This window comes from Sipha flava, unplaced genomic scaffold (genome assembly GCF_003268045.1).
Source record: "Sipha flava isolate LNK unplaced genomic scaffold, YSA_version1 237_pilon_pilon, whole genome shotgun sequence".
NCBI lineage: Eukaryota > Metazoa > Arthropoda > Insecta > Hemiptera > Aphididae > Sipha > Sipha flava.
This window is the reverse complement of record NW_020272879.1, coordinates 1075770-1208837: the sequence shown is the minus strand read 5'-3', so window position 1 is coordinate 1208837 and position 133068 is coordinate 1075770. Positions and strand designations below refer to the sequence as shown.

The 133068-nt window shown below is 30.6% G+C and overlaps 2 protein-coding genes across 2 annotated transcripts; both read left to right on the top strand.

The window, feature by feature from the left end:
• The first annotated feature begins 5302 nt into the window (after positions 1 to 5302).
• Positions 5303 to 6819, top strand: LOC112683884 (general transcription factor II-I repeat domain-containing protein 2-like). The gene is made up of 4 exons (XM_025555071.1): positions 5303 to 5399; positions 5520 to 5794; positions 5923 to 6208; positions 6683 to 6819. Exons 1-4 carry the CDS (start codon positions 5303 to 5305, stop codon positions 6817 to 6819), a joined length of 795 nt encoding a protein of 264 aa, XP_025410856.1.
• Positions 6820 to 29839: 23020 nt separating this feature from the next.
• Positions 29840 to 101198, top strand: LOC112683883 (CUGBP Elav-like family member 2). The gene is made up of 3 exons (XM_025555070.1): positions 29840 to 29863; positions 46953 to 47332; positions 100973 to 101198. Exons 2-3 carry the CDS (start codon positions 47163 to 47165, stop codon positions 101196 to 101198), a joined length of 396 nt encoding a protein of 131 aa, XP_025410855.1. The 5' UTR covers positions 29840 to 29863; positions 46953 to 47162.
• The last annotated feature ends 31870 nt before the right edge of the window (positions 101199 to 133068 follow it).

Genomic DNA, 133068 nt, shown 5'->3' with positions numbered 1-133068 from the left:
ACTTTAAAACTGTGATATAATATTTTGTTTTTTATTGAGTAGTTATAATCTAAATAATGATATTATTTTAAATTATTTCATTTTATGTATAAAAGGTTTTTTTTTTAATATAAACAATGTCAGTAATAAATAATTTTGATAAGACTAAATTATGAAAATTTTATAAAAAAAATTATTTATGATGGTTTTCGAAACTGTAATGTTTTTATAATTGTTAGTTGTTCATATAGTTTAAATGTAAGTTATTTTAAATTATAACAAATGTGTTAGCTTATGAAGTTATACGGCTAATTATTAAGATTAAAAGCTAATAAACCTTTCACTGACTAAAAGCTATCAAGACACTGTAACCGTCGAGTTCTTTAATGAAAAAATGTTAATCCATTTATTACAAATTTCCATTCCATCTAAAATCTTTGAACAATTATTATGCACATTTATCATTTAATCAATTATTTTTTTTTAAAACAAAACAATGTTCATGAAATGTAATTTAACGCTATAGAGATACGGCACATACATGTTTATCACAAAGTACCTATAATATTTATATATATATATATAAATTAATTAGATTTTTATTAATTTTATTCAGGTTCGATATAATTTTACATTTTTTCAAGTGTAAATATACATTATGATTATAGAAGCGTTGTATAAGTATACTAACTTAATGTTATATGTTAATAGATCCTATTGAATAAATTTGTTATTATGTCACGATATTTTGGGAATTTTTCCAATACATTAAAATCAAATGTATTGTTAATTTGAATAAAAATTATCTATTACTTTTCAACAAATTAATCAATAAAATAATCAATGAATACGAACTATGCTCATATATTTGTATACACATAATAAAAATACTAGTACGTCTGGTTAAAATTTGGTTTCGTATTCATCGTAAATGTTTTTTAATTTTAAAATTAAAACCATTGTAACATGTCCGTTGAAAGTGTTTCAATATTTTTTTTGTTGATTTATGACTTGTCACTTGTGTTATATTTTTGTAACTAAGAGTCTATCTAATTGTATCACGTTTAAACCGTAAATTATAACGTTGAGAACTTAACCGTTTTATTTGCCTGAAAAACATAATACTAAAGGTGGTTCGTCATGCGCGCACACAAGACGTAGAGTATTGGGATAAACAGAACTCGGTTAAAACGTTATTGTTACGCGTACTAGTTTTACATCAAAAGGTATTTTTATTTTATTTGTTTTTACGATCTTAATTGTTGAAAAAATAATAGAAACCCTTTCGTTAAACCATGTTACGGAACATTCAGTACACGTACATGATTTAAAAGGTCCTTCTCAGGACCAATAAGTAACACAAACCAGTAACGACCAATCAGAGGCCGTCATTAAATAAACACGGAAAAATAACTTAAACAAAAACCAAAACAACGAGGGTGGCATCAATGGATAGGGGAAGAAAATACCTATCCGAAGATATTACCAAATTCACCGAGAAAATAAAACACTGTCACCAACAGAAGACGGAAGATATGGGAGTCTGTAAGAGAGGAAAGAAGGAAAAGAAGGACAAAGTCGAGAAGTGACAAAATCGAGGGTAGAATCATCGGATAGGAGATGAAAATACCTATTTATAGACATCACCCACGACGTAATCAGAACAAGGGAAGAGAAGTTATCAATAGAAACTTAACGCAACCAGACACAGGTTAAAACTAGAATACACGAAAAGTTTATTAGTTGGTACGGCAGTGTGGTTATATACCGGCATTCCGATACCTATTAAGAAACAACTTCTTCCATTTCTATATCTATTCTCAACACCTCAATTACATTCTACGACAAGACTGAATTGAATATTGAAAAGGAAGAACACCAAAAATGACTTACCACCGCGACGATCTTAGAACCATTCAAAAGGACCAATCAAGAGACCGGAATCAAAATTGCAGCCTAGCATCGACGAGCTCTACCGTTATGAAATCAAACTATAGCCGTGACGGACAATCGTGTCAATCGACCACACTCGCCGATTCCATGTCAATTGCTGAGACCAGGCATGGACTGCCGTTGCGAATGTTCGTGTATATGAATTGCATATACGGTATCCTACGTAGCGCCGTGTCCTGGATTGACACCGTTCAGGATTAGTCGGTTACTAAATCTTAATATTTAGCGAACGTCCTCGACGGGTAATCAAGGCCTGCGTATCCACGGATACGTACGTAGCCTTTCGGTGCGGCGGCGAACCAAATTCACGACCGACGAGACCAGATTCCGGAGGATTGTTTTTCCGAGCAAACAGACAAGCAGGAAGCCCAGCCATCGAAGACCGTATGATGTACGAATAATTGCAATCCGGGAACTTCGCCTACCAGCCAAGAAACCTCCGCAGTCAGACCACTATTCGGTCCACAATCCGCCGTATCTAAAATAGCACTTTTCAGCTCTGACAAATCACAAGGCACTTAATTGAGTTGTCCTTCCCGGATTTGATTCACCACCGGAGTACCGCTTAATCAAGCTTGGACCGGTGACGGTTAATTCCTATCCACACATTACTTATATGAACGTATATCTATGATAATCCCATAATGTAACGTTAGGGTCCGACCAACTACCCAAGCACCACCTACTACTCCGACTCACTTTTACAAGTCTGATCGGAGCAAGCCGACGCTTTACTCGTCTTTTCATATTATAAGTGTATACATATATATCTAAGTTTTATATCAAAATATAAGAACGTGAATTCCTAAAAATCCGAGCGTTTTAATTATTTTACGATTCGGAACGTCAACCCTGACACTCCGTATCAACCTAAACCATAATAATAATGACAATGACAAACTCCGGTAATGAGCGACATATTTTGTCCCTTGTTTCAAACTGCCAACGCTTTTCTACCTGATAAACAAACACAATATCTGTATCAATGAGTTAATGGGAACATGGACCATTCCGGTTTACCTTGTACATATCCATGTCTTTTGTGAGAGTAGGGCAATGTATTTCTCTTACCCCTTTCAAACCGCACTCTGCTGCGCATATTGTGTTATTAATTATTTTATTCAGAAAATCAAAAGGGTTTACGCGTTGATATTACTATTATTGTTGTTTTTTTTATATTTTTTTTTATAACAACACTGTACTGACTATATTATTATTTAATCGTGTTCTGGCCCCCGCTAAAACCCAATGGCAGTCGTTACAAAAAGTTGCATCTATAACCAGAAAATATATAATACGTACGGTATCACAACATTACGTCGGCACACAGTGGGCCGAATAATACATACACACTAAACCGTATGAATTACAGCTTATCAAAAGATAAACAATAATTATAAGTATACTAAAAATTTTTAAAGGCACAAATTGAAAATACGTATACAATTTAAAGCAGTTATAAATGTATTAATAATAATGAAACATAATTTTATTGGTATCCTATGTGATTTAGGGTACAATTATTAATGTAAATATTAGATTGAATTAGAATATTAGAAATATTATATTGTTATGTTAGCCTACTGGTTGTTGTATCCCACGTACTGTAGGTCTATTGATTGTCGGCTCATCGACCCTTTCCCAGTACATACATATATCTCTACAAGTATTGAAGAACAACGACAGCGTTCATTATACTTAATTCAGCAAACAGCACTTACAAAAATTAAGAGCCATCGGCCGTTTGCTGATCACGTTCTGCAGAGTGGTAATACTTAAAATATTGCGATTGGTATTATACCTATACAACATCGCGTTGTAGAGCACACCCTCACAGTCTATTATTACACTTAATCGATATAATTTTAATATTAAAACTTATTTTCAGTTAATGTTTTTTTTAAATGTATTTTCATATCACACTTTGTTATGTGCACACCGTACAAAATATATAATAGTTATTAAGACGACGGAGAGAAATTAAAATTAAAATTTACTAGAAAATTATATATTTCCACGATAAAACATAGTTATAAACCTGTCCTGTACGGCAATAATATACGCCAATTGTATTTTAGTACACCACAGAGTCACGTTTTTAGAAAATCTTTTACAAAATATTATAATAGTTTTTACACTAGTGGTCGGTAACCTTTTCAGTGGAAAAAGACACAAAACCATGATATCCAAAAAGCCTCATTTGTTTTTGTTTTGTTGTTGTTTTTACAAGAGAAAATATCTTGATGTTGAGACGTATTTTGTTTGACTTGGTAAGTTAAAATATACATATCATCTCATGTTTTCAGACGTGAATCATTAATTCGAATAATAGTAACTTTATTAGTACAAATTTAGTAACTAATTTATCGAACGTTCTTTTTTATTTTTGCTTGAAATAAATTAATATTTTTCATAATGTAACATGGTTAAACCCGCTGCAGGTTGTACGATCAGCATGTAATACATCCAGTGTGTACATCGCAGTTGCGTCTCGTATTTCCTGTATTGAATTACTTAATTACGAATCCATTAAATGTACTTTACCCCCACTATTTTTCAAATTTCTTTTAAAACAAACTCGTATAAATTCTAATTTTTATCATACAAATTCCATAGCAAATATTAATGCAAATATTTTGAGCAAAAAAATTATAAATATTATAATTTATTTTCGAAATTATGTTGCTAAAACTAATGTAATATAACTGACTAAAACATGAATCACAGATAATTGACGATCTACACTAGGCATGTCAAACACGCAACCCGTGACTTATTTTTTTGTGGCCCTCGGCTAGTAATATTAATGGAAAAAATAAAAAATTTAAAATATTAATCTTGTGTTTCAACTTACTTAGATTCTTTGAGAATGGTATATATTTTGGTATACATTATTACGTTTTATCTTCTGATAAAACGTTAATCTAATCGAATAATTAGTGTAATTGATGGTTTCATATGTACAAATATGTAATAAATATATATAGATTATAGAATATAGATTAATAATTTATATCGTCGGTACGCAACACGCGTGTTTTTGGAAACTAATCGTTCGACAACTAGCGTGTATTCGAGTTTAAATTTTGTAGTGTATATTTTACAACAAATTTAAATTTTAAAAATGTCTGTATCAAAACCAAGTAGTAGTAATAAACGTAAAATTACCGATGAACATCGTTGGGAATTACAATATTTTTGCAGTGAAATCAATAATAAAATTATTTGCTTAAGTGTTATTAGTGTTCTAAAGTTGTACAATATTAAGCAATATTACGAACAACATAAGTCAAAATACGATCACTATGAAGGGTTATTAAGACAAGAAAAACTGAAAGAACTTTAATCAGGATAAAAACACCAACAATTAATGTTCACTGAAATACCACAAGAAAATGAAGCTACAGTAAAGGTTAGTTATGTGTTGTCAGAGTTAATTGCCAAACATTCGAAACCATTCACCGAAGGTGATTTTATAAAAACATGTTTGATTAAAATGGCTGAAATCATTTGTCCCGGAAATCTAAAAGCATTTCCAAACATTTCATTAACACGAAATACGGTTGCTGAATAAATAACTGAATTAGCATACAGTTTGAGTGATCAGATAAAAATCAAAATATCTAGTTTCGAGTATTTTTCAATCGCATGTGATGAAAAGGTACCGATAACAGCTCAGTTAGCTATGTTCTTTTGTGCTTCCCTTATGGAAATAAATTTTTTTGAAGAGTTATTTGTTTCTGTTCATGAACTCTTAAAAAAATATGAATTACCTCTGGTAAAGTTATCGTCTGTGACTACAGATGGAGCTCCTTCTATGATGGGAAAAAATAAAGGTTTCATTGAAAGGTTACGAAAAAAAGTGAATGAAAATTTTGAAGATACATTTCATAGGACATATTGTATTATACATCAAGGGGTGTTATGCACAAAAGTTATTAATATGGCACATGAAATGAAACCTCTAAAACAAATGGTTAATTTTATAAGATTATTTCTCGTGATTTAAACCAAAGACAATTTTCAAGTTTTTTAAACGATTTAGAAAGCGAGTATTCAGGTTTACCGTACTTAACAGAAGTGCGATGGTTATCACGCTCCACCATATTAGAACGATTCTGGAAGATAAAAGATGCAATACAAATATTTTTAGTGTCTAAAGAACAAGACGTTAGCACTTTGTCGGATCCAATGCACTTATCAAATTTAAATTTAAAACTACAAGGGAAAGATCAAATTATAAGAGCTATTAACGACCATATTAATGCTTTCAAATGTAAATTAGATTTATGGAAAATACAATTACAGAATGAAAATTTAACGCATTTCCCAACATGCATGACGTGTAAAACAAGTTATAATTAACCAATTTTCTACAAAATATACTCAAGACAAATTATATGATTGAAGACTGAATTCGAAAATAGATTTGAAAATTTCAAATATTTATAAAACGATTTTGAATTGTTCACGTTTCCTTTTTCAATAGAAATAGTAAAAATTGCAGCACATATACAAATGGATCATATCGAGATTCAAAATGATTCAAATTCAAAACGTACATTCAATGAGGTTGGTTTAATGAATTTTTACACCTTTTGGCCAGTAAGATATGTAGAAAATCGTAGATTTGCGTGTAAAATTAAGTCTATGTTTAGTAGTACTTATCTATGTGAGTAACAATTCTCATTGATGAATAGCAATAAATCATCCATAAGATCCAGATTAACTAACATACATCTAAATTCAGTTTTAAAAGTGGCTTCATTCAATAATATTTCTCCCAAAATTGAGAAGTTGGTGAAGGAAAAGAGATACCAAACATCGCCCAAAAGAATTATTAATATGTTTCACATGCCTGATCTACACGCTCCAAAAGCTGGATAAATTAGATATGAACAAGTCACTAGAAATAGAGTTTGTAGACTAGGGCTATTGGAATGGTATGGGAGACGCGTAAAGGCCTAATTTAAACGGCTCAGGTTGTTCCTAACAGAGTTCTTCAAGTGCTTACGGAAATAGAGAAGATAATGGTAATTCACATAATTCTGACGACGGAGTAGTTTGAAGTTTTGGAATTTCTTCTGATAACGGAAAAGCTGGTGGTACTTCAGGTGCGTGTGGCGATGGAGGAGTTAATAGAGTTTCTTCTGTTGATTGCGATAATACAGGCTCCAGTCGGGTAGAATTTGTTGCAATTTGAGGATCTTGAGTCACTGGTAATGCTGGTTCCGATGGAGTACTCGTTTGTTCAGAGATTGTTGTGGCTGAACAATTAATTTTCATATCTGTACGCTTTGGTATTTTCCTAATTTCACTACCAGGTTTTCTCAGCTGCTTATACATGTCTTTTAATAAATCATCATTTATTACATATTGTTGATATTGTTTCGTTTGAGGTAATTTTGCTATTGGTGGAGGTGGTGGGGGAGGTGTAAGTGGAGGTGGTGACGGAGGTGTAAATGGAGGTGGAGGCGGAGGCCCTGGAGTGATTGATGGTGATCTCGAATGAGATGCAGTTTCTTGTGCTCGTGGTGAAAAAGATGCTGGTTGAACTTTTGTATCGTAAACAATGTTTGACGTTTGTTGATCATTTCCTCTTCTCAAACACGCAGTTGACATCATTACCATGTTCTGCATGGACTGTTCCGATCGATGTATCATTTCTTCTGCGAATTATTTATAATAATTAAAGTAGAAATGCAATTCAAGGTTATTTATAATATAACCGATTTAATATATATATATATATATCGGTTCTAACTTTCAATCATGCAGAGTCGCATTTTCAGTTTATCATATTTTCGATTGTAATGATCAGTTCTCTCGTTCTTTAAATCTCTACGTTCTAGACGTACTATGAACAATATAATATGTGTTAAGTAATTATTATTGTCTTAGATATAGAAAATAAATTAAACGTTACTTTCTGAATTTTGTAAAATCCTTTTTATGTCATTGATATTTTTCTTCATATAATTTTTCTTGTTTTTAATATTAGTCTTGGTATTGTTTTTTTTTCGCCTTATTTGATCCATTACCTAGATTCGGGTGTATTTTGTTTTTATACTTCAAATTTAATAGAGAAAAAAAAAATGTATATAATTCGATGAAAATACATTTGCGCTGAACCATAGCTATTTTCGTCTTCAAGCTGTTGATCTCTGCTGCAGCCATTAATGATAAACTACTGTTTGCTTTGACTAACGCATTTTTTTCAACTAATAATTCGTCCACCGTTTTCTGTAGCTTCTCGATCTTATCATTCAAGTCTACAATAGCTAAACCGTATAAGTTTGTATTATATTTTATTTTAATTGAGTAAACAATATGACTATGGTGAATTTAATTACAATTAACTTTGTCTGTCGAATTTTTAACACTCAATTGCATACAAGTTTTTAATTGTTCCTCAAATCTGTTGTAGTCGCTTTTATAATTGTTCATGGATTGCAATAGAAAACCTGTATAATATGTGCCAGGAAAATATTATAAGTTTTTATTTTATCAACATTTTAATTTAATAATAAAACCGTACTGCTAATTTCTGACAACTTTTGTTCCATAATACAATTTTTTTCCTGTATACGATCCAATTCATTGACCAAGTACATTTTGCTATCGTCCTCAGGTTCGACAACTATAAACATAGATAAGAATATAGTATTCCTCGTTGTTCTTTGTACGTATATTTTTCTTTTATATAATTACATTGTACACCGGATCTCGTGATTTTCATAACTTTTTCCTTTAAACTTTTCAACTCTTTCACTACCTGGTTATAATTGGCATCTTTGTTTGTTATTTCCACCGAGTAAAAATCTGCATATTTGTATGGAAATTATCGCAAACATTTTGTTCATTAATTTAATATAGTTATATAATTATTATCTTCTTTACCATGAATGGCTTGTATTTTTTTGTTCGAATAAGCACTGTCCTTCTTTCATTAACGCTAATTCTTTCGCCATATGAATATTAGCCTTATAAAGCTTGGTCACAACTAACCACCGTCGTTAAATTGTTATTAAAACATAAAAAATAACCAAAATTGAAAGTTTAACTGTTAAAGTTTTATCGTATTCTACCTATGATGGTGTTATCCAAAGCCATGTGGTGCGCATCTAGTTCGGCCTTCGTTCCGGTATCGCCAATAATGTTTGTTTCTTCTCCTACATTAGATTTTAAATGGACGGAAAACAATATTAACCGTTGGTTTCATGCGATTATTATATCTCATATTTTCGTTGTTATAATAGTTCAGGGTAAAGTCGAATACGTAATAGAAACCGTCAAAATAACTAGTTCGTGTTACGTAAAACGTATATCATATATTACCGGCAGTGTCCAGATCGCCATCACCGCAGCTGTTCTTCCTGGGAGTATGTTTTTTTTGACACTTCTCCCGTCGTTGCGGCCAAATCATTTTCACCGTCGATCTTTATAGATACATTCAAAATATACTCTGGTTATAAATCATTCAAAAAATCTAAGAACGTTTTGTTTCATTATGATTGTTCTGACCTTGAATTCTTCGTCGGGTGTTTGGTTTTTTCTTCGGTTTTATTTTACCGTAAATCCATCGAGGCAGTTTCAAAAAAGATTTCTTCAAACTGGACCTACGATGGTTGACGGTCTTGTTATCTGGACAAGAAATCTCCGAACTGTAAAACTCTTCTAGCTGACTTTTCATTTTCACAACACTTGATATTGCTTTTCGTGCGATTAGATAAATACTCGTTGTATATTAAACTGATATAATTACAGCGGAGTAAGAGTCGAATCACATGAAATACAAAAAGAAACTTAAAAGTTACTATTAAATACTATAAGACAATATTATATAGCAAGTCGAGGTCAGATATCTCTTAACGTGCCAATATTAGTGAATAAATATATTCGTTCGTTAAGATTGTTGATGAAAACACAATTTGTTGATTTTGTTTCCACGATACCGACTAATTGAATAATTATTCGTACCAGATGATTGAATTTTACATTTTTTTTTTAATTCAAACCAGCCAATAAATATAATTATTTGTTAAACTTGAAACAACTGAACAATTTTTTAGTTGATTAAATTCATGCTACCTAACGGATTTAATCATTTATCAAAACTGAGGATGATAATGGTGTGCATTATAAATTATTCACGTACAGCCGTACAGTAAATATTACATAGAGTAGTTTTATTATTTGTCAAGAATATTTATCCATAATGATATTAATAATAATATTTTCAAACTCGCAGATGGACCGCCTCAATCATATTTTATTAAATTAGAAAATCACAAACAAAACTATACTGAACGTGAATACTTTTATGAATAATATTTCTTATCATTATGAACATGGAAGATATTTCAATTAGTGTATTTTCTTTGGATACCCTGTAAATATTACAGTCTTCGTTAAAAAACATAAAATACATGTAACTACATAATCTGTAAATGTTTGTAACCACTCGGCGTCTATAAAAACATAATAATATGGAAAAAATACGTTTTGGTTCCAGGAAATTATAATCGTTATGCTTGCGGGTAAATCACGACTGCCACATTAATTTTACATACATATAGCTTATTTATAAAATTGTACACTTTAACATAATAATACCATAATCTTTCATATAAATAAATATTTTAAATATTACGTACGTATTTTATTGCACACATTCCATATTGTAGCCACGGCAGAGCAATAGTGTAATTAGTATTACATTTGTATGTGCGGACGTACAACCGAATGTCGATGGCTATGTTCAAAGGGGAAGAACACGATTTGAGGTTCAGATAATAATGAGTTTATCGGATAGCAATGGTCGAAATACGTCGATGAACACTAACCATAAGCACACAAACGTTAGGAAGACGAAATCGACTGGTGCAGCTAAATTTGGTTGATACGTGTAAATTATAGTAGTCGCCTATCGAACGTCGATATTGTTGCAGTTAAAACACGTTTAGAATTTTTTAAATCTTTAGACGGGATAGGATGAATGTCCGCAAGAACGGACCGTACTGCGATCGGAACATATTATACCGGTGATCGTACACGGGAAATAACGGAAAAGCGAACATTCCGACCGTTTCGTATCAGACATTACATTATTGACACGTAGGTATCTCGCGAAAACTGTACAGTAGTCGCGTGGGTCACCGGTGACGTGGTGAATAATAATCGACGAACACTGTACCGCAGCGACGACCATTTCTCCGTACCTGTACGCGACATTTCGGAAACAATCGTATTGCCACTGATGAATAATAGTAACGTCGAACCGTATTATGATCGATAACGTTTCATTACACAAAAGAGTTTTAAAACTAATGTTGTTATTGTTATTATTATGACAATTATTATTATTATTATTATTCTACTATAATAATAATCATAATAATAGTTATAGTTATTAAAGTTATTATTATTATTATTATTAAAATTGTTATTTGTCAACACTTAAAAACACACTGCGTTTGTCAAGCCATGCGAAATGCGCACATGCATACACAAATACATACAAACACAGGCTATTGAGTTTCTCGATACAAGTGGGTAGGGGATGTAACAGAGACTAACAATTTACAGGGAAGAGGTTTAATTTTAACGGGCGTTTTTTATCGCTTCTAGAACCCTTCTTTATAATAATATGTAATACAATTACGTGATTTTCTGATGCTATGAATTGGCATGAAAAACAGTAATTATTTTTTTAAATCTTTATTTGTTCTGTAGCAATCTCAATAGTAGTTATTCGACGGATGATTAATATTTAGTTTTTTTTTTAAAAATAATTGTTATATAGTCAGCTTTCATCATTTTTTCGAAAAAAAAAAAAAATTAAATTTCAGAAAAACTTTAGGCAAGAATATTCGTTTAAAATTGGTATCACATCCAACAACTAACCTAAAATCTACCGAATAAGCCACAAAATTAACATAGTGCCATAGTAAGAGAGTAATATACATTAAAAATATTTATATACCTTAATGTTCGAATAAATATTATACATAGGGATTGAATGTCAAAAAATGTATGTAAAAAATAAAATTTGATACTCCGTTCTATTTTTAACAATATCTACCTAAAAAATTATTACAAATATCGTTTTCATAATTATCGTTCATATAAATACAATTATAAGTAGTTAAAAAACTAATAAAACAAATTGTTTTAGCATATTAGTGTTGTCATCTATTTATATGATTATTATATTCAATACGTTTTCAATATTTTGATTACTAATTAAAAAAAATAATCATAGTTAATAAATACTTAATAAACCATTTACACTAGATTGTCAGTGTTAGTTACGTATTATTTCTTGTTTACTTGATCAAGTATACCTATAGCTTTTGAAACATTGAACTTGTAGCTTACCTAAAAATATGGTGTGTTGTGAATCAGCTGAATTAAAATTCTGTGAGGTCTTACCAGATAAATATAAATATTAATTAAAGCTTATTTATTAGTTTTACAATGATGTGTGATTTTTTTTTAAATTTCTTTTTGCGTTTGGGTAGATGTATCGATCAGAAAAACTCATAAAAACCATGAGAGGTATTTGATAGGAATTATTGTTTAGTTGTTATCTAAAAAACACTTAAATCGCAGAATATATACTGCATGTTAATGTATTTTTTTGTTCAAAATAATTTTTTTTAATAAATTTATAACAAGATTTAATCCGGCGTTCTTAATGAAACACCCTATATTTTTCTCCAAGAAGTCAAGAACATAATTTTGGATTGTTAAAAGGTCTTGAAAATTTAATTAAGAAATATCTCATACATATTTATTACTGATTGATGAAAAAAATTGAACTCAATTTAAAAATAATTTACAGGTGCTTGTGTATTAAATTTTGACAAAATTATAAAAATTACAAAATCACTACATTATTGTAGTTAAAACTCATTAAAGCTTCAAATTTAATTTAATTTAATTTACTTATAGTTTAAAAATTTAATATCAGATTTTTTTTTGCTGGCAAAAATTTACTATAAAGTCACCAAAAAGTTTTATAAGCTTTGCAAAATGAAACCTTGACAAAATCCGATATTTCGACGAATTTCCATTAAACAATATTAGTTATTTAGTTGTTATATTATAAATATTAATCCTAGTGACTTGAAGCGTTTACTTAGTACTTAAATAAGCATTTTAAAGAAATTTCATAGTTCTAAAAAATTTAAATTAATATATGAATAAACAAATATATTATAAGTATAAATAAGTAAATGCTTAGCCTAGAATATTATTATATTCGTAAAGTTTAAAAATCCATTATCAGGTTTGCACTAAGGTAATAAAATCGTGAATAATATGAAAAAATAGAGGGAGGAATAGATCGAGAAAAATTGGTCGATTTTATTTAGAGCTAATTTATTTTAATAGGAGATATCATCTAAAATGAATTTATATATGATGTTAATTTTAAAATCGGTTCATATGTTTAAAATATTCTTAAAAAATTTTTTTTTTTATCATTGTGCACGTTTAATTCTTTTAAAACTGAATTCATGTAAATATTATTTTGGGTGTTTAATATTTCTAAGTTTGTATTGATATAAAAACGTATATTATGGTATTTTTTATAAAACATGTTTTATTATATCCTTATATGCTGAAGATTCCATCGCAGGTACAAGTCGAGTCATCACTAATACCGATGATGTGCAAATACGACTGAAATGTGCTCCGTATCATGTTAGGAACTTCACGGGTGAACGCGTTAGCATCCTTTACTCCACAAGAGATCAAAACGACGTCTGCGAAGACTTAATTGAAGAACAAATTCGCTAACCCAGACCTCCTGCGAATTTTAATGTCTTGCGGTTCTGCTTTGCTCACGATTAGTTGCTCACCCGTTATTGGCATACTCGAGAACAGTGACAACTAGAGGTAGAAGAGCGCTATGAAGGTCATCAAACAGGAGTAACCACTACAAAGAGATCATGATGGGCACCTGTTGGCATCCTTTCGATTCCACTTTTTTATTTATAAATGTTCTCCGCCCTAAGCGAAGACGTATGTATGTCGAGCAATGTAAAAAGAAGAACAGTATGCCGAGATACTACGCCGTTACTCTGTAGCTCTACTAGTACCATATATGGATGGTGACTACCGTGCATAGTTGATGGCCCTTAAAATGTATGAGAACACAATAACCAAGAACCTGGATCACGATAATGTGACAGTAGCGAGATTTTCTTAAATAACATACGGAAAGCGCTGGATATGGAAGGGAATAGGAAAACAACGTTTGAAGTAGTACATCTGTATAATGAGTCCATGTGAAAATCGCGAAAATAAAATAGCAAAAGTAAAAATCACTAAATGTTTTAACAGCGAAAATATTAAAAACGAAAAAAAAGAAATTATTTTCGTTAGTGGATATACCTTTATAATATAATAATACTAAATCAGCGGTTCCCAATCTTTTTAATAGTGTGGACCACCAATTTCGTAGAAAATCTTTGAGACCCACCAATAGTTATATATGTATAATGTGCACATATGTCAGTTATTACAATTTATTTATTAAAAAATAATTGTTTATCAAAAAAAAAAAACCTCATTGAACCAGATTATTCAAGAGTTAAACAATTTAATGTAATTTTAGATTGTCCTTCACGAGAAAATCAATATCTGGATTAAAAATGAAAAGTTTTAGCTTTAAATCACTCAAAATCCAATTTATTCCTACATTTTTTTTAAAAAAAAATTAAAGTAGAAAAAGCTCCTTTACACAGACACACAGGTTGTCGAAATACAGTCCATCAAGTTTCTAAGTAAAATTTTAGAAATTTCTGGAAAGTCTTGTAGAATATTTAACTAGAATGGTATTAATGGTGTAGTTTTAAAAAACGATTTTAGAGTCTAATCACATGAAAATTCAATCAACGAATCTTCTTTATCTGCTGATATTTAATATTTTAAAAATATATGTAAGTAAAGTTAATATAATACGGTTCACGGCCCAGTACCACCTTTTCGCGGCCCATGGGTTGAGAACCGCTATACTAGATAATCAATTATGCAATGTTGTACTATTGCGTCTCTATTGAGGTTTCCTCAGCTACTTATACATGTCTTTTAATAAATTATCATTTATTGCATATATCTAAAATCGTTTCACTTAAAGTCCTGATGGTGGAGGTGGTGATTTATAAACTAACGGAGTCGATGAAGTGATTGATAGTGATCTCGAATGAGATACAATTTATTGTGCCGGAGAAGAAAATTATGCTGATTGAACTCTTGTTTCAAAAACAACGTTAGATATTTGTTGATTATTTCTTCCTCTCAAATAAACAGTTGGCATAATTACTTTATCCTGCATGGACTGTTTCGATTGGTGTTTCATTTTTTTTGTGAAATCAGTTAAAGTAAAAATGTAATACGAAACAACATATAATTTTTTTAGTCATTTAACTCAAATCAGCTGAAATAATTTAAGGAATAGTTAATCAATTTAATTATCTATTTTATTTGAACATGCTAATCAATTTAATAATTTATCAAAACCTTGGATGATGACCGACTGTATTGTAACTATTTATATGCAATGTGTACCATAAACAGCGGTTATATATTACAAATTATTTTTAATTCAAATCTATGATTACAGTAATAGTAATAATAATAATAATAATAATAATAATAATAATAATATCTTCAAACTCGTTGATTATGCGATGTTAAATGAACTCTTGCAGTGAAACAAATCAAAAAATACAGTTATATAATATGACTATATTATGGCTAAATAAAATTTAATTTTCGACAGATAAAAGTATTTTCTAGACAGCGTTTTTTTTTCGTTAACAGACATTTCTGGTGATCGTTTATTGTTTATCGAATATTATTTAAAACATTATTATTTTGTGAGCCATATTTCCAATTTCAATGTGATTGCAATATTTTATATTGCTTGAATAGTACATGTAATTTATTTTTGTGTTTCTATTAAAGTATTATGTACGAATACTTTTAGTTATTGAAAGATGTCAAGATAATATCTCGAAATTTGTACAATATATACATGAATGCAAACGTTTGGCTTATAATTATTATTTTGGAACACCATTTTGTCTTTTGATCAAGAGGAAATTAATTATTTGTTTCTTTTCTGCATTTACAGTCATCACGGATTATTATTTTTATCAATGCAATTCATTTGTTTTTGTTTGATACATTCCCTAGGGCTTGAAATGAAACACGAACTCTGTATTTCTGTTATAATTTAAAAGACCATTTAGTTTGCTTGTTAAAACGATGTCTACAATGCAGTCTCACACGATGATGATAGCGCACAATTCATACTGGAGAACGATATCCAAATGCTGTTTATTTTAAATAAGATATCACTTAATTTCAATTAAATTTGTTTACTTACTTAAAAACCACAAATATATTTATATATACATATATACATATGCATGTTATTTAGAATATATTTTTGTTTGCGTATATAACGATAAGACCGTTTACATATTTATTCGTTAGTTTTTATTTTGTACCAATAACTACAACAACAAAAAACCTTATAATTTATTATGAATCTATAAGTACCTATTTACGAAAATCAAGATTAATACGAGTAAATCCAGTAAACATTATTATTAAATTGTATTATTAATTCAGTGTTTTTTATAAGCATTTTTTATAATTCAAAGATAAATTAATGTTAAATATATAATTTAGATTTAAATGCGTTGATATTTTGATACATAATATATATTTATATATTATTAGACACAAACCGATGAAACTTTCAAAATTAGTATTGGAAGATTTGTAGAAATAATTTTAGCAGAGTTTCATATTTAATTGGATACCGAGCAATTCTCTACGGTAGGATTAAAAAAAAAAATCTATGTTCGTTGCGCTATTGAACCACGAAAATATTATTACACTCGTAGCTCGTAGCATAATTATACTCGGCCGTTTCCCCTAAAACAGACGGTGCAGTGAACAAACGAAAAAAACATTATATCATATTACACCCACTACATTGATTTTAATACGATATATATATAAATGGTACACATGGTACACTTCAACTATATTGTGTACGTTTACTATGGCAAAACTGTGTATTGTCTGGATCGTTGTATCATTACTACGTATACAGTTGTTATCGGTTCACCGAGGGATCATATGAGATTTAAATGTCCGTTGGAACGTATTCCGGTTACAATTGGCCGTCGTTATTCGGATACGCACTTTTGATAACTATACTGTTTGTATTTTAGTGTTAGGAAACAGTTGACGTACATTTATTGTAACATCACATCGTAAGTTTTTGTAAAGAATAAATGTTTATTATTTATCATTCAGAGTGTATTCCGTGAAAATCGAGTCATTCTGTGTTTGCAAATAAGAGACTAGCGTTTGTCGCAACTAGGTTTAAGAAATTAAAGGGTTGCAGCCACACACATATTGACGTATAATTGTTAGTGAAATTTTATCCCCCTACAATCCTCATAACACACTCTAGGGGTAAGTTAATTAGGAATCATGGACTTAATTTGAGTAAAAATAATGAGGAGGTTAAAATATAAGTCGATTCCTATAGTCACGCTAATGCAGTCTACGTGCATGTTTCTAGAAAAGTAAAGTTGAGAAATCTATGGTTCGTTTTCGTAATACGGCAAACGTGATCTAATTTCATATTATATACGGTATACACACACAATCCTTACCTAAGATATTAACCCAATGTCATTAACGTTTACTTCATCCTGGATGTAAATTAATCTTGTGGTATTAAACGCTTTCGTCGAGCTATCGTAATGCGGAAATGTGCCAACAATTCACGGAGTAATCTTACGTATAATGTTAAGTATTATTATATTAAAGTGTAAACATAATCATATCTACCGAAATTATTATTTATTATTCGTTGTACTAACTATTATTATTTTGTAGTAAATATACCAATAAGTAAAACTTGAACTGAACAAAGTGTTAAAGGTTATAATAAATAATTATAAATAATTATTCGTGTTTAATTTATGTATAATGCATTTTTTTTTTTTTTTTATTATACTTTATACTAATCCAAAGAAACAATTGTTTTAGACGTCGACGTACTAATTAAAATATCGCGTGCACTAGAAATTACTAAAAGGTACGCAATACGTTCTTAATAATAATTCGATTAAACTACATTTTTTCTATTCAAAATAATTGAAAATTATTCAATTATGTGTTTACACGCCATTTGTTTTCGTAGTTTATTCAATAGTATTCAATAATACTATTGAAAAAACTACAATCGTGCACGGTTATTAACGTAATTTTTAATTCAGCGTTTTGTAATGAAATTATGTTCTCTCGTAATTTCAATATAATATATGTGTGACATATTTCTCACTTGTAATGTTTAGTTTGGTTATAATATACTTCGAAACATTCCGAGTTCTTAATTTAGCTTTTAACGTCCAATGTATATTTGTATACATGTATCTACAAGTCTCATTCTATTTTTCCTTACATAATGACTGTCGTGGTACAGATGATTCATCTATTGCTCTTGTATTTATATAACTTAGCGTAAAAAAAAACCATAACCAACTTTATAATGAATTGGTTTACGTGCTTATACGTTTTTCTATTAAGTAATTGTAATTCAATGTGATCTATATGTATATGAATACACGGGTCGAACGTGACTGGAAACTATGTTGCAAAAGACATGCAAATCTGACGATTATAAAGTTACAGGTAAAAAAGATATTATTATAAAAATGTTTTCGTATATTGCAGCAATTCCCAACAATTTTATAGATACTACGTAGCATTTATTATTATGAAAATGAAAATAAAATACAAATGAAATATATTTATATATATTATCTAATATTTGTATACATACACGTTAAATAAAATATGTGCAGTTAATTTTTTTATTATTATTTATTATAATGATTAATAATAATCATAAATAATTTAATGAGATGGTTGATAGTACATTGAATGAATGAGGACGTTTATATCAAATAAATCAAATAATATTGAATGTTTATAATGATAATACAATAATTGTATTATTTTTTTTATATAATATAAATTATTAATATTATAATAAAAAATTTCAAAGCGTAACATCGAAAAACTTTCCGCATACCACCGTTTGATAACTAAGGGTTCATTATTTTTCATACGTATTATTGCTTACCACTGCAATATACTCGTGTAACGAATAAAAATGCCTGCTTAAAAAAAAAAAAAACTAAACAAAATAAATTTATTATGAGATAAATCACAAAAATTGTGATAAACTATCTTAATCAATAGCGGATTTATTATTATAAATATATAAAGAAATGTGTTCACATACGATTGAATAAAGACCGCTTTTTGAATTATAAATTGTTCTAGATATTATAATGTTTATCATCGTATGTGTTAATAAAAGTGTACTTTTCGATAAGTCGAAAAACCATAAAAAATAATGTTACCAAACGTCATAGGGCAAATTAATAGACCAACTAAAGCCCAAATAATAGGGGTGCTGAAATTACGTAGCTCACACTATCCCTCACACACAAATCCCAAGTACCATATCTCAATTTAATCATTAAATGTACCATAACAACATACCTACACTAATATTTTAATTTATAAATATTAACAAGCATAAATTGTACAATACCTACCTATTTATTTCATTATATTATTTTATTTAGGTCATACAGTACTAAGAAATACTAAAATATTAAGAACTAAGTACTAAGAAATATTAAAAAAATATTATACAATATACAACATATAATATTCACACTAGTATTATCTTGCGATGATTATTAGAATATTTTTCAAGTATTTCTGACGATATAATTAACTAATAGTCATGAACAATTCATATTTCTGATAAAAGCATCAAATAAAAATAATTTCATAAAATAAGAAAAACATAAATAACACCTCCAAACACCTCCCTAGTTGCGCCTATGCCAAACGTATACTTAAATAAACATCACTACTAGTGATACGTAGTGAATTATTTTCACACGTTACCTGAAGTGTATTATATTAATTTGACTCCCTTTTGGCGCACATTCTTGGCATACGTTTTATTCGAATAATAATTTCATTGCTTTTTAAATACCTCATTTACACTAGGATGAGGTTACAAAGATGTAAAAACGATGTCTAAAATGTATATGTCTAAGATGCTTCACATCGCGTACAATATATGCAAGTATATATAAAAAAAAGAGACAGCTATTAGTGATGGCATTATGGTGAGATAACTTCCATGACCAATGAATTATGAGAACGACCATTATGGCAGAATGGTGTCTCTTATTCTATTACAAGTGAGTTTTTGACGAAGTTCGAAGGCCTGTCGACAGTCATACACGCTCTTTTAAGACTACTTAAAAGTTACGTCTACGGCGGGTTTTTAAGAATAATATGAACGCACTAAAATTGTACGCTCATTCCTCATTTCGATCACAATCGAAAATACACTTTTGGGCGATAAAATAAAAAATAATTTATTATTAAACAACAAAATATGGCGTCCGATTTTGCGATATTGTGATTGTTGACCTTAACGGTTTATGAACAAATGTAGATATCTCGGCGGAAAAAAGTTATTCGATTACATGATTAAAATAATAATTAGAGCTCGACAAGACGAGTAAATTATATTAAATGGAGAATATCTTACTATGTAGGTTCGTACTATTGAACTTTAAGCTTATTATTTAGTATTATGAATTAATTATGTTTCCTACATTTCCATTTATTAGTTTCAATGTTTTTTCAACATTTTATATCATGATAATATTCCGCGAATGTAAATTTAAAAACGAATCGAAATTTTTATTTAGGTTTTCACAAAATAATTTTCATTACTAAATACATAAAGTATACTAAATTGTGTTTTAATATTAAAAATAAAGAATATTCAGTGTCCATTATTTTGTTTATTTGCTTATATAATATTTTCCTGGTTTAAAGTTATAAAAATTACGAATATAGTATTTGAGTAATAAAAAGATAAATAATAATTGATGAGCACTAAATATTTATCGTTGATAATATTATAAATATAAATGTATAACTTATTCATAAATATAATATTATTATAACGACTTACGAGTATAACGATAACCTGAGTAAAAGGTTTGAAAACCATAAATTACCTAAAACATGTTTAATTATGTTGGTTTTTAGGTTAAAAATTTTCACGTAGGTATAAAGTTGCATGTAATATCGTGAATCAACAATAATCATTGATTAATATATAATAATATAATATTTGTTATTATTTTTACATAGTTAACAGTGTTCTATAATACTATAATATCTCTTTATATTTTGTGTAAAAATCATACATTGCTCAAGTATCAAAATAATACGTTTGAAATAATTAGTAGTAAGTACCTGAACTAATAACTTTAGAATTATATCGATTTTAATTTGGTCAACTAACAATATTGTGACCGTAGCCTCTTGAATGGAAAAAGTAAACATTAAAGGTATCCAATACATTGTTTTTGACACAATAATTTGAAATATATACTTGACAGATATAATTATTATGTTTATGAACAAAAAATTGTATGGAATTTTAGCGTTTTCACTAAAGTTATAAATAAGATAATTTAAAACGAGGCTCAAAGATTCTAATTATAGATCTTTATTTGGCAAATGTTTCTATACCCTTATAGAGAGAGTTAAACTTCACCGTTATGTGGCCTTTTTAAATGCTCATTCATATAAAACTTGATAATAATCGAGGTTTATATTTATTAAATACTATAGTATTATGTATAATACTACATATATATATATATATATATATGTATATACGTATACGCATAACACTTATGCACGTCAAAAATAAATTTAAAAGAAAATATATCTTCAATGTCGATGGTGATGAGTATTTTATTTAACTTTTAGTTCTTCATTGGTCATCTTTATTATATTATCAGTTATTTTATATGCCTAGTACTTGCGATAGTTCTAATAAAACAAAACAAATAAAATGTTTAAATTTTACTCTTCGTGTTTTTTTTTTTTTTTTTATTTATCGATACAGTGAAAACTACCTAAAACGGAATTGCACGGGACCAACAAATAATTCCGCTTTAAGCAGTTTTCCGCTTTATTTAATAAAACGGAAAATTTCCGGATTATTCAATTATCCTTTTATACTCATATCGATCAGTAGATATTTTTCATAGACACTTATAATTTAGCATTTTAATATTTAATACGATTAATGGAAAATAAAATTACAAGTGTACGTACGACTGTTGGTGTATAACTATTTCACAGTTACAAAGAAGAAATTTCGTATCGTTTATGCGATAATATGCATTGCATGCACATATATTTTTTTTTTTTTTTTTAATAGAACCATTATTACATAAATATAAGAATTAGATAATAAACTTTTAGATTATCTACCTTCTAAAAGCAATGCTTGTGTTGAAAGTAGAGAGCGACAAATTACTTACAGATAGTAATTAATATTAATATTTAAAATAATTTGTTTTTGCAGCTCTTAAAATTGTTGTGAATTTATTTTTGTAGTTTTTATAATAAGAAGCAAGCTTTATATTATTTGGATGTTTACTAACTTTTAGAGATAGTTCCTGTTTGCGACGTACAGAACACAATAAACCTGCTGTCATCCACTCTTTTAGTCGTTTATTTTTTGAATTTATTTTTTTAACAGTAGTAGATAGTTCTAAATAATGTATTACTGTCTTTAGGAAAATATTTACACATTCATTTACGTCATTACAATTAAATAATTCGATCCATTTTTCATTATTAAAGAATTAATTTAGTTTTTTATAATCTATCATTTTGAAACTATTTTTAGTACCTGTTTCTTTGTTTTCATTTTCAATAGACAAAATTGTGGAAAAGTGATCTGTGATGTTAGTTTGTAATACTCCTGCCTCAATATTACACTCATTAACATTTTTAATAAAAATGTGATCCAAAAAAGATGCTCTCATACCTATTGGCATTCTTGTAAACACATTAATGAAAGATTTAAAACCATTTTCCGATAAAGTATCTAAATATTCGTTATCAACACTCTCATTACCTATGATGTTTAAGTTTATAACTCCGATAAATATTATTTTACCACTAAAATTTCTAAGAACGGTAAATATACTATTTAACATAGTCAAAAATTCGTTTCTATCGCGTGAAGGTGACTTATAAATACACAGAATACATAACGATAAATAATTAATTTTCATAAAAATTTTAAAATATTAGCATTAACATATTCATATTCAAAAAAAGATCTATACATAGTTTATCTTTTACATATATCATAACTCCATAATTTTGATTTCTCTTTATTTTTGAAAAATATAGATGATAACCTGGTATTGAGAAATTACAATAATTAACATCATGCCATGTTTCTGTTAAAACAATTATGTCTAAAATTCTATTATTGACATCATTTTGCAAATATAACAATAGTTCATCAAAATGATTTCTTATACTTCTAATATTACAATGGAATATATTAAAAAACTTTCTATTAAGTATTTTGTATTTATTCATTAATTCTGGTATGGACAAAAAATAATTAGTTTTATAATCTAAAAAACGATGTAATATGTTATTATTAATCATAGTGTTTGAAAATGTCTTATTTAGAGAAATACGGAAAAATAAATTGAATTAAAATTATTAATGTTTAATATAAAAATTATCTAATTTTTAATAAGTCTGCCTCTTCATTTATAATAAAACCTTTAGTGTTTTCATTTTTTTGAATAAAAATTTTACAATCATTAAACCATACATATTTGACATCTTTTTCTTTAGCAAAACTCCTAGCTTTGTAGAATAATTAACTATTATATTTAGTGAGATAATTGTTTATAAAAATACCTGTATTTCCCCAACTTTCATTTATATTATTTAACTAGATTTTTTTCTTTTTCGACAGATCCATTAAGTCTTTTTTCTGATCAGTGGACATTAACTCGGCTACAATCTTCATTGGTTTATCGAGTATTCTTAAACGGATACGATAAGCCTTAACAACAGAATCTTGTTTTCCTAATTTGGACACAATGTCTTCGACTATTTTTACGCAGTTTTCATTCTTGTTATCTGGTACTCCTAATATTTCTATATGATTTTCGATTTGTTTTTGTTCAAATAAGTTAACACGTAATGATAAAATGTTAACGTCCGATTTTAACTTTTGATTAATTTATTATCTTTTTATTTTCTTCCTTTAATTCTTTAATGGTATTTAATACTTCTTGTAATTGCTTACCGAAGTCATCGAATTTGTTACTCATAAATTGTACCGATGTGGCTAGATTTGCGAGCGTATCATTTGATCCTACGAATTTTTTTGTTCAGCTTCCGGTTTTGTAGTACCGCTGCCAGAGGTTTTACATTTTGAACATGCAAAATTTTTCTTGTTGACAGCTGATAGTTTTCTAAAATATTCTTCTCTAACACCAGCGCATGTAAAATGTAAGAATTCTTTGCACACCACACATTTTAAATCATCACCACTATTAATTTCGTCAATACAAACTGAGCACGACATATCAAGTTTAGGCAAAGTAATTTAATTATGATATATATTATTATACTATTGTATTGAAAAAAAAGATTTAGAATTTCGAACAGCAATATAACAAAAGCGATAAGATAAGAGAGCAAAACACGACCTGTAATGCTGGACTCTTGATTGTCACTGATTGTGATTGTCATTGTACGAATATGTATAATAAAATTTTATCTTTTTTATCTATCACTATTTAACGATGTACATACAAGGATGTGCATATCTATATTTTATACATTATTTTTGGTTTATAGTACACACGCGCGTGTCATTTTTCCGGTTTATGCAAGGTTTTTACTTGCATAGGACTTACAAAATCGTTCCGTTTCCGTGTTAAGAGGGTTCCGTTTTATTGAGGTTCAGCGTCTATATAAAACTATAGGAACGTGCCGGGACCATAGAAAAATTCCGTATTGGATAATTTTCCGTTTCTTTCAGGGTCCGCTTTAGACATTTTCACTGTATTGTTTTATTTTTTTACTATTTTTCGTCATGTCATTTGTCATATCTAATAAACGAGACAAAATAATATTAACGATAGAAGGTTATGATATTTTTAATATTTCAATGATAATAAAAATTACAAATGTAAACATAGCTGTTATAGGTGCTTATAATTTTAAATTATTCAACTCATTAAAATTATTAGTAAATAATATTTTACTCTGGTTAATGATGGTCCAACGTTATTTTGTATGATTTTCCAAAAAAAAAATCTTTTTCTTACAAAACACAGATCACAAAACCGACTTTACCAATTTTCCGAAATGTCAATATTTTCGGGACGATTTCAGTAACAGTCCATTTACTAAGTGTTGAATAAAAATTCATTAAAATTACGTTTTTATTATTTTTGTTATTTCATACTCTTCAATTATCTACTTTTACTGTACAAATTATATTTACGTGTACTTAATCAAATACCGTAAATTCAATATAAATTTTCTATATAATATTGATTATATATCAGAAATTATATACAGCTATATATATTTATACCTACATTTTAGATGAAAATAAAAAATAAATAAAATAAAAAAAAATAAAATAAAAAATAAATAAAAATAAAACAACACAACGAAACAATTTTAATCTTCTGAATTTTCTGAATTACATATAATACATTTTAATTTCATCCATATAATTACGGCGCCATTGAACATATTAATGGTTGGCGTATTTTCGGGATGATAATAGTTCTTCGGCTTTTTGATAATTAGGGACTATAGGGTTGTATGGTGACAAGTAACTTTTGGATAAGCGCCCTGTTATTAGTGTTGAAAATAATGTACGATAGGGCTATGTGTTAACCATGTGGATAAAAATACACCTTTATTCATCGTTGGAAATGTTGTTATTTACATACTGGGCAAATTTCAAACTTCGAGTGTCGATACACAGCAGTAGTTAATGTATTAGCTTTACAATAGTTAAATTTTTTGCCACATGTTTTTTTTTTCTATAAAAGTATCAAAATGTTTACGGAGAGATTTTTAGAAAATTCGAGTGACTCAAATCAAAATCTATAAAATAAACAATGTTTGTTTTCGGACAGGAAACTTTAAAACTAGGTTATTCGCATATTAATCCATGATATTTTTTTTTTATTCTTAGGGCCGCTATTAAAATCGACTTCTCACCATAGCAGTATATATTAATAGATACATTTAGCTAGTGGATTGTTATTTTTTATTTTGCAACGTTAAGCTAAAACTGGCTGTTAAATTCAGACATTTCCGATCGGTTGCTTTTGTCGCACGCTAAATCGTTAGCGACGAGTAGCCATCGAGTCTACATAGCTGGACCAATTAAATCGACCAATTAGATTATGAGTCAATCCATGGTGTGAATATTTTAACTACTAAACGTTTATCACGTTTCAACGGCCACATATAGCACAAGATAGTACATTCTACAGCCATGAATATCAGCTGACCGGTTATGAGCCAATGACAATCGCCTACGTTCCGAATTATTTGATGGATGGTTAAACATTAACATTGTAACAATGGTTTCTTTCAAATCTAACCTCATAGGTCGTCACTGTTTGCTTCATTATATACGCTAGCTTAACAATCATGTATACAAATGCGTTTAACGGGGCATTGTTATAATGGTTTCGAGTCTGGCTTAAAAATCGCTAAATTGTATTAATTATTATAACCCTTTGAATTTTTTTTTCTTTATTTTTTTTTCACTTTTCTTGAGCTGATTATATATCAATATATGAATAAAACCTTTTTATCGCATTCAAATAATATTGTACAACTAAGAAATTTCTTTGAAAAAAAAATTACCGAGAACATTACTGGAACATTACATTATTGTTTATTTTTATTTTCATTATATACTAGCGTGATATTTCAGATACTTGTGGTAGGCATATTATTATTGTGTTCTAAGATATGTACAAAATATTGTTGTTCTTTAGATATATCTTATATTTATATCCAGTGTGCAGTGGTCGTGGCGCGAGCTAAGTGGGAAGAAATGGCAATGGTATCCAGCGACAGGGTTATGGTGCGAACCAAGTATAAAAATAAAAAAGTATTATTTCGAAACAGTATAGTTTTCTATCGTATAAATTGTATGCATTTCTTCATTTTAGAACGAACACTGTTATTGTATACGTTATAGTGTTGTTCATGTCAAAATATAATATATTTTCTTATATAATATATAATGTATACATGGTTTCGACTATATATTTAATAAATAGACTCTTTCTGCTTTCGTGGCAGAAAAAACAGATAGAATCCTGTTTGTGATCGACGAGGAAATAATGATTTGATTGGTAAATTTATAACTTATAACTTTAAGACAATTACTATTAGATACTTATATCGGAGAAGTGTTGCCGTGTACAATACGTTATATATTACAATAGGCTATATACGTATAAATACATACATTATTACATTAATAACGCACATTTATTACATCATTAACATTTATACTGCAAGTTTACGTATTTTTATTTTTATACAAATACAGTAATGCACTACGGTTATTATATAATGATATCTCAACAAAAATACTATTTGCTCCGTCAGCTACTCGTGTTAAAATGTGCAAAGTATTATAAAAGTAAACGAAATGTTTTGTTGCAGTATAAAGTTGCGCAATGTCAATTATGGTCCAAAGAAAAGTTTTTGATTTACTCGGCGTTATACTAATATTGAGTAAAATTGAAATAATTTGGGTGGTTTGACATTTACTTCATAAACCCTAAGCGCATATAATGTAAGTTATAACAAAAGGATAAGCAATCTTTATCCTTAGTATTATAATATAAAAGTCATGTTAATTTAATTTACTAGAAATAGTTTACCCAGTGGTCGAAGTGGAGAAAAGAAAAAATGCCACCCCTCCACTGAGTATAACACTTCATCGAGTAAATCAGAAAAATTACTGAGCACCATAATCACCAGCATCATCATCTCGTATTAATTTTTATATAACCCACACCTATGGACAAGAGTGTTATTTTTGAGATATAATTATTCGTTTACCCGTTCGCAATGTACTCGATTACCGTTGGTTACTCTGCCGTTAAATTTTCTTCAGGATGTCAGTTTTATTCCATCTTCATCGCGGAAAATAGAGCGTTATCATTTGAAAATCCTCCGCTTCGCTTCGATTTCCTGCTGACCATTCCGTAGACGTCGTTCCACAGCGATATCGCTGCGGTGTTCTTCTGTTCTCACCACACTATATTATTAATGTAAACATTACACAGTATGTGCTGTACAACCGTATGTATAAGTAATAATGTTAGTAATGATGATAATAACAATAATAATAGCTGTCCTTTTTCAATTATCAATCTAATTATCATATGCAACAATTTCCATAATCTTCTGTTATTGTCCCTTCATCTTCTTTGTATGAATTGCATTTTTAGTCTTCTTGAATTTGGTTTCAAATTATTTTTCAACTATCCATTACTTCCAAAATTAGCCTTTGCAATTCTCCGTATCTGAGAATGTGATCAATTCACTCGTTTCTCCATTTTCTTTGCATTATTCCATGGTGATCTTCTCTACAAGACCTTTTTTAATAAATATTTTTTCGTCCGTTATCTTACCATTCCAACTTCTCTTTTTCATCTTTATGTGGCACCACATTTCGAATGCTTCTATTTCTTTCTGTTCTTATTTTCAAACAAACCATAATTCACAAACGTATAGTACTATACTCCAGATGTATGTTTTCAGTAACTTTTTCTTATATTAAGATTAGTATTTTTCGTGGTAAAAAGATTTGTATTTTATGTTAAATATCACTTTAACCTATACATTGACGTATTCATTTCACTGCATTATTTACGCATCTTTAACTTAACCCTTGTGTTTATGTTATTTTCCCGAACACAGTGTGTAGGATTTTCGTCTTACGCAACATTTTCGGACAAGTGATTTTTTTTTTCTTTTTTTTTTAATCGAAATGCACGTATAGCACGGTTATTCGTTTACGATGCACGCGGCCGTTGCCGATTTCTGTACCGTCAGATTTCCTCCGAGGTGCACATTTCGTTCCTACCGTCTCACGGAAAACAGTGGGTGACCGTCCAGAAACCCTTTCGCTTTTCGCTTCGATTTCCCGCTGACGGAAAATGCGGAATCGCGGCGGCGTTGCCTTGTCCTATGTCTGCGCTGCGTTGTACGTCGTAATATCGTTATCATTGTGTACAGTACGCGTTATGCACCACCCACCACTGCAGCCGCACGTGCGCGCCCTAACAAATAGCAACGACGATGACGATAATAATAGTAATAGTAACAGTAATAGTAGTAAGTGATGATGATGATAATAATATGTACCGAATTGTTATTGTTATTGTATATCATCGTGTTATTATCTGTTCGACCCGGAGGCGGTGGCGGTCGGTTCGGCGACCTAAAAAAAAATAAACATAAACGGGGAACAGACGAAAAAATGAAAAAAAAAAACCGCCAAGTCGGCTGATAACGCGGCGGCGGCTACCGCGGCGAAGCGGCACGAGTGCGGCCGAAAGCGCCGCGAGGGTAGCGGCGCGTCTACAAGTCGTCGGTTACGGTGTGCTCGTGGGGGGCCGGGCCAGTCGAACGCCGGGTCGCGCCGATAGTTTGCCATCGCGTTTTCGTCGCCCACGCTTTTCCGCCGCATACGCATAACACTGTTATAATATCGTTCGAAATCAATTTGTCGCCCGTGCCGTGTGTGCGTGTCGCGCCCGAAAAGAGATCAAATCAGTTTATTTAATTTTTTTATCGTTTTCATTTTTTATTTATTTATTTATTTTATTTTTTTTTATATATAATCGCGGGATACACGTTATGAAAAAAAAAATGAGTTAGAATAATTTTTTTTTTTGATTTTTTCTTTTTATGTTTTCTTATTATTATTTTATAAAGTCTTAGTGTTCTCATATTGCGTAACCCTTGTACATTTTAATTTCTCTTCTTAAATCGGTTTAATCTTAATTTATTATTGTTATTATTATTTTTACTTGTGGTGTCTGTGCCTGTCCGTCCTTCCGTCACTGTTTTTTTTTATTTTTAATTTTACTGTCATCTATTGTGTCGCTGACGAGTTGGGATTTTTATTTTATCCATTGGTTTGTGCATCATATACATTTACTATTTACGTACATTAATAGATTATGGTATCATTGTCCTGTGAACTACGGGGCGCGTGATCCTTCCGAAGAAATTATTAAACTCGAAAACAACATGTTGCGAAGTAATTGCAACTAAACTACGGTCTGTTAACTTGAACGGTCTTTCAAATACAAACTTACATAATATATTTACATTTTTTGTTACATGTTTGTTTAACGCAAATATTCGGTACACGCGCCTCGAAGATCACTCTGTAGATTATAATAATAACGCCTTTCGCGATTTAGCAGCGTGCGTTGTTCCTCATGGAAACAAAATATATTATGTATTTAATATTCATGAAAAACGACGGAAAATAATATGACGTAAAAAAAAAACTATCCTTATAGTCTTGTAATGCAGTACACTTATAAGTTATATAACATTACAAGTGCGATTTCGCAAGATTCTCAAGTGGAAAATTAAAACAATTTTACTATCTGACGGTGTTCGAGTATATTATTTTTTAGTAATGTAATCCCATGAGGTACATCGAACATTTGTATATTTCTTTACCTATTCTGAACTTTTTTTACCCCCTCCCTCTTTTAGTTTATCTTAGTGTTAACCTAAGAAAAGCATATACCGAAGATAACAAGGTCGAGAGTTCATGCTATAATGTTCTTTAAATGTAAAAAAAAAAGTAAATTATGGGGTTAGCAGTAGTAATAGTAAACATAACGAAGGGTGAAAGAGGTCAAAGGTAAGGGGAAATATGTAAGCTTTACATTTTAAGGATTTCTACGTGCCCAAATCAAAATTTTACCAATTGTTTTATGCATTCAATTTTGCGTTTTCTCAGTCATCAATTTTTAATTAAAATTACATTGAAAAACTGAATAAAAAAAACCGTCCATTGTCATGGTGTTTGAACTTATTGGGATTATTATTTAACTATTGGGAAGAATAAATAACCATTTAAATTAATAAAAACACCGTCGCCGTCACTGGTTTCATCTTCATTTAGTATTCATCACTCGTACAGCCCTCTCCAAGAAGCATTGCGTTTACCCGTCCCTTATTTTGGAATACTGATTAATTTTGCTTCAACAGTAAAAAATAAATGAAAAAAGAAAAAAGAAAATGAAAAAAAAAAATTCCATTTTTGTTTTCTATTACATAGTATTCTTTCTCTGGATAATTTTTATGTCGATTTTGTTGTGCCAGCAAAACCCTACAAATCCCTAATGTGCCTCCGTCATTGTCGTCGTATGGTTTCTGTAACACTTGTTGAGGCTTCCACCACTGTTTGTCTCACAAGTGAATTTAATATTTGCCAAAAACAATTGGATTGCTATTTGCTCTAATAATCTTCTCTTTTTTTTTTATTATTATTGATAATGTCGAAAAAGAAATGATTGGCTCTTCTAATGAACCGTATGTATGCCCTTACAAGCTTTGTTTTTTTTTTACAAATTTTGCATTAGGTATGTTCTTCTTAAAAATACCAGTATAATTAACTTAAATAAACTTAATTAGTTAATACTTTTCATATAAATATTTAGGTACTTAGTCTACTAAAAATAATTTTTACATTATTATATTTATCTTACAGTCGAAGATGGCCATATTAAATATTTTATTCTTCTTCTTTAAATAATTCATTATTCAACTTTTTTTTTAAATATTAGCTTCATAATTATATTTGTATCCATAATAAAATGAAAAAAACCTATTTAGAATTATAAAATGTAGCTTACAATTCTTTTTCCGATATTCTTGTGTACAATCCTGATACAAGAATAATTTTGTATCACATAATATTTATGTTACATTTTTATATATTTACAGAACATTAATCATTAATATTGTCTACTCATATGCTTTTGTTAAGTTTGTATATAATATTTAATTTTATTCATATTTTTCAAGTAGGTTTTCAACTACTCTTAAGATAATTGTTCCGTAGATAAATTGCAAACTTAAATATTGTACTTCTCAGCTGTTTACCTATACTTAAAATTAAATTAATTTTGTTAAATTATTATTAATATAATTTAATATAATATAATATTTCATTAACTTTTTTTTTTAATTCATTAGAAATATACCCTTGTATTGGAATTATATAAGATAAATAAGATTTTAGTATAAAACAAGTCAATATTACGACTAAATAATATTATTTCTTCTTCTTCCTCAGCTTATCGGCTGTATATAATAATATAATTAATAATAAGTAATAATTTAGTTTAAAATGTATGACTGATGTATCGTTTTTCACAAGCCTTTATTTATGTAGTCTCCCAAAAATAATAATTACGTAATATTGCTGTTCTGGTATAGAAATAATTCGATTTATCAAATGTGGGCGTTTATTTTTGATAAAATGAATCCGATACGTGATTATATTGAATAGTCGTAAAAATGTATATGAAAAAATTACTTTAAATCAACATTCTTTCATATTTTTAATTATTTTTTTTTTAAATATTTTTGATAAAATAATAAATTTTAAAACTATACTTTGGTACATATATTCACCGTATTTGGTTATAATGTTTCTTACATTAAACAACAGGTGTATTCTATTCTGGAGTTCGTATCCTTATGAAAAATTATTGAATTAATAAAATGTATTAATTTTTGAGATCGTGTTCGTAATTTGAACCGTTATATTTACACCATGCACACGCACACAGACACTTATTTTTATATATTTTATACTAATTCAGGGGTTATACACAATCGATGATCATTGTCTTTGTAAGTAACAAAAGGCCGTATATGTTATATTAAGTATTATACGAGGTATTATATGTTTCCATAGGATGTGTTTTTTTTCTCACTCGTGTTCTAACAATTTTTTTCCTTGCTTTGCCTCTCATTTTGTTTGCTCAGTACTAATACCTCGGTTCAACCAGAAGGCACACCCAAGATAAAAAGAACTAAGTCAAATAAACCGTCAAAACGCTGACAATATTACAATCCCATATAACGACGACACTCGAACGTCATAAGTACAATAGTAAAGCATATAAGATTAATATAATACGAGAATGTTATGCCACGTTTTAGACACGACAATATCTTTTTCGATTTACGTCGGTTACGAATGTTATGAATTTTTTGTACAAAAAAATATTATATATTTTATATGTGAGCGTATTATTATTATTATTATTATTATTTTCTTTTTTTCGGAAAAATCTCGTTGTTATTTTTACTATTATTTGAAATGCTTACCTAAAAAATAAAAACTGTATAGTATGTATGAATGTAAATAGAGATGTTAATATATATGTATATATATATATAAATATATTTTCTTTATCATTCGAAAATTGTAATTTACGTGCTCATTTCTTAACCTTATATTCAGTTGTTATTTTTTAGAACCGTAAAACGTTTAAAGTTTACGCAAGCAAAAAATAATAGTAGCAATAAAGCAATTTTGGTAGAGGATAAAAACGGCCGTTCATTTTATTACTGTTTTGAAAGCTATATCGTAAATAATATGTACACGTATACATACATTACTTTATACAAAATATAAATACGCACACTTGTAACGATATATTCGGAATGGATAAAAATATAATTCATTAGTATTGAAATCGTATGTATATCACTTGATTATTCTATATAATACAGGATGAGATTTTCGTTTTACGAACAACTAACAACGACGTAACATTGCCGTTAAATAACCAACTCAGTGATAACAATTATATATTAAACAGCCAAACTCTGGTGTTGTTTTGCTGAAGCTAATTTTTTTATATATATTTATAAGAGTCATGTTTATTTTTAATTGATCAAAATGAAAACTTTTTTCCGTCCCGAAGCTCTAAATCCTGGTGCGGTATGCATACGCACAAAAACGAAACCCGAAAAGTTAGTAGGTACCTATACAAAACGCTGCATATGAACTTCTACGTCGCGAGGGGGGTGTCACAGGCCTATATTATTTTTACGATAACGGGGTTTGGGGGTGACCAGGGGAAATGAGTAAGTTCGACGACCCGACTTTTATACGGAAATTTACTCATCGACGTGTCTGTATTCGTTTTTGTCGAAGAAGTGGGTTGTACCTACAACGCGCGAGTGTTTGCTCATCATCAATCATTAGTGCAGATAACTGGGCGGGGTGCGCATGCCATCGTCGTTGTCCTCGTCAAATTACATTGACTTCTAATCCCTCTTTACGATACCACATATATATACGGTATAGTAAATGTATATAAGTATATACTATCACCCCTATCAGTTGCGCTGCCGGTATATGTACTATACACACATTTTCTGTACGTCTATAATCTTCCAAGCACTTTCATTTGGCACGTCAATCATACACCGCGTGAAACAAAAGTTTTCCGAACAAAGTTAACTCTCCTCGAACCCCACGACGCATCCCTTCTCCGCTGCAACTTAGATAAAATGCTGTGTGTATAATGTACGTATTCAATTTCGATTTTTCGAGTATTACCGACTACGCGTGCGTGCGCGATAAGCTGATTTTGACGTAAAATACGTACGCACGCGCGCGCCCACCACAGGCCGCTCCGTTATTTGATAACATCTCAGTATTAACAAAGCGACTATCAATAGACAGTGTAATAATAAAAAAAATAGTAATCATCACGATGCAAATATACAGGAGATAAGTCAAGTGTGTTGTTATTCGTACTCATTATCGTGAAGTGGATTATATTTTTACGCTTTCGGTTAAATCGTTATGCACGCGCACACGTGTATGGTGTAGTTAGTTTCCGAAACCTAGGAATAAACTGATAGTGTGTTGTAAAATAAAAATATTATACGTATTGATATTCTGTATCTTTGTACTGTCGTTACGAGTACGCGACGTTTTCGCAAGGAATGTTTGTTACGCAGGCTTAAATCGAATTCGTCTAAAATTTCATTAAATTTAATAATATAACTTATCGTATAACTATTATTTTACTGTATTGGTTAATATTTCCATGGAAAAATGCCTATACAGTTATATCATACTTGTTGTTACATTGATTTTTTAATTTACATTATCTAAATGTAAGTTTACGTTTTAAGTAGAATTAGTACTGCATTAATAACAAAATCAGGATTTGTCCCAAATATTTCACATACGTAAAAAAAAAGTCATTCAAGAATTTTATTTATTTTTAATTTTTTTTTATCACAAATGGTTATGGAAATATGTTTTGAGTGATTTCATTAGTTATAATTTAAAGTGACAAGCCACAAAAATAAGTTTTATATTATACAGAAATGAATAAAAATTAAATATGAATTATTAGTTTTTGAGATAAAATTACTTTTTTGTGGCTTATATTTTTATCATATGATCTGTTGTGTTGAAATAAGAGGACTTTTAAGTTTCAAGTAAAAAGGTAAATAAATAAGTGTTTTATAACTCTAAGACAAACTAATTTGTTAACAAGTTGGTAGGTATATCATATACGAATTATAATGATTCTTGCATTTCAAAAGAAGATAACAACTTCATTTTTACAAACAACTATGTTGGTATTCTGAACATGTATAAAAAAAAATTACTATTTAAATATTGAAATTCGATGAGATTTGTTTATTTTTTTATTTAGTTTTTTTTATGTTAAAATTATTATTTTTCTTCTTCTTGTAAATCATACTATTTCACCAAATATTTCTAAGTATTGCATTTTTATTCTTAATTTTTCAAGACTTTTTAAAAACTAAACTGATTATCTTTACATGAATCCATAAATTAATTTCACGTTTTGATCATTCTTTTGAATTTAGTCTGAATTTAACCTAAACATAGCAACTTAGTTTATTGAATTCATCGGTTTACTTTTATTTTTTACTTGATCTATTAGATACTTGTAAATGTTTAAGTAATAATACATTTATATTATTGTTATTATTATTATTATTTATATCATGTATATAATAATATGTTATTGTTAAGTAATTATTACTACATTTTTTCGGGAGATTTAAGCTAAAATAAAATATAGCACATAAGTGTAAATACATGTATAAAGCATTAAATCTGGCAATTCATATTTTATAATGGTCTACGGGTTATGTGAGAATTTATAATTTGGCCTTTCTGATAACGCGTTACACATGTTTTTTTTATCTGAATTAGGTTACCCATATTCAATACTTTCAAATAAAAATGAAACCGATGGCAACGGTTTTGACCGTTGAAAACGATGACATGCATTAGGATTTTTTGATCGTAAAACATTTGTTTACACTTTTTGTACAACCCACATTCGAATGCGTTTGCGTATGTGTACATACTTGTGTGTATATGAGGTGTTAAATGGTGTAACCGGAACCGGGTGGATAGAAAAACGCTTAGAAATTAGTGTGGTGTAGAATTGTGGCACGCGGGCGAGAGGATTATCACGTGTACGACGGCATATCTATGTTTATCGCCATACCAAAGGTCGTTGATTCGGGAAGGTAGTGGAAGTAGCTGTGTCGACGACGTCGCTGTTGTAATACGAGTATGGTTGGCACGAGAAAAAAAAATCAAATCGAAATATTGTATTTTATATTTTATCGCTCGTAATGGTTTATTGATTTAATAGTACCGTTGAGTTTTAAAAGGAATTTTAAGGCCATGATTAACAGAGCTGGCGCAATAATATGTAATTGAGTATCAATAAGGAGAAAGAAAAGAAAAGGGTGGGCATAAATATACAATTAGGTACAAAGTGTACTGCGGAGAGTTGAATTTGTTTTATTAATCGCTCTTATGATTTGCGTATGATATGTAAACGCGTACTATGTTTGCGGCGTACACCACGTGTTGCAATGTTGTGGCCTCTCATACGAGATATTATTATTATGAACATGCGAAAAATTTGTAACAAACAACGCACATTATTTTATCGTTTTTACATAATGTAATATATCGGTACACCTAAACATAATTATTATGTTTGAATAACGCGATTATGTTAATTTTTCGCTAATTGACGTTTAATAATAATTATAAAAATAAAATAATTTAAAATAATTTACAAAATTCAATTTTGGTTAACTTTTTAAACCTACCACGCAAAGTTTATCGACCGTTATCATTTATTCGTGGCTTTTTTTGAATTTTACGAATAATATTTACTGGTCACTTTTTTTAAAAACTTTTAACTTGCAGCTGTTACAAAATTATTAATATTTAATGCGTCAAGCCCATGGCTATTAACTATTCAACCGCTCAACAAAGTTTATTTTCTTTGTATTCCAAATGAATAATATATTACTCTTGTGTGCTCGGAATACATATATCCACTTAGACAAATTTATTTCTCAAATGAACCAAAATCTATTAAAATATTGATATTCGATACACAATATGCCTACTATACTACCTACCTATTAGGTGGTGTACCCATTTCATATATAATAATATATGCGAAGTCTTAAATAATAAAATCCATATTGTGCATTACGCATTTTTATTTATACTCTAAAGTTTGAATTGTTCATTACATTAAAAAGCTATTACAACTACGTATACATGTACTTACATATACCCCTGTATGTATTATCGACGTAAAATGTTTGTGTTCTACTCACACCGATTTTATTAAAACGATAATTTGTGAATATTGTTGCAAGTATTAGCTGTTATTGTGTGTTAGTATATTATTTTGGTAATACTACTCAAATAAAACATACTTAATTTACGTAAAAGTAATTTTCTAGAACATCTAAATTTAATTAAATAAAATCCTTGATGTGAATCCCTAGAAGAAAATTATTACATCAATTTTGAACATGTATGTATTATCCTAACGCTTTTTACGTAGGGTTTCGAAATAAAGTTTCAGAACTTTATTAAATTGTAAAAGCTCAATTCCTATAGATGAGACTCAATGACATTATTCTTAGATTACAATTTTCTTAACTCTCTATGTATATAAACCCTATTTTTTCATGTGAACATCATTCTCGTATATGAAAATGGCTCGTATTATATAAGTTAATAAAATATATGGTAAGTTTCTTTGTACAAACGGCAATTGATCAATTCGAGTATATTATATCTATTTCATTTTTATAATAATTTTTAATTGATACTGGTTTTCACTCGAAAACATTTTATTTAGGTATAAATATACATATTTATATGTACGAGTAGCTGTTATAGAGTTACAGCCGTATTCCGTGAGCATGGCTTATTAATCATGGTTTACACATTATAAACATCTATTAATATTTTATGAACAATAGAGCGAATTAATGTTATTAACTGTAGATGTTCGACATTATTGTTCAAATGATTAGCAGTACGAAATCATAAAATTATTTAACTATTTTTATGTTTTTTTTTCTCGAAAAACGAATTAAATGTTTATTGCGAACGGCACTACATATACATTAGAAAAGTTGGGGTTTAGAATTATCGGGCTATAATCTTGATGTTGAAGTGCAATAAAAAGTTGTCAGGAACTGTGACGCTATAAAAAAAAAAAAGAAAAACGATACATTATTGTTATTTTTATTATCATCACACTTGTAGTCGTTATAACCCGCTGTACATGCATTTGTTATAAACCACTGGTACACAAACATGTGATTTGTAAAAGATTTTTCGTTTTGTCCGGTGTTTTATTTTTATTCATTTTATAGTAGATATTTTATTTATTTTGTTTTATCGTTTTCATTATTTTACTGAAAATTCCTAATCAATTCGGCGCGTTTTGCACGATAGTAATTATATCAAGCGCATTGTGATGCGTTTAACTTAATACGGATAACAATTTTATGGTGTACAAAATAAGAACCATACACGCAATACCACTTACTGTTGCAGATCGGAAAAACAAGGGTCTGCCCATAGTAGTGGCTAGAAAACGGAAAAATGGCGAATAATCTAGTGGGTTGTTCGACGTACGGGAGAGTGTATTATTTCTGAAGGGTTTTCGCGTGATTGTACGCGAGAATCCTTCTTTTGTTCCGTGCACCCGCGCGCGACTCTTGAGATGCTACGAGTAACAAAAGCTCTCACGTCGTCGTCGAGCTCATTCACGTAACTAATCAACATCAGACGTTCACCGCCATCAATGGGTTTTCACGTGACCGTGTAATATATTATAATATGATCGCGAAAACGCGCCGCTTGCACGGCGAACCGTAACGGCAAAAGGAAAACAGGTACTCAATGAATCCAAAAGAATGTTGTATACTACTAGGAACGGATGCGGACCATTAAAACGGGCGAGAAGGATATTTTTAAAATGTAAAGGTCTATAATTTAAGATACCGTATTACTCAGTTCGTAGCACGGTTTAAAACATATTTAATAGATGATAATTAATCATTTCAAATTTTAACTGGTACCTACTTATAAAATGTCGAAAAAGTCTCGAGTTCTACGGATTTCTATTTTAATTTCTTGAGTTTGCTTGTTGGAGCTCTCACGATCCATCTCTGACGATCGTCTAGTCATTTTGTATCTATTTTCTAACCATAATACTGCATGGTAACAACAATTGAACCTCCACGTAATGGACATTTAACGTGAAACAAAACTGTTTTTCAGCCATTCGGCTTCAGGGGACGCATTAACTCGCTGTTGTATCTATATGCATGACAAGACAAATTCGTCAAAAAGTGTACGTCGAAAGATGACATCGAGTCCGTGATTTAATTGGTGATGGTCCCTTTGGCGCGTTGATTTCTTTTCTGTCCGTTCCATACTACATTTATTAGATGCTTGTCAATTATTATATGTATCTACGTTTCAAACGTAACATTGAAAATGAGTCGAAAAACTAACCGTTTAAAATACATGCGATCCCGGGGTGATAGACGTATGAAAAGTCAAAACTTCAAAGTTATCTTTGAACACTTAATTCGAGCTGAAAATTGTTTACACTTTTGGGAATTTGACAATTATTTTTAATTTATATCTTTACCCACTTGATTTTGACATTATTATTAATAGAGTTGGAAACGATTTTCACCTTCGACTTCTTTTTACCATCATCGAAAATAATCTACTGTAAGTATTATATTATGTTATAATTTTATGTAGTATTAAAATTATGGTCGAAGTTCATCACAACCGCTAAATAAACCTAGTTCCGATTGGCTGAAACACGGTGAATGTCATTGTATTTACAACATATTTTATAAGTAAAATCGATTTTAAAACGATGAGTATTGTAGATTTGTTACTAACATTTATAAAAAAACATTTTTTTAACAATTTTTATATACGATTCCCAAAACAGTGTTATAGATCAAATATATTGCCAATAATTCATTTTTAACGACGATGTTATTTAATTTATATTATATCAGTATTATTTAATATACATGTTATTATATTATAGTAAAAAAGTTTGTTTTTAAAAAAATTGTTTTGTTGAAACTATTATTTCCAAATTAAACACCATTACATTGTACTTGGAAAATAAATTGAAAAATGTTTATACTATAAAAAATAAAGAATTTATAGCCTTAACCGTAATCTTTTGTTGTAATGAACAAAAGTTCCCAAAAACAAAAAATAAATAAAAATTTGTTTTATGAAAACCAATCATTAGAATATTATAACAGTACAAAGTTAATACTAAAGATATCCAAAGAATTTGTTGTCCAAAAATCTAATTTTTGTGATGGATGTGATCCAATTTTTATGAAATTGTTTGCATTGAAGATAATTCGATTGTACGATTAAAACCTTGGTAATATTGCCTGGAATAAATCTGTTCACTGAAATGTAATATTTTACGCATATAATCGCTATTCGTATTTTAAACGGCGAAACTGCTATTAATTATATTTTAACTGATGATTCTTTTAATTTTATAAATAAAATTACATTATACGACCGTTACATTTTATATAACATATGATAGAATAAATTCTTAGCGAGATAGATTATGCGACAAACAGGCTCAAGGGTAATAAACTTGGGTTAAAATTGGATTCACAGTACTTACGAGTGTGAAGAATCGTACAAGTCATCCGATCCGACTATAGTTATACGTATACGAATAATAAATTATAAGTATATGTATAATATTTATAACGAGAAAAATAGTCATACTAATAATAATAATAATAATAAACCCGATCCGTTGCCCATGTTTAGAAGTTCATGGTGGTAGCGGCAGCGTGCGGTGTGTCGTCATCATGTATCATTTCTTATGAGATTTCTTAAATTAGACGACCAAGGCAATAAAATAAAATGAATGCGCGAAAGACGCGTGTGGAGGATAATATACATACGGGAGCGAAAGAGAAAGGGATTCGAAGCGAAAACGAATATAAATACGTTCTCTTGGTGTTGTGTATATTTTTGTAAAAATAAAAAAATTAAATTAAATTAAATTAAAGGATAAAAAAAAAAAAAAATAAAAATCCGAGAAAATAGCAAAAAACACGTAGTCGTCGCGTATCTATTTATAAAGGTCGATCGTGAAAGGAGTGTTGTAGAGTAGGATACATATATTTCCAAGTGTAAGCGTTCGTGGGAGGCCACGAAAGAAATACACTCGGATGATAACCGTATTCGATGGTTTGTTTAACGTCCGCATGACTAAGGTACATTCGAATTAAGTGCGTACGTTTTGGCTTTCGAGACTTGGTTAAATTGTAGGATTGAGATTGACTTCGTCACAAATTCCGGGCATATTTTTTTTTTCGATTCGCTCTCAGGCGAAACAACGGTCGATTAAAAGTATTCAACTCGTCATGGGGTTGTATTCATTGTACCGGATCCAATGATCGTCGATGACGCAACGGATACGCGGATCGAATTTAATTAAGAGAGGGAGTGGTAGAGGGTAAAAAATATGAATTTCTTTCTCTCCACCCGAAATTAGAATCATTCACTATTGTTTTAGTTCTAATTTTACTTTTCAAATGAATAGTGTTTAATTTACATTTTATTTATGAAAGATAGGATTTAACGGGCAGTTATGAAAAAAAAAACGGGAACGTATGTATAGTTGGACCTCGTGAGCCTGCTTCCACCCTACATACGTACTTGATGCGAATATTCGAATTTCGTTTTCACGTGCGCGCAAAAATAACAACATTTTGAGCTAAACGCGTGGAGTGGAAAATATCTCGAATGTTGTTCGAACCTCGTATAGTTGTCGTGTTGACCTTAAACATTTGTATAATAAGTGTTTTTCGTTCAACAGCGCGTACGTAAGTCTGTAACGGCCGAAGAATGTTTTTCGAAGCTAGATAAGTGCAAGGACGTTTCCTCCCGTCGCCGCTGTTCGCACTACTAGACCCTCCAGCAGAAATCCCTCTGGGGTTTATTATATGTACCGTGCGCGTGCGTGCGATGGTATGTTTCCAGTCCCGAAGGAGATTTTTGGTCGGCTTCTCAACAAATTGTTATGTTGTAATACACAACTTATTGCGCGTTTATTATCCACATTAATGTGTTATGAACAGCAAACAACCCGCGACTGTACAGCCGCACCGGAAATGCGATATTCTCTCGTTCTCTATTTATATTTTTTCTACGTCCGTTCATTATAATAATATTCTGTGCCGCTCGTTCGGGTCGGCTATTGCGAATGTTTATAAGGTAAAATATGTTTCCTTGTCAAAAGTGTAATGATACAGTGTAAAATTGTATTTTTTTTTTCTTTTCCCAATTAGTTATGAACTTCAACCGTATACACCCACAATATTAGATGTCATTTTTCCTATGGTTAGTTCAGAAATCATTATAAAAAATGTATAAAATAAATACAATAAACTGCGTTCGGGTTGCATACTGCTACCCCTGCCCACCGCACACGCACAAAACTAAATTGGTTGTTTTATCGGTCTCACAAGGTGATTTACTTGATACATGAAATTGACCGTTTTAAAAACAGTCGATACTCCGAAACGGCTTTTCGGCTCCGAAGTGTCAAAGTTTTCGTATATTTTATGCTAGAAAGTTTTTTTTGTAAATTAATTATAAAAGTACAATATTATATTTATAGTTTCTTAGCGTTCATAAAGAATTAAAAAATCAAAATATTATCTATTATATTTTATTAAATTCAAGCGTTTGTAATATTTTTTTAATTAACACTAAAATATTTTAAAACAAACGAACAACATTAAAGATAATTATTATTAATAAAGTTAACGAATATATGTTATAAAAAGTTATTCTTCTCATTAAAGTCATATTATTATTCTTTTTTTTTTTTTGACTCTCGGTGTCATATTATATTTTCCATAATATTTTAACTGGGGCTTAATTGTAAGCCAATGACGGCGTGACTTAAATTATTATTATCATTATATTCCACGGGGCACATTTGGAACTGTGGTAAAACGGAAAAGGGTGGAAATTATGTGTGCGGATAACGAACACATATTGTTTTGATGAACCGATCAGGTTTTTTTTTTGTTATTTTTTTTTTTTAATTTAGTTGTTCATTATAATTTATTTTACAAAAAAAGTAAATATATATATAACAAGTTTGTTTTTATCTGACACAACGAAATTTTTTAACGTAAACATTTTTAATTAACAGAATCGCTCAAGAGTTGTCTTCCTCTATATTATATAGTATGATTGATGAATGATGGATTTTATTACACGCGTTGTTCGCGAATCGGTGTAAATGTAAAATATTAACAGTGTGTAACTATAAAAATTGACGTTCACAAATATACATACTAAGTGCTATTAATCATTCGCAAAAAAAAAAAAAAATGAATAGAATATTTATTAACGTACGATTATTATAGTATATTATCGGTGTAAACATATAACTTCATAAGAATTGTCAATAAAAAATGTATTTATTTTCTCAAAAATTAAACCGTATTCAAGACGTATTTTTACGTATTTTACGATTTGTGTTTAAAAACTACACTTCATTAAATACGCGATGAAAGATTTGTACGACAGCCATTTGATCTAAAAAATCGTAACCGTAGACGCTACTTTTTAAACATAAAAAGTTTCATTACGTGATAATCACTAAACGATAACATTCTCTTGACGACGTATATACGTTAACAGCAGACGACACGACCACGATCGTAAGAATGGTAGCTATTTACTGCTTATTGTTCGTCAAAATTAAATGAATTGTCTTCCGGAGATTATTTGAAAGTTCTGGATACACATAATGCAATAAAACAGTGAGTTCACCAGCCTCGTAAACTAAGGCATAATATTCGGTTCATCGGAAGGAAAAAACTGTATCGAGGATGTGAACAACGACCGACGCGTTCATCTTTGTGGGATTTTATGGTATGATAATTATTGCGCTCCGTTTCATCGAATACGTTGTATAATTTGTTGGCTCCGAAATTAGAACTTGAGGAAGGAAAAAGAAATAGAGCAGAAAAAAGTACATTGTGCCGTTTATTCGGGTCATGTGGGAAATAGGAAACAGTTATTGATGCCTAACACGATGGACCACGAATGGTGCGACAATAACATATGGTTTATGTGGTCAGAAATGTCATTGAATCGCACAGAAACAACTCGCAACCAGGAAACAATAAAAATAATTCTGCTCATCTTATTATATAACAACAATATTTGAGTTATCACAATAACGTGTTTAGGGGGTAAACAAAATTCTGGTCATTGAAATTCTTGAAATTCATCTTGAAATTCCACACATTGAAGAATATTTGAGGAAACTGAAATAAATTGTTGTTTACATTCATTTTTTCTACTAGTAAGCTTGTCTCGTGAGCAGTGATGTTCCCATAAGGGATATTACATATACGCCATATACTCTCAGTATTATTATAAATATTCACCGATATACTACGTATACTCTCAAGTCTCAAGCACTTTGAAGAGAAGTATGAATTATAATTAATTTTACAAGTTTAATTTAAGCATTATTTTGCAATAGACATTAGGTTTTTACTAATTATTGACGTTTTACTATGTATTTACAAAGGTATCAATTTATTTAAATTATTTAAATATCAATTTCAATAAAAAATAAAGATATACGCATTTCAATTTGTAATTAATATTTACACCTTTTTCCCTCCACCACCCTCGTCTAAATTATAAAATCAACCATGTTCATTCAGACACTCGTCGACGGAGTATATTCGCAAAAAAATTTATTGGAACATCTCCGCTTATGAGTATACATGGGTGTATCGTATTGGCAATGGTGTATTAATATTTTTATTAAACAATAATCAAAAAACATTTAAAATTAAATTTACAATATATCAGTTCAATTAAATCAATTATTAATGAATAATTTTTGTACTACGTATAGCTATTTATAAACTCAATAAACAACACATGAAATTATTATGGATAAAACTATAATGCACTTATTTTATTCTAAGAAGTAAAATCTATTAATTGCAATTTAAAAATTATTTAAGGGTACCCTATATATATATTTATTAAATTATAGGAAAAATGATAATCAAAATTTGATCAAATAAAATTGTACCTTATGAGGTTAATTTATATTATGTAGATTTAAAGTGAATCATCAAAGTTACAACCGATTAAAAAAATTGTTTTTTTTTCTTATTGACCAATAAGTTGAACATTTTGCTTGCATTTCAAAATTCTCTAAATGTCATGCAACCTTTGTGATGCTGAACAAAAAAGAGAACAGAGTTCCTTTGAAAAACATATTTAAAACAAAAGTCCGAGCTGCGTTGAAGGTATAATTTGACAAAAAAAAAAAAAAAAAGAAAAAGAATAATAGATAGAGAAGTTTGCAGTGGGAGCGAAAGTATGTCAAAGAAGAAGAAATAATAAATATATTTTGCAGTAGTCGTATTTCCAACAGTAGCTTGGATTCTTTAAGATTTTTTTTTTTTATATTGAAATACGAGATGTCTTTGAAACGCACGTAAATATCTGCCAATTCAGTCGTGAAAATCGCTATTCAAAGATATATATGTACGTCTGCTGCTCACTCCATCTATCCCTATATCTTTCACATGCACACCCGCATGCGCAACAGTTTTGAAGATGCGCGTTATTAATGATGGCGGAGGTGCGATGGCAAAACAAGTATCCTGGTCCTGCGAGGACGGTATTCTTCATTATTTCATTTTTATCGTTATGTTTATTATATGGATGGAAAACGCGTGACGGTGGTGGTGACAATAAAAATTGGGCACATAGAAATAAATAAATAAACAAATAATAAAGTCTCGTGCAGCGTGCTCATGCCATCGGAAGCAAAAATAAAAATATAAACTAGAATAAATACCTCGAGGGGTACCCGCTGCAGATCCCCAGGGTCTGTGGCGCGCAATAAAATCAAAAGCAATAAAACTTTATTTTTGGGATATAATTTTTTTAACTTTGACCGCATTTAGTTTTTATCAGACCCGGAATCAAATGGTTTTAACCTTGTGCGTGTTTCCCGGAGCCTTAATCCCGTCATCATGTAGACAAGGTATCCACTGTATTCGTCCGTACGGTACTCTGTCGTTCCTGTATATATATTTTGGTTTTGTTGGCGAGTAAACTTTTACAAGCTACATGTGTGCAGTACATAACGTCATTATTACTTTGTATATTTTGTTACTATTACACCGTATCATATGTAGTCGTGTTATTTTACTATTTATTTTCTTCTTTTGTCGACGACCTGCAAATAATTAATAACTCTTTGTTTAACAGTATTTACTCACTTTATCTTGTACATAGTATCTATTATTTTAGTCCACGCATATATTGTAGTAATTTTTAGAACTATCATAGTAGTAAACGTCGATATTTAGTCTTTGACGGGAACAAACAGTATATATGTCGGCTTTGGGTTCACACGATATTATTAAACTAATAATGATGATGATGCGTTATAGATATTACATCTCGGAATTGTATTTTGTTTTTTCCGCAGGACGCCCGAAACATAACCGCGGTCCAACGACGCCGTGTGCCACTACGAATCGTTTGTTTCGTGCGGCGTCCGGGTCGCTCGTCGAGTTCGCCACCAGCGGGACACGTGTCCGTCCACGTCTACGTCCGGCCGCACGTGTGGCATCCGGTTGGCCGGTCCACGCGTTCGTAAGCCCGCCGTTGCAGTGCGCGGCCACGCGACGCCGCGTCCATGCGACCCGATTGGCCAGCGTCCCGGAACCCGGTCGAGATGTTGCACACGCTCAACGCGTTGGCCGCCAAACTGTCGCCCACGCAGGCGCAGAACGTCGACGGTAACGCGAACAGGATCGCCGCGGCCGCAGCAGCCGCCACCGCTCTGACAACGTTGAACGGCCACAAGTACGCTTTATCTTGTTCGTTTTAATTCGCAACAACGCGCGCGTGCTCTAAACGTAGAGTAAAACGCATTTTCCAAAAGTTATTTTTGCCACATGCATTAGACCAGTGGTCTTGAACCTTTTTCAACCTCCCACCCACTTTTCTTACCAAAGATTTTTCGCGACTCATGTCAACTTTGTTAGCCACGAAAACCAAATAAAAAAGTTAAAATTGCTTAATGTATGTCATTGTATAAGTGCTTTTATAACTGAATAAATTAATATATATATATATATATACTTGTGTATATATATATATATATATATATTTTAGGTATCTAGGTAATATTTAATTTTTGTTATAAGTAATGATACCAAAAAAATGTATGCAATGATACCGAAAAAAGTATATGTTATTATACACAAAAGAAATTAGTGCGATATTTGTCCCGGACTGTTTTCACACGATATACCTCCACCTCAGCTCAATTTCACACAAATTAATAGATTTCACAAGTTAATATATATATATGAAAAGTAAATGAGTTTTATGGATTAAGTCGGGCTATCGTTATACGATTACTTAATTTGATTGTTCATTCTTTTTTTTTTTTTTTTAAATGAAGGCTTCAACAACAGATATTATTAGCTATTAGATATTACATATTAGATGTATTAGGTGTTAAATTTAAAATTACAATATTTCATATGGCATATTATATAGGTGAAGTTAGGTGTAAAATTAAGATTTACTAATAATATTTAAGATAGGTACTTAGCTAGGTACTAAGACAATTTTCAGAGTTTGTTTTTCGCAAGTACTTTTGCCATGTTGGATGGCATGTTCAGGTCGGTGCGTATTGAGATATATTGTGTACACTCCTCCACTATGTGATCGACAGTTAATGATTAGTGACATGTGTCGCATATTGGTTCTTGGTTTTTTTTCTAATTAGGTATAAGTGTATAAGAAAAAAGTGTTCATTCTAATCTTCAACAAATATAAAATAGTATAAAATAGTACGGATTCGGGTTTATTCGAAAAATTTTCGAAATAGGTGAAGAATGATAAAAGTTCAGAACGAAATTATTTATTAGCAGAGAGCCTCCGGCGCGATCAGTAACAATGGTTGTACTTAACATTTTTTTTGCAGCCGTCATGAAGGATATTTAGTAAATACGCACAAAATAACTACAATTTATGTTGTACACTTAAAGTTGCTTAAAAATCCAAAAACGATTAAGGGTTGCTAAGAAAAAATATTTAATTTAAGATAGGTTTGTCGAAGTGTTAACCTATTCACCCGACCACTTATAAGGGGACCATTACATAAATTACTTAATGGTTTAATCTTAGAATGGTACGGATATAGGTGTCCTTAGGATTAAATAATTGGCTTAATTATTTTCTAAATAGTTATTTTGAAACAAAAACTAATAGTTTAAAATTGTCCACGATATTAAATTATTGTACTTATTTTTGATTAGGTAAATGTGACTTCCTTTACCTATGTATCAAGTGATTCTATAAATAAATTATAGAGAGCAAAAATTCAGCACATTGCAAACTTATATCTAATACAGAACTTGTGGGAAAAAAAATTTAAAAGGTATACATTTATTATTGTGACAAAAAAATTGATCCTCTCCCTACGATCCAGTCCTAGTTAGACTACTGTTAAGTGTTTGTTTACTACGCAATTAATTTGTTGATACTAAAGATACTCACACTGCGTTTACCAATAACATTTTTATAGGGCTCGTTGTATATTTGTTTTCAGATGCCTCTTTTCACTCAACTGTTCCGAGTCTTTTAAAAAATGTGTTCCTTCTGTACCTTCTTTCTTAACGATTTATAATGAAAATACGTAATATTATCAAACAAGCCAAGAAAGGATTGGTGGTGCAATTAATTATATCTACTGAAATGAATTAATCAATAATATAAATACATGTCATCATTCATTGATTTATCATATTTCATTAAATCATATCATCTGTTATCTATATTGCCCTATATACGAAGGGCATTTTATATATTTTCCGGACAATATATAAAATGCCCGGGCATTGTATAAAATGCCCAAATTGTATGCTTTGCTCGTAACATATATATTGAAAAAAAATTTTTTCTTCCCGTTAACTATTTTTATTTTGTTCAATAACTATTTTCAATGAACAATCATACTTTTAGAGTTGAAATCGGAACGTTTAAAGTATATTTCAACGCAATCTTGTCAACTTTTCAGGTAATGTACCTATTTAACAAATGCTCCCTCCAACCATCTTAATGTTCATACGATAAAAATAATAGAATGTAACGAACAAATATTACTGTAATGTACAGTGTGTGACAAAAACAGAATATCTCTTCTACATAGTATATACATGACGAAACACTAATCGTAGTGTTATGTTCAGTAAAACACCTACTTAGGTCGTTTAAAGTTTATTTTTTAATCACAATATATATTTATTGTTATTTTTACATTCTTACAATCTTACGTTTTTCTTAAAACACAGATAAGGTATTTTATTAGATTTTCTCTATTCAAATTTTTTTTTCACCCCAAGCGATTATCCGTGAAATAGAAAATTTAATTTTTTTTTCAAAACGCTTTTTAATAAATTATGAGATTTAAGAATGCAGATATCTCAATAGACAAAAGCGTTCTTTTTAAACATTTTGTAAATCCATTATAAAACGCATAACAATAAATTTCACACGGTTGAAACTCTTTGTGTTTTTAAGTTTTGTTTTAAATAGTAAAATATAATTATTGCATTGAAACCAGGTGATTGTAAGAGAAATAACTTACGGGACGGGGAGTAAATTCTAAATAGTAGCTATTGTCAGAGTGAAAAAGATAACAAATATAATGAATTTTACATAATAGGTATTTAAGGGAAAGCAATATTTTATCAAAGATTATGATACTTTGTATTATCTATGATAGAAGTCAATAATTCACGTACAAATCCGTTCTGCTTTAGTGTAATGAGTTTGGATTGTACACAATTTAATTTCGTATATTGTAAAATTCTAATGCAATATCAAGTATAAATTTAAGAATAGGACATGTCATCTCCTATTTTTCATAAAAATTTGTACTACACATTTTTTAATATACAAAGATATGATATAGAACCCCCTTCTACCCCATTTCTGTATGATTTTAATTTTAAGCACAATGTCAATAAAAAAATTTAGTAATACCTTTTTTTATTAAAAAAATTGCACATTGTAATTAACTGTAACTACCAATCTGTTATTATTTTTTAAACTGAAAATATACTTATGTCTGATGTAAATCTGAAAACTATTAATAGATTATTTATTTTAATGTGGGTTATATAATTTACCTTTTATTAGATACATTTAAATCCTCGTCAGCTGTCGTGCTTAAACTGACTTCCTGCAAAACATCTTCATATTAGTCTTATTTATTAGTATATAGTAGGCATACACTTCTTGAATACATAGTGAACACTTTTATTTTCGGACAATACATTTTGTGTATGGATTCACCTAAAAATAGAGGCTGATTTGTGACATAATATGACATTGTCATATATTTTTTATGTGTTGAACCAAATGAATGTTATATTTTTATGGGCTGGATCTCTTGTTAACTCTTTTAAATCAAAATTATTTTCATTACAATAAAGATTTCTTTATAATAGCGTTGGTCATCGATATTAATGCATTTACACGTATTTCTCATACATTGCACGGATATTGTGTATTCGTCACGACAATGGCGACGTATAGCTGTTCGATAATTTTTGAACATTGGTTATATATGGATGGACGATGAGTCATAGTGTAAAGGAAGGGGTATGGTGAAACACGGGATGGATAAAATGGCAAAGTTTGGTGTTGTGGTTGAAGTTAACGGGTGCGTTTGTGTATGTGTGTAAAACACATACATAACATAACATATACACTGTGTATGTTTGTGCGTGTGTGTGTATGAATGCTTTTCGAGAATTCAGACGTAGAATATGAATATATCATGAGTTTGACCATTGAGTAGCAGGAAAGAGGAAAGACAGGAAGCATTGAAAGCCACCTTTAGACCACTACCGACCTTAATACGCACAACACTCATACACACACACAAAAACGTCCCGGCTTTTTATTATTTAGAAGAATAACTGAGTAGGTTAGGTAGAATAACTCTACCATCGCCGCGACCACTATATATAATATGGCCTTACCTTGTAGTTATTAGTTTTTATCGATCAAAATTTCTCCTTGCCAGGAACATTTATTTATGTTTTATTAAACGTGACGTCGGTATTCGAACGACATTCTGCCGAAACGACCCTTTAACTATCGCTGTCGGTAAACGCATTGTTATTGTCTGCCCACGGAGTCGTTTTTCAACAACGCATTACATTCAGAAACAAAACAAGTAATGACGAATTATATTATTTAGCAATTAAGACTCAAATGACTATAGATGCATCTACTATAGCCGTGTTATACGGAATCAAACCAAACATTGGTCGATCATGTCAGTAAAAATATTGTTCTACTGAAAAACAAACAGCTCAACGCCTGCAAAAATACGAGAGAATAAAAGTCGAAAATTATGATTACATAAACGTGCTGACAATTGAAACGTAGATTTTCTACATGACGATGTAGACTGAATACGAAAAACAGTTGATGAAGTCGAATACGTTCATGTTTTTTGTAAATAAATCGTATCTAACTTCATCTAGTTGCCTAACTGTGAAATTTCAACGAATCTATACCTAATTGGCTTCCTATGTTCGTTAATTATTACCTTAAGAGACTTAATTCTAGTTAATCCCCTCGCGAACATGGTATTATACCACGTTCCGCTCCAACTGTGCGTCGCGGTGTTTCTGATGAAGTTTGCGGTCTACGTTTGTGTTCCTTGAAGGATTTATGCGGTGCACACTTGTAAATGCTTCTACATTTCCACTTATTTGCTTTATTTCTCTCTTCACATTTCGCACCCCGTAGACTTGATTAAAGTTCATTCCAACGCATTACCAACGTCGTATCCATTCATACGTTTTAATTTTTAAATACACTCAAAATGAGTTTATTCTCTGAAGATGAACTTCCCCAGTTATGTATAATAAAATAAAAATGTTACATGAACATGATTCTCAAGGATAATTTTATTCAGGTAAGGAAAACACGAGTTTAAGATCTACCTTTTCCGAAATGGAATTGTATTTTTACTGATTTATCACTATTATTCTCCATATTTTTCATATTTTTGTTTTCTATAACACAATTCTATCGCGAACACTTGAACCTTTTTTATAATTTATTGATTTTTTTGATTTCGATCAGATTTTTTGTTTTCCGAGACTATAAAATAATCGCTTTAATAATGAAATAATATATTATTATTTTTACATAAATACTTACACCAACATATATGTTTATTCAAATAGATATTACAATTACATTTTAAGTTGATTTCGATTTTCAATATTCACTATAATTTAATTTTATTGATATAACTGAAGTTACTTTGAAAACATGCAATCATTGTTTGTTTATTTTACTTTTATGTTGATCCCTCTCGTGTAGGATGCAGTCTGACACATGGTTTCAGCACTTTAAATCAGTCAGCTTAATTGATTTTGACTTTCGTTTTTCTCCTTTACCAATAACTGCCATTTTATTACGCTTTCGTCAATATAAACATTTTGCCTGGGATTTCGCTGTCAACTCAATTACTCTCCTGTCGTCGGTGAATAGTGAATCCAAGGGATTCGTTTGTACGTTTACACATGGAATGAAAAGGTTTCACGGGGATTTTGTGAAAACCCGAAACCGATCGTTTTCAATTCTACGAACATGGCGCTGATGGGTAGAGTGGTATTGTAGTTTGTGCGTGGTATAAATGGGGTTGGTGGGTCGAAGAAAAGATACATTACCCACTGAGATCATTGAATACAAATTAATTCATCACTGGAGGTATTTTTAGATTAGTGAATATTGGGTGCCCTTAGCAAATTATATTATAAAAATACCTTAACCTTAGCCCATCTTACATTTGTCTTATAAAAATACTCGACGTGACCCAAAATACCTTATGGCTGATGGATAATGATTTATTAGTGTACGTTGTGTGCACGCTGCATCATATTCGTTCTATAAAGAGTTTTAAATATAACGATAGATATCTTATAGTATAATAATAACGTATACGATTAATTATTATTACTATTATTGTGGTAATAATATGAAGTACAATTCTCTCCTCGCGGTGGTAATGCACATAAAATATAATTCACTTATCATCCAATTACTGTATAACTACAGGCGGTTATCCTCAAGTACAGCAAATACCTCTTTTGCAAATAAAACCATCCAAAAGTTTAATATTTCAAGTAAAACCAACCTTTATTTAACCGTATATGTTTTCGCACCTCTTTGATTACACACAGCTCAAATTTTATGTAAATATTCTTGTTATTTTAAGTGCAAACTACACCAAAAGTGAACGCGATTATGTACATAGCTTCACGTTCATTAGTTTTTTGAAAGTTAAATTCGAATTCGTAAGATAATTTTAAGATTAAATGAAATGATACTTTGAAATCACATTTGTATAATTTTAATTATTAAAACTTTATTATTGTATTTGTTGTTGAAAGTTGTTTATTTGTACAAATTAAAGGTTCGTTTGATTTCACATTAATTGTACATAATATTATGTATTTATATAATAACTATACAACTAAACTACGAGTTAAACCATTATTTCAATGAAGTACCTCATAAAAAATACAAATAAAATTTAATATGATCATTGTTTTGTAAAAATGATTTATCCATTGAGAATATAAATGAACATTTAATTAAACACGGAGTCGTGTTATCGAGACAAAAAAAAATTTGTTTAGTAAAAGTTGTATAGCATATTATTATGACACTTTTTTGTTTTAAAGCTTAAATTGTCCTTTAGTGGGGCTTCAGCTTAGAATATTTATTTGTTCTGTTGTAAACGCAATAACGTACGTCATAATCTTACATAAACGTATAGGGTGTCTCAAACAGAATGCAGGATTTAAATCTATTATAAATTAAATTTATTTCTTTTAAAAAAACATAAAAAATATATCACTCTCTTCAGAGTAAGTTAAAGTTTAAAAGTAAAAAATAATATCGGGCATATGACCCTCCTACTAGCCCTAAAGTCGATTATTCTATCCATCTTCCCATAAAATTTCCCATCACTGGATAACACATTGTCCCATCAAGTTCGTTGAGGGCATGGCGCATTTCTTGCTTAAGTTCCAAAACATTTCGAACTTTGTTCTGGAAAACTTGTGACTTAGTGTATCCCCATAAGAAAAAATCCCATTAATAAGAAGTTCCCAGACAGACTAATCTCGTTGCGTGGAGACCAGAGCTACCCACTTCGATCTTGCGATTTGACACCGTGTGATTTTTTCTTATGGGGATACATTAAGTCCATGAGTTTATCAGAACAAAGTTCGAAATGTCTTAGAACCTAAGCAAGAAATGTGCCGTGTCCTCAACGAACTGATGGGATAATATGTCATCCAGTGATGGGAAATTTTTATGGAGCGATGGATAGAATAATCAACTGTAGGGCTAGTAGGGAGGGTCATATGCCCAATATTGATTTTCACTGTTAAACTTTAACTTCTCCTGAATAGAATGATATATTTGTTATGTTTTTTTTTTTTTTTTTAAAGAAATTAATTCAATTTATATTGAATTTAAATTTTGCGTTATTTTTTAAAAACTCTATACATAACCTTGTCAAGCGTAGCTATGCTTTATTTTATTTTTAAAAAGTAGAGACAATAATGCATCACGATACAATTGCTTCCTACATTCATTGTAACAAAACACATAAAATACATTATAATAATTTTAATTTAAGTCATGGATAACATTGCTTCGAATATGTTCATAATAATGAAATACATCCTGAATATGTCATTGATACTCATACCCTTTCTGAGACCACGAATAAATCTATGTTTATGAATTCTGTTGACGGTAGTAGTTTATAATAATACTTATGCTAGCAGTTGTTGTTAATATTTGAACAATGATGCACGATTAGCTTGCAGCGCAATATTGAAGACACGTGCGCTGCACATTTGTTATGTGTAATAACATCAATTTACATATTTTCACCCGACCCGATCTTTATCTCAACCTAAGAGCTGGTAAAACGTCAAAATTCGCGTTTGAATTTGAAGGAAAATACCCTTTGGCGGTTGGAGCTATAACGATCCAACTGTATAAATTATACGTGATGACTTAAAGGTGCCTAAAAGAGAGGAAACAATATTTAAGAATTCTCCGGTCACATACTTTTGTTGCCAGGTTTTTGAAACGCCGCGAACGATACGCTGCACATGGTTGGATTACACTCTTCATCCAATTTTTTCCGCCTTCAATGAATATTCTTATTAGCATCCCTCTGCATGTATGTATATATTACAAGCCCCTCGAGGAACTTCAACACAAAATTCTTGAGATCCACATACGAGTTATGGTACCTTCACGTATTCCATGGTGTATTGAAACCCACCCACCAGGCTTAGAACTCATAACGAATAAAAACTGTTTTGTTTTATTTTTTCCATCGTACACAAAATAGCGTATATGAATTATGGGAAAACAGTAATGTGTTAGTTGTGGAGTGGAGAAAACAGTCTTAATACATCGATTATGTTTAATTTGTTAGTATATGTATTAGTGTACATTTTACTAACATTTATCTCGGAAAAAAAACTACAGTAACTTAATAAACCACTAAATTTAATGTAACTACTGCATGAGGGAGAAAGTAAAAACGAATTTTTGAACGTATTCAGTAAAATATATTGTTAAATACTATACCACAATATAGTTGACTGAACTTCATTTTTGTTGTTTACTACATATCATTTTTTCACCAATTTTTTTGATTTAAGATTGGTTAACGTCTAGAACACAAGGATATATTTTTAACTCATTAAAAACCATCCATGTTATACTAGCACAGCTTTTATGTTGCCTTTTGATTATAATTTCCCTTTTATTTTTCGTTTAACATCTATCTCCATCATATCTGCACATACGTATATTTCAAACATGATAAAATTAGTAATTCTTAATGTTTTATGTAGGTAGAAAGACCCACTCTGGTAAGTAGATAAGTTTTAACAGAAACCCTGAGTACAGTGTAAACGACAATGACGACGACGCCATGTTTTAACGGACATAGCTGTGAGGAAATCCCTTAAATTTGATTTTCTTTATGGTATTTATGTCCCTGAATCATTCAAAAGCATTCCAAGCCACTTCACTCGTATTATACGGCGGTAACGGGGTTAGCCGTTTGTTCCCGTGAATCTTGTTTTGTCGATATCGTATAAATTTGTCCGTGCATACCAACTGATTCCAATAAATATTAAGAATGAAAATAAGCTTTGAAGATCGTAAAGAATGAATTGGAAGATAAAATAATTGAAGTAAGAGAAATGTCACACTTATATAATTGAATAGGCTATTATTTATATTAATATTATATTTTATCTTTCATCGAATGGGTGTAAGGAAATTTAACTTTTTGAAAAGCATTCAACCTATAACTTAATATAATACTAATAGATATTCACCGATGACTGTATCATCTTATTGATTATTATCAATTTATCATATTCTATTGGGATATATTTGAGTACTCATTATACACAAAGTAGCCACTACGCAGTAGCAATGTGATGGGTAATTTGTTAATTTTGGCTAGTGAAGTGCTGTTGGAACTTTTCCCACACTTACATATATGCATATTATGGCCTGATTTCAATTTATACCAGGAGAAGAAGGGGTTTAAAAATATATCTACATAATATTGTCCCCTTATACCCTTGTATCTTTTTAACCCTTAAAACATCTTTTAAAAATCTGGTCTTCCCACTAAATCAGCCAAACAACAACGATACATTTGTTAATTTTTTTATTTGAAACATGTTCTAACTATAACACGAAAAATTATTATGATTTTTTTCCATAGATTCTATATAAAATGTAATAATCAAAAGTTAATTTAATTTAATTTAAATTTTAAAAGTACAAAATTGTATCTATCTTTGTAAAATGTATGACAACGACTGAAAACACGCTGGCTTATTCTAATCTCACACAACAAATCGGTTTGTTATTTAATTTTCGGTTTAATATTTACTCATATCGACATTAAATGTACACTTTATAGTAACATAGTAATATAGTATGTTTTCCATAACACTTGTTTCTTATTAATTTTTTATTTTATTTTGGATTAAACGTACCTTGTCGTTAATTACATTATCAATTATTTATTCTGATAATATATAAAAAATTGATTGCCTATACGTCATAGGCAAAATGCACATTTTAAAAGAACAATTTGAAGCATAATTAAAACCATACTTGAATACTATCTCACATATACGTAATTAATAATCACTTTAACTGTAAAAATATAGTTGGTTTTTATAATGATGTTAACTATATTTCATAGCCAATAATTTTAAAATATTTGAACGAATAAATAATATGCATAGAAACTAGTTAGACTCTAACAGGGATGACGTTTAGAAATAATTATAAAATAGATACCTAGGTACAGTTGATAATCAAACTAACGGCTTGATCTTAACAAATGTCAATTTTATTTTTACAACCATCATTTGATCGGTTGTAAAGAAGTGTTTCGTTCAATGAGCTGTCACCACGTCTTCTAAGTTTTCTTCCCACTAGACTGGGCCCTTAAATCTCCAGCCTTAGGTGGTGGTTAAAATATATATTAATTATTAGAGTATCGATTTAATGTTAATTTTTCCCAAATTGTATATTATATATTAGTATACATATATATTATGTCATGTTTATTTATTTTGTTATCATATTTTAACACGAATAACGGAATCAAATATAAATATGAATAAATATGACTAAAGAAAAAGATACCTTAAATTATATCGTAACATGTCCGGCCTCGTTAGTCCAGTTCTATCGAGTGCCCCGTCGGTGTTGGGCGATGCTTTTTAGGAAAGTATAAATCTAGTATCCAAGCCATTCATCAATATTTTATAAAATAAAAGTACCTATCAATAATTCTTATTATTCAACATTAAATTCTGATCTATAAACTGAATGTAGTACGCTATCCGAAGTGTCTCTCGGTTCGTTGATCACAGGGTTCTTTGTTAAGTTATCAAACACAATAGCGCAATTTCCAAGATCGTTGTACATAAGCTGGATTTTTTTGTTTTGGATTAAATTCAAGGCGAGATTGAAGGTGTTGACAAATGAGTTGCAGTAAATATATTTTTTTCACTCGTGCATGTTTAGTGATATTTGTTTGAAAGTCGTATTATGGTTGGTCCATCAATTTTTACAATAAGATGTTCGTTTTTTGTGTTTATTAAATCGCACGTGTATTATACTCGTGTAAAGAAATAATGACTATTTCTAGTCAAATCAAACAGATTGTTCTATTATTATTCTACCTACATTAAATGTACTTTTAATCTCGGGTAAAGAACCTGATTACCACCGAATATATAATATAAAATAGGTATATATGTGTGTGTGTATGTATATATATTTGTATATGTTGTATCCACATGGTGTAATTATACAAAATTATTTTACACTCTCCCCCCCCCGCCGTTTTGCCTACTAGAATTAAAATGCGATAATCCAAGAAAATTTAAAACACATAAGTGCATAACAATTACAAATGAGTTATTGTACATATTCCCTGGGTACTTGTTACTGTTGTACGTGTACGTTCACATATACACACACACTCACACTCCATCCGACCTTTTGCACATCATAAATTACATTTTCCATGGTCCATCACGCGTATTTATTTCATTTCCGAACAACGTTAATTAATATTTAAATTTAATAGACAATGTGAATGATGTGTGTTAGAGAGGTAATTCTGATTATATATCGTCCATATCTATGTGCATTTGAAGTTTCTTCCAGGTTATCTGCACAACACGTTAAATTGAAATTTATTTTAAATATTAATGCATTATTATTGTTTTAAAAAATTATTCTGTAAAAGCTAACAGCGAGTATAAATAATATTATGTACATTTATATGCATATATATATGGGTCAAGTGTGCTGAGGTATGACATAAATCAGAATTTAATTCCTTGTACTGGATCGATGATGATCAAATGCAAATTATGTTGTGTGCATTAATTTTTTGACTTGACTGATTTTCTTACTTTTTTATTCATACAGGCAAACTGGAGTCATGTGAGATATTCGTATTAGACATTTTTTATATTCTCTTTATTAGACAAATGGATTAAACATCCATATTGCAACAATAACGGCAGTAGCATTATTACTATTGCAAATTAAACCTATACAGTGGATTATAATAAAAATCACTGGTTTTTAAATTATTATATTACATATGTCTACAAAAAAACATTAATCTCGATAAGAATTTTTTACATCTCTGTTAATCATAACATAACATGGTTATTCCATACTAATTTATGATTTTCACTGACAAGGTCTATAAGATAATGTTTATTTTAAACCATCATATTCTATTAACACATAATCTTTTGTGCGACCTCGGCTGTTACATTTCAAAGCTATGATGTAATTTTCTAATCTGTAAAACACTAAAACCATAGTTGTAATAAATATTTTTATTGGCTATTTTAATAATGAATATATTTACACAATGATAATATATATACAATTCTGAGAAGATTAATTCTCAATAGTCTTCATTAAACATTGTATTCGTTATTCATTTATATACGTTTTTCATCTAGGTACCTATTTGAGTATTTATGTTGTGTGATATTTAATATTTTCAACAGTATTTTGTTTTCAATAAATTAATCGATAAAATGTCTGAATATTTTTGTGTCGCTCAATTTATATCTTATTTACGATGATAAAAATTCTAGAATTTAAAACGTTTTAGGATATAAAACCTCCGAAATCTTCTAAGCCATTAAATCTCTGAAATATTTATGAAATTTTGTCTACTAGACTTATTGTATGTGGTTATAAAATATTTTTTTTCGAACAATATAGAATAAGTCTAAACGAATAGATCCGGTTACAAAGGAATACCTCAAATGGCCTAAGCCATGTATAATATTATATTTATACTTATGTATTAGGATTTAAAATCGCATAAGTACAGTATAATACAGGTATCTTCGTCAAAATAGTATTTCCGATTAACCTATCTCGTTTTGCGATCAAAAAGGTTAGGCGTTTTAATTAATTAATGATGCTTTTAAATGTTAGTGTTGAAGCACGAATGGAACTACTTATTTCGGAAATGCGTGTAGCACTAAAACCGAGAGTTGTATTATTCAGTATAAACGACTAAGTTTCCGTGAAATATGTATATCATAGACGTCATTTGTTCCAACCGTGTAGTACGTAGGTCCACACAACAAACTTGTATACATAAGAGTGATATAAATTATGCATAAATATGAGGTGCTACAATACTATTTAAATGTGATCTAATAAATACCCTTATTATAAATTATATAGTAATATTTTCGTAAAAAACAATATGTGACATTTTTCACTAAATGCTCATACCACAGTTTGTTATAGATGGTATAGTTTTCAAAAGATTTTTTTGAGCTACTTACAGATCTAGACTATCCAAGTTTTTTTAGTTTTTTTCAACCAAAAGTCTTGAAAATTTAATTTCCTTTTACATATCTATTGTTGATTAAAGAAAAAAAAATTAAACGTAATTTTAGAAAAAAGTGTATAAGTATTTGAGTATAAAATGTTGACAAAATTATAAAAATCACCAAAATTCATTATATTTTTGTAATAAAGTTCATAATATTTTAAATTTCTGAACTTAAGGTTCGAAAACTTAATGCATGATTGTCCATAAGATTTTCTTTGTAGTTAAAAAATGGGTGAGACTTCAAAGTCAGAAGTAAAAATGTTGCAAAGATGATTTATAAGCGTTACGAGAAATTAAATTTTGACAAAATTGGATACTTTACAGTAAATTTCATTAAAGAAATATTAGTTAATTAATGAAATATATTTCATAATTTTGAATTATATTAATAAAGTTTATGCACTTGAAATTTTTGATTTTTCCAAATTTTAAATTAATTTTATTTTGAATGTTAGAACATTAAAAGTTCAACCTACCTTCTTAAGAAATTTGGATCTTCTGATTTGTTAACCATCTTTAGAAATATAAACTAATCCACCCGACCTCTTTCACTCAGAATCGTTTTTTCGAAAGCATTGATACATTGGTTTCATTTTTAAAAGACCAATACAGCAGTAAAATTTATCCATCTCTGTATCTCACGTGACAGGAGTTTCGCTCTTTTATATTATTTACATCTAGCTTAAGCTGTATATCCCGTACATATAATATCATTTTTTATTTTATTATATTAATATTATTTTAATATATTAGGATATACATTTATAAAGTTAAAACCAGTGTTTGCCATCAAATAGTCATTTGTGATAATTGATAAACTTGAGTCATATTTTACTTTCAATCGTATACTTGAATCGTTATGATATTGTTTGCTTCGAATCAATAGCTGTTATTGATTTTAGAACAGTGCCCTGCACGAAAAATGATACAATCCATAACTTTTAATATAATATTATATCGTTGAATAGTTTTAAAGAATATATGTCACGTAGTTAAAAAGGAAAAACTATGATTTATTATTGAACATGTACTCTATGTTCGAATTTTTAATCCTGCATGGTTGAGTGCATTTTTAAATTTATATTTGATTATCATTTTTATGCACAGTAATTTAGTAAAATATCTGGCCGTCAGTAACAATGTAAATTAGTATAACTGTACAAATTATTTGTACATTTATTTACTTCGTTTAAAGATTTATTTACACTGTATATTTTTTTGATTTAGATTTATTTGTTTATTCATAATTTTGCTATAATTTCTTTTTTCTTAAATATATTAATATCTGTATTATTTTTAAGGTGACGGTTTATAAAAATACTCAAGCTTATGCTTATATCCCGTATTTCTCACGTTAACAACATGTTTTTTTTTGTCGTTTAATACTGCACTTTATTTTTTATTTTTTTTATTTATTTATTTTTTTGATATTATAAAATTGAATTTATGTGTAAATTAAATTTTAAAATTAATATTAACTTAGTTTAATGTATATATTTAATATAATAAATTGTTTCTTCGTCATACGTCAACAATGCGGGTTGTTTGAAAAATAATATATAATACTGTATTCTTTGTTTCACGTTTTTATGTACCTCCATTCGATTATGAATACTGGCCGAGGAATATTTACTCCATAAACGAACTTTTTCACTTTTCGTCCACAGCATAATTAAAATAATCACAGCTCACTGCAGCATTTTAATGAAAAATTCCCTTTGTGAATTAGTTTTAAAAAAATAATAAGTTAAAAAAAAAGCATGTCTACTAAAGCCAATTGGCACCTATTTTCTTATTTCTACATATTTTATTTTTCTTGTATACCTATTGTATGTAAAACTAAGTTCTTGTATACTAAATTATTTTTATATTATTTAAAATATTATTATATTATTTTGTGTTATGTTGCTGAAGTTTTTTTATATTTGTGTCAATAAGAATGTTTTGGAAACGTTCTATTACTATCACTTTTTATTTTTCACGGATGGATATACATTATTGCATTTATAATATATATATATATATATATATTTACATAGTATTTAGTTTATTCAAGCTTAAAATTTTTTACTAACATAATAATGGAAACCTGTATTTTATTATGAAAAAAGTTAATAAGTCAAGGGTACATTAATTTTTAATGGGTACAGACTGTATATGAGCGTGGCAAAACTTGACACATTGACCAGTGATATAAGCGTAAAAGTTTTGTTTTATCTCTAAAAAAGCTTTTTTCTAGTTTTTTTGTTATTCTTTTCTAACAGGTCGAAAAAGAATTTTATAGTTTATTGACTAACTTTTATATTTTTTATACACACATATCCTGTGAAAATTAAAAACTTAAAATTTTAACATTTGCATTATGATCAGTCACGTAGTTTTTTTCTCTTAGTGACAGAATTAAAAAATAAACCTGACGCAAAAGGTTTTTTTTTTGGTTATACCTACATTAGTTTTTAAATCCTTTATTTAAAATAATTCTTTATATTCTTTGATAAAGCTTTTATCGAACGATCACTAAACAATAAATATTGTTTTCATTTGGTTACGTTCTCAATGCTTTAATAAGGATATTATTTAGGAAGAAACGCACAATATTAACATGAATAAACCATAGTATATATTAGAAATGAAATTATTCTTAAAGTTTTTTTTTTTTTTTTTTTAATTTCATTACTGAAACTATTTATGATTTATAAATTAAAAACTAAATGTTAAGGCGGTCTTTTTTGAATGTGATGAGTACATTTTATAAAATTATTTTTTATTTTACAATTTCATAAATGAAATAATATATAATATAATTTAAACTACAAAGTAAAAATAATTAATCGGATTTTTATATAGAAACACATTTTTCTTTTTATAAATTCTCGTCTAATTTAGTTAATATAATAATACTTACATAATAATACTATAAACAATTAATATTTTTTTAAATTATTGTTATATAATTAGTTAAACCCAACTAGAACTAAATTGTTTGGATATTTTTTAGATGGTATAAGTTATCTCATTAAGTAATTTAACTATAAATTAAGAACCAGATATTCAATAAGAGAAACTTGTATTGGAATTATATATTAAAGTCACAAAAAAAAATTCCACCAATTAGTTTTAACACAATATAACATAAATATATTATGAACTCATCTAGGTTATTTAAGTTAGTTATAGCCAAGTAAAATATTCATATACAGCATAGCCATAGGTCTAGTGCAACGCATTATCATCAACAGTTTTTTTTTTTTTTATTCTTTCATCTGAAAATATCGTGCACGTGGATATTATGTCTTTTAAAATATCCCATATGTTTATATTTACATGATGACAATACGATACTATATTACAGTCGATGCCATAGAAGTAAACACATTAAACGACGAATGTTTTTTTTACACATACCTTCTGTTACGGATAACCTATACAATACGTGTAGAGACTAAAAGTGCATTATTATACTTCGAGTGTGTTGAAAGTTTCGTTTTTCAACGCCAATACGCTTTATGTCGGTAAAACAAACAAATAGCGAACGCGAGAATTCCAAAACGGCAACGTATCCACTACGGCCAGGACAGTAAAAATAAAATAAACAAACAAACTTAATTAAAAACCCAGTTGGTCGTTGTTTTTATTTTTTTCATTTTCTTCCTTGGACTATGTTCACGCGTAACCGAGCGTTTTCCATATATGTGCGCACACGTATCTAACTGCGAAATATCATTCTTAAATACTCCACATTGGTTCGATTCATCGATCCATGAACGTTACGCAGTAATCGCAGTCGATTCCGATGGAAAGTTTCTTTCTCTTTCGCTCCCTCACACTATCAGCCCGTACAATCTCTCTTTCTCTCTCTTCCATTTACTATTTTTTCTGCACTGCGAACCGACGACTGGCAACCGTGCGCGTATAGCTGGGACGCTAGCGAGAACTTTACGTCGCACCCATTTGTCGCGCCCGAGATCGGTGTATACGAACTCGATTTTTCAAGCGGTTTCTTTTTCCTTTTCATTATTTTTTCCTTCTCCTACCTTTCCTTCTTTTCTTTTCTTTTCTCCCCGTCCGCAGCCTCCTTCGTTGCCTTTGTATCGCTTAGCGCCACGTGATGCCGGGGTTATGGGGAGTCTTTGTCTGTCCTTTCTGCCGCCTAACCACGCAGTCACACCCTTTGTAATGGTAACACAAGTAACCCGGAGATTTGATTTAACGTTGTTGTCACACATGTGAACCCATCAATCTGTGTGCCCTTTGAACTGCACGCGTATATGCGATTCGGCAAGGAGGCGGTGGACTCCGTAATCACATTCATCGATTCCAGCAATAAGTAAATTTATACGATATATATATATGTATTCGATTATATTATAGAAATTCGATACAGCTGCAAAAATAAAACCGTACGTGTATACGACGTACGCGCTTGTGCAAGTCAAACCAGGTCGTGAAAAGAATCCCGGGCTATTATTCGGACAACTTTCAGAGCTTTTTATTTTCTTTTATATTTTTACGGTGAGCGCGTTCACCGCTGTGCTTTGCAGATTAAAATGTATAACATTGACCTCTTCACAAAGTTTTGGCATCAAAATTATGTGTATGCAAAGTTGTCGTGTATGTTTCTCGACTTTCGTTTATTAAAAAGGAATACTATACGAGCTTTGAGTTCATTTTTTCATATGCCATTATAACATTCTACTTGGGAACAAACAACGTGCATTTTTTTTCTTTTCTCGGAAGATGAAATAAAAATATGCTACCTATAAAAATTCCAACAAACATCATTTCTAGGTTGAATTTGATTCTCAAAATTGCACACGAAAATATGGTCAAATGTGTTGTAGTAAATAATTACAATAAATGAAGATAATTTTATCATTTATTTTTTCAATATTTTTTTGGTGACATCCATCTCCTCAGCGAAGAATTTGGGAAACAAACCAAACATTTTGACAATTTGGCACCTCCTCGAATCACAAATTGTTTTATTTTACTGGGCATTGTTTGTTTTCTATTCACTCCAATATTACACCTGTACCTCGGAAATCACTAGTAGTGTTGGATGGTAGCCTGATTTTCACTTCTTTTCCCCAAGCTTCATATTTATTTTTCTGGTATACTTATCTTAAAAGATATCAGACCTATATTGTCTTCTTTATCATTTTTTTATGTAGCATTTAAAGACTAAACCATATAATGGTAATAATAATATGCAGCACATAATAGAATATTATTTTATATTTGTAACTTTAATTTTCAGTTTGAATATGCATCATACGGCAGGTATAAATATCAATTACTCTAAATATATAGAACTACTCGTATATTATTGTGCAGGGATAACGTTTTTTTTTTATAAAATTGTTAAATTAATTATTTTAACATTAAAAATACCCATTTATTCATCGTAATTAAAATATGTAGTATTCACTGCGAAGTAAATAATATTCTTACTTTAAAATAAATAAAATTAGCTTGAAAAATTTAAATCTTTTTTAATATTTCGATTATTTTACGTAAAAGTTGAGAAATTAATAACCATAATTTAAATAAATCTGTACATTATTCATAAATTTCCCGATTTATTATTATAATATAAAAAATAATGACATATAGTTTGTTGTATAATTTATGCTTAATACAAAATAAATAAACTGATCTTATTTGATTTTAATAGTTTATATTATATAATAAAATGGTTTGAACAATTTTCAACTTCTCCGACAGACATGAAGTTTGAATCAAACTATATTAAGTTTTTTTTATATTATCCGTATCTATTATTATAACGGTGTAAAGGTTTCGGTTTGTTATTAAGTTCTAGAAACTACTGTGTGTAGACTAAAATTTATAATACATGAAATTGGTTAGGATTTAGTTTTAGAATCTATTTGTATATCCTATAAGTCAAGACCAAAACGTATTTGACTACATGATTGATAAAATAAATATAAAATATTCTTGCTGCCAGACCTTTATTTGAATCACTCGTGCAAACCACGATTTAGTTATACATACTCGCATTCGGGTATAACAAGGAACATAACATTGAGATTTGAAGATTGTTAAAAACATTTTTGTATATTTTGTTTTTGTAGTATATTAAAATTTATGCGACATGGTATAGTTATACCTTTTTAATATATATTACATAAGAAATCTTATATATTAATATTTCATAAGTTTGGAAATCGGACAAAGTTGATACCCTTAAAAGACCATTTTCAGATTTTAAAAATATACATCTTATCTAATGGGGGAGACCTATTACATGCTGACCTTTCATCGGACTGTTTTCACGAATGCGACAAGTATTCACAGCTTTTAATTATATAAAAATAATATATGTACAACTAAACCAATGTTCGGACCCAGAATCTTTGAACAATATACGTTGGTGTGTCTTCGCCCGAAGAAGACCCTTGAAATCGGATATTTTATTTTAATTCGAGTTAGTGAATAGGTGTTAATAACACGTTGGATTACCATTAATCGATGTGCTTTACAACGCGTTTTAATCGCGATTACTGTTTACGATCCGATAACCTTAACACGTATTACACAAATATTACATATCGTGTAATACTATATGTACGTATACAGCGCTGATGGCGTTCGGTTATTTTCTCTGCCACCGTCGTCTTGACGCGTATACGTTTACTACTCCGAGCGCGCGTGCGTTAGTTATGTTTCATCAAAACATATCGTATACGCACGAGCTGTGCACCACACACGCGTTCGAATATAATAATATGTAATATCAACATTTTGGCTCGAGGCCTCTTTTTATCGCGCGCGCGTGGTGTACGCCGCGTTTAAACGGTCGGAAACGATACACGGTGGGGTACGTGACGGACAAGAGGGGGAAAGGGGGCTTATAATTAGCGGCGTAGCCGAGGGAAATCGCGTGCCGGCGGGAAGAGTCCGAGTCGCAAACGATGAGCGTAAGAATCCCGGTCGGTTGGACCGTATGCGACGGACGACGACGATTTCGAATTTCGGCGTGACGACGACGACGCCACCGCAGTCCCGCACCCATTCGAGTTTATTTCGGTTTTCCGCTCTGGCACCGACCCAAATCTCTCTCTATTTCTTGTCATCGCCACCGACGCCGTGTAGCCGATTCTTCGCCGGCGTTATGATTATTATACACACTTCCCCTACACCCGCCCACCACACTCCCCCGCCGTCGTCGCCCGCCTTCGGCCGAAAGATTTTACACCACGTCGCCTCTATATATATACGAGTATATATATTATACGTATGTATGTGTATTCGTGTGCGTGTAACGATACCGTAAGAGCTGGCCGCCCGCCGTCGACGCTGTGCACACTTAAAGCTCGGAAAATAAATATACTCTTATTTCGTATTGTCATGGTCAAGACTTGAAGCGATGGGGTGGAAAACAAAAGCACTAGGAACAAAATAATCCCTTGACCGTTTCGTTTTGTCCGTCCGCACAGTTACTAATTTTAATCGTATGCGTTTCGTATACATGTAAAACGTGTATTTAATGTTTTTTTTGTACGAATTGGTTATCGTTCGTTGGACAAGACGTTTAACGTTGACGAGACACAACGAGACGTGTGTCTAGTAGTGGATTTTTTATTTTACCATTATTGTTATTAAAATAAACGTATAACTATAATTAGTAATCTTTAACGTGGACGATTAGTCCGACGAAACCGAACCTAGTTCGAATTCGCTTAAATTATAAAGCGCTTCGAGGGCCATAGATGAGTGGCGGCCCGACATGCCATTAACGTGTTAGAGACCGGTGAATTGCGGCCCGGTCATATTTTATCACTAAGTTAATTGCGGCCCGGGGTTAATTCACCATTCCGTGTCCATTAGTTTAACGTGCTCTCCTACGGAAGTTGTTATACATTTTGAACAAGCTATCCACAGTGATGTAGCAGAAATCTTCCTTAATGCAAAAATAACAGGATTTCGATTTCACTTAGGGCAAAGTTGGCGAGAAAAAATTCAAAGTTTAGGACTCATGAAAATTTATAACACAAATATAAATGAAAGTTATTATTTCAAATTTATTTGTGGTTTGCCATTTTTGGATTCTATCAACGTCGTTGATATATCACGGATGACTTTTTAGCAATACTGCCCACTAAAGATGATCGGGTTATACAATTTACCAACTATGTTTTCGAAAAATAAAAATTCCCGGACGTCATGTTTCCCCCAAATATTTGGGCACAGTTTTCTGCTAGCTGTAACCGTACCACTAACAACTATGAAAATTTTCATTCATACCTAAATTCATCGTTCTATTCTAATCATTCTAACATCTATAATTTTATTGATGTGTTAGTAGAAATTCAATCAAAAACGTATATCAAATGTAGAAGTAATGGAATAAAAACGAAGAAAATATGTGAAAAAGAAGCATTTATAAGACAACAGATGATAGAGCTAACACAAAAAGAAATAGAGCAGTTTGATTTTGTTAAATCATTAAGTTTTAAGTTTTTGCCCAACCAATAATCTAAAAAAATTAATTTAACCATAAATTACCATAAATGTTGCCATTTTTACATAAATAATAATAAAAAATAAAAAAACAAATTTTTGGGAGACGACTCAACCAACCTCATTATGGTGTCTTCTGATTAACGCTGATATGAAGTGATAAATAAAATGTGGCCGCAACTCGTACGTTTATTTTATAAACACGGGCCGCTACTCGTACTTAATTTAGGGATCGGGCCGCAACTCACCAACACCGTCGAGAAGTGTAACTGAGTCCCCTTCGTCCTCGCCATCTTCCGCCATAAGCCCCGGTTATAATATTACGCACATGTTGCAAACGAATATCTTTCGCCAGTGGCAATCGAGTTTGTGTATAATAATAACGATAATATTATACCTCGGTCGCACTCGATTACTGCCACCAATGTTTATGCGTTCGTGAAGAATTCGTCGAGAGTTTTGTTCACCTCCACTCCATCAACTTCGCCGTTCTTACTAATATATATGTATGTATGTATATATGTATAAATACTAATTTGTATTTCAAATATTTTCGAGTTTTATTCTTCCACCAGTTTGGTTTTATAAAAATCGTATTTCTATACAAATGTTGAAACGTATACTGATCCGTATTGAGATATGCTGAATCTGTTAAAGTAATTAAATGTTACAGTAAAATTATTTCATGAACATCTCGGATACATTGCAAATATCTAAAACTTATTTGTGTTCTCTTTTTCTTTCCTTTAAATATTTTATTAAAATGTGCACAACATTAGTGGAATAAGGTTACGAAATTAAAAATTATTAACATTTCTTAAATTATCTACTATGGAAAACCCGATTATCCGATGAAAAAAAAAAATTAAAAATATTTAAAATAGGCTATAATTATAATAACTGGATATACGATTATTATTAATATTATTTAATTGTGTGCCTCTTTAGTAATAATATTTATATTACTTTTTCTTCTATTTTATTAGAACGAGTTAACATTATCAATAACATCTTTATAGATAGAAAATTGAATATTATTAGTACATTTATATTTTAATCTTAAAAATATAAGTTCATTAATAAGTTTATTTATCATTAAAAATTATCCTTTATGAGGATTTTAAATTCGATTTCCTACAAAATATATTGTTTGCACGCAATTTTTTTCAACCTAAATTTCATATACTATTCTTTTACTGTGTATTTTATAATGTTAAAAAATTGAATTGTTACATTTTTTTGTAAGCGTATTAATTTTGAATTATAAAATAACGTTTTAATTACAATAATATAATAAATTAATGTTTACTTTTGTTTTTGATAAAAACAAGTTGGTATATCTATGTTTAAGTGTCTTGAAATTTGAATAAGAAATAAATAGTTAATGTGACTGATTACTATATACTTCATACATATAACATCCATCTTAATAATATGTTCGATGTACGAAGAACGACATATCCTCTTGGACGCTCTTATTATTATTCTGTCGAGGAAAAAAAAGTGACAAAATACAGACGTTATTGGTGACAGTATGCGGTTGGCTTTTTAATTAAATATCTTTGCTTTTGATGAGTATTGTCTTACAAGTGACTAATTAATTATGAAAAAAATTTATATTACGGTGTATATTAATTTTCTATAATAATGATATTTTTTTCATCAAGTACAACTTATATTTGTGTAGTCGAGGAAAAATTATATAAAATATACATGATTAAATTAATTTAACAGCTTGAATTTCATAGAAATAAAATTAAAAACAAATTTAGTTCCATAAATATAACTAAAAAGAATGAACGCAATAATTACTCATTTTTATTATTTCTTACTGAAATTTAATTATTTCAAAATAACTAAAATGTAGTCGTTTGTACGCGCCCTTCAGTGTCTACTAAAAATACAAATAAATAAAAGTATATTAAATGAATGTTAAGTAAAATAATAAGCAAATTTTACTGTACGCATGGTTTGTGTACATTTTCAAACATTTTTAACGAAGTCGTTTAACGTTTAATAATGCACATACTTTAATAAAGTGACAAACCTAAGGTCGGCAGGGGAAAACGTAATTATCTTTTTTTTCAAATTAAAACACGCTACATTAGGTTTATTTAACTCATAAAGATAATTCTGATTTCTCGTTCTTGTTTAATTTAAACCTTTAATTGCACTTGTAGACATTACAGTATATTGAAAATATCATCGAAGGTAAAATAATTGTAAAGCCACTTTATTCATCATCAGTTAAGACAATTTAAACTTGATTTAAAGTTAAACTAAAAATATGATTTTACTACCAATTAGTTAAATTGTAACTGAACCTTAACCATAAATTAAGGTAACCGAAATATTTTGGTTAGTTTAAGTGTTTAAACTTAGTTCAAGTTCATATTATCATAGATAATATCACATTTTTGTTCATAATCAAACAACGTTACGATTGACTTTTTCATTTTATTCAATATTCGTGAAATGAAAATATCGAAGTAAATAAATAACCTACCTATTCACTTAATTAATTTATTGTTTTCATTTGTAACCATCTAATATAGTTAAATCTAGATTACTGACATAAATAGAAGTTGTAACAGTAGTAATGAAAAGATTAAGTTTCTGAATTATATAAACAGGCAATTCAATAATAGAAGACCATATTTATTGACAACACGTAAAGATCATATCAATAAATGGCACAATTGTAATTTTTTTTGCAAGGTTTCATCTTATTAAAAAAAACTTTTAAAATACTGAAAATGATCTAAGGATAAATAAAAACTTTTACGGAAAGGTTACTGATATGAAGATAACAACATGCTAATGGTATATTATTGCTGTAGCTTACTTCAATAATTCTACTATCAATTATTGATAGTACATTTTCAGCTTATAAAACTCAGTTTACTTAAATTCTGATTGAATTTGATTGATAAATTTGAAATTATTTTAATCTTTAGTTAATTTAAAACCGAAATCAGTTAATCTACTATTTTTACTGTTTATTGATAAAATGGCCTTTAATATACTGGTACATTTACAATCAAAAATCATTCAATACTATTATTGTTAACATATATTTTTTTTAATGCTATACAATTATCACCGATCCATTAGTTTGATATAATCTTAGGTTAATTGAGGTTTAATCTCAGCTTATATGTTACCTATGCATAATAAAATAATTATTCTATAGATTTTTCTATCTATTCATAGTAAGTTATAATTTAGAATTACTCATACGTTTAAAATTTCAAAATTTTCATCTAAAACAATTATTTTTTGTCCAATCACTGCAAACAATTTACTTTTACATTTTGATATTTCTACAAAGTACTTATACTTGGGATATAAACATTACTGTTTATATCCCAACCGTTGTCTAGATATTAGTTTTGTATAATTCATATACAACATTACAGCTTGATTAATTAGATTTTTTTTTATAGTTTTTAATAGATTTTTAGTAGATGTTAAAAAAAAAGAATAGTTAAAACTTGTTCGTAAATATTGAGAAAAATAACTTATTTTTTGTAAAAAAAGATCTGCTGGAAAACATCATAATTAGTCAAATTGAGTAACCATATATTCGTTAGCTCGATTATTCTTGATAATTAAAAAAAAAAAAAACTTACGGATTTTAAAATTTAATAACAAATTATAATAAAAGTAAAAATAAGTTAGATATATTTGTTGTTTAATTGTGAAATAGAAAATTCACAATCGTTTAATTGGTTTTGAAAATAATTAACTTATACTGCAACATCAAAAAGAAAAATATTCAAATAGCCTTTATAAAAACAACGGAAAACGAAGATTTTGCATATAAACCATTTATTAAATTATAGCAAATTCATTTGTTCGTGAGAAAAAATTCAAATGAACTGTCTACATCAGGATGTTCGAGGTTATGTAACAAAATGAAACTCATGTAAAATATTTTGGTTTGACATTCTTCATCGGTATAGATTTTATACCTACGTCGTATACTTGAGTTTTATTAATTTTGTATATGAATTGAAGTAAAACAAATTTCTATCAAAAATTGTTGCAATACTTTAGAACTACAGGTAGGTTATATCGAATTAGTTATATCGAACTTAATAAACTTGAAGAATTTAAAAATAACTTAGTTACACAAATTACATTTTATAACCGATGGATTTACTTCGTGGAAATGTTCAATACTTGAAATTCTTTAATATTTCCGTTACGTTATGTGGATTTTAATATTATGAAACAACAAAAAATAAGAAAAAACAATATAAGGGTTAATATAATATAAATATATATATATATATATATATATCATTTTTTTTCATAACTCTTACAGATTACATTTACGGTTTTTATAGTAAAGTTTTCTCTTATAAAAGATTATTTCTTACTGATAAACAAATTAACCATTTATTAATATTTTCTTATTACAATTCTGCTGAATGACGCGTTTGACATACGAATACGCATTGTTCCCTTTGTTTTTTCCTTACTGTGCAACATAAAGATTGTACAGCAATCAGACGGTCCTGTTACGGTTTTTGTGAACATAGCAATTTCTGTAAGCTCTCAACTCGTACTTTCAACCGTTAATAATATATTTCCACGTTATTTAAAAAAAAAAAAAAACTCAATAAATAAATTTTCAATAAAAATGTTCGAAATATATTTTGCCGTTGATCATATACGTAACAGCATAACGTGTTTGTAAACCAAAAATACGAATACGCACTAAACATCTTATACGGTCCATTTAGTGGATTTAACGTTATCTGCTCACACTCGGTCGTATATATATATTTATATATATATATATGATAATTCAAAATGTATAAATATGAGCACGAGATAAATATAATTGAATGCATTACCACTGAAAAATACACTTTACAATCATCGTATTAAACCACAAGTCGTAACAAAAATAAATATACTTAGAATTAATATGCTGGCGGCTTAGCAAATCGATCCACTAATATATGCAATTGTAATAATTACTACCTATTATTTACAACAAAATGATTTTACACGCGAGTAAAAAGTATAGTAACAGTATAAGAGTAATATTGCCGTGGCGCCAGACGGTATATACACATCATCGACAAAACATATTTACATAAAAAAAAAAAAAGATCAAATTCAAAAACCATTACGATTCGTTATTTTTACGTGATATCGGACGACAATCTGAAAAATTATAATCTCGCAAGTAACATTTTTTCTCGCGCATTATTATCGTTATCCGTACTCCGATTGGAGAAGAACTTGGTGTCTACGAGGATGACTTATTTCACGGCACTGCATATGAGTTGTGTATAGCATATATTACTGGTATGGAAGGGGAAACTCTTTGGAAACGTTGCCCGTCACTACCGTACCGCGCGGGATGTACGTACTAATATATCATGTCGAAGACTGCAGAGGACGCGGCGAGAGCGCGCGTGAGTGGAAGTTTACCAGAAAGAGAGAAAGTGAGAGAGAGACTGAAAACGAGAGATTGAGTGGGTACGTGCGTGTGTCACGCGGGCGCATATACTTATTCGTGTACCGAAACAAACGGCCCGTGATACGGACGTCGGAGACGAAATAAAAATTCAAACAAATCACAAACGGATTAAAATGAAGAAGACACACGTAGTACCTATATGTATACGGCAGAGAATCGCTAGCGCGTCGTGTTGATAAATATACTGCCCGCGTGACGTACTGGCCGCTACGATGTACGAACGCGTCCGACGGCGTTTCGTCGCCCTCTCAAGGCTTCAGAAAACACCGCTTGTTTCCGAATAATTGACATTTTACGCGTTGCCGACGGCCGGTAGCACGTGACCTCTGTCGCAGGAATTCGCGTCCGTAGGTTTATCTCGCACGTGTGCAAACGCGCACGCGAAGATCGCACCTTCAACCGGAAACGACATTATTACTAACGACAGTTTTCCAAAAGCGGAACAGATTCCTTTGATTTCCGAACGGTGAAAAATCAAATTTAAAAAAAAAAATCAACTCTGATACACAAATTGTTATTAACTGTTGGGAATATTACTACTATTTACTGCATGTATAATTTAAATGAACATTTTTTTTCGTGGTTTCATCTATTTATTGATTATATAAAAAAAAAAAATGACTCATTCATTACACCGATATAAAATCAAACAAAAACCAGTCAATAGGGCGATATTCGATCTCCAAGTTCCCTTCTTTTGTACACCTTAATGGCATTCGAAGACGATCGTTGTGTTTTCTATATTCGTTCAGATAATGTCGTATTCAACCTTGAACCGCATCAAAAGATAACTCTACCCACATATTCCCGATCCTAAAATTTAGTCTTAAAAAATTTAATAATTTAAAGAAGTTTTTTTTTCTTCGTCTTACTTGTTGACATTTTAATTCGATTTTGTTTGTTATTAGCGTATTTCGAAGTGATTGAGTTGTATTAAAAACGTACACTTTTAGAATAAACCTCAGAACAAAACCTGACAACGTATAAGCATTCATTCATTTTTTATTATATTAATTGTGTTTTTTTCTCCGGAATTCAAAGATTCGATTATTAAAAATTATACGCTTTTACAGTTAGTCTTTGAAAAATAATGAAAAATACGCTTTTCGTTATGTATAGATACAGACTGCTTATTATAGTGCGGATAGTGGTGAAAAAAACAAACTTTTTATTATTCTACTTACCATTTTTTTCCGGCGCTGGCGTTATTTTTGGTCATTTTAAGATGTACGTACGTGTGCATATCAACATCGGAGCGAATACTTCTTGGATAAAGGTTAGGTTGGCTGCTGTCCAAGTCACCATGGGTGCCTTAAATAATAGTTTGATGTTGAGATTTTCACGCTTTTAAATGCTCGGCTTAAGTTTAGGTACTCCAGCAGACTATGCAAGTCCCGTTATCTTTTGTACCGCTAACATTACACGTGATCGTGGTGAAAAAATTCGTGTGTCACGAAGCATCAAAACCTTTTCAGAAGTTACTGACAAAGTTTCAATTACATCAGTGTTTTGACTCGTTGCTTCTATCGATTTTTCTCGCTCGTCATTGGTTTTTTTTTCGTAACACACAAATATTCGATTTATTACCGTCAACCTTAAACCAAATCGAAATATTCGCTACACATTTTAACATTTCGTGTTACGCTCAATGTAGAAAATATTATCAATTTATCTTATTTACAAAATACCTTTATACTAACAAATAATATCAATACAGAACCGTATGGGCTTTTACATTTAAATATAAACAATGTTCAATGTTCAATTATCTAATGTATATCTATACGACTGTTTAACTTTTGATCTAGTAAAAATAAGGTTTTTCGTATTATAATTTTTAGTTTTGTAGATACATATATATGTGTGTGTGGTGTATACAGACATGATTATTAAGGTGAATGTTAAATGTAGGGTTAGGAGTACCCCCAGTTAGGCATGTAGGAAGCTGTAAGTTGGATTTAATGAAATTTATTATTATGAAAATTACATCATGCTACCGCGTATACTATTCCGTAGTACTTTTCATGGTCGTTTATTTTTCCCGTACATTATATACATTTTATATACACCAACCCATGCACCTCCTGGTTATTTATTTTTTTTTTTGGTTGTACGTTGATTATATAATGTCACGTTTTCAATTTTAATGTCTGGTTGATGGTTTAAATAGTTCTAAAAGTGTATTTTTAGTATTAATGCACGGAGTGAGGATTGTGTTCTTGGTACGAAAATATTACATTAATAGTGAGCGTTTACACAATATACGATAATTTATGTATATATGTAGTATTCCTATGATATCGTATATACATTTCAGCGATTATACGATAATTCAATGAGAGAAAACATTCATGCATTTTTTGAAAGCGAAAATAGTAAAAAATCGTTTCTACGGTTACAGTCATATTTCGGTCAGAGGCCGGACGATGTTGACGACCACTATATTTTGAAGTCGATGCTTTGTGTCTACGGCATGCACTTGCATATAGGTAGCCACACGTGTAGATAAAAAAAACAAATGCTCACTTATATTTACGACGATAATATGATAATATCTTCTTATTTTTTTTTTTTATTTTTTTTTATACGATATCACGGGAACTTCTGCCGGTGGCAGTGGTAGTGACGCGAAACTTTTTTCTCGATAATTTTACGTCCACCGCCACAACTGCTATGTCTATATTGGCAGTATCCGTTATAGAATACGACAAAGGAAAATTGAATTGCTGGAACGCAAGGATATTATATAAGACCACATAACAGTGGTGGCGGCGGCAGTGGTAGTTGTAAAGACGGGTAACGGCGGTATCATAATTTATAACCGACGGGCACGCGACCGGGCCAAATGCTGCTTACGGCTGGGACACGGTGACATTTTCGAGCCCTTCTATCCCGTCCGGAGATTCGACTGGTCCATTAGGTTGCCAGTACAGGGCGGTGGTATTGCAGTCGGTCCCGGATGAGACGCAGCCGATTCAAGTCTAGGAGCAAAAGTTTTAACGATGTACGGACCACCGCACCGTGCGATGTACACCTATTTCCGATGTGCCCACAACAATCGTTCGCGGACCTTTTCGGTTAAATATTTATATTATTATATTCATCGATCCCGCGGCCCCGTGCTAGTATTACGATTACCAGTATTGTTATTACCCTACTGCGATGCACTGTTGAAAGCTTTCCCCGAAACTGTACTGGAACCCGATCCTTTCCTCAAGTGAAACATCGCAGATCCCCTCGCGGTCTATTTCCGCATATTGTGGTATTCATGGTCACCTGAATCGCGACCAAATACCCCCCCTCCCTTTACGGTGGTTTTCCTTCTGTATAATAACGAGCTCTGAATATAATGTCGTGCTAACGTCCGTATGAGCATTTGTGCGTGTGTGTATACTGTGTATGTATGCTGTGTAGTTACTCCGAAGGGACTATAATTATCAACTACCGGTAGGGGAGATGGGAAGGGGTTGTTTTGAAAGTCCCATTCACGTCCATAGTCCGGAATTCTCGTAAGCGGTTGTGCAGACTTCTTTGGTGCTCTTGTTTATAATAATACGAGACCAACAGTTGGCGAAAATGAACAATTTAACTCATCGTGCGGTTTAATATACGCGCGATTAGTTTAGGCCGGGGTTATTACTGAAATATTATATTACACCGATTTCCATTAAATCGCCCATCGTAAATCCTCTTGTGACTTCTAGGTCATCAACTTTTTTTGAATTCTTGTGTTTTCTTCGCGAAATTATCCGGACGCAGACAGACCTCAAAATATGAACGTGTTGCATCTACTAAATGCGTCCAATTGGTTGTACTGGATACACGTTATCGTTTCCATCAATTGATTCTTGTTTACAGTAATTTCTCTTCACGACGTCCGACAAATTCGATTCTTCTGCGACGACTTAATTGCTGCCATTACGGTAAAGTACGATTAAAAGTGTAACATATTTTAGCTTTTAAAGAACTTTAAAAAGTCTTTACAGTTTTATAATGTCTCGGAATGACCACTACTGTATTTATTAATAGTAGTACAAGTAGTAGTAATGGTATACTCGTAAGTATTTGTATAAGTAGTAATATTAGTAATAATAGTTTTATGTTGAACACGATCATAAATGTTCTTCACCTTAGGAAGGTAATAACTTTGTAATTCGTGACAATAACATGGAATAAACATGATATTAAACCGAGACATTACGTAATAAACTGTATCATTTACGAGTGCAACACACAATGTACTAGTATGTTCGTAAAATGTAACTTATTGGGGTAATTTTAACATGATTTGTTTCAAATATTTTAAATTTCATTGATCGACAAAAGTCAACATTTAAGTGGTATAAAAATTACCGTTGATCCAACAACATTAACTATTTATAGAATATGAAATAAAAGTAGAGACAATTGAAAAAAATTTAAAGTAATTTACTTGGAAATATTTGTGTATAAAGAATAATCATATAATTTTTAACAAATCAAAAAGGAAAAAAATTATTTATGTTAAAAGCTGATATTTGATAGTTTTTTATTGATGCTATTCCACAAAATATTGATATTATATTAAAAATAATGCTCATTTCATCCTATATTGTGATTAGTAATAACGAATTATCATTTTTAATTTTTACTACACGAATATTAGAATTTATACTTAAGAAATTTCAACTTTAAACATAAAATCGAATAAATATATCATAAAATTAAATTAAATTAACAATTAAAGATTAATTTAAACTTGTAATCTATTTTTGTTTTGCAACAATCTCTTGTACCATCAATGTAAACAATTGAAATAAATTAAAGCATCTAAAATGTAATTATCACACATCTGTTTAAGGAACAATGTATTACAATTATTCTTTTGCGTAACATAGCTTTAAATTAAATTTTAAAGTTGTTAATGTTCTTGAAAAGTAAAAGTAATAATTAATCTAATTTGAATCCATGTTAAGATTGTATATTTATTTACTTATTAAATTCGAACCGTGTTTAAGATTTAATTAATTTTTACTAAAACATTTGTGTAATAAAAAATTCATAAAGTTCTTTTGACCTTAATATATTTTTTAGATTTATCATTTTATCATTTTTAGATTTACTATCATGAAAGACAAAGCGTTTTCACAGATATACAGTATACAGATATATATATATATATATATACATACAAGTTTAAAGTTTAATTTCTTATTGTGTTCAAATATTTTTTTGTCTTTATCAATATTACGTTTAAGGTTTTATCAATCTTCATCGTACTTTAACTTTTGCGTGTCATTTAAATGACAATATCGCATGTTTTACGAAACGACACATTAATTCTCTAGCCATATTCAAATCTTTTAGGTAGAAAGTTTTTAATTTCGTTCACCTTGTGTTTCCCTTCGTGTATAAATTATAATTGAAATTAATACTTTTTTTTATCGATTTAATTAAACGTTTTCTCCCTTGCACAAACATCATCGTTTAATCTGTCTCTGTGACGATAAAAAGTAATAGTAAAATAGCATGGAGAAAAAAAACGTTCCAATTAAAATTCATCGCCAGATCACAAAATAGGGATAGAATAAAACAAGTCAGGGAACAAAAAAAAATATTTATATATATTTGAACAAATAAACGCTATGAATACAAACGAGTTTAAAAAGTAAAAAAACTTTTGTGTCCCAAAGTCCTAGCTATGACCTTATGTGTAGGTAATTTTATTTTTTCAACAACAACAACAACTACAACATCGGGCGAACTGATAATTTTTATCGACAACATACGCGACTTTTTGAGTTTCTTACAAATTAATAATAATAATAATAATAATAATAAAACTTTTCCCTTATTTTTACAATTCGTACGTGACCGGTGCCTGAAACGTCCTTTGCACAAAAGATAAAAAAATGCATCAAACGTACATTATTATTAGAACACGCAGTATTTCGATTGTATCGTGAAAACGTACGATGCTGCCTGTATGGACATTTTATTTCAATACATTCATATGTATGTATATATAAATATATATACACACAAAAACGATTTATATGTACAAACAGTACAAAACGTTTCCAAACTTTCCAGGCAATCTATTTATACGGCATGCCTGAAATATATGAAAACCTCGGCGAATAACATGTAAAAGTTGCCACACTTTTTAGACATATTGTGTACAGTGGACTATTGTATTATATATCATGTACTGCGTTCAACGTATATACGATAAAAATGATTCGGAAATTACATTGCGATCCGATAAAAAACGACTGAAGAAGATCGCGTGGCCTTTACATTATACGTATCGGGATATTCGTGTTTCAAGATTTTATATTCGATTCGAAACCGGTGACGATGTAGGTATCTATATGAATAAAACTATATAATAATAATAATAACAATAATAATAAGTAAGCTCTGCATTGTATTGAAAATCTGCAATAAATATTACGATAATATTATTATTGTACGCAACGATTTATTATACTAAGAGTTAAAATTAATTAAACAAGGGATTCGAATATGTAATGAGTTCGAAACCGTTTCACGTGTAACAGTACGGATTTCACACGAACAACTTAACGTACCAATGATATATTATATTGGCCATCGAACGATTCCATTACGATGTTTACTTTTGAGTTTCACTGGAATAATACCGTGGTGTATAGGAGTAATTATTTGCGGGAATCATTATTGTTCGGATCGTAAATCACTGGAGGAAATTAGGTTTTCCCGCTGCTCGTGCAGTCGGGGCCAGGATAAAGACTGTATAACCCTTTAAATTACAATTGTGCGTATAAATACATATCGCCAGGCATAGAGAAATATATATTTTCCTAAACGCATTACGAATATTATGTAAAATTGGATTTAATTAAAAAATTGTAAGTATTAATAGACGAAAGACGTATGCGCGTATGCGCAGATACGCGAGTATTTGAATAATATCTACTTGAAAATGTTTTGCTGTTCGATGAATTTATTTTCGAATGTAATATGCATTATGTTAGGTTGAAATCTACTCTTGAAATGTTTCACTCAAGCTATAATACGCATAATATTTGCCGTCATCTATGTAACAAGTATACCTACGACGTTTTACGTACAGTATTCCACTGTTTACGCTTCAAACGGTCACCACGACTTTATTAGGTACCTTTTAAAAGTACTCTTTCGTTTATTTATAGGAAAGAATTTTTATAGTGATATATGATAAGCTCATTCCTGGTCAATTATATATTAGTCAGAGGGTTTATATTCATATGGTTTTCTATTTCACACATTCTCTTGAAATAGGAAACAATAGGTTTGTAATTATATAGAAATGGTTAATTTATTATTTTCGTTTTTATTCATCAAATTTTTCACATCTCAAAGTAGCACGCGAGATATTTGTGCCATATTTGTGTACTTTCAAAATAGATCTTTTTTTTATTATCCTTGTAAAATGTGTCATTGTTCGCGTTCGAATGAAACACAGTTCCGTACACCTATTACCATGCGGCTATGAGGATATAGCTTTCGCTATCCACTGTTTATCACATTTCCCTCAAACGTCATGAATTATGATCCTTATTACAGTGCGTTCACTAAACACGTGAAGTCGAGTGTGGCACACGTAATAATAAAAAAAGCTTATTTCTATAACATCTGTTTGTATAACAGTGCAAAGTGAAATTTCGCTGAGTTTCTAAAGTCATTTTATAATATTATGTTTATTCCGTTGTTTTCCGAGTTCCATATATTATTTGACGACTCGTGCAACAGTGGTATTGAATTTTCCCTAAGAAATCTGACAACGTTTAACGCATTTTATTTTTAAACACTGAACATTTTTCATAGTTCTATGCTACTCGGTATACGTACACAAATACATTGAAGCATTACACATTTTATTTTTATTCACAGCGTGGCTAAATCAACATAATACAGGGATCACTTACGATTGCGATGAAATATTATGAAAACAAATGTTCAGCGCTTAAGTTTATTTTTCTGTTTGAATATAATTTTGATACATTCCAAAAAAATAATGTATCTTATATTCACTCTTTGAATGAATTGAAGTTTCAATAAAACTATTCGTGAAGTACGTGATACTATAGTTTTTTGTTTTTCGATTCATGAATTGTTAAATTTTACGTGAAAAAAAAACGAATTTTCATGAAAACGTTTAAAAATAATATCACGGATTATGTTTGTAGAGCATATCATACGAAAACAAAGTAAATCCGATTCGTTTTTCTTTTTATTTTTGTACGCATTCTGCAAATACTAAATTATTACGGAACCGTATTAAATATACTATGAGCACTTGTAATGCTCGAGTTGACAATTCCTTCTACCATTCGAATATACCTACCCATCGAAAAATGTCAATTTAAGGTTATCAGTAGCGCTTACAAGTTTTTACCATTAGTTTTTCGTTATTATAACAATTATTTTAATGCAATAACGATGATGATGCGTTAAGTGTACCGATATATCGAGTGTGATTGACAAACAAAACTACAAAAGAATTTGAAATGCTAAAAAAAAAAAAATAATAATTATCTATTTCAGTCCTACTTAATAAATCGAATATATACGAAGATCTTTAATTATATAATGAACATAATAATATAAGCCTTAGATTTTTTTTGAATGTATCAATCATTTCAAATTTTTAAATATAATTATCTAAAATATCCACAAATTTGATTTATTTAATATGAATATTTAATTAAACCTACAATTTTTAAATTCATACAGATATCTCCTCCGCTTTCTTCTTGCCAATATATTCTTTTTATTTCGATGTAAAATTTACCTAATTATCAACTGCTTTTTTTGTTCTTAATCACAGCACAATTACATTTTTTCAAACATTCCCTTCCAAAGCATATAATTTTTAAAAGATACTATTGTTATTAATGTTCGTTATGCAGACGTGAAGTAATCAAACGAACAGAATATTTTGAAAACTAAAATATAATAATAATAATTATTTTAATTATTTCAGAAAAACTTCTTCTGGAGCTTCGCATTACTTGTTTTTCATAGCTTACGCTAATTTACGTCCAAGAATTTCCCTTATCATTAAATTTACACCTTAATTATTCCTGTGTCGCCAAAGTAAACACATTTCTTTAATAATTAAAACTCTTCAAGATGTATTTATTTATTATTATTATTATTATTATTATTATTTAAGGTATTTGTTCAACTCGTCCAAACATCTTATTATTTCTGAAATTGAATAAAAATGTTTAAGTTGGCTATGTGAAAAAAAACATTAATAAAAGCAAACAATGATTTACTTTTAACACGAAATATTTTTAACAAAAAATAAAATTCCAAGAATCCAAGTATCAAAACTAAAATATTATCTCAATTTACTAAGTATAACGATTACAGGTCAACACCGATCGTCAGATTCTTATAAATTATAACTAACCAATGTAGTGACTTTATTTAGATGATTCAAACAACCCTTTTATTTGTTTGTTTTCAATCGATCAATTTCGGTCTACACATGTTTTTTTAAATTAAAACTTTCTTAGATGTACAATTAACTTTCTACGAATTTAATGTTTTCCCAGGTTTTTTTCATATAGGTATTATGTGATTCATTGATACCAATAATGACACATTGACGACATTTTAAAGCATTTTGGATGGCAAAACAATGAGTTCGCAATTAAAGGTATCTGAGCAAAACGTTGTATTCAATAATTTCCATAAGTATAGACAACGCGTATGAAAGATATTGTGCGGTGGGAGTGTATTAGTTTTCATTTCTACTGCAATGTATACACATTTATATTTATATATAAAAATCAATAATCGTGGACTTGAAACCACCCTCCGTTTATTTGAATGCAACTTTACAATAATGAGACCCTACAATTATTTTTGGATGTTGTTATGAAATAATAATAATACACCAATAAAAGTCGACTATTTTTACTTTCTTGTGCACTGTTTTAATATACGTTTTATTAGATTTTGTTAGAGGATTTAAATCAAAGAAGAAAAAAAAGATCACCCGAGTATTTTGCGTTATGTAAGCGTATTGCTTTTTCGTGATTTAAAAATAATGAAGACACCAAAAATTTATAAAACCAGCCGTCACCGATAAGCCTTTATCGAAAGTCAGATTTTTTTTTAACAAATTATAATACAGCATCTTATACCATCTTGTAATTATCATTACTATTTTTTTTCAACAGAATATACAATGTAAGAGACATAATGAGTTACATTAGAATTTTTAATGCACGAAAATTATAAAAACAACCGTTCCGCTAAAATATAATGTATAAATACTGTTCCGAATTTAATATTTACGCAGTACTACAATTGTTTTGTTAACAAATTATTTTTTTATCTTTTTTGATCTAGCTATGTCGATAAATAAAAATTATTTTTAGAATTTGCTTAACAAAGAACTTTTTTTTATGTTTTATGCTTTTTCTCCTTTCTCCTTTTTTAAATTTATATTTTGAATTAGAAGCTTTTGTTTTTGAAATTGTTTCACCCAGACAGAATATTTATTTAATAATTTATTATTTAAACATATATGAAGGTTTGATATAGTGCATCGTATCTTGTGGTTAGAAATTTATGAAATATCAAGTTATTATTTTCAAATTCTCTCAATCCTCTTAATTGGTCATTAGTAAAATTCCTATTATAATTTATGTAAATGAAAAGTTAGTTCTGTTGTATATTTATATTTTAGGAATAATTTTGTGTGTTTAGGATATAGAATTAAGAATATAATTTCTATTTTAGTTTAAAACTAACTAAATTAAATAATTTATCTCACATTATATTTCAAACAACAGAAACCCCAAATTTGTTTATTTTATTAAACCAGACGCTAAGTAAAAACGGTCTCTAGACAGAATTTATTATCATTTCCAAGCTTTGGGTTATTATTACCAAGAACATTGAAAAATTACCACTTAAAAGTACCATGTAATATCCAATGAAATTTAATGCTACATAAGTAAAAAGTGTTCGCAAAACTTAAACATAACTTATTTCACTCATAACCTGATTACAATTTATTTGTAAAGACATTTTAAAATATTTAAACTAAAAAAAAAAAAAACCACCAAGAATGATTAACTGTATAATATTTTCCTGCTAATTAAATAATATATTCTATGTGTACGTAAAATTCGAACATATATGAGTACATTATTTTTTTTTATTTTTTTTTTTTTTATGGACTGAATTAATGATGGCGACTTACTTTAATAATAAAATTTCTTTATAAGACAAAACAACTTGAATGATACAAACTTTATACCTTCTATGTATCTACTATAAGTCTCTACTTCCAGTTGCGTATATAGGGGGGTGGCCTAGTGGGCTACAGCCCGCCCGAAATATTTTTCTGTGTACGCCACTGTCTACTTCCAATATATTAATGCAGAGTAATGCAGTAGAATAATATTTGGTCCATTTATACTTGTTTTTTTTTTTTTTATTGGAAGAAAAAAAAGGCTTCAACATCTGAGGTTATTAGCCTTGTGTACATGTTACGTTGTGTGAGTTACATTAATAATTACATTTCAAAGGTTACAATAGTCTTAGGCTATGAATACAGAATACATATTGGTTAAAGATTGTTTACAATGTTAATTTGTGTAAGGAAATTTAAGATTTTTATGGTGTTGTCTTCATGGAGAGCTTCTTCTAAATTGTTGGGTATCGATAAGGTATTTCGAATGTTTTGGAGGTCTGGGCAGTCTAGGATGATGTGTTGGATGGTTAGGTCTTCTTGGCATTGATTACATATGGGTGGTGGATCTTTTCTGATTAAGAAAGAATGGGTCAGAAAAGAATGTCCAATTCTAACTCTGGCTAGAGTGACTTCTTGTCGTCTGTTTAAATTATGAAGATGGTGCCACTTTTGAGTGGATTTTTTGATTTTTTTTAATTTGTTGGAAGGTGGAACAGAATCCCAGTAACTTTGCCATGTCATATTTATTTTGTTTCTAATGGAAGTATTTATGTCGTTAGTCGGTATGTCAGTGATTGTTGGATGTAAGATGGTTTTAGCTGCTTTGTCTGCTGACTTATCGGCCATCTCGTTACCGGCAATGCCGGTGTGTGAGGGAACCCGCATAAATTCTAAATTTTTTTTTTTGTTGAATATAGTTCGGTTTGGATATTCTGGGTTATTTAATTTGTCGAGAAGGGGTTTAGGAGAGCAAGGAAAGCACTAAAAGAGTCACTTACAATTTAAATATTGTTATTAGAGGGTGTTAGGTTTGTTGATTTGATAGCTTCTAAGATGGCATAGTTTTCTGCTGTAAAAATGCTGCTCTCCGGAGGAAGCTTATGTAAAATTTCGGTTTCTTCTTTGATGATTGCAAAACCAGTTCCGTGATGAGATTTAGATGCGTCGGTGTAAATTTGCGAAAAATTGGAGTATTTATTCTGGATGATTTCTTTGAAGTGGGACGTGATAATTATCGAATTTGTTTCTTGCTTATTATACTTGGTTAATTCGGTATTTATGTGGATTTTCCAAAGCCAAGGTGGAAATTTTGGGAATGTTATTTTATTTTTAATAAATGAGTGGATTTTAAACTTTGTGCACAAGTGGGTGAAGGTTTCGTGTATGGGTGGTATTTGATTCTTGGTTATGTTGGTTGGGATTATATATTGGTTTCGGAAAATGTTGTTGTATCCAATGTAGTTAGGAGTGCTTTTCCTTTTTATGCTTGTTATAACATTTTATTTTATCGATTTTAATAATTGCTGATTAAAATAGTGTTTTGTGTAAAATCGTTTTAAAAATGACGAACATGTTTGGAGGGACAATGTGCATTTTTCATTAAAAGTATTTACGTGCGCCTATAACAAAGCAACAAATTAGTGAAACTAATTTTCCTCTATTACACAAATTTGATTTTCGGGATTGTCAAAGATATTTCTCTCTATTTTTTTATCAAATATTTACTTTTAAATTAAACTGATTGATGCGTATCTAAAATAACAATTTTAAGTTATAAACGTTATGAATTTATAGTTTCCAAATACTAATTTTTAAATACCTCATAAGGTGGTGTGTCACATTACGTTCGTACAACATAGGCTAGTCACTCCTGGGTTATAATGATTTATTTTCTTTGGCCATCGTATACATCACATCACAAGCGTTTAATACGAATTTCAGACATCATCGTTCGGTGGAAAAGGTGTCGCAAATCAATCGGGTGGAATAGGGTGTCAAATCGCGTAAAGTGTGCAAATTGACATAGCAACGCATGGCTATATGCATACGCGTACAATATATATACGTATTTAATTCGCATAAATTATAGATAGCAGTGCTGTCAGCCCTACGGCTGTAGAGACAATTCGTGATGAATACTGGAGGAAGAACGTCCACATACGTCATCCCTTCGCGTCCCCAGCCGGTTTCCGATAGTCATTCGCCCGTGGGGATTAAAACCAAATACTGATTCGTCTTGGAGATAAGCGTCAGAATAGTTTAACGGAAATACCGGTCTCCATGTATAATGTATATATAAAGTGTCCTTTATGTGTGTGCTGCACATTTAAGCTCCACCGATAGCACTGTAATAAATATGTCATTATATTAAATTCGGAAAGGACAACTGCTAAGAAGAGCGGGTAATAAGGTCGACGATGATGGACGTACGTACAAGGGAGTAATGACCAAGGGAGGAGTGATGACTTAAAACTTACGAAAATCCTGGACAATTGACAGGAATAATGCATGTGCATTTGGCCAGTATATGTGTGTGTGTGCGCGTGCGTGTGCGTGTGTGTGTGTATTTGTGCGCACGCGCGTAAAGGTAACGACCACTACGGGGGTAATAGTAGTAATGACGATGGTAATGGCGGTGGTGGTGGTGGGTACGCGCCCGTCAGGCATACATTTAATGGGCAAAAATCAGCGGACGTGAGCTTTTGTATTAATGGTACATGAAAATCGCATTTGCTCCAGACGGCACGTGACCGAATTTTGTATTAAGATTATTATTATTATTATTATTGTCGAGAAATTTACGTGTTTCTATAGTTAATTTTTTAACGATTTACATCGCCATCGATTTAATCTGCTTTAATTACGTCCTACTATTACGCTCGTTACTTTGCACGAATTTTGCTTTTACCTATAATCTCTAGTATTAACCTTCAATCGGTGTATTTGTTTTTTAAGAAACTCTGTCAATTCTTACGATAAAAAATGTACTCGTATAATAATTTTAAAATGCTTATTTACAAAACAAATTAATATAAACTTTGAGATTATTTTTCACTCAACGCATTTGGATAGAGTTCTTAATATGTTAATATGTATGACTTTTAATACGTTTATATATTTTTATGAAACTAAAGTCTCTGTTTTAGTAAATATAAAACTACTCATTTACACTTTTGATATTTATGTGAATGTAAATAAGGTATCTTGTTTATGTGCATCAAAAATAAAAAAAGTATTAAAATTATAATAATTAATAGGATTATAACCATATCAGTTCAAATGAATGTAATTAATATCGCTACATTTTACAATATGTCGTAAACATAGTATAATTGTCAATCGGATATTATCACGAGAGCACCATATCATGTTGAGACTGAGAAATTGATTGCTTATTAACCTCAATGAATATTAGGAATCAATATTTAATCACAATCTAATCATGACAGCCCTGAGAACTTAAATGAAAAAATGAATTTATTTTAATAACTCTATGAAATAACTTTCGTAAAAAAGAAAATTGTTTTCCCCTTGTGTAATTAATCATACCATTTTTTTTATTTAAATTATGCTGATAATTATTTTAAGTGTATATGGCCCATAAGAAATATTCCAGCCCATCGATTTTCGTGATTCTCCTATTAAACGATTAATCAAAAAGACAGTACGAATATGAAAATATAGAATAATAATAAAATTATCTGAAAAATCAATTTTTCAAAAAAAAAAAAAAAAATGAAAATGGTTTAACGTAAATTTAAAATGTAATAATTTGAACGCCGAATTCGGAATAAAAAATGAGACTTAAAAATAAAACTTAAAAAAAGGACTTAAATGTTTATCATATATATCAATGTAAATCTATAATTTTTAATTAAAATATAAAAATCAGCATTAAATGTCAATGAAATATGTTGGTTTTTCATTTTAGTTAAATTTATTCGTATCAAACGGGTAAGAGTTGGTAAAATAATTTGAACGAAAAGTGAATTTCGTTAACGATTTTATAATAATTAAATAGAAAGAAATCTAAAACAATTATTGAATAATTAATTTAATTAAATCATATATGCCTATATAATACGTGACGCGCACACGCGTGTTCGCTCGGAAAACAATGCTATACGAATATACATACTATGAATATTATACACTAACTGTATGAAGGTACCTTTTATACAGTCAAACATTAATTAGATACATAGAAACATAGTACGTATGTTACTATTGTTATTATTATTCGCACCGTGAAATTCGTTTTAAATTCGAGTTTTTAATCATTTACATTTTGGTTCTTACTTTTACTCGTCAAAGAATATCGTGATATATAATTTTCATACGTTATAAATTCACTGTCACACTATGACGTAGTAGTGTAATTAAAAATGGAATTTCCTGTCCGTATTGGATTTTATTTTTCGTGATTTTTTTCCATTTCCAAGCGAAAAGGACAATATAATACTTAGTGTGAATACAGAGACGTCCTAATAGAGAGGGGGTGATCATGGAGTGATCGCTCCCCTTTGTGAGTTGGACTAACTTACATAGTAATTGGTCAATTTTATAATTTATATTAAATTACTTGACTTTTTTTTTTATTTTTTGCTATATTTTGCTATCATAAATTCGTATTCGCGATCATAATATATATATATATATATAATATAATATATATACAATACACTCATAGAATAATTCTTGGACAAAAAGTGAAATGGGCCAAAGTATATTAACAGGTTTGGTGATTTTGCATATTTACAGGCAGATTAAATGTAGAAAAAATAATGGACCATTTTGCTAAGAAAAGAATTTGTAAAGATTTTGATATATGAACGCATAAAATACATTTTTATGCTACGGTGATTGTTTTTAATAATGTAACATTTCAGTGACACAAATGTTTTGTAATGGAGACTAGTTCTCAATTCCAAAAGATGAAAAAAATGGTTTCTATACTCTGTATCTGAATCCCATGTTAATTAATATCAATTTTTTTATCATTTCGCCCTCCCCATAGCCTGGGTTTGAAGATGCTCCTATATGAACAACCCCCTTTAACGTCGATGATAATAATAATAATGAGTAATAATCTTTGTGACGCTCGACATGACGATAGGGTGTACAACGCAATCGTTAAATAATAAATGTATTTCAAACGACAACAATAGAAACATTTTTACGCGATACGACGGACACCGTCCCTCTTCATGGTATTTTTCTCTCTGGCCCCAACTTTCCCGGTGTATGTCCCTGTCTCTCACTATCTATCTGCGCCTACATTTAAATCTACTCTTGTCCGTTGACGGTATATTATGCATTTTTAATAACATTTTTTTTGTCGTATTTGGTCTCCGCGGGACGCGCGTTATGCGAATAAATACGTTTCATTTGTATCATTTATTCATTCACTCGTACCATAAGTACGTTTCTGCCGCGAGTAAACTTGATGTTGGCCTGTGCAGGATGACGCAATGCACAGTGTCGGTCTTCACGAATGGACGACGAATTACTGTTGAGTTGATATTCTTCAGAAAGATAAAACGGATGGCACCACCGCGATGAATCAGGATACAATATAAATTGTTGTATTTTATAATTACATGTATACTTGTTTGGATTATGAACTATGCACTGACAAGACTTTAGTGTCCCAACCAGTCGATCACGATTGAATGGTCGATTTAATATGGAATATAAGCCGATCATAATAATAAGTTTTGGAATTGGTCTTGCAGAAAACCAATGCCATTAATAAACTTATATATATATATATTTTTTTTTTACTTTTATTGTGTACTATTAGAATATTAGATTATTATTATTATTATGAAGAAGCGACGAATAATTAATGGAATTTTTCTTTTTTGCTCATCAAGTATATCTCTTCTTAGAATCTCCTAGATGTCGATCACCAGAAACTTAAAATTTCGAATCTTACATATTTGAATAGATTGAAGACCATTGCTATAACATGTTATCCATCTTTGTTTAGCTAACCTTGAAGGCACCAGTTTACGAAACTTTTATTAGATTTGTTGTTTGTCGGCAGAATTGATAATCACGCCAGGGAAAACAGAGGTCCAGCTAAAACTATCTATAGGCCTATGAATCGGTTCTGAAAAGTACATTCTCGTTGATAAGTATAATTTATAATTAATGTTTTCTTCTCGAATTACTTGTACTAAACTGATAGAAACATCAAACTTTACCGAGTTTAAATACGAGTATAAAAAATTAATTTGTTAAAACTTTACCCGTTGACATTGTTATTTATACATTTTTTTTATGTTAATTTACATTTTTTTTTTTTTTTTACTACAATATATTATACTATTATAATAGGGTGTTTAAAAATGTACTTTATTATTTTAACTACTGACCGTTCTAATGCATTTATTTCCATCTAATTTCAAAAGAAAAAATGTAATAAATTCAACTTTTATTTATATTTTAAAAGAACGCTTGAAACATAGACATCTAGGGTCTCGAAAATAAAAATAACTTATCAAACAACGTATTATCAATGATACAATATAGAATGATACGTTACCATCCTAGCTAATCGTTAACAACAATTCAGAAGTTAATATTTATTACTCTAAGATTAGTATCGTATACTATAATATACTTGATCACAACTTAATTGAACTCAAAAATCATCTATTTTTAATATATTTAATAACGATCTCTTAAAAATTCACCATTCATATTTAAATTTAAACGGTGATTCAATTAATTTAAACTAAAAATAATTACCAATTCGGTATTTTCTCTCTGTGGTAATTAAGCGTTTTACGTATATAAACATTATACAAATCAAATTTACTTATTGTTTATCAATGACATTATATTGATATTGAATGTTCGTTATTTAAAAATTTAAAAAATTTAAAATTATCATATTTCTCCAAACAAAAGTAGATATTTTTCAAAATGTTAAGAATATTATCATTTTTAAACACATTTTCAAATTGTTAGTTTTGGTTATTAAAGTATTCAAACATTTTATTATGTCTACTGACGTTTTAATAATTTTATTTTATATTAATCGAACAATAAAATTACATTCCATTAATACATATTACTTTTAATAATCATCAAGCTATGTTCATTTTAATTACTTTATACGAATCTAGTATAATCTATAATACTATATACTTAATTTAAAAATCAATGAAGTACAAAGTATATAATCTTATCACATATTTGGTACAATAAACTTATGAGTTAGTACTAAATAATTGACCGTAAATCATTTGTGGTGAGAAGCCATTTATTCGCCTTCAGATGTCTTCAAAGAGGTATAATTAATTAAATATTGTTTATTTATACTTTTAGTATTTTATTATATTATCTAGTTTTTAGCCCAATTAGTTTTTAACCATATAGGATTTAGCATAGAAACTGTTAAATTTACAGATTTTAAATTCCATTGATGTAGAACGATACGATTATTTATCTATAGACTCTATTCATAATATTGTAAGAATGTATTTTATCACCTAATATATAAAATGTAAACTTATATTAAAATAATTTTCATGAGAAGGTGAAAGAGAGCAGAACATGGTGAAGAACCACGTTCGTGGGTTATCTAACAGGGGATGAAAGCTCCTAGTAGGTATTAACGATTCTTTTTGGTTGTACGCACGGGAATTTTAACGTTTTGCGAGAAGGAACAAAAGGGTCTTGGTATAGGCAAGTAGGTACATAACCTCTTTGTTTCCAGGACGAATTACAACAATGACGATGATAATCCCGAACGAATTCATGTAATATGCGCGACGAACTTGTGGCCTCTATTATCATAAACGTTATTCATTGAGTTCTCTCGTGCCATCTCATTGTGTCGTTGTATTCATGATCGACGAGTAATATTCTCACCACCCATCCGTTATTTGTAAAGGTATCTATATAAAAAAATAACTGTTGTCAAATTATAATATAGCTATTATGAAAATCCAAAATAGTGTCAAAACAAAAATTAAAAGACGAAAACCAAAGTTTTCTCAGAATATCTTCTTAACCCCCAGACATGGAAAATATAACTATTGTTTTTATTATATTTATATATATATATATTATTAATATAACTATTATTATTATTATTATTTCCATCATCATTAAAATTGTTAAAATGCTCGTTGAATTTATCACGCAAAATCCGTGGTCTGAGATAAAACGAGGAGATCGCGCCATCTCCTCACTGTCTGACCACACAGCAATCGACATGTTTTCAAAACATTTCTGAAGAAAATAATTACCATTTTCATACAATTTTTTGGCTCAAACTGTTATGTACAGTCGACCAATGTATTCATTTTTTCACTTCTTATTCGACGATCAGATGTAATATTTTTCGCTACTGTTAATATAATTTTGTTATTCAGCTTTGAAAACTCGTTACACTACATAGCGTATAGTTATTATTATATTAGTGTTAAAAGTATTGATTTATCAAAATTTAAAATGAAAACTCTTGTCGTCAATATAACAATACTATTTTGATTAGTTGCTTTAATTTTGAGATGAGTTTTTTTCTCAAATAACTGAAAACTGATAAATTCGCTATATATAATGAAGCCCGCGTGCACGTTTAGTGCTCAACGCAAATTCTGACAATGTACTATAAATCATTAAAATTTGAATAAATCAAAAACTTTTCACCAAGAAAAAAACCCACTGAACTCGTCGTCTCCGTAATTCTTGGTATGCGACCTCAATTTATAAAAATTACTTTCATTTTAGCGACTATTATAAACGATGTCATCGTAAAATTTATTTGTCACATTAAATCCGGGCAGATTACGTTTTAATTTGTATGTTAATAATTGAACAATTATGAAAATACGCTGAGGCTTAATCCTACAATGTCACATTGATAATACGCATAATCTTCTAATGTTCGGGAAAAAATAATTAGATACGAATATAAAAGATCCAAAAGGGTTCGTTGGATACGGTTTTTTCTTCTTTGAATAATATCCTTATAATTCGTTTATTAAAATTTAAAATTAGTCATAAGACTGCGTTTACCGTTATAAAATAATACTAATTAGTGCATTCGATCGATGATGATGGTAATACTGTTTTTTTTTTTTTTTTGTATTATTATTCCCTTATTCTCTTGGCACTATGTAAGCTTAAGCCATCATAAATGATTGCATTCATCGAACGATACGGGCCATGTTGCTTAACGTAAACGCAGTATTTACACATATACGAGAAAAATGATTTATCTCTTCTGATCTACACAACGAAATATTTAATCATTGGTCGAAACTCGTGATGGCCTCGGAAATGTTGGATATATTAAAATAAAAAATTATAAGCTATGGCTGGCGTAAAAATATATTTTTCTCAAACACATCACCACCGTCACCTATTCAGCAGTCGTGATAATATGTCATTTAATTTTAGCGCACTGCCGCACGGTTATCACGTTCTATCAATGCGAGCAAGTATTTTTAAATTTAACACTAAAATAATGTATTTAATGGTGAGTTACTCAATGGAACATAATAAGGTTTAAAACCAAAAATACGGTCGAATAACAAAAGCTATTGTTTAGCTAATGTTTCACGTGCATGAACTCGATAGCATTGACAAAGATAGTTAACTCGACCGCCATTTGACATTAAATGGCGAATCGAAGTGGTTTTTTTTAATAAACATATGAAAACCTCTTGCGAATAAATAATAAAAGAGTTCATTACTGACGTACGTTCTGTATCATTGAAATATCAGCCACCGACGTATACGCGTCGGTCTCTTTAATAAATAATAAATCACAAACAACCGTGCATACCTCACATGAACAATTGTATTACGTTTTTCATTTAAAACAAATATTCCGAATAATATGATGTTCGTAACGACAACGGCTATAAATTACATAACGTATTATTATTATCCCTGTCGGAACGGTTACAACAATGTGCAATAAAAAACAGTACATTTAACGGTGCAAATGGTGAACACGTATTTTAATAATATATTGGTTTAAACTTAAAGTACACCTACTCAGTTCAAGATTAATTTACTGATCGACAAATCAAAGTTGTTTATACCACGGGTACGTACTTGTGTATACATGGGTGGTTGGGTATTTTATTTTTAGATTTTTAATGGGATTTATTTATTAGGGCCACATGAAACAAGGCTCTACATCATAGGTGAAAATAGAGTGGAGGTTTAGCCTCCTTTCTAAACAAACTCGTAACCAATGGTTGTTTTATAAAACCAACATTGCTTTTAGCCCTCAAAACAAACAAAATTGTATAAATATCACCTTTGATATAATATTGAGTTAAAGCTGTTGTCTACCCCTCCAAGATTTAGTTCTAGTTGAGCCACTAACCTGTATATACAGGGGCGTAATTAGGGGGGATTAGAGGGATGGATCCCCCCAAAAACTTTTTTTATGTAATTTTTATTTATTTATTATATTGTGATAATATGATTATTATCATTATTATTATTATTATTACGATTACTATTATTATTATTATTAAAATTTGAATTATTCTGTTGGGCTATGGGGTTACTGTATAAGGTGTACAGATTTTGCTAAAACCTTTAATCCCCCCAAACGAAATTCCTAATTACGCCACTGTGTATATGTATAAGTATATAGATGATCACTTTACTCGCTATATTTTACAATTAATGTATATTAAAGATATATTAATCATTTGTATAATTTATGTTGGATAATCAAATATTAAAATGGTAACAGTTTATTCAGTGAACTACTTCTAGCACCTAATTTCTGAACAATATAATTTGAATCAATTTTATTCAGTAAATCTTTTTTTTACATTCAAAAACATAAAACATTCCAACATTTCTTGGCCCAATAAATTTCTTAAGTGTTTTTTCAACTTCAAAAAACTTCTTTTATACTCTACTTGCGTTACAGGAAATGTTAAAATTAGTTTTTAAGCAATGAAAAGACTGGGATATGCATTTTTATATAAGTTTTACTTCATCAGCACAATATTTTACATTACTATTTGGACTATGGCTACATGATACTAAACCTGCATCATCACTTAACATGATAAGAATACAAATTTAAAATTATATTATGAATATTAAATACATTATCAAATTTAGAAATATTAATTATTTTTGTTATTACCGTCAATATTGACATATTGTCATCAAGGTCTTTTAGTACTTATACACACAATCAATTTTTTTTTTATATCTTTTCATTTTGATATTGAGTCTGTGTATTAATCTCGGAAGTCTTCATACATAATTTCTGGACAATATTTGAAAATCTTGTCATTCGCATCAATTTATGTTTTTTGGAAGTGTCACGTCTAGTTTGAAATTATAAGGGTACAGACATGTAGAATCTCTTAATTATGCTTTTCGAATCTTGAATAATTGCTTTCAATATTAATATGCTGGTACAAATATTATAAAATAACAATTTTTTTTTCTCCTACTAGTCCGCGGGATTGGTACCTCTGAGTTTAAATATATATGAAGTCCTACCGAGAAAATCCGTTTTCCCAGGGTTCCCGGTAGGCCTATCTACCTACACCTACTTGTATGTATATGCAGTGACGCTGTAATAGCCGTTCTGTCAGATTTTAATTAATTTTTTTTCTAAACTGTGCAGTATGTCAAAATCAATTTTTTTTTAAAAATTATTCGTGCTTAAATTCATTTTTTTCAATCTTCGAACATTGACTTATTGTTCATAGCTAATTGCTCATCTGAGAAACGAAAGATTAAACCATGCATATTATGTTAATTTTATATAAAAAAAATAAACAAATAAAATTTAATCACAAACAAAACATAAAACACTGTTTATTTTATTCGATATAACATAATAGCCGACAGTCGTAACAATTATACTTCCCCTCATGTCAAATACCCGTATACATACATAAACAGAGCACAACCATTGAAATATTTACTCTATACAATTATTATAATAGAAGCTATTGTTTATAATTTCAAAATTTGATAGTACAAAGAATAACATTTGATACATTTAATGTAAATCGCTAAATTCCTTATACAACCGTGTACACTGTACATAGATGCTATTTTTTCTCTCTTTTCTTAAATTTTGTTATTATTAATATAAATATGTATTTGCAATCTGCAGTATAATAAAACAATAAGTGAAGTGTTTTTTTACAAGGTTTGAAGACTTTAGTGAAGCCCATCGACACTACTTCAATTTTTTTTTCCTTTCCTTTTTACAATTGAATTTATAATCTGCGCTAATAAGAAAAAAAAAATTAGCATTGTAATTAAAAATAACATGATATATAATATAGAGATGAGGCCATCTAGCTTCTGTAAAACTGTAGTATCTACTTTTATTATTCGATTCATAAATATACACTTATTACTTGTTCATTTATTTTATACATTTTTTTTTTTTTTTTTTTTTAATTAAAAACCCTATCTTTCGGATTCTATTATGCAGTAGAATCCTCTACGATCGAAAGGAAGAAAGGATATTGTAATATATACAGTACACACACTGTACAGTAACCATTACGGTATGCGGTGTATAATACCCAAATAACCATATCACGTTTCCGTCCGAGAAGCAAAAAAATGTATCGATATGTCGCAACATCGCGATAACTCGAGTGCGCACGGCAGGTGTGCTGTGAAATAATGTTACCATTCGATTCAAAGTTCAACCTATGCTATATAGTCGACGTGTCGATTACCACGTGTTTTCGTCGCGTTCAACCGTACGGAAATGATTTGTGCGTGTGTGCGTGTGTGAATATTTTAAATAAACAAATGTACATAAATGTCACATCACCGCTTTACACAGTGGAGAAGCATTGTTATTATCGTACATCGCCGCGCATACGACGGGATGATATTCGGTTCTATTCGTCCGATCATTACGAGGCGTTCATGCATATGCAATTTCGGTACTCGTGTGTGTACGGGCTGATAAGGACGCGGGGGCGGCGCACAATGGAACGCGACGACGGTGAGCAGCAGTGGCTACAACAAGTCCCCGCGACGTTGCGGCGGCCCGTCGTACTGCCGCCCGGGTCAGTGGCGTAGGAAGACTCGCTAACGCTCCTGACAACATAGAAAACTAACTGCTTTTCAACCGGTTAAAATTTGATGTTTTTTTTTTTTTTCCGGAAGAGGTGACTATTAACATTCTACAAAATGTTCGGGTACTTACAAGACGTGCAATTAAGTGGTCAGCACCGTTTATCTCAATTCGTGTTCACTTCATCACGATCTTTGGAAGAATGGGGGGTGATCTCTTCTACTCCCTCGAACTTAACTACGATCCTGTAATCCCGTACAACTGCACCGTACGTGCGCGCCTTTCACACACGGGATCGCGATACTTTTTCGTGAGTGAAAAAATAACCTATCAACCGTCCTTCCCGGGACAACGCAACGGGAAATCGCAGAACATATTAGTACAATACACGGATACGATTTCGGTTGAAAGTTTGATAATAGCGAAAAAGACGTTCGCGATCGACGATGACAATACAAATAAATGTGGGCCACAAATTATTAATCTCCTTTTTCTTTTTTCTTTTTTTTTGTGCGCCAACGTCAACGTTTTCATCCTGCCGATTTTATTACAACGTAAAATAACGTGCAGTGATAATAATGATGATGATGATGGTAATGATGATGATAATAATGATGATACGTAATGTCAAATGGATTTAGCCGGATCAGGTGACATTCGGTCGACGTGTATAGTGCTCGTCGATTGATTAGTTACTCGCGCTGCTACTACTTCGTAAACCCATTCCGTGCAACAGTCGTTGTCGAAATCTTATCATAAGCCTCTTTGCGATTGAATACGGTACGGAAGGGGGGGAGGACTGTCTTTACTGTCGGTCTGACGACCAATCTTCCGGAGGTCGTTTGGAAATACAATTTTCGGTAAACCTTTTGAATATAATATAATACAAGTCAGGTGAAATTATATACGACTTGCAAGACCAGCCAATAACGTTTCTATTGCGAACAAAATGAAAAATAATAAAAGTTATTATACTCTCATTACTGTAAATATTGTAATTATTATATTTATACCATCTTGCATAACCTATCTTGCGTACCTGAAATTTTACCAGGTATTCGCCAATTTGTAACATCAACTTTTCGGAAATTTACATTGGTAATAATATTTTTTAGACGACGAAATCATAGAAGACAACGCCCACGATTAGTAAATATTGAATTTATCTATAACTGACGCTCTCCTCAAACACCCTCCCGACATTATAAATATGCACAGAAAAAATCATCTAAGTTTAAACAAAGAAAAATAATGCCATATTGGGATTATCGTATATGAAATAATTATGTTATTGCGATAAATTTCGTGAATTAGTAATATGAAATATACAATGTACATATTTATTGTATTATGTACAATGTATAATACAAAACGAGCGTATTTTAAGATTGGAATAATTTCATCTAATAAAATAAATCGCTTATCAACGACGCACAGATAAATGCATACACATCGTGTAATAAAACTTTTTCATTTTTGTATGATTTTAAAAATCGTGTGACATTTTTTCTTCTGTTATTTCCTATTATTATACAGTAGTAAAATATACCTATGTGGCCACAATTAAAAATTGTTTTTTAAGTAACGGTGAAAAACATTTTAATTATAATTATTATAATTGTTATAGTTGTAATTATATCGTTATTTCCATTTATTTTATTTCTCAGCGATTCCGAAATGATCATGCCTACCCCTTGCGCGTCTACGGTCGACGGTAGCAACGAAACGGAACAACCGGAACCGGATTACATAAAAATGTTCGTTGGCCAGATACCGAGGGCGATGAACGAACAGGACCTGACTGATATGTTTGGTGAGTTTGGCCGCGTGTACCAGTTGAACTTGCTCAGGGATAAATTTACGGGTGTCAGCAAAGGTAAGATTTTTCGATAAATTTATAGTTTTTGGATAGCATAACTACGTGTTATTGGTACTAATATTGTTGTATGCTTTTCTTGTACGTCGAAAATGACGTGAAAATAAAGTTAATTTTCGTCTGAGATCGTCATGCCAAATTTCAAAAATCCTGTCGAAAACTCCATTCAATTTTGAACGAGTAAAATAAATTTTCATTCGTTTAATCGGGCCATTTGTCGCGTGCGATGACAATACTATTTAATACGTAATTGTTTGTGGCTATGTGAACAAAAACTTCGTTCCATTCTGCCAACGACTGTTTTTTTTTTCATTCCGTCTCGTTCTCGGTCTCGTGTAACTTTATAATTATAAAGATAAAAAATGAATACTGCGGTAATGTTTTTTCGCATAATTGCAATGAAAACAATATAAGTTTTCAAATTAATATGACGATGTGTACAAAACAGTACCAGGGACTTAATTATTGCAAACGATACGATATATTCTTCGATGTCGACACGGTTTCTCTTGCTCGACGTAGAGTATGTAATGTTATATAATCTGAATATACTAATATTATAACTGTCAACGACAGTACCCGAATAATGTATACTCATAATATTATTATAACAAAATATATATGCGCATTATCTGAATTCCAAACGATGTACCTAAACAATCTTACAGAGTGATCGCATAATGTTTTGACCAAACCGCGTTGTATTTAATGATGTCTAACTAGAACCACATTATTATAATTTATCAATGCTAAACCTATAATGTTCAAATATTATGTAATATTGATAGTGTCGAATAAAATTAAGTTTTTTCAACCCATACGTTGATCTATAATTCGGATTCTTCACTTTAGTCGATTACATGCCTTCTCTCTAACTTCCTTTAAGGTTTCGAATCTTGCGTCATTTATAATTTTCCCTATACAAGAGTTTCGAATGCGTCATTTTCATATGCTTACAACGTCTCAAAATATGTTTGGTTTAGATTTTTTTCTGTACTATAAATCTTTCTGTATTTTCAATAATGTTATACTTTTGATTTTACCCAAGATTCAGCGTAAGTAATAGTCTTACATTCGCTGTTTTTCAGTTTACCGTTTCACTCTGATCAGCATCGAGTACAGGGTATTTGGTTGGCTTGACACTTTTATACATGTCGTTTCGCAATTTTAATACCCGTGAAACAGTAGTGATTAAGAGCCCGTCTCTAGCACTGTTTACTGGCAATTACTATATGTATCTCAACACCTAAATCTGCGTCGTAAAACTGTTGGCCGACGAAGGCGCTTGGTATTTTAATCGACTTTATATTACCGCGCGACGACGCGACGATGAAGTGGCCAAACGCTTGGAATTGGACCGAAAGCAACATCAACGCCGTTGACTCCGTTTCTTTTCTTCTTATTATTAGTTATTTTTGTATAGTTACTATTGTTTCCAATGTGTTATGTTGTGTTGAATATAAGAAATCCCTATGTCTTAGGGGGTGGTGTTATAATTATTCTTGCAAAGGAAATAGTAAAGTAGTAGACGTGTCACGAGTATAAAAAAACACCAAACACATTTAAGATAACCGGAGTGCGACTGGTCCCTCACTCGAAATTTGCCCAAAATTAGTTTTTAAGAACGAGAATCCGTCCTTTCATAAATCTAGTAATTAAAAAAAATAGAAACACTTTGCTCGGATGTTAACGTTTAAATCGAGTAGCAAATGAGGAATTATAAAGATTTATCAAAAAGTTTTCGAAACATCTCCAGCAGTGTCACGTTTAACGACTTCTTCGGTGAAGACGAACAGTATTTTTCTTCGTTTAATATTACCGCAAGTCAAAAGTACCGTATACGTATATACGCATGAAGGTTATTTGGAAATTATCATCAAAATGAGCGCTGTGGCAGAATATATCAAAGGACATTGTCTTACTGTTATACTGCGTGTGCGCATATATTTTCTGGCGAAAAGTTACATTTTTTTACTTTTCTTTTAAAACCGTTTTATGTTTAATGCTCATTGAAAATACGAATGATGGTTAGCCAACCGCCGTGATCGTATTTGTTTTGTTCATAACAATAATCCCATTTATAACCATGTACATTTGTCTGGATTAAGTCGTGCTTGCATTATTGAAATCCTCAATAAATAAATATATTTATATATATATATACCAATATAATATTATATGTACACTGTGCGTGTATAAACTTTAGAACTGAAACGTTTTCTTGGAAGAAATCTTCGGTCTGGCGTGCAACATTGTGCGAGAGGATCAAAACTTTAATCAGCTAGTGATTTATTTTCTTCGTACGTATAGATATGCACATCGAGGCCGCACGATCCTCTAGGTTATGTGCACAAGTGTCCTATACAAGGGATGCGTTCAAACAGTCCATATTGATGGAATCGCGCACCCGTTGTCGTCGAAGCCCTGCCCGTGTATAAAATTGTTTTTAGAGCCGGGCGTTACGTGGCGATGGGCTGAAGACCGGGGAATAGGGGGACATACTGATCCCCGCCGATGACGACGTGGTACTAAAACAGTTGTTTATGTATACGACCCGTTTTTCCTTTAAGACGGTCGGCCTGTGTGTTCGGCACGACACCTTAAGCCAACGGATTACCCCGGTAAAATATGGCCTATTCGGATTTTAATTTGCAAAAGTGAACCTCGCCGAACATTTAAAATACGTTTGCGATAATAAATTAGACAAGTTCCTCCATCAATATCCTTCGTGTTGTACACTAGTGCTGTTTATCGGACGGATTAATACCACCGAGTTCACCGCGTCAGACCGACGTGTTTCTGCGTTTATCCGACATCTATACAAACCGCCCCTGTGAAAAAAAAAAACAACAACGTTGCGTGATTGCTGTCTGATAGGTTATCGCGGAAAAAAGATATTTTCCCTGTGACAGATAGTGAGCACTCCTCGTCAATCATCTCGTAAGAAAACATATTCGATATACTATTTGTTGTCAAGCGAATACTTGCGATTGTAATACAATTTATGAAACGTGTCATATTTCATATTATTATTGACTGCAATATACGCGAAACGTATAAAAGTCACTTGATGAATTTCTCAAGCATTGTTTTTAAGTGACAGCTAAATTCAACTTCAACTGCTTCTCGTTATCGTATCGTCAGTCTATAAATCGTTTACGTAGATTACTATCGCATTATTATTGAATGCAATTTTATATTAATAACATTCCGACATATTTCTCATATTTTTTGTTTATTTTATGTGTTAAAATTATTTTCTCGTCAAAATATTAGATGTTTCCGCATAAATATTAACATAAATATAGATAAATATTGTTACAGTTCAATAATAACTGGTAATTGGTGGTAACTATAATATGTAATTTATTTATTGTATATGCTTTATAATTACAAATCGTATCTACTCGGAAAACAAAAATAACAAAACAATTGAATTAAAGCCATTATGATTATCAATTTGTTGTATTTAACGTTCATAAATAATTATTAAGTTATAAGTACGAACAATTAAAAATGTAATCTCTCATAATTCATTAACTGTAAAAAAATATTTTATAATGCACGAATAAATGGAAATTTTTAAAAAAAAAGTTGTATTACAATTTGTAACATTAATATTTTGTAATATTTTAGTACATACTAAATTAAAATAGTATTTAAAAATAGCCAAAATTCTAAAATATTCCATAATTATGTAAAAAACCTAAAATATGCAAAATCTGATTTTCTAAATATAATTTTTTGGTTATATTAAATTTTATTTATAATTTGAAAATAGTATTTATGCCGAATTAATTAATTCTCAATCAATTGCAATTTGAAATATCAAAACATGACGTTTTAACATTACTGTAATGAAAATTATTAGATATGTATATAATAAATTTTGTTAACATTTCAAAATAAAAGCATTTTCATATTGGAAAAATATTACGAACTCTTTCTCTCCCTTTTTCTCGCCCTCGCTCTCTCCTAGTGTACTTTTATAACATCAAAATTTAACTTTGATCAAATTCTGTTTGGATGCCGAATATTTTATACATATACCGTATTTTTTTTATTTTTTTATTATTTTTTTTTTTTTACTCAGAAACGTTTACATATAATAAGGTGGAAAGGAAAAATCGTTTGAAACCAAACTACAAAAAACATCAATTGTCCCTAACAGATGTTGTGAGGTGTCAATATTCCTCTGCAAAAAGATTCACTTGCCAGACTAATTTAAACGTCAGCCTAATGAGAGTTGAAAATATATAAAAAGGTTCAATGATAAACAAAGAGCGTGGCCTGTCGGGGCGAGGGGGTTGTGACAAAATGATATTTCAATTGATCGGTGACGGCGCAGTGACCTGCAGTAGCCTGTTTTATAGCGCCAATAATAATGGATTACCGAGACAAAAACTGACTGGAAATCTCTTGTGTAGTTGAACACTAATTAGTCCGACCGGGCGGAAGATTAATTATACAAGTGAAACGGTAGCAGTGTTTTCACCCGCATACTATACACAGCAGTATATTTGCGTGTATCATCATCGTGCTTGAATTTTCGAGGCTATTATTATTGTTTAGCGGTATCGTTATTATTTGTAATATTTTCTACACGTGGTGCACATACCATGTAAGACCGTAGTTGTAAACCATTCACGCCACGTCTAAAACTAGATTTACGAACCACGAAAACGTGAATTCGTATATTATTATGCGGCGCTGATAAAACACGGGACGGCGAATTTGAATGCGGGAACGAACGACGAAAGACGGATAAAACGTAATACTCTAGTACATTTACTGTTGCGTTCCACAGGTTTCACGGGCACTCCAACGGGGAAACAAACACTTAGTCCGATATGAATAATACACACGGGCTGGCGGTGGCGAAGGTCCTTTTCAGACAAACGTTCTTGTTCAATACGTGCGCACGCACAATTTATATATATAAAATATAGTTTAATTCAATTCAAATATTTACTTTTTACGACTAGAAGTAGTTTTCAACGTACAACGGCCTTATAGAGTAAATTACTGCAACAATAATAGAATTCATTGTATAACTGCATGCATAAATATTTAAATATTTCCTGGATGTAAAATTCCGTTAACGATACAAATACGTTTTCATTGCAAATGCTTGCCAACGTTAATACTTTAATATCGCTTCACTTCAATACGATCGAGATATTCGATTATTTTTCTTTTTGGCTAAACGTATTATACCATTTGATTACCGAATACAATGACTAGTTGGAAGAACCAATTAACACGAAAATATTGTAAATCACGTGTGAACAATTATTATTTTCGTCGTTCCGTTGGGAACGAATTTAATTTAATTTATATAAATCGTTTCTGTTTGAAATGTGATCGATTCAAACCTTAACATTTATAACATCGAGTAATCAAAACACATGTCGTACCTAATTCATTTTGTTGTACACAATATATAGATGCTATACGATAAAAATGTATCTTCGCAATACAATGACACTTTCAAACGTTTTCATTTTAAATAGGAAATGAACAAAATACAAGCACATATTATGTTTTTTCTCTCGTGTATATATAATTCAACAATCATCAAGTGACTGTAAACTATTATCACACCAAAACGTCATGTCAATCGTCGTTTCCTTGTGTTGAATAATGGTGTTTAACAGTGAAAAACGTGAATATAACAAAAAAAATAAAATAAATAAAAACCCGTCAATAATCAATTTGGTTAGAAGTTTTGGAAAATAAATACATATACAGTATAGTCTTGATAATCCGACTCTTTGTCAGTCCTGCACCCTCAGTAATCCGACAAACTTATCGATAATAATAATTATATCTACCCGAATGAATTGGACCTCTTCGTGATTACTTATCGAAATAAATTTAATATGTAAATGTAATTTAAAAAATGTTGTTTTCGATCCGAGTTCTTTTTAAATTTCTATCTTTTATTTTTCTTTAACTGGCATTAGTATGTGTCGGATTTTCAAGATTACATGCCGTTTCAGTGATTATACTCTGTCGTCGGTGGCGTTAAGTCACTCGCTATTAAAATTAGACAACATCACGGGGAAATTAATCATTTCTTTATTGATGTGGTAACGTACGAAGGAACGGAAAATGGTTTAGGAGGTTGGAGAAACACACATGAACAACTCGTGGGAGGCTTTTTGTACGGGTGCGGTCGTGTGTGTATGTGCGTGCGAGTTGTGCACGCGGACATAAGGTTCTTTGGAGCGCTTCAAAAGTCGACACGCAATCCGATTGAACGAATTCCGACAAAGCCTGCCGCCGCCGCCACCGTGACCGACAGATAAAAATCCTCGAGGAAACATGACCGATGGAAACACCGGGAATCGGATTTGCGCCACGGATGTACGGCGGAAAAACCTCTGCCGGTACACGTTTTCGAGAAAACTCACGATACAATGTCACGCGATATAAAAACGAATAGTTAATGAAAACGGTGATGGTTCTCTTTTCTTTTTTTTAATTAAAAAAAAAAAAAAAATGCCTCTATACTTGCACCTAGTAATTCGCGTAGTTTTCTCCCCCAACGTTATCATCGGGCAACAGATGCCCTATAAAACGAACGCACCGCACGGATAATTTCCGCTGAACATAATAACGGGATGATCGTTAAAATATTCTCTCGATTACCATCGAAATCACACAATATCATATTATAGTACTGTTTGGCTCTCTAGGAATCGTATTTAAGACACGTTTATTTCAATTTTTTTTTTTTTATTCTTTACCGAACACACGTTGAAGAAAACGATATCCCTTCGCGTGTAAATATAATTAACCGAACCAGATTCATTTTCACGTAACAATTGGAAAATAGCGAAAGTTAGCTTTGGACACAACACGTTTATATTCATTATTTCCTCGGCAATGTTGACGATTATTATCGTCATTATTATGGTTTGAAGCGGCATTAATGCGTACGGGAAACCAATAGTTTCGTACCTAGTACCTACCGCAACGCACGTAAATTAATTCTAATGTTCTGTGCTTGGGGTTTTGAAAAACATTGAAAATGATGTATGAGAAAGAACAGGGTCGCGTGTTTCGAATTTCGAACTCGTCACAAATATCAATCCCTCGCGGTGTCTCGCCTCTCATCGAACCACTTAGTAAAATATACGCTTGATTGAAATAATAAATTATATTGTCGCCGACCACGGACGAACGAATCCCCCGACGTACGACTATAATAATAACGTTATCGTGATGATATGACAACACGTGCATTGCGTAATCGCGCTTCGATCACTGAAATCCAAAAATCGTTTCGCCCGGTGACACACCCCCAGTGATATCACGGAACACTGACGGTTATAGTGGTGCAATTGTATAAAAGATACAATTTCGGAAACGCTCAAACTTCTTTTAATCTTTTAGTAATGACACACATCTGCAAACTCCATACCGATAATTTCAAATGTATATAGAACAGGAATTGTAATAAAAAATATTTTATCAGTTCATAATCGTATAAAATTAAATTCATAGATTTCAGTCGAACATAATATAAGACGAGTGCATTATTTGAAGTACGCAATGCGATAGATACCGATTTAAATGAAAATAATCTACTATAGAGAAATATTTTGAAAAATATCAAACTATTAACGGTTTATCCGTTGGTGGTGTTCATTTGAAACTGGTGATGTTATACCACCCCCTTAACCATACAACTGTTAGTGACAACACGATGTTGTTTATTGAAATATATACGTATATGTGTATCTAGTCTAGCTGTTCTAGTCTTAGAGCTAGAATTATAAATATAGTTGTACTATGGCAATAAATATAAAATTTGTAAAGCGACGACGTAATCAAGGTTTACGTTTTTTCTTTTTTTTTCTAATTGCTATTACTTAATATTATATAGACGAAAAGTTATATTTAATCATAAGAATAATCATGGGAGGTTGGGGTTTATAGGGATAACTCCTTATTTCGTTGGCCGTTTTTTTTTAATAATTTACTAATAAGTGATAGTAATAACTAATTGATTTTTTATTAATACCCCCCTCCCCTCCCCTCCCCCTATTGGAAATTCCGGAGAATACCACTGTATATAATTAAACGGTTCGTTGTCGATGTTTATACGACAAACTACGACATTTAAGATAATATCCCAGAAACAATAACGCGAATCACGAAATCGCCATCGAGATGTGCACTATTTTCAAGTCAACTATCCAATGATACAATATTTAAACCGCGCGTGTAAATTTCACTGTCGGTCGAATACTGTGTAAGACAGTTCGATCGCAAAACATTTTACGCTAAATCGCGTTTTCGTAAACATACTTAGCGATTTATTTATACCTCGCACGTTTACGTCGTTTCCTCTTGGATCTAGAATTTTATTTGATATACTTAATTTATCGAGATCGTTGTCTTTGTTTGAAGTAAATATTGTCGCTTCTTATTTTTTTTAATTTTTAATTTTAACATAAAGTCGCTCAACTGTTCCAGCGTCTGATCTTTTGCGCTTTGGCTGCGGACAGCTACGTAGGTAGATATTTCCATCATTAAATTTGTGAATTAATGAACCGAAAGACTTAGTTTATTTTATCTTTGAAAACACTCTTGTACAAATTCAATTTATTTTTATCAAATCCGTTACGGTTAATTAAAAACTACGTCGAAAAATAAATAATATTATTTCACATTGTTCCTGAGCGGCATATTCTTTTTGATGTTATTCGGAATATTGTTTGTTGATGATTTACATAATAAATTCCGCAAACAGTTTATACAATCTCGTTTCAATTTAATAACATTGAGATATTAATTTAATTTACTTTTACTTAACTCGGTATAACGCTCAAAGTATCGTTAATTGATTTAATCAAGTTAAATAATTTTTTTCCATGGAAAATATCGCAAATAATCTTTAACTCATTTGTAACGAATATCTTTCCATTGATTAATAATATTTTTTTCTTCAAGTCACGGAAGAGTTGAAAAAAAATTGTTTTTACTATCGATCAATGATAAATCTATTATGAAATGTAATTCATTACTGACACTCAAATTCGATTGTTAACTGAACACGCAACGTTTACAAAATTGTTATCGAAAATTTATAAAAAAAAAAACTTGTTCATTATACTCGTCAATACTACTATACCCACAAACATAATTATTTAATATAATAAATTCGCTGTTGATCACAGATAAATTTACGATATTTTTCAAATTTCCGCTCATAATAATATTGATTTCAGTGTCTTGTGCCGTAAAAATTAAGATGGTTCAATAATACTCCATCCCACTAGGGGAATTTTAAACTTCATTGATTGGTAGTATGTTAAAACATATGTATTATACTTATAGATCGTAATGATCTATTTGAATTGTCGATAAATCCAATGTACTGTATTCGCCTCCAAGAGTATTAGAACTGACCGATTTCGTGACGGCTCGTGTTGCCACTCATATATCCACGATATTTATTTTATTGTATTGTATTTATTGTTTATTGACGTATTGTATTTAATTTTACACGTGACAAAATATTTGTTTACTTACGAGTGTAACGCGTATTACACGATCAATTGTACGTATGTACTTATATGCTTCTGGGAGTTCCAGTGCGTAAACATATCCAACTGCGTACCATGAGAATTTTTACCTTAATTTATTTTTACCTTGGCATGATTTGCACATAACATTTCCATACGCAGTTGCTAATTGCCTCCCGACGGAAAAACCGTATGAAAACTTGCCCATTAGTGATATTGACAACGGTCCTTATAATTGTGCACCCATATACTTATAACGTATGTGTGTATCTGCACAACGTTTGTGTTCGCGAATTTCGTGACACGAAGTACTTATGAGTAATTGTGTGGATGTGTGTGTGCGTTTGTGTGTGTGCGTTTGTGTGTTTGTATGTGTTGCAATATACATCGAATAAACTCGTCGTCGCATCTCCTAACCAACTCCACCCTCCATCACACAAATGTCACCGCCCCCGAGTGATCGATAAACAAACTATATAGAGTTGGCCATAGGTATAAGTATATTATTATTATTATTATTATTATTATTATTATTATTGTTTTTATATTGAACTGTAGTCGTAGTAAGATCATATGTTGTTCGCGAAACCGAACGAAATTTCTTAATAACGTAAGCAAATTATGATTAACTGGAAACACTTCGATAAATAATTGAAACGCTCCTAGATACAATTAATCACCCACTTTTAGAAAAATAATCAATCAAACATTTGTAATTGTTTTTATTACTTCGGATATTTTGTATTAAAATTTAGTTAAAAAAAAAAAAGATCTATAAGAATTCATTTAGAAGGAAATTAATCTAACTTTGCTTAACCATAACAAGACATTTTTGAAATATTATATAGTGATTCGATCATAAATTTAGAAAAAAGGCTACTTTGGGAACATGTTGGGTCTGTAATTATTAAAAAGTGTACCGGATTATGCCTATAACTTTAACATAGATAGTGAACAACAAAATAAAGTAAGCTTAAGCCAAACTTCGAATCAGATTTATGCGTATTGTAATAATATTTATTTTACTTTCTTTCCGAAAAAACTTAATTTTTGAATTCCCGGGTGCCAATATTCTATCCTGACCACTCTTATTACATTTGAGTGCTGTTCGTTGGCGAAACTTGGGTGAAAATCCTGGGATGGAGCTACAGCCTCAACCGAAATTGAATAATTTAATAACATAAACTACTCAACGTTAAAAAAAAAGTTATTTCGAATAAAAAAATAATAATAATAATACCAAGAATATCAAGCGTGGGTATTTTATTTTTATAGTACGTTTTATTAAAAATTTATATCTCACATATGTCAAACAGGATATTTTTAATTGGAAGGGAGTGGGGGATGTAAATCGGAGGTCGGGAGCTAAATCACTTCTAGTGCATCCCTTTCTGGTTGCGCCCATTATTACACGTTATTGTTTTTTTTTCACCGAACGACATTTTTGGATGTAAAATCGTTCAGTAAAATGTTCGTCGCCATTGTTTTGATATTTTATACACCGTAGTCGCGTTTATTGTATTAATCAATACACAAACATCGCAGTTGACAGCATATACTATATTGCGGGGTATCTTACGGTGTAGAGCGCAATCCATTACCGACTTTACTATCGATTAGAGAACAGGCGTAGGTACAACATAATATTGCAGCACTGCGTATACGATTATTAATTATCCCGTAAATTCGAGTATAACGTTTACGATACGGTCCGCGGAAATTATCGTAAGGATGCTGTACAATATATTATACTTTATAGTACCATACAGTCAGAAATGTATTAACTCTTCAGATTAATGCAGACTTGTAGGAAATGGTTAAGACTTTGAGCTAAAATGTAAATGCTGCTTTTCTTACCAATTTATAATATTCTTGAAATTAGTATGTTTAAGAACAATTACAAATCCATCAAAATGTATTTGAATTCCAAAACATATTCTTAATTTTTTATTTTGTTATACAAGTTAACAATAACTTGTAGTAAGCATATTATTGATTGTCATTTGTGTACGAGGAGTCGATCTTTTTTTTTATTATGTGACCATAAAATAATAAAATTAATTTATCATTACAATTTTACTTACTTTAAAAGTTGATTAATATGTCCAGTCTCATTTTCCTCTCGAAATATTGAAGTGAAACTATTTGAATTTTAAATAAAAATCTGTAATCAATATTATTTTATTGTTTTGAGTAATTATTTAAATATTTACAAGAATACTTATTAGTTGTTTCATCTCTGCAGTTGACTCTAATTATTACTTGTAAATCGTTGACTAATTAATATTTATTGCTGTCGTTAATCGGTGGACATTTTTAATTATTCAAGTATTTCATTGCTATAGATTCTATAAAGTATAGGAATAAATTCAATTATACTACGTACCTATGTGACTTAAAAAAAAAAAACATTTCACAACCTCACTTGTTAATCGTTATAATTTAATATTTTTCATTGATAATTTTTCAACCTTAATGGTCATTAACGAAAACATTTACGAATATATTCATAATTAATTTTAAAAATTTAATTTAATCATTTTTATTATAATATTTCATATAAAATATATTTTTTCAAATATTTATTTTTCCTTCTAGTATTTTAAAAATATTAAAATCCAAAAAATGATTTTAACTCATAAAGTTGACGAAATATTTTATGTTCTAGAGATACGTAATTGCTAATACAAATTGATTTCAATAATATAAACATTAATAAAATATAACATTTTCAAATTTAGAACGACATAAATAAGAAACTCTGAAATGCGTTATAAGTTTAGGTTAAAGTAGATCAAGGCATCTAATGTAGGTGTATAAAATATTATATTTTAACAAGAACTTGTAATCATTCTTAAAAATCATTCTAATTACTAATAGAATGACACAGATTTCAACCATAATTCATCATTGAACTCAATAGTGATACTTTACATACGATAAAGTATATATTATAATGGCCAATATTCATAATTTTATAATTTTATTTCTATTCTCCGTGAAAATTATTTAATGTCATAAACAATTTAAACGAATAAATGTAATCCACCGAAAACAGTTGAATTAATTTTCACTTCTACTGATGTTCTATAATTTTATACGTGTCTAATAATACTCGTATGATACAATATATTACCATGTTATTAAACGTAGGTTTGGATTTTTTTATCGTAGGTGGTGGTAAACATAACTTGGGGAGGAGGGTAGTGAACACATGGTGCGAAATACTATCGTACTATTCGAGTGTTATATGTTATTAAATTATATCTTACTATTTTAGCGTTAATGGAAGAAATAACGATTGCGTTTGATCGAAAAAAAAATGTCTGCACAATGAATCGTATATTGTAACGTAATCGTTGCCGGTTTTATTTTATCATATATGTCGTCGGTAGAATTAAAATGAAAATATTACAATATTAAACAACTAACATACAGTATATATATATATATATATATATATCCAAGCTCTGGTGATATATTTACACAGATATAATATCTATACACAAACGTATCAGTTGATTTTATGACATTTTACATTTGGAAGTGGATACGATCGCGAACGGCGTAATAAAATTACACGATTTTTGTATGCTATGGTAGTTTGATTTTTATCGTGGTAAAACTACTGAATTGTTTTTACAAGCGAAATAATATTTGATTAGAGATTTATTGAATTGTTCGCGAAAACCGTTTTTCAGTTCTAAAAATCAATCGTTACACGCGCAACTATGGTATTGAAAATTTCTTAATGGTAAACACACACTGGTCGAAAATGACGAATAATAATAATACAACGTAAAATATCAACTTGAAACGAACAGTATGGAAAAGTTACGCCCAATCCGGTAAAAGGGCGGGAACGATCTATATACCTAGGTACACATTTGTCTACGAGTACCGTATACAATACAACCATAATATACGATCATTAAATATTTACACGTGAACCGTTTTTTCCCGTTCATTAGTACTATAGTCGCGTAAAACAATCCGTGGAAAGGGTGCGTTTGACCCCCGCGCATTAAATCGTTTTCGTATACCAAGGATGGGCAACTCAAAGTTACTAGACGGCCAATTTTAAGAAATAGAGAGCCAGAGCGTGGGAAGCAAAAAAAAAAAAAGCCATTCGAAATATGTATTTCAATTAGCATTTATACACACGAAAATAATAAATTCAACACTCACGACACGAATGGTACGAAAAAACTGATATAGTTCGGTACGAACGACTATGGTTGAAAACCATACGTATACATATTACACATGACATTTAAAGTTTAACGTTGTTTAATACCAGATAACATTTGTTATATCGACAGACGATAGACTTTCAATTATACGATGTAATTTGAAAATACAGCACGGGCCAGATAAAAAAAGGCTCGCAAGCCGCCAGTTACCCACCCCTGTCGTATACGGGTGTCGGAGAGAACCGCACAATCGGCGGAGGACTGCGGATAGTGATTTCAGAAGTATGCGATGCACGCGCGCGCGTTAGCGTTAAGATTTGTTGCTGTCGACGTGTGTACCGACAACCGGCGCGCGACAATAATAATTTATTTCGCGGTCACCGAACATAACTGTCTCCGAGTGTGTGCATTACGTGTCGAACGTCGTACGTACCACACCGCACCGTCGCCTCCGAAGTATTTTACATGGTGTAGAAACGATTTTCGAAAAAAAAAAAAGAGAAAATAATAACGATAATAAGAAACCGTTCACTCGACACCGCCGCCGAAGCCGCCACAATCGATTTGTTTCCACTCTCGTGTCGTTCGCCCGTGGACGCAAGGCCGATCCCGGAGTTATGGCCGAAGGGCGATATCGGCGGGGCGGCTGACGTGCAGGATGTACGAGGGTTCGCAACACGTCACGTCACGTATCCCCTATTTCATCCCGGACCAGTGGTTTCGGGCAATTGTTTTTACGCAGAATTTTCGAAAGTGTACGTACAACACTAGCGCACATAATTTCCTTCGGCGCGTTAATATTGCGACGAAACTGCGGCGCCACGGCTCTGTTTATTCGTCCTTACCACACTCGCGCGTGCACGTGTTGTACGTCGTTGGCCCCGCAACCCGTTAAAATCGACTTGATGCTTATAATAATATAGTTACACAATATCGTTATGATATCGTCAGCGCGTACATGACGATTACTTGTGTTTTAGTGATGCTTTTGTAAACTCTTTTAGAGACAATAACGATACGCAACGGTTTTCCGCAGCGCGTACGAGTCTACATTTTCGTTTTCGACACATCTCCATTATGTAGATCGTTTCTTTTTTTCAACGCATAACTAGGTGATTTTCGATCGTTTATCTCTGACCGGAAGAAAAACCCCGATGTTAGACCACTGTCGTGCAGGCCATTGTTGACATTCGGATTCTAGTTCATATCGACGCAATACAACACCATACAAATCAGGTTTCGTCGTATACGCATAAGCTGTACTCTAATCCATCAGATACAGATTTCGATGAACAATACACCATCGAACAGACGTGTGAAAAGCAAACAAGTCATTCGATGGATACAAATACATACATGTACATAGGATCGCTATGTAATCACTATGCGTATCCCCGCGGCGACGTGTCGCGTCCGATCATTAAGAACTGCATCAGTCCGCGTCCCTTCCGGTTGACCGAGCCAAACGGTGGCGCCTGCAGTAGTGGTCCTGTTGTGCGGATTAATAAATCGATGAGGTCACCGCCTCCGCATCCACGGACACGATCACGCGGAGAATTGGCTTCCGACCTCTGCCCGCGCGCTCGGCCCTGTGTCTTTGGAGTCGGTCCAACGCTAATGAGACTAGGTCGGCCTATCGATTAAAACACCGTTTGACTATATTATTATACTTTTCACCCTTCGCCTCACCGCCGCCGCCGATTAGCGACACAATGACTTCAACAATGACGATGGTGATGATGATAATGATGATAATAATAATGATAACAACGAACGCCGTGCTCCCAAATGCACACCCGCCTCGCCGATGTATAGGTAGTTCCGGTCACGAACTATGTGAAAATCGCGCTTTTGTCTCTTTTATGATTTATATAAAAGCTTCTCTTTATTTTTAATATTATTCGTGCTACCCGAATTCTCTACCGATTTTATCGCCATTGTAAGTAAACACTTGTCGTCCCGTCGTAAGCTACGTAAATATCCGTAAATATTTTACTAGATATTCAATAGGTACGTGCATGTATGTACATTACTTTTGTACCTGATTATTCGGCGAAAACTTTCAGAGTACAATCCATACCGAATGTCGTTTAAAAAAACCACTTTTGTTTATTATCGCCGCATGTATAAATCGACTGTGCAGGGCGAATTTCGATATTTTAAAAACCAATTATTTTTCCATAATCGTTTTCCCTCCTATCTTTTTGGACGTACGAACTAAATTGCAGTAGGTATGCTTACACGTTTCTATACGAATCACGTTAAACTCGATAAACACGAGAGGAGATGTTTTTGATTTTATAACCCTCTTATTATATTATTAACTTTTTTTGTGCGTGAATCCGAAAACGTGCACCGCGAATTCCCCGTGCAATAATAATGTGTTTTGGAACGTGCACACGTATATTGCGCTACGTCTGTGCGACAGTTTCGTGTATTGATAATTCTAGCTGAATTACTCGACCTCGCCGGGGAAATACTTCACTGTTTCGGATCGAAGCAATTGCTCGAATAATAATCTTAATAATAATAGTTTTAATCTCAATGATGAGTGATTAAAAAAAAAGTAAACATTTTAAACAAAATATTTCCTAAGTTATCACAAAGTGAAGTAAATGGTCCAGTCCAAAAGTGTTCGGATCGTTGAAAACGTGAATTTCAAAAAATGCCTTCTAATTGCACAACCAGTTAGTTTAGTTTGCACTAGAGGAACCGCTTTGTCCGAGTTCACGCGTCTTATGTTCTTCACGATGTAGTGATCAGTGAGTGAGTAAATACATACACACGGTCTGTTAATTCGGGTGTGGATGAGTTGCGGCCCGGCGTGTCGTTTCCGGTGTTGGAGACCGGTGAATTCCGGTCCGATAGTATTTTAGCCGCAGGTTAGTTGCGGCCCGACAATATTTTAGCTATAGGTGAGTTGCGGTCCGAATAATTATCATTACCTATGTACCTATTGGCTAGTAACTATATTTACGATGCGGTGTTGACTATACATTTAGTGATAAACGAATAACGATAAACGAATTGTTCGATACGTATGACAAGTTATATCTTTATATAACATGGATCGTTTTATTGTATTATCTATTGTAATAATATAATATGTATACATAATAATTTATAATTATCATATATTATTTTTATTATATATTATATTCTAGAAACGCAAAATATTATTATATTTATTATCTTATTTTTCACACATTTTCTTTTTATTATTATTATTTTAATCAAAACAATAACTAAAAAATGAAATTACTATACCGTATTATTAATTTACGAATATTTTTTTTTATTTATATTCTTGAAATGACAATTATTAATAATATACGACAGTATTAGAAAGTACGTAGTATTAATAAATTTATATTGTGATGTTTATATACATGTACTATGTATAGTATATATTATATATGTAGCATATAGATAATTTTATGGGCCGCAACTCATACGTTATTTAGGGAAGAGGCCGCAACTCACCAACACCGGTTAATTTACGAATGGTACACCTATCGTGTAATACGTCTTCGGGAGTTAGTGTAACCGGTGCATACTACTTGCGTCCCAAATTCTATTTAATGGATAATTTGCGTCCCGATAATAGCAAAATTATCGATTATTTTATCGGTAAAATATCGATTGTATACTGTTTTAATTTTTTATAAATACTTGAATATTGAATGTATAAAAAAAAACATCGGTTTAAAATAATTTTTTAACCTAAAATTCAAAACACGAATAAAAAAATATATTGGTACGGAATAAATGATGAGTATAACATGGTTAAGTTAGGTACAAAATTAAAAATTCTTCTAATCGGTTTACTCAGTGTCTGGAGTGTGATGAAATCTAACAAGTTGTGATATACGCGTATAATATACGAATAAAGCTAATAAAAATATTGCTAACGTAATGTTAATACGATTCACTCAATTTATTGGACCAATATAGTGAACTCGATTCGATATCGATAGACGTCACAAATTTTAAAAAGCATATTGATAGTTTTGACATGTTATCGGTCGAATTTATTACCCGCTTAATATACCCTTTTTTCGGGACGTAAGTAGTACGCGGCAAACGTAAAAGTCGGCTGCGTGGGTGTAACGACTTGACATAACGCTTAAGGGATGATCATGAGGGTCCGTAAAAACGCGATGTCTAATTGGTAAACTTTCGCGATCAACCACGTCCTGAAATAGTTTCCGTTCGCAAATGACGCACCGTTTGAGTGGGGGGGGGGGGGGATTTTTTGTTCGGCACGCAAAACGCGATGCCGTTAGCTGCAGTGCTGGCCATAGAGGGGGACAAGCCCTGGGCTTGTATGGGGCTCCACAAATTATGTATTATGAATATCGCTTTATCTACGAATAAAAATAATATATTCGACATTGTTATCGACGAAAATTACGTATAGCTTTGAAGTATTGTACGCGCATACACTTATCGTTTATCGTCGACGACAGTTCGAAATATAGCCATAGTATATATTTCTTCTTCTTTGCGTCTTTTGTCGTTTGACTGGTTTGCTGCAGTTCTCCATACTTCCCTATTGTAACTTAATTCCTTTAGATCCTTGTAGCTATCCTTCCCATGTCCATCGTGATTTGTTCCATATATTCCATCCTTGGCCTTCCTCTACCAATATATTCTTCTACGTCACCTTCTGTGACATTCTTCGTTAAACCATCACTGCGTGGTATGTGCCTTATCATTTTGTCTCTTCTAACCTTAACACTATGCCACAACTGTCGTTTTTCTTTTACTCTAGTTAATAGTTGTTGTATTTATATTTTGTACATACCTAGCATATATTTAGCAGTTATATAACAACATGAACAAACGTAGATTTCTACAAAACAATTAATATTAGCAAAATTCTGCACCGGCACTGGTTCGCCGGCCATAAAATACAGCCGTGCGCACGCACGGTTACGTTTCTCGCACGGCCGCCGACGTCCGATGTGCGCGCATCCGTGCTCGTACGCAGATGGACGCGAGCGCCGCACGTGTTTTTTACGGTCGACGGATCGCAACGGCGGCGACCAAACGAATGATGCGACGGTGGACGTGACGGTGGACCGCTGCCGGGGTGAACGCGGTTACAGATTTCCAGCGCGGGAAGCGGTTCCGCGGGGGATGGGGAGGAGGACGCGAAACTAAATGGCGGGAGGATGCGCGACGATCGTTATGAATAATTGCGGCCGCCAGTTCGTTTTCTCGCGTTTAATATTGTGTCGACGTGTTTGTTATTACGGTTACGGTTAATGCGCGCCCGTTGCGTACGAGTGTTACGAACGGGAATCGGAAAGAGAGAATCCACTCCCCCCCCCTTCACCACCGGATGGAAGTATCGTTAACGCGCCGAAATATACGTGCACGTATTATTATAATAATTATAAAACAACGCGAACAGGTAGAAAGGGTTGATGAATGTAGACCGTCGTTGTCCACCGCGTGTGTGCCGACAAACCATTGAAAAACAAAGGCTAATATCCATCGCAATTCACTCAACACATTTAAATGACCGCGTCTCGAGTACGTTCATGTTTTGAAAATACGTTTTAGCATTCCCGTTACACAATTGTTTTGATACAATGTGCATTCAAGACAAACCGCTTTATAAATATTACTGCCCATTAGAACATTATGAACATTAAGCGTCAAATGGAAAAATTATCGAACAATATTATTGACAAACGATAATACTATACGTATGTTATCTTACATTTAAATGTACACGATTTGATTTATCCGGTATCGTTATTCGTTTCGTCCAATTATTTCTATCCCATCTCGTTTTCCAATCCCGTACTTTAAGATCTCCAAACCCTTCATGGCTCGTTTTTTAAAATGTAAACTATACTATACTAAAGACACATTTGCTTTGATTTGAATTGAGTTGGTTCATCACACGTTAATCCTATTCGCAAAACGAAACACGGAACAGTGGCTGATCGGATCCGCATAAAATAACCAAATTGATTTTGGTAAATTTTTTATTTTCCAGCAATTATATAATCAATTATTAATTCATTTATAAAACTGATAATTTAAAATATTTATATACAGGGTGTCCTAGGATGATTCGACAAATGGAATAACTTTCATTTTGTTAAGTTTTTTGAATTTTTTTTTTATTTAATAAATACTTAGGTCGTTCGCTTCAACAAAAATTGTATTAAAATTGTTTCGATATTTAAAACTCAAATTTTAAATAAAATCCGAAATAACCATTTTGTAAATCGGATTTTTAGAAAAAGTATGTTTTTAAAATAACTTTTAACAATTTAACCATTGATTTATTATGAATTTTTAAAGTTTTTGAAAATGTGAATTTAATAATAAAAATTACTATACAATTATTGTACGTAAATAAAGATAAAATTAGCGATTACAATTTTTATTTTTTATGAAATCATGTACGTGATTTAAAATATTCTGTGCATTTGAAATTTAATCCAAACATAAACAAAACATGCTATCATACCATTGTTATTGAATTAGGTAGATAAGAATGTTAAAACTATTCAATTAATATTTAATAAATATTAAATTTATATTATTTATAACTGTAAAAAATGTTATGGTATACATTTTATATTGATTTTCTTCAATAATAATCGAGTAAAGTCGTGAATTTCAACCAAGGAGTCGCAAAATAGTGTTTGAGGATCCTTAAAAATAATAAACAAATGGTTATTCAAATAAAAATATATCATTTCAAATATCGATCTGATTATTTCGAATGTACAATAACATATCGAATAAAACAGCGTGTTGAATAATCTTATCTGACGTTGGATTATAAACTATAACCGATTTTAATTGAATTATTATTTATTATCTGTTTATATTTACACTAGTACCGTATACGTGTATCTCAACAATTTTAGTCACAAATTTAATTAAAACGAAAAAATTGCAATTATACAGGAACATATTGAGTCGTTGTCTACTGATAAAATTTCGGTGGCCGCTCAAATCATGGGACAGTCATGAGTGTTTGGGCCGTTATTTTTTATACGATAATGAAAAAATAATACAAACATTAGTATAACATATAATTGAATTGCCTAATTAAACTGTGCAGTTGGAATAGATGTTATCAAACGATAGAACAATAGAAGAGTACGGTTGTTTCCAAAGTGTTTCGTATAGGTACATTTAATCACAAGACAAATCGACAACCCGGACAAAATATTAATTCTTTATTATTACGCTTGAAGCAATAATTGAGATAAAAATAAAAAGTAAAATAATGTGTTTAATATAGTGTACTATTCTAACAGCTTATACACTCGTATATCTTTAAATATTTTTAAATTTTTGCATCTAAAATATGATACGGACGTATCTCACGGATACTGCAATCATACATAATATTGAACCGTTGGTTTTTTTTTTTTTATAAAATAGTGTTAAACAATAACAATTTTTAGTTTTATTATATTTTTCATTATTCTATTAAATCTTAATAATTACCTGTTTGGTATAATATTTGTTTAACAATAGAAAAAATATTATAATCATTATTTAACTATGAATAACTATGATAGTTAAAAAATAATAAATTAGATACATGTAAATAATACATAAACTATCTGTTCTTTTTTGATATTCAATACATATCTTATATCTGTCACTGATAAACCATATAAATACATTTCTGAAATACTAATAATATCTATTTCACTAAATATTGTGTTGGTAGGTATCTAGAAGTATATTATTAATAATTATTGCACATACAATAGTTTATGTAATTTAATAAAAATTCCATAAAGATTTATTTCTTGTTGTTTATAAGTTTGAAAGTGCACTAGTTACAAGTAATTATTCGATGGTTTTCAACAAGTTTTTATTTCTTATACATTTCATTTTTTCTATAAAAGATTAAAAAGAAATTCAAATTTGATTTCCGGTATGACATAATGTAAACATTATTTAACAAGTTGGATGAACAATTTTCATCAAATTGCACTGCACAATATTTGAATGTTACGTTTATAAATTGAATAAGTAGATTTTCTCTGCAGTTCTGCGATTTCACATAAAAATAAACGACGAGTGTTCCAAAATGCGTTGAATGTAACAAAATTTGTGATACAAGTGATAATATAAATACTAATTAACTAAGAAGTAAAAATTACATCCATAAAAACTTTTCATTTATATTGATTATGAATTAGCAAACTTAAATTTTCAACGTTATCTAGTTATATTGATTATTCATACATTACGTATTTAATTACTCATAATTATAATGATAGTATGATAATAGCAACAAATGACAACAAAAATCTTGAAATAAATTAAATTTCGATCAGTCATTATACAATAATATGGGTTATAATAATTATATGATACACAATAATATTGTTAACTTTTTCACCAAATTTAAGGTTTAGAAAATGGCTATTTTGGATTTTTTTTTCAAACTGTAAAATAAAATTTAAAATGTTTAAATTTAAGTTTTAAAAATCAAAAAAAATCTCTTAATGCAATTTTGTTGTAGCGCAGGACATGAGTATTTATTTAAAAAAATAAATAAATGTATAAAACAAAATTTATTGCATTTGTCGAATCATCCTGGGACATTCTATATAGTAGTGAACTCAACATGAATTAAAAACAATTTTATATTGAGTTATGTAAAATAAATTGTATAGTTAAAATTATTACTTCATTTATACTTAAAATATATTTTAATACGGAACCATACGGAAACTTTTAACAACAATAGAGCAATAATAATAAATGATTCCCGCACTTTTGAACTTTCTTGAATAGTCAAAAACTTTATGGAACTTTTAACCAAAAATATTTGTCGGCTGCTATCGTTTTGATCGTAAAGCAACCGTAATATGTGATAACAAATATTTTAATTATTTCGTGACACAGAACCTATTCGCGTGGGATAGTGGCTAACAAAAGCTCGTAATTTTTCTGTGATAAAAACAATTAATTTAAACTCTTTTGTGTGTAAAAAAGAAATAAATAAATAAAAGAGGTTAAAGGGAGATGTATGTACATGACCCCATGTAATATTCGTTAATTTTTTTCTCTGTTCATTTTCTGATAGTATATACTTATACATTTACAAAGACATACCCTATGTTTTGACGATGCATGAAATAGTGTCTTTTAATCTCTACATATAACTTTTCTTCTTTTTTTTATTTTCATCAAATAAAATACAAAATACACGTACGATCATATTAATTTCTATAGCTATACATATACTTTATTAATTTTATATTTTATGGGTCGGGCTTTGGTAAAATAAAATCGTATTTATATAGCTTAGCTACAACGGGTATTTCGATTTTTATAACTCAATTCGTATTCAATTTAAATCTTGAGAGATTTTTGACTTCCAAAGAAAATCATAATTTGATTTGTGACCCTAAGAAAAGTTTGCAAAAGCAATGACTGAAAAAAAATCCATTTTCGTCAACTCTTACTTAATATTAATTTTTTCTGTTGACGTTTTTTATGCTGCTCCACTTTAATACGCTTTATACTAGTTTCGTCTAATTCCTGTTTAATACTCATTCGTTTTTGTTTTCCTTCTTTTTTTGTCTAGGAAAATAATTGTCTTTGTAATTGTTACTCTATTACGTTTACTATAATATAATATGGAAACGCACTGAACTTAATGATTTGTTTTACAATTTTAATGATATAAAAGCACAAGACACGCGTGTGCGTGCATGCATGCGTGCGTGTGTGTTTGTAGCATGTATAGTTTTTCAATACCAATTAATTCGCGTTTACCAAATAAAACTTCTACATTAATGATGACTTGGGCGGCAAACGACTCTGAGACGTTGGTACGCATTGTTTAATGAAAACTGTGCGATGAGCACCGAAAAAAGAAAAATGTCTTTTCATCATACGAAATCTGTTCATTTAAGCATGTTTTGTTATAACCATTTAGTGCACTAATTCCATTTTAATGAGTATAAGAGCAACATTAACTTAAAAAACCCATCGTTCCGTACGTAAGACATACGACAGTCGAGGTATAGTAATATGAAGTTGTTTACGGTTGTATATAAAGCACACTTATATTTATGAATTATATATATATATATAGACATTATGACATATGTAAGTACCTATATATATATATATCTACATATATGTATAAATAATATAATATGGTTATATGGGGGGGGGGGGGGCGGTACTGTACTATTATATTTTATATAAAGATTATAATACGAAATCGAATTTAAGGAGCTTATAAATAAATCACCATATTACTAAACTGCGCATAGTAAATCCTGAAATGCACTCGTCAAATTGCAAATACACTAATCGCGTTGTGTACGTTTAGGAGGACATGGATCTTATTATTTAAATTAATGTCTTTTGATAGTGCTATTGAAACTCGACGGGTTAAATTTTAACAAACAGTAATAATATATTCACACGAATCAAACCACGAATTCAAATATAATTTAAATCGGCACTAGAGTGTCGGTAAAATTAACATACTCCGTTTTAATAGTGTGCTTACATAAAGGATGCATTAACCCCGTTCGATCAACGCGTTTTCAATCCAGATCGTTTCGTCATATAAATTATTACCTTATAGCGCGCGCATGTGGCTTCATATTTCAGTCACATGGTATCGCGTTTCAACGGATCAACACACATTCAGCGATTACATCTGGTTTGCACAATTTATTCTTGGTACCTACACAGTAGTAGTCATTGTTTTCAAACCAAAATTCCAAACCGAACCCGAGTAATTATTAACGAATTATATTATCTATAAATTTAATAATGTTTTTCGTTTTAGTGTAATCGGATCATTTTGAAACCCCCGAGCAAACAACGCAAAACCCCCAGATTACAGTGAAGTTCAAAGCAGCTTTGAAACTTTTATACCTCGCCGTTTGCTATCAGCTTCTTTTTTTCGTTCGTCTTATTTCCACGTCGTTTCTAGTTTCTGATTTATTTATGGACCATCCATGTTCCGCGTACTCATTCCTAAATAAAACGCCTATAAAGGCAAGTGTTTCCGGTTGATCGACCTTTTCTTATGTGTATCGTCCCAGGTACTAACATACAGCCGAATATTAAATGCATCGCACAACACCCTCATCGTCCACCACTCTAATGGAACATGTTACAATTGTTGTTTCCTTCTTTAAATTCGAAATAAAATTTGTACTTCGATAAATGGCAATACAATCAAGTGTAGCACCCGTGAACGCTGACTAGTATGTTTGTCACAAACTTAACCGATATTTTATCCATTTATTGCGTATAGATTTTTTCTCCCTATTCTATATATAACGTTCATAAAAAGTATTCAATGTGTTTAACAACAAACGTTATATAACTAAACCGTATCCGTACATAAGTATATAAATAATTACATTTATTATGTAGCCGGTAAATTTTATAACTTTTACGAATAGTAGTTAGATTCGATATTAATACTGTTTTTGTGAATATATGAGTTTATAATTAAATTTGAAATTTTCATTATAAAAATACCAAAAGAATAGGAAATTTAATAAGAAAGCTTTTCTTACGCGTCCGACTCTAATGCTTCGCTAAAATGCAATAACCTATTTGTGTAACATAAAGTCAACAAACCATATTGCAAACTTTACGGTTCAGTCGCATATGAAAAATGATTTACCATATATTTGTTCACCAATCCTACGAGATTCGTAGCATTAATTATTTCGAAATTTTCTAATTAAGTTCACCAGAGGATTTTTGGCTTTTTAGCTCATTCCACCATTCTAGTCTTTAACATTTTTTTGTAATGTGACATCCGTAAATAAATATCTATGCTCAAAGTCTACTCATGGTTAACCAGCCCGTATGTATTTGGTTATATCAAAGTAAAAATATTTTGTCTCTTTTTTTAAACGAATTTTGTATCCAACCTTGAAATTAATGGAGGATTGCCTAATTCAGCATCCATTTTCAAATGGATGATGAACTATAATTTGATGGTAGTATAGATTATAGGTTGTTATAAAGATAATTTTAGTGAGTCTATGCCGAGAAACCGGAAAATTACGAGAGACCTGTCATCTTATTGACGGTGTGCGATAAAAACGATCCAGGAAACCGGGGCAAATCGCTCCAGTAAACTTAAGCCGATTGCTGTGTATGAGGCATTTAGTTTTTGATAGCTGGCAAGTTCAATTTTTCATCGCTTAAAGGTGTCTTTTAAGGACCCTTGTAGATCCGTTTCTCTGTTCCTACCTATCCCCTTTTTCTTCCTCAAACTTCAATCACCCCCACTATTCTCTTCTAATATGTTTCACCTCTTCTTCCTCCTCTGATTTTCTTAATAAAAGCTCATTATCAGTATAAAAATTTCATCATACAATATATATCCTGTGCAATCAAAGTGGCATATGTGATTTAAAAATTACACAAACAAAGCTACTGATGGATGTATTCGATATAAAACAATAACGTATGCTTAGAATTGTTAATTTAATTATTTGTTACGACTATTTTTATATTTCAACATGTCACCTCTGCTACGTAAAAAAATCTTACTATAAAGCAATTACTTTTAGTTCCACACAAACTCAAATATTACTATACCACATGCGATTTTATATGCAGCTGGGCACTCGTACTATTATAACCAGTGGTGACATTCAATCTTGCTCGGGGGGCGTGGGGGGGGGGGCGTAACAAAAATAATCGTTATCTTTTTTTTTTTCGTTGCACAGATAAATAAGATAAATAATTGCTGTAAATAGATATTATTTTATACAACTTTTTTACTAATTTACAGTTTACTTTTACAATACAGTAAATTAATAGGTATTGGAATATAAAAACAGCATAGTTATCATAACTTTTCAAACACCTATCAATATAATTATTTAATTATCATAATATTTGTATAGTTGTATATTTTAAGTTCAAAGCTTAATAATGAAACTACGAATATATTACACGTAATCAATAATGAAACAATTTTCTTTTTTTTTTTTCGGGCCTGGGGGGGGTTTGAACTCGGACCCCCTCTCCCGTATGTACGCCCCTGATTATAAATATATACTTAATCTATTTTAATTTATGTTAAAATATTATAAGGAGAACAGATTTATTAAATAATGCGTTTTTCAAATCATCCTTCATCAACTAAACGAATAATTAATTTAACTGATAACAATGTGTGTATACAATACTAAAATTGGTCGGCTTTTGCAATGATTAACATATCAACTTTATCTAATATTAAATTTAACATTTATCATTAATTACGTGATACATTTACAAAGTAATTTACCCCCAAAATATATTTCTAAATAATTTAATTCTCTAAAGCGAATTAGAATACATGATTTTCATATAAACTATACCACTCACGAAAATATAGCTAATCTTTATTATGTCTGCAAAATACCATGTAATACAAGCTAATTGGATTATGTTTTTCTTTTTCTGTAAAATAACCAAAACTACCCATTTTTCAAAGATAAAATAAACTATAAAATCATTATTAATAAAATAATATTAAAGTAATATATAATATTAACACATGTATTTATATAGAACAATCTTATGATAAAAAAAAAAAAATTATAGTTCAAGAAAAATAGTACATAGGCATAAAACACATAGTGTGATATTCGCTTATCTTATACACAATGATACTCAAGAAAATCAATATAAATTATTATTAATAACATGATATTCTTTTAAGTTCACCATTATTATTTATATTATATTGTATTAAAATTATAACTATATAATGTCTATCAGTAAATATTAATATCGAATTATTTGAAGTACAAAAAAAAAAATAACAAATATTTTGCATTATTATAACAACCATTAAATATAAAATATCTTGAAATCAAAGTACTACTTTATAAATAAAGACAATATAAATGTTTCCCGCATGTTCATCCGAACTAACTAATCCATCACACAGATCAGTGGTAAAAGAGCATTGGATCGTCCTTATAATTGTTCTCCCTCTCCGATTGAATCCACTATGGTATAACTGCATTATGAAATTCAATTAAAATATTAATTACAGTCATCACATGTTTAATAACGTAAAATAATATAATGTGTTTTTTTTATTTTTTTATCGTTAAAGACCCTACAACTTTGAAAACAATGGTGCACTAGTGTTTCAAGTTTAGGTATAATGTGCTTTTTTTTTTGTATTCTCTCTTGTGAAATAACGATATTATACGCGACAGGGAGCTTCCGATTACCGCAATAGTGGCAAAGTTTTTTAGGAAAAAGAAAAGCACACGGAAAAAAAGTAAAAAAAAATTACGACTTTCATTAGGGTCTGGGATCTATTTTTTAATATAATAAATCGTTCTTGTGGTTGTTTTTCTGTAATACAACTCTCAACAATACAGCTTTACTCTTCAAGGGTAGAAAAATAGAAGTAAGGTAAAATATTACATTCTTTACTTCTTTGTACGAACCTTTAAGTCGTTACGAAAAAATAAATGAAAATACATTTCAAGGAATAGTGTGACCAATCTGCCATATGGTATTAACTAATATCACTCTATATTATTAAATTAAACTTTTTCTACGAACATTTAAAGTATATTGGATATTTTTACCTCTTAACTCTTCTTTATCATTTTAATATATAAAGTTATTACATTTATAAACTAAAACGTAAGTAGGTATACTATATTTTATATGCTGATATAGCTGAAGAATAATTGAATCCATAATTAATGAAATTTAAATTTTTAAAAAGTTTAATTTATGAGTAATGAACGAGAACAACTTTTATTTAAGAAAAAATATAAAATGGACCTGTTGAACAGGTTGCCTATAGTGACACATTATACTTATCAAATGCTATATTACAATTTATAGGGTTTGAGAATAAATAAAATATTTTTTTTTAACATTTGAATAATTGTAGAAATAAATAATAGTCTAATTTAATATTTCAATAAAAATAACTGAATAAACTTAAAAGATATTAGATAAGTAAAAATGGCTAAATAAATATATCCTAAACAATTTTCATATAAATATTATCAATGGCAATATAGTAACATTTATAGAAGTAATAAATTATAATTTTTAATTTAAAAGTAAAATGACATGCAAAATTGTGTAGACTAGGCAAATCATCGTTTATAATAATGTACAATCTTGTTTTCTACTTATTTTATGTTAACCCTTCACTGCATGATTTTTTTTTATTCGAAAAAAATGTTTTTATATGTAAAATACCCAGTAGATATTATAGAAAATGGTAAAAAATTCAATTTTTGTCTTCTAAGTAAAGATTATGTCAGTTTTTTATGAAATACACCAGTGCACTTCCATGCAACTAGTTATTAAAAATTCTATATCGTATAGGTATATATATATATATATATTAGAAAATCAATAAAACATAAAACAATGCTAACGGGTATAGGTAATTTGGTAAGTCGAGAAAACTGTTTAAAAATGATTCCCTTCCTACTCAGATCAATTATTATTTTATTAAACCGTTCAATTTTTCAACTATTTATTTTTTATGAATTTTATTATCTTTTTTCTCTCTTTTAATTTTATGAAGTGTGTACAATTTGATGTTGACGAATACACATATGATACGCAAACAAGAAATTACACTTCCAAATATGTTATTTTATTTTTATTGTATGGACTAGACAAAAACTATGATTATGTTTCTAAATTTTATATCCCTATCTTCAGTAAGACTAGGTTGTGATTAAAATGATAAGAGCAAAAGAAAGGAGCCCATCACAGCATTTGAACGTATATACCAAGAATCTGTTTTCTTGTTTTCCTCTGTGTAAATGAATTAACTACGAAACTATTTAATTATGTGTTACCATAAAATTTCAGTTTTTATAGTCAAAGTGATTTTCTAGGTTGATTGTTAAAATCTAATTGGTCACGTTGACCAACGTTCAGTTTTGATGTTTTTGTATGATGTTTCCGCCTTCGCCTTGAGTTTCAAAATAAAATCATAACACTTCACCGAGTCACGGAGATTTATAAATATATATATACACAGGCATATAGTCGGGTTGTCGTGACGACAATATGCGTCAACACTAGAAACTTATAATTTAAACTTCAAACTTCCGACGTCGTCCTTATCGAACCTAACATTATCGCAATACGCCGAACGAACGGTTTCGAATACGCCGGTGCGTTATCGCCGTCGCAGCTTCTTAAAAACGTGACAGGTTCTAGTGTCTGGGAAGAGGCACGGGCGGACGTTAGCGGAGTGACGTGGCCACCGGGGGTGAATGGGCAATGGCAGTACCACAGTAGGGATGAAACGGGAACGCGTGCGTAACGGGTGACGGGAAACAGACAAGGCTAGGCTGCGGTGGCAGCAGTCTAAGCGATGGCGGTGGGCGAGGGGCACTGTTTATTGGCGCTGAGGGGCTCATTTCGGCGGAAACTTTCATTGTCCAACTTCAACGAACATTTGTCTCGTTACACGATTTTAGTTTCCATAATAATCTTTTGTTGTACACACGCCGTATTGTCTCCTCTTCCGACCGCCTGTACGTGTGTAGCTTTTATGCTCTATCAGTCTCCGACAAGTCTCTTAATCGCGTTGCATACGATCCAATTACATTCAGTTGAAGTGTGGTGTGCGCGCGTACACACACGCACATGCACTCCGAAGGATAATAATTTTCGTTGTAGTATATCAAACACATAGTGCAGAAGATATGGTGTACTGTTCAAAAAATGTATTCTACTAATTGATGACCTTGTATTGCTGAATTGTTGATATCGCACTTGGATTGGATTAGCAAATTTATATTTTCTTCGACGACAGTTAAACTCACTCATGTAAAACTATATTCCGACTGCGACAGACATGAAAGATTTAATTATTTACTTGCTCTACAGTACTGAAAATGTTTTCCCAGCTTCTATTGGTGCGACCAACTGATAAAAATTAAGAATATTATAACCGAAATAACAGTTTTCAATTATTAAACTTAATCACTAATTCTACCTATGTGCGTCAAACTCGCAAAACAATTTAATACAATCATTTATTATCGATGTTTCATAGACATACAAAATCATAGACAATACTATTGATTAGTTTATACCATGGGTACTATACTACTAATAACAATAATTTAAGAAAAAAAAAAATCAAGTTTAAGGATTTTAGTTTATCTGATAAACAGTTTCGAGAAAACGTGACATGCCCTGATTTGTAAAATGATATGCCGATTTAGGTATACTTGAGTAATTTGTATAGTTATTATTTGAGAGTGTGTGTACTAAACTAGAAACCGATAAATCAAGTGCATTTAAAGTAACAGAAATACAACCTATTTTTTTCGAACATCTGATAAACATATTTCTAGATTCATTTAACTTTCTATGCATAAGGGGTACAAAAAAAACATTTGTTGGCTAAAAGACAAATTGATCATTGGAAAGTGTAACGATGTGTGTGCCCCTGTCTTTGACTCGAGAGAACATAATTTTATTGGAATGTGCGTGAATTGATTAATTCAATGTCTCTCGACGGAACATTTACCGTTACCGACACACGCAAAATAATATGGAAATGCACTGAATTCTTTTTGCTTTTTTTTTCCTCCTCCCTTGTTCGATGCTCCCTATCTTCCACCATTCACCACCGTCGTCTTATTCTGGCCAAATCGTATCTTCCTCCACCCCTTCCCACGTTTAAAACAACCATGTGTATCCGGCAAATACTGTCGAACCTTGACTTCATAAATCACTGTACCGGTTACCCCGGCAACTGCTGCTGCGCATTTCGTTTTGGAACGGTAAACGCCATAGTGTGGGTGTACGATTTTTCAAAAGGACTCTTTTTCTTTTAGTAATAACAGAATTATTCTGAAAATTCAATTTAACTTTGTCACGTGTGGTGGTCACCCATCAATCTAAACGCCTTTGAACCGTCTGTGATATCAAAATGGAACCACCAAGAAACATCTCTCATAAACAATACAGATTGATCTGAACATTTTATAAGATTTTCCCATCAATTTTCTCTTGTGCGCTACGCCAAGAGAAATTTAAAAAATCCCTTATAATACATAATTAAATGGCTCGAATACCTCAGAAAAATCAATAATAAACACAGTGAGAATGGATAACTTACTTTCAATAAAACAAAATCATATAGT

Bases quoted from the DNA above. Each gene is read 5' to 3' on its own strand.
- LOC112683884 (XM_025555071.1), top strand. From the start codon at position 5,303: ATGTTCACTGAAATACCACAAGAAAATGAAGCTACAGTAAAGGTTAGT. The intron at 5,400-5,519 runs GTGATTTTATAA...TAACTGAATTAG, and splicing joins TTCGAAACCATTCACCGAAG to CATACAGTTTGAGTGATCAG. The intron at 5,795-5,922 runs GTGAATGAAAAT...TAATTTTATAAG, and splicing joins TTGAAAGGTTACGAAAAAAA to ATTATTTCTCGTGATTTAAA.
- LOC112683883 (XM_025555070.1), top strand. From the start codon at position 47,163: ATGCGACCCGATTGGCCAGCGTCCCGGAACCCGGTCGAGATGTTGCAC. The intron at 47,333-100,972 runs GTACGCTTTATC...TTTATTTCTCAG, and splicing joins ACAACGTTGAACGGCCACAA to CGATTCCGAAATGATCATGC.